The 144179-nt window shown below is 42.9% G+C and overlaps 1 protein-coding gene across 2 annotated transcripts; it reads right to left on the reverse strand.

The window, feature by feature from the left end:
• Positions 1-7277: 7277 nt before the first annotated feature.
• LOC135518967 (anion exchange protein 3-like) lies at positions 7278-108204 on the reverse strand. 2 transcript variants are annotated; one of them, XM_064943953.1, is made up of 23 exons: positions 107973-108204; positions 94977-95170; positions 63419-63593; positions 57067-57320; positions 56116-56315; positions 54116-54300; positions 32150-32295; positions 31070-31250; positions 30560-30695; positions 27517-27691; positions 25658-25766; positions 24764-24948; positions 24285-24504; positions 23450-23668; positions 22937-23085; positions 22227-22421; positions 21807-22010; positions 21488-21577; positions 20666-20832; positions 15936-16189; positions 14880-15049; positions 14127-14300; positions 7278-9924 (listed from the first exon to the last, which is right to left on the reverse strand). In XM_064943953.1, the coding sequence occupies exons 2-23, from the start codon at positions 95028-95030 to the stop codon at positions 9844-9846; spliced, it is 3723 nt and encodes a 1240-aa protein (XP_064800025.1). In that variant the 5' UTR covers positions 95031-95170; positions 107973-108204; the 3' UTR covers positions 7278-9843. The 2 variants fall into 2 exon arrangements, 1 of the variants encoding a protein (XP_064800025.1); XR_010452238.1 differs by lacking the exons at positions 57067-57320; positions 63419-63593; positions 94977-95170; positions 107973-108204 and having other exon boundaries at positions 7278-9546; positions 9788-9924; positions 56116-56311.
• Between the last annotated feature and the right edge of the window lie 35975 nt (positions 108205-144179).

Here is a 144179-nt window from a genome sequence, read left to right on the forward strand (position 1 = left end):
TGAAGTTCAACCTGCTACAGCAGTCTACAGCAGTCTACAGCAGTCTACAGCAGTCTACTGCAGTCTACTGCAGTCTAGAGCAGTCTAGAGCAGTCTAGAGCAGTCCAGAACAGTCTACAGCAGTCTAGAGCAGTCCAGAGCAGTCTACAGCAGTCTACAGCAGTCTAGAGCAGTCTAGAGCAGTCTAGAGCAGTCTACAGCAGTCTACAGCAGTCTCGTCCACTAAATGTTACAGCAAAACATACAGGAAAAATTCCAGTTACTTTTCACAAATTCTGTGGTTTTCCAGAAATCTCGATTGGAGGATTCCCAGATTTCCTGCTCATTTCCTAGTAATTCCAGACATCTTCCAACCAGGATTCCTGGAAGACCGGGGAATTTCGGGAAAGCTAGCTGAATTTGGCAACCCTATTCACCAGTAATGGATATCAGGCTGTTGAAAGTAGGCGTTGAAAGCGGTATGTCTCTGAGCTCTCCTATTTCAAATAGAAGAGCTTTGTGATCCAACGGTCGCTTTCAGTTCTTAAATTACCAAAAAATGATGGAAAACACATTGTAACTGGTGTTGACTGGAAGAGTCATGCGGGACATTGGAATATTTCACGTCCTCTTCCCTCACTCCCAAATGGTCTGTGATTTATTTGAAACATAATTTGTTTGTAGACACAGCAAATAATAGACGAAAAATCACCAACCCGCTGCCTATACTATTCAGTTATAATGAATGGTTATAGTTTTTTCTCTTCTTTTTGAATACATGTAAATAAACACACACACACACACACACACACACATGCACACGCAGACATACAACATGCACTATCATGGGCCCTGAGCTCTCAATGACATCTTCATGGCTGATGAGTGAGGGCAGAGGAAAGGGATAAGTAGAGCCGCATAGGACCATTGTCTTTGGTTTGTTACCTTTTGGCAAAGACATACAACCTTCAGTCATGGGAAAGTCAGATTTGTCCTGTCTCCTGGGAGTTTTCTTTATGTTGAGATAACACATGTTTTTGTGTTGAGATAATATGTGTTTTTTGTGTTGAGATAACACATGTTTTTGTGTTGAGATAATTTGTGTTTTTTGTGTTGAGATAACACATGTATTTGTGTTGAGATAACACATGTTTTCGTGTTGAGATAATTTGTGTTTTTTGTGTTGAGATAACACATGTTTTCGTGTTGAGATAACACATGTTTTTGTGTTGAGATAACACATGTTTTTGTGTTGAGATAACATGTTTTTGTGTTGAGATAACACATGTTTTTGTGTTGAGATAACACATGTTTTTGTGTTGAGATAACACATGTTTTTGTGTTGGATTGTTTTTTTTTTTTTGGGGGGGGCTAATAAACATGGGTAGCCACAATGTTCTGGATCATATTTCTCCGACATCACATGTTTGTTCAGAGCGAAGCTGTAGTGCTAGTCCATTAAATCAACTGTTGACATCGCCTGCAGGGCCCAGGCCAGGAGAGCTACATGATGTGTTAGGACGGTGTATTAACACGATGAACAGCATGACCGGTCACACCCTGACATTTGAGAGATTGGTACACAGTAGAACAGGCTGTTTAGTACATGCTACATTTATTCGTCGCCTTTGTCAGTGAATCCCAGACAAATTCTTTACCCGTTCTCCCTGAACTGTGCACTTTTTCACTACTCAGTCCCCACTAAAAGGAATGGATTGAGTGAGAGAGGTAGAGAAAAATGGAACACTCCTTCAGCTCATAAGTAGTGTTAAAAAACAGTGTGGAACAAGGGACCAACATTACCAGTTGTGTGGGGCATTCACTGAAGGATGACATTTTCCTACAGGTGCACCAGATGTTCTTCTCACTCTGCTCCTCCCCCTGATGTGTCCACATCCCCACTCTGCTCCTCCCCCTGATGTGTCCACATCACCACTCTGCTCCTCCGCCTGATGTTGTCACATCCCCACTCTGCTCCTCCCCCTGATGTGTCCACATCCCCAATCTGCTCCTCCCCCTGATGTGTCCACATCCACACTCTGCTCCTCCCCCTGATGTGTCCACATCCCCACTCTGCTCATCCCCCTGATGTGTCCACATCCCCACTCTACTCCTCCCCCTGATGTGTCCACATCCCCACTCTGCTCCTCCCCCTGATGTGTCCACATCCCCACTCTGCTCCTCCCCCTGATGTGTCCACATCCCCACTCTGCTCCTCCCCCTGATGTGTCCACATCCCCACTCTGCTCCTCCCCCTGACGTGTCCACATCCCCACTCTGCTCCTCCCCCTGATGTGTCCACATCCCCACTCTGCTCCTCCGACTGATGTTGTCACATCACCACTCTGCTCCTCCCCCTGATGTTGTCACATCCCCACTCTGCTCCTCCCCCTGATGTGTCCACATCCCCACTCTTCTCCGCCCCCTGATGTGTCCACATCACCACTCTTCTCCGCCCCCTGATGTGTCCACATCACCACTCTGCTCCTCCCCCTGATGTGTCCACATCCACACTCTGCTCCTCCCCCTGATGTTGTCACATCACCACTCTGTTCCTCCCCCTGATGTGTCCGCATCACCACTCTGCTCCTCCCCCTGATGTGTCCACATCACCACTCTGCTCCTCCCCTGATGTGTCCACATCACCACTCTTGTACACTGCACTACACCAGTACACTACACTGGCTACATGTTGAATGGACTAATAACTATTCCCAGAAATTAGTCTTGAGTCAGACATAAAAACATTGTAACATTTGGGTTATGATCAGTTTACGGCTATTTCCCATATCTTTACTCATTATGATCAGTGTATGGCTACTTCCCATATCTTTACTCATTATGATCAGTTTATGGCTACTTCCCATATCTTTATTCATTATGATCAGTTTACGGCTATTTCCCATATCTTTACTCATTATGATCAGTTTACGGCTACTTCCCATATCTTTACTCATTATGATCAGTGTATGGCTACTTCCCATATCTTTACTCATTATGATCAGTTTATGGCTACTTCCCATATCTTTACTCATTATGATCAGTTTATGGCTACTTCCCATATCTTTACTCATTATGATCAGTGTATGGCTACTTCCCATATCTTTACTCATTATGATCAGTGTATGGCTACTTCCCATATCTTTACTCATTATGATCAGTGTATGGCTACTTCCCATATCTTTACTCATTATGAGCAGTGTATGGCTACTTCCCATATCTTTACTCATTATGAGCAGTGTATGGCTACTTCCCATATCTTTACTCATTATGATCAGTTTACGGCTATTTCCCATATCTTTACTCATTATGATCAGTTTACGGCTACTTCCCATATCTTTACTCATTATGATCAGTGTATGGCTACTTCCCATATCTTTACTCATTATGATCAGTGTATGGCTACTTCCCATATCTTTACTCATTATGATCAGTGTATGGCTACTTCCCATATCTTTACTCATTATGAGCAGTGTATGGCTACTTCCCATATCTTTACTCATTATGATCAGTGTATGGCTACTTCCCATATCTTTACTCATTATGAGCAGTGTATGGCTACTTCCCATATCTTTACTCATTATGATCAGTTTATGGCTACTTCCCATATCTTTACTCATTATGATCAGTGTATGGCTACTTCCCATATCTTTACTCATTATGATCAGTGTATGGCTACTTCCCATATCTTTACTCATTATGATCAGTGTATGGCTACTTCCCATATCTTTACTCATTATGATCAGTTTATGGCTACTTCCCATATCTTTACTCATTATGATCAGTGTATGGCTACTTCCCATATCTTTACTCATTATGATCAGTGTATGGCTACTTCCCATATCTTTACTCATTATGATCAGTGTATGGCTACTTCCCATATCTTGACTCATTATGATCAGTTTATGGCTACTTCCCATATCTTTACTCATTATGAGCAGTGTATGGCTACTTCCCATATCTTGACTCATTATGATCAGTGTATGGCTACTTCCCATATCTTTACTCATTATGATCAGTGTATGGCTACTTCCCATATCTTGACTCATTATGATCAGTTTATGGCTACTTCCCATATCTTTACTCATTATGATCAGTGTATGGCTACTTCCCATATCTTTACTCATTATGATCAGTTTATGGCTACTCATATTAGAAGACAACTGTAGTGGAGCTTTATAGAGTAAACTAGCCAGTAATCGGTCTGTAATATTGCCACACATCGTGTGTCTGCCTGCCTGTTAACAATATGCATAGTTCATAACGTTATTCCCTCGCTTCAGCTATTGCACAGTTTCAGTTACATCAAATTTATTTATAACTAACCCTTCATCATGTGGTTCCATGGGTATTACTCTTTTCTCTGTATATATCAATGATGTTGCTCTTGCTGCGGGCGATTCCCTGATCCACCTCTACGCAGACGACACCATTCTATATACTTCCGGCCCGTCCTTGGACACTGTGCTATCTAACCTCCAAACGAGCTTCAATGCCATACAACACTCCTTCCGTGGCCTCCAACTGCTCTTAAACGCTAGTAAAACCAAATGCGTGCTTTTCAACCGATTGCTGCCTGCACCCGCATGCCCGACGAGCATCACCACCCTGGATGGTCCGACCTTGAATATGTGGACACCTATAAGTACCTAGGTGTCTGGCTAGACTGTAAACTCTCCTTCCAGACTCATATCAAACATCTCCAATCGAAAATCAAATCAAGAGTCGGCTTTCTATTCCGCAACAAAGCCTCCTTCACTCACGCCGCCAAACTTACCCTAGTAAAACTGACTATCCTACCGATCCTCGACTTCGGTGATGTCATCTACAAAATTGCCTCCAACGCTCTACTCAGCAAACTGGATGCAGTTTATCACAGTGCCATCCGTTTTGTCACTAAAGCACCTTAAACCACCCACCACTGCGACTTGTATGCTCTAGTTGGCTGGCCCTCGCTACATATTCGTCGCTAGCAGACCGGGCCCGGCAAGCTAGCAGTTAGCACACCGGGTTAGCAAGCAAGCAGATAGCAGGGGCTCGCAAGTTAGCCTTTGGGGAACGTCGCGATTGGGGAAAGTCTGATTTTGCCTCTTCATGCGGTGACGTCGATAGACCAGTCGTGGAATTAGTAGGGTTCCAAGTAGCACTAAGTAGCTAGCAGGCCTAGCTGGTTAGCATAATGGGCCTTCAGCGGGCGTCGCGCCTGTGTGGCCTGTTGGAGTCCTCGGGCAGATTATGTCGGTATTCGGTCGTAAGGGATCTGCGGGGTTCCATGCCCCGTACCGGCTATAGAAAGGTTCCGGATATTGTAGCCCAGGAGTATACTTCGGTGGTAGCACAGGAGCCCTGGCCGGGCTAGCTTCAAGATAATTGGTGCTTGCTCCGGGATTGCGGTTAGCTAGTTGTGAAGATCCAGATGAAAATGTTCAGTTTGAGGTAGGAATCCGGGGTTAAAAATATCAGGTCCGTTATGCTCTGGTTAGAGTTACGTTGTTCAAACTGATGAGAGCTTTCTGAGCTGAAGGTTAGCTGATGACCGCTGGCAATGGTTTGCTGACTGATAGCTGGTAGTTAGCTGGCTAGCTTCAGTTGAGGGATTCCGGATCCGAAGTAAATATAAATACTTTAGGAAAAAAAGCAGATCCACGCCACATTGGGTGAGGTGGGTTGCAGGAGAGTATTAAGATGATGAGGTTTAGCAAAATATTTTAAAGGATATGCAACGAAAAAGATGTAAAACGATATATACAAGGGACACGACAGGACAAAGACGTCTGACTGCTACGCCATCTTAGATGACCAATGCCCAAACCATGGTGCTAATAGTGTTGTATTATATTGTTATGTACTTAAATGAGTATTGAATAAAGAGTTGATAGATTTATTTGAAACACATAATAAATATTTATTTTCAGACAAAAAAATAATTTGTTTTACAGTAGTTTGAAAACGCCTTTACAATAACAGCAGGCTGAATTGCTATTCAAGTATCCACATAATATAAGTATAATTCGGTATTGCTAATGCTAAAGTAATGAATAATTTACCATAAAATATACTCACATAAAAAAAATCTCAGACCGACAAACCACACTTGGTCATTATAGTCGGGTATCGTTTTCAGAGCAGAAAGAGTTATATCTCTGTTTGTGTGTGGCAATATGTTTATGTTTGTGTCACTATATCTGTGTGTGACATGACTTCAAGCTGATTTTAACACACAAGTATAGCATGTATAAACCATTCAAATTTCTACATGAAACTAAAGTCATTGTCCTGTATTGAGGCATAAATAATACGTCATAAGTGCTTCATTACAAGTGGCCTGCAGGACATCTTTTCAATGCCTAAAGACCCTCGATTAAAGTACAATTCCCCTTTAAATAATCACTGACCTGACGCTTAGAGAATTCTGAAGAGAATAATAACTATTTAAAGGGGAGCTTCACCTTTATAACATCATATTTATTACATGGCGCAAACAAGTTGGGAATGACTCATTAATTCAAATGAATATGCAGTACAAAAAAGGACTGGGGAAATACGAGCTCATTATACAATAGGATGTCGCCACAGGGTTAGCGGTTCTATCATATTCCTTATGACAGTAGATACATAAAGATATACAGGAGTACATTTCTGATTGTCTACTTATTAATAGCCTTCACACGTGTGCATAATGTACAGACAACAAAAACATTCCTTGTCCTGGACATCCAACACAATGAGGGAAAAACAGGCCCGGAGACTTTCAATCAAGCGGGAGGTCTAGGAAATGTCTGTTCGAACATGACAAGGCTTTATTCCTAGATTGTGGGTGGGTGGTCTGGTCTGTGCTAGCATGGAGCTATCAGGTGACAAAACATTGTGGATTCCCAACGTCTAACAGGGCTTTATTCCTTGATTTTGGGTGGGTGGTCTGGTCTGTGCTAGCATGGAGGTATCAGGTGACGAAACATTGTGGATTCCCAACGTCTAACACGTCTAACAAGGCTTTATTCCTAGATTTTGGGTGGGTGGTCTGGTCTGTGCTAGCATGGAGGTATCAGGTGACGAAACATTGTGGTTTCCCAACGTCTAACAAGGCTTTATTCCTAGATTGTGGGTGGGTGGTCTGGTCTGTGCTAGCATGGAGGTATCAGGTGACGAAACATTGTGGTTTCCCAACGTCTAACAAGGCTTTATTCCTAGATTTTGGGTGGGTGGTCTGGTCTGTGCTAGCATGGAGCTATCAGGTGACGAAACATTGTGTATTCCCAACGTCTAACAAGGCTTTATTCCTAGATTTTGGGTGGGTGGTCTGGTCTGTGCTAGCATGGAGGTATCAGGTGACGAAACATTGTGGATTCCCAACGTCTAACAAGGCTTTATTCCTAGATTTTGGGTGGGTGGTCTGGTCTGTGCTAGCATGGAGGTATCAGGTGACGAAACATTGTGGATTCCCAACGTCTAACACGTCTAACAAGGCTTTATTCCTAGATTTTGGGTGGGTGGTCTGGTCTGTGCTAGCATGGAGGTATCAGGTGACGAAACATTGTGGTTTCCCAACGTCTAACAAGGCTTTATTCCTAGATTGTGGGTGGGTGGTCTGGTCTGTGCTAGCATGGAGGTATCAGGTGACGAAACATTGTGGTTTCCCAACGTCTAACAAGGCTTTATTCCTAGATTTTGGGTGGGTGGTCTGGTCTGTGCTAGCATGGAGCTATCAGGTGACGAAACATTGTGTATTCCCAACGTCTAACAAGGCTTTATTCCTAGATTTTGGGTGGGTGGTCTGGTCTGTGCTAGCATGGAGGTATCAGGTGACGAAACATTGTGGATTCCCAACGTCTAACAAGGCTTTATTCCTAGATTTTGGGTGGGTGGTCTGGTCTGTGCTAGCATGGAGGTATCAGGTGATGAAACATTGTGGATTCCCAACGTCTAACATGCCAGGCCTTTTTCCCGGCCCCATAACAATTAGATTTTCTTGTCCCTGTTCCAACACTCAGAGAATACTGACAGAACAACCCTTATTACCCTCTTGACTAATAACCACAATTCCAATTCTTAATTTTTTTCCCCGACGACCGAGGATTTGTTTTTAGTGTCGATCTTTCTTCTGACCCCTGAACGCAATACAATGTCTTATTCCACGTTGGTTCAACGTCAAACAATGTTGTCGCAACCAGTGTGTGCCCATTGGGTAGGCCTATACATTCAATAAGTCTCACATGGTGTGGGGCTAAGTAGGTTGTCCATACACAAAATGCATTCAATAAGTCTCCAATCCTAGCATCTAGCGTTAATACAACCAGAGTCAAAAATGGTTCTGCAACACAGCTCATGAAAACTTACATTTTAAATACACAGACATTCTGTGTGGGGTATAAACTCTGAATCTTGAGGCAAAGAGTCCATTCCAGTGACTTTACATGTTAAACAAATGCTAAGTTGTATAGTATCCCTTCTGAACTAACTGTGTATAACTTGAAAAACATTTCAAAATGTCACGACTGATTTGTGTTCACAACAGGAACAACAAACTATTGGTCAATGATCTATTTGCAGTTCAAGGGTTAGGTTCATATGAAGCTTCAGTACCATTCACATCCAACAGTTGCCCTCAGAACATGGAAGTACACAATGACAGTGGTGCTACACAGTGATTTTGATAACTGTGGCATAATTCCAGTGACTGTGACAAAGGTTTCAAATAAAGTTATTAATTGAACAAACAGACATTTAGAAAGCATCCCATATGTCAATATGGCTTCATAGAATTTTGGCAACTAAAACAAAATTGTAATAAATAGGTAGGATAACATTTCATTCATATGGTCACAAACACTAAATAAACTATTTAAACGTATTCAAGGTCAGCAGATCACAACGTGTTTACATATACATCCACAGTGACCTCATTGGACTGGCATGTAATGCAGAATATACCTCATCAAGAAAAACTGCTCCAACACACACGCAGTCCTCAGTGCATCTTCGTTTCAGAGGAAATGCACTGAGAGGTCTCATCCAATGATTCTTCTCATGTTCTTGGACCAGGGAAGTGGTGTGGCAGTGCAGGTGAATCGCAAAGGTCAAAGATGAACATGTCCTGTGAGTAGCAAACAACTAAAAACAAATAAAAGGGAACGTCATACTGTTTGGTTAGCGACGACATCAAACTGCACTGATAATGCCTACAGTATGAAGAAGAGGGGGAAGGCAGTTACGCTGAGGAGGCAGTGGAGTATTGGCTCCTGGTGAAACCTGTGAGACTGTCGTACAACCAGTGTTCATCCCACCGGTGCCCCAAAAATATGGGACTCCAACACTGGGCGAGGAAACCAACCTACTGGAATCCTTGGGGTTGTCGACATTACACGTACGCCTGGAATCTGTAGTGAGCTTGACCGTTAAAGGAAATGGGGAGGAACCCATGTCCAGAGTTTGTGTAGGGAGGAGGGTTTCTAAATGACTGGTCTGTGTTGACATGGTGCATTGCCCATGTCACACACTTTAGGATTCCTCACCCACACTGTCACAGTAGGGCAGTAGAGTTGATACTGACCTTCTGAGAGAAAACATCTATAGTTGGAGCAGGACACACAGAAACAAATCACAACAGAGGGGTTATTTCTTTACAGCATTTTTAGATCAAAGAGGAGCAGGATTTGAATATATATGTACACACAGTAATATATTCATATAATATATATATATGTATATATAATGTTTCTCTGTTGGACAAATATTCGGGGGGGGAGGGGGTTCAAAAACACAGCTACCCAGACATTATAAGGTTTGCCTTCCAAAGAAGCTTGCTCACAATTGGTTCGTGTTGGAAGACAGAGAGAGCCTATTGGGCCTCCCCGTGTCACGTGTCTACACAAGCATGTGAATCTCGTTATACTCGTCCCGACCATCCTCGTCAAAGTTGGGGGATGACTCGTCTTCCCCGTCGAGCTGTAGAGGGAGAGGGTGAGGGAGAGAGTGAGGCTGAGGGAGGTTGGGATGTCATCAACATCTGAATTAATTAGATTAGTGTCTTGATGCGTTGGGCCAATATAGTGAAACACACCACACACACACACATACACATACACATCACACACACACCATTATCCTCTGTGTTTTGACAAAGTCCATTCTTCCATTCTTAGTTGTTGTCATTTAGATCATGAGGTTTGGAGCCTTGATTTCAAGGACAGAAATATTTTCACTGAAAAAAAAACTGATTATGTTTGAATAGTCAAATGAAATACTACAGTAATATAGTAAGTGTGTAGTGTAGTTGTGTATCTTTCACAAACAAACACAAATTCAATGGAAATACAATGTATCCATTCTACAACTTTTTTTATAGTTGTTTTTTTGTTAAATTAAAGGGGTAGATCTGCTTTAATATTGCAGATAGACTGTAGCTCCCATCAATGGAATTGTCTGCATCACCTCCAATCCACCCATATTTAATTTGCTGTTGCTGTATATATATACACACATTGGGGCAAAAAAGTATTTAGTCAGCCACCAATTGTGCAAGTTCTCCCACTTAAAAAGATGAGAGAGGCCTGTAATTCATCATAGGCACACTTCAACTATGACAGACAAAATGAGAAGAAAAAAATCCAGAAAATCACCATTGTAGGATTTTTAATGAATTTATTTGCAAATTATGGTGGAAAATAAGTATTTGGTCAATAACAAAAGTTTCTCAATACTTTGTTATATACCCTTTGTTGGCAATGACAGAGGTTGACAAGGTTTTCACACACTGTTGCTGGTATTTTGGCCCATTCCTCCATGCAGATCTCCTCTAGAGCAGTGATGTTTTGGGGCTGTTGCTGGGCAACACAGACTTTCAACTCCCTCCAAAGATTTTCTATGGGGTTGAGATCTGGAGACAGGCTAGGCCATTCCAGGACCTTGAAATGCTTCTTACGAAGCCACTCCTTCATTGCTCTGCAGGGTGTTTGGGATCATTGTCATGATGAAAGACCCAGCCACGTTTCATCTTCAATTCCCGTTGCTGATGGAAGGTGGTTTTCACTCAAAATCTCACGATACATGACCCAATTCATTCTTTCCTTTACATGGATCAGTTTTCCTGGTCCCTTTGCAGAAAAACAGCCCCAAAGCATGATGTTTCCACCCCCATGCTTCACAGTATGTATAGTGTTCTTTGGATGCAACACAGCAGTCTTTGTCCTCCAAACACGATGAGTTGAGTTTTTACCAAAAAGTTATATTTTGGTTTAATCTGACCATATGACATTCTCCCAATCTTCTTCTGGATCATCCAAATGCTCTCTAGCAAACTTCAGACGGGCCTGGACAGGTACTGGCATAAGCAGGGGGACACGTCTGGCACTGCAGGATTTGAGTCCCTGGCGGCGTAGTGGGTTACTGATGGTAGGCTTTGTTACTTTGGTCCCAGCTCTCTGCCAGTCATTCACTAGGTCCCCCATGTGGTTCTGGGATTTTTGCTCACCGTTCTTGTGATCATTTTGACCCCACGGGGTGAGATCTTGCGTGGAGCCCCAGATCGAGGGAGATTATCAGTGGTCTTGTATGTCTTCCATTTCCTAATAATTGCTCCCACAGTTGATTTCTTCAAACCAAGCTGCTTACCTATTGCAGTATATTTTACATTAGTTATCTTTTGTTTGTTTTTAGTCCCAGTCTCAACCCCTCCCATCTATCTCTGAAGACCTTCCAGTCCCAGCCTTCAGCTAACCTCAACCCCTCCCATCTATCTATGAAAACCTTCCAGTCCCAGCCTTCAGCTACACTCAACCCCTCCCATCTATCTCTGAAGAACATCCAGTTTTGATTTCAATGTAACAGCGTTCTTCTTTTGTCGAAAGAGAGTCGGACCGAAATGCAGCGTGTAAGTTACTCATGTTTAATAGTGAAACAAACAAAACGAACTATACATGAATAACAAATAAATACAAAACAACAAACGGAACGAGAAACCTATTACAGCCTGACTGGTGAAACTAACACAGAGACAGGAACAATCACCCACGAAATGCAAAGCGAAAACCAGGCTACCTAAATACGGTTCCCAATCAGAGACAACGAGAATCACCTGACTGATTGAGAACCGCCTCAGGCAGCCAAACCTATTAAACACACACACCCCTAATCAGCTACAATCCCAACTACTACAAACCCCAATATGAAACTCCAATACATAATAAACCCATGTCACACCCTGGTCTGACTAACTAATAAACTAAAACACAAAATACTAAGACCAAGGCGTGACATTCAAGCCGCCATAATTTTTCCAATGTGCTGTGAAGTTTCACAAAAGTTCTGAACCTTTAAATTCTCAGTTTCTACAGACTGTAAATAAAAAAATATGTTTTATTATTATATATTATTATATATTATTATTATAACATTAGAATTATTATATATTATTGACTGTTATTGATCAAATCATCCAGCAGCGTTATTTGCAGAGTTAGCTCCAACTAAATGTTGCAATTTTTCTGCCATTCCAGAACCTGCAACCAAAAACAAGCGACATATGGGCAGTACCAAAAACAAGGGATCTAATGATTGTGTCTCTTTGCAGCAATATCTGCAGAGCTGGGATGGTTGTTTCCCCCATATATACTGAACAAAAATATAATGCAACATGTAAAGTGTTGGTCCCATATTTCATGAGCTGAAATAAAAGATCACAGAAAGTTTCCTTTCGCACAAAAAGCTTATTTCTCTCAAATGTGCACAAATTTGTGCTTGTGCTTGTGCAGGGGACAATAAAAGGTCACTCTAAAATGTGCCATTTTAGAGTGGCCACTCCAGTTTTGAGGGAGCGTACAATTGGCATGCTGACTACAGGTATGTCCACCAGAGCAGTTGCCAGAGAATTGAATATTAATTTCTCTACCATAAGCAACCTCCAATGACATTTTAGAGAATTTGGCAGGACGTCCAACCGGCCTCATAACCGCAGACCATGTGTAACTACGCCATCTCAGGACATCTGGCTTCTTCACCTGGGGATCGTCTGAGACCAGCCAGACAGCTGATGAAAATTAGGAATATTTCTGTCTGTAACAAAGACCTTTTGTGGGGAAAAACCCATTCTGATTGGCTGGGCCTGGCTCCCCAGTAGGTGAGTGGGTCGGCCTAAGCCCTCCCAAGCCCACCCATGGCTGTGCCCCTGCCCAATCATGTGAAATGCATAGATCAAGGCCAAATTAATTTATTTCAATTGACTGATTTCCTTATATGAACTGTAACACAGTAAAATCATTGAAATGGTTGCTTACGCTTATATTTTTGTTCATGTATACGACATTCTATTGGTTGCAAGAATTTCTTAATCCGGTGTCGTTTTATGTATCAGTTCATAAACCATGGGTCAGAACCTTTTGATGAGTTGATCATTTGAATTGTATCAGTTCATAAACCATGGGTCAGAACCTTTTGATGAGTTGATCATTATCAGTTCATCAACCATGGGTCAGAACCTTTTGATGAGTTGATCATTTGAATTGTATCGTTTCATAAACCATGGGTCAGAACCTTTTGATGAGTTGATGATTTGAATTGTATCAGTTCATAAACCATGGGTCAGAACCTTTTGATGAGTTGATGATTTGAATTGTATCAGTTCATAAACCATGGGTCAGAACCTTTTGATGAGTTGATGATTTGAATTGTATCAGTTCATAAACCATGGGTCAGAACCTTTTGATGAGTTGATGATTTGAATTGTATCAGTTCGTAAACCATGGGTCAGAACCTTTTGATGAGTTGATGATCTGAATCAGCTGGGTGGTGCTAGGGCAAAAACAAAAATGTGCACCCGTTTGTGTCCCCATGACCAGGATTGAGAACCAGTGTGCTAGAGAACCAGTTTGGATTTAAGTATAGCTTTTGAATGACTGAAGCCTTTATTGAGAGGTCCAATGTTTTAATATCATTTCTGCCCTCCAAATTCATATTCATTATATAAATAGGGCTGTTTAATTTTGTCTGTCTTGCTGTTCCAAATAAAGTGGAATATGTTTTGCTTATCTAATTTAAAAAGCAAGGTGTTAGGTATAGGCAGGGCCATGCTACTACTTCTAACGTGTGACCCAATGTTGCCCAGACCAGATGATTGGGCCAGAATTCCGATAATTCCAGGAATGTCCACCTACCGCCTGGAGCTCACGCTCCTCAAAGACCCGGGAGAGGATGAGTCGGCGGAGCGGCACGGTCATGATGAGGATGAAGGGGAAGGCGAGCGAGACCACGGTGGACTTGACCACCCACAGCAACATGATGCAGGCCAGCTGGATGATGGTGAACATGTTCATACGCCACGTCTTCACCTGCAACATACACACACACACACACACACACACACACACACTCTATTATTATGGGGCTATACATGCTTATGACAAGCCTATCATACCTGCATGCTTTAAGTACAGTGTTATAAATTGTATTGAATTCATACTTTATTGCCAATTAACAGTGTTTGGAAATAATTTACTTAGGGATAATGTTCTGGGCAGGACAATTGACATGCTCGACATACAGACAGATAGATGGCCAAAAAATGGTTGGTACCCTGCATATGGAATTTGTTATATATAATTAGATGGATTGAGCTCCATCTACTGGGTGGATCTCCTCTAGTCATTTACTTACATTGATCAGAAAAGTGACATTATATCAATGCCTTGGGGCAACTTCATCATATTGTTATTGATTTTTATATATATTTTTAAAAAATTATTTCAAATTAAGCCAACACACACAATCTCAATAAAATCACAAACAGACCAGGAATAGAAACCAGACATCTATAACAGAAACGGATCATGATATTCTGGTAGAGGGAACACCTTGGTCACGTACAGTATATGTGGTTAGACTCCATCATATTCTGGTAAAGGGCTCACCTTGGTCACATATATGTGGTCGGGGTGGTGCTTGGCGGGCGTGAACATGAGAGTGATGCGCTCGTAGAGCTGGATGCCGGTGATTGACGTGACGCCCATGTAGAGGAAGATTCCGAACAACACGGCCAGCGGAATGTGACGAAGCACATCTGTCATCACGAGGGACATGCCTAGGGAAAGTCAAAGGTGAAAGGTAAAATGTGTGACATTTAGGTTGCCTAGGGATCTGTAGGGTAGTCAATCTCGGTTAACCCAAGACTAAATGTTAATCTAGAAGTAAATGTTAACCCAGAACAAAATGTTAACCAGAACTAAATGTTAACCAGAACTAAATGTTACCCAGAATGAAATGTTAACCAAAATGAAATGTTAACCATAACTACATGTTAACCATAACTACATGTTAACCATAACTACATGTTAACCATAACTACATGTTAACCATAACTACATGTTAACCATAACTAAATGTTAAGCCACAACTACATGTTAACTCAGAACTAAATATTAAGATAGAACTATAGGTTAAGTGAGGAATAAATGTTAACCCAGAACAAAATGTTCATCCAGAACAAAAAATTGACAAGCTTTGTGTTCAGGTGGAACACCAAACAGGAACGTAAATACAAGGTTGGTTAGTTTTAATCACAGAGGAAGCCTTGTTATACACAGATAACACCTCTACAACCAGAGGAAGCCTCGTTATACACAGATAAATAACACTTCTACAACCAGAGGAGGCCTCGTTATACACAGATAAATAACACCTCTACAACCAGAGGAAGCCTCGTTATACACAGATAAATAACACCTCTACAACCAGACTGAAGTCACTGTCAACTCATTGTCTGTTTATTTTCCAATTTCTTGGTTTGCTTTCCATGTTACTTTCCTGAGTCCCAATGGTAAAGTACACCTCACAAGGTACCATAGTCAAAGACACCTCAGAATGGACCACTATCTACTATGAGGAACACCTTCCTTCACATCACAACAACCACCCCAGGACCTAGATATCCAATCCAACCCTTTCCAGAACAGCAGCATCTTCCTCACCCACGAGCACGGCGACTACAAGGCCCGTCAACCGCTGCTCCTTCACCTCCTGGATCACAGGCTTCTCGCCGGGCGCTGTGGCCTTGCTCATGACAGTAAGGGCGTTGACATGCGTGACAGAGCGCACCGTGGCGGCGGTGAGCCAGGGCAGGCCTAACAAAGGGCACATGGCGCCCAGCGTGACGATGAGCAGCAGGTCCAGGTGGAAGCCAGAGCCCTTGACCAGGCGACGCTCCTTCTTGCTGACGATGAGTCTGGGGTGGGGGGAGAGGGGGGTAAGGAAAGTGTAAGGGAGGTATAAATAAACACACACATGCAGAAACATATTTGTGCAAAATCATACACACACAGATATGCGTGCAAAATCACACACACACAGATATGCGTGCAAAATCACACACACACACATACACACACACACATACACACACATAAACACAGACTACAAGTGCAAAATCACACACACAAACGTGAGCATGTTCACATAGTCAAAAGAAAATGCACAGCACATATCATTTATGTGGTCCAGGACACCACAAGTAGAAAGAAGCCCTATATTCATGTTCTTATTTGTTGGTTATCGTTACACAGAGTATCTGGTTCTGTGCCTGTGATATGAAGATCGTAATTGTGTAACGTCTTTCCTCTTCCCTTTACTACAATCTGATTGGTTAATTCAAGAGATGGATCAGATGCCTGTTGGTTAACACTAGAAGTCAAGGATATGTTTTGTACAATTCTACAAAGTCCTCAATAAAAAAAGTCAGCCTATAGTCTATTTTAGTTTCCGTAACAATAAAACAATAAAAACATTAGAGTGTAATCCATTTGATCAACTTTATTTGTATATTTGATTAGTAATAGAGTTATAGAAATGAATAAAGTCCAGTTACAGATTATTTTGAAAAAGTTGAAAAGAAAAAGATAATAATAACTTAACCAGCCAGTTCACAGGTGACATGATTTGCCGTATTCCTAAACAAAAGCACCAGTGCATGAACAAGTGTAAAGGATGAATTGCATAAATAAATATTCTGAAGCGGTTGCGTGGCAGGGTCTCTCTGAAGCGGTTGCGTGGCATGGTCTCTCTGAAGCGGTTGCGTGGCATGGTCTCTCTGAAGCGGTTGTGTGGCATGGTCTCTCTGAAGCGGTTGTGTGGCATGGTCTCCCTGAAGCGGTTGCGTGGCATGGTCTCCCTGAAGCGGTTGCGTGGCATGGTCTCTCTGAAGCGGTTGCGTGGCATGGTCTCCCTGAAGCGGTTGCGTGGCATGGTCTCCCTGAAGCGGTTGTGTGGCATGGTCTCTCTGAAGCGGTTGTGTGGCATGGTCTCTCTGAAGCGGTTGTGTGGCATGGTCTCCCTGAAGCGGTTGTGTGGCATGGTCTCTCTGAAGCGGTTGTGTGGCATGGTCTCTCTGAAGCGGTTGTGTGGCATGGTCTCTCTGAAGCGGTTGTGTGGCATGGTCTCTCTGAAGCGGTTGCGTGGCAGGGTCTCTCTGAAGCGGTTGCGTGGCATGGTCTCTCTGAAGCGGTTGCGTGGCATGGTCTCTCTGAAGCGGTTGTGTGGCAGGGTCTCTCTGAAGCGGTTGCGTGACATGGTCTCTCTGAAGCGGTTGCGTGACATGGTCTCTCTGAAGCGGTTGCGTGACAGGGTCTCTCTGAAGCGGTTGCATGACTGTCTTGGTATTTTTGGACCATGATAGTTCGTTGGTGATGTAGACACCAAGGAACTTGAAACTATCGACCCACTACAGCCCCAATGTTAATGGGGGCCTTGTCGGCGCACCTTTTCCTGCAGTCCACGATCAGCTCCTTAGTCTTGCTCACATTGAGGGAGAGGTTGTTGTCCTGGCACCAGTTCTCTGACCTCCCAATAGGCAGTCTCATCGTTGTCGGTGACCAGGCCTACCACTGTTGTGTCATTAGCAAACTTAATGATGGTGTTGGAGTCGTATTTGGTTAAGCAGTTGTGGGTGAACAGGGAGTACAGGGGGGGACTAAGTACACACCCCTGAAGGGCCCCAGTCTTAAGGGTCAGCGTGGCAGACATGTTTTTTGCCTACCCTTACCACCTGGGGGCGGTCCTTCACGAATTCCAGGATCCAGTTGCAGAGGAAGGTGTTTAGTCCCAGAATCCTTAGCTTAGTGATGAGCTTTGTGGGTACTACGGTGTTGAACGCTGAGCTGTAGTCAATGAACAGCACTCTCACATAGGTGTTCCTTTTGTCCAGGTGAGAAAGGGCAGTGTGGAGTGCGATTGAGATTGCATCATCTGTGGATCTGTTGTGGCGGTATGCAAATTGGAGTGGGTCTAGGGTGTCCGGGAGGATGCTGTTGATGTAAGCCATGACCATCCTTTTAAAGCACTTCATGGCGTGAGTGCAACAGGCAAAAATAATTTAGGCAGGTGACCTTCGCTTCCTTGGGCACAGGGTGGTCTGCTTGAAACATGTAGGTATTACAGACTCGGTCAGGAAGAGGTTGAAAATGTCAGTGAAGACACTTGACAGTTGGTCCGCGCATGCTTTGAGAACACGTCCCGGTAATCTGTCTGGCCCTGCTGCTTTGTGAATCTTGACCTGTTTAAAGGTTTTGTTCACATTGGCTACCAAGAGTGTTATCACACAGTCATCTAGAACAGCTGGTGCTCTTGTGCATGCTTCAGTGTTGCTTGCCTCAAAGCGAGCATAAAAGGCATTTACCTCGTCTGGTAGGCTCGCGTTACTGGGCAGCTCGCGTCTGGTTTTCCCTTTGTAGTCCGTAATAGTTTTCAAGCCCTGCCACATCCAACAATCGTCAGAGCCGGTGTAGTAGGATTCAATCTTAATCCTGTCTTGACGATTTACTTGTTCAATGGTTTGCCTGAGGACATAGTGGGATTTCTTATAAGCGTCCGGATTAGTTTCCCGCTCCTTGAAAGCAGCAGCTCTAGCCTTTAGCACAACACCAACGTCCTACAGCACATTGTCTTGGAGCCTGGCGGAGTGCAGCTGAAGTCAGACATTTAGTTTAGGTTGGAGTCGTGAAAGCTAATTTTTCAACCACTCCACAAACTTCTTGTTAACAAACTATAGTTTTGGCAAGTTGGTTAGGACATCTACTTTGTGCATGACACAATTCATTTTTCCAACAATTGTTTACAGACAGATTATTTCACTTATAATTCACTGTATTACAATTCCAGTTGGTCAGAAGTTTACATACACTAAGTTGACTGTGCCTTTAAACAGCTTGGAAATGTCCAGAAAATGATGTCATGGCTTTAGAAGCTTCTGATAGTCTAATTGACATCATTTGAGTCAATTGGAGGTGTACCTGTGGATGCATTTCAAGACCTACCTTCAAACGCAGTGCCTCTTTGCTTGACATCATGTGAAAATCAAAAGAAAATCAGCCAAGACCTCAGAAGTCTGGTTCATCATTGGGAGCAATTTCCAAACACCTGAAGGTACCACGTTCATCTGTACAAACAATAGTACGGAAGTATAAACACCATGGGACCACGCAGCCGTCATACTGCTCATTAAGGAGATGCGTTCTGTCTCCTAGAGATGAATGTACTTTGGTGCGAAAAGTGCAAATCAATCCCAGTACACCAGCAAAGGACCTTGTGAAGTTGCTGGAGGAAACAGGTACAAAAGTATCTATATCCACAGTAAAACGAGACCTATATCGACATAACCTGAATGGCCGCTCAGCAAGGAAGAAGACATTGCTCTAAAACCGCCATATAAAAGCCAGACTTTGGTTTGCAACTGCACATGGGGACAAAGATAGTACTTTTTGGAGAAATGTCCTATGGTCTGATGAAACAAAAATTAAACTGTTTGGCCATAATGACCATCGTTATGTTTGGAGGAAAAAGGGGGATGCTTGCAAGCCGAAGAACACCATCCACCCGTGAAGCACAGGGGTGGCAGCAGCTTTGCTGCAGGAGGGACTGGCGCACTTCACAACATCGATGGCAACATGAGGTAGGAGAATTATGTGGATATATTGAAGCGACATCTCAAGACATCAGTCAGGAAATTAAAGCTTGGTCGCAAATGGGTCTTCCAAATGGACAATGACCCCAAGCATACTTCCAAAGTTGTGGCAAAATGGCTAAAGGACAACAAAGTCAAGGTATTGGAGTGGCCATCACAAAGCCCTGACCTCAATGCCATAGAACATTTGTGTGCAGAACTGAAAAAGTGTGTGCAAGCAGGGAGTTCTTACAATCCTGACTCAGTTACACCAGCTCTGTCAGGAGGAATGGGCCAAAATTCACCCAACTTCTTGTGAGAAGCTTGTGGAAGGCTACCCGGAACATTTGACCCAAGTTAAACAATTTAAAGGCAATGCTACCAAACACTAATTGAATGTATGTAAACGTCTGACCCACTGGCATGAAATGGGACGGGATGAAAGAAATAAAAGCTGAAATAAATCAATCATTCTCTTTACTACTATTCTGACTTTTCACATTCTTAAAATAAAGTGGTGATCCTAACTGACCTAAAACAGGGAATTATTACTGGGATTAAATGTCAGGAATTGTGAAAAACTGAGTTTAAATGTATTTGGCTAAGGTGCATGTAAACTTCCGACTTCAAGTGTATGCATGAGCCAACCTGTATCCTGATCACAAGCTGATCTAGTCTAACACATCTGACAAGCACCACTATACGGATTGAAACTCTCTTCACTGAACAAAAGTGAACTGTGTTACCATAGCAACCTGCAACACTTACGAGGTGATCTGTGTCTCCATGAAGATGAGGATGAAGACGAGGAGGGCGGGCACCACCGATGCCCCCATCATCCACGCGGGGAAGGGCTTGAGGTCGCCGAACGGACTGATGAACCAGCCGCGCTTGTCAGGAGACGTGACCGAGAAACCAGACGGTACATTCAGCTTCTGTAAAACCCCAAGCAACAGAAACAGGACCAGTTGTTATGACGAGAAACCAGACGGTACATTCAGCTTCTGTAAAACCCCAAGCGACAGAAACAGGACCAGTTGTTATGACGAGAAACCAGACGGTACATTCAGCTTCTGTAAAACCCCAAGCGACAGAAACAGGACCAGTTGTTATGACGAGAAACCAGACGGTGACCCCAAGAGAAACAGGACCAGTTGTTATGACGAGAAACCAGACGGTACATTCAGCTTCTGTAAAACCCCAAGCGACAGAAACAGGACCAGTTGTTATGACGAGAAACCAGACGGTACATTCAGCTTCTGTAAAACCCCAAGCGACAGAAACAGGACCAGTTGTTATGACGAGAAACCAGACGGTACATTCAGCTTCTGTAAAACCCCAAGCGACAGAAACAGGACCAGTTGTTATGACGAGAAACCAGACGGTACATTCAGCTTCTGTAAAACCCCAAGCGACAGAAACAGGAACAGTTGTTATGACGAGGAAGTACAGGAGAGTTGGTTGTGAGAGACGTTATTTAAATATTCAATGTGTTAGTGGTGTGTGAGTTAGGGCGTGTAGTTATCAGGGATGGAGTGTCGCCTTTAGATATCTGTACGGATAGATGTAGGAGTTAGTTGTCATGGTTACCTGGGTATATGTGTCAGGGACGGAGTAACTCAACAGTACAGAGAACAGGATGGAGATGGGGATGCCAAAGTCTCCGATGATTCTTCTGGCCTTGGGGGGGGGATCACATGATAAAATTGAATTCTTCAGATCATAGGGTCAATTGCAGAGATCGTATAGGCCTAAAATAGGAAATTCTTACTGCATCCATGACACTTCAAGTTTTTTGTGATCAAATTGTTATTGTAATTTGTAAGACAGATACACATAGACAAAAACTTGACATGAGCCCATGGACAACACATGAGGGGTTTCTGAGAAAATGGCTGCGATAGGTTACCTTCCCGCCCAGGAATCGACTGTTGCGCAATTTCCTAAGGAAGTAGGCCACAAAGAAGGTACCAAGCATGAGGATGAAAGACATCAGGGCCGTGTTGGGTTGGTTTAGGATGGGGCCATGGGGGTCTGTGGGGTTGGTGAACTCCATGCCGGGAAGGCCAAAGGCAGGCGGGTAGCTTCTCATCAGAGGATGCTCCTGGAATACCTGGAAAAAGGACAAAATATCCATTTCACAGTCAAATGGACAGATCCCAAGCTACCAGCTGGGACTTACCAGAAAATGGTTTATTTTCATTTCTGTGATTATTATATGCCAAATACCACATCTGGTCAATTTGATCTATTCTATTCTTTTCCAAAGAACAACAAAGTTACAGGCCTTTAGACTGTGGTCATGTCAAACATTGTCTACTGGTTGTACCTTGATGAGCTTGGAGAAGGTCTCGTAGATGAAGATGAGTGAGATGAGGAAGGCAAATATCTCCTGGGTGAAGGGTGAGATGTATTTAACCAAGAAGCTTCCCTCTGCCGCCACTATCAACAGCACTATGAAGACGAGCCAGAAGCCAACCCACACCCGGCCCGTCAGGTACTCAAAGCCCTGGGCCTGGCAGAACTGAGGGTGGAAAAGGGAGGGGTTAAATAGATGTTTAACCTTTTACTGCAGTGCTTAATCAGGGTCACACAGAGTGTTTGTTGGTAGTCTTAAACAAATCTACTTTGAAACAAAAGCATACACCTCACACACATGGTTTTTGCCTTAGAATAAAGAAGACACATGTACCACGTCAGATACAGGGTTGAAATGTAGTACATTTTAAATTTGCATCCCAAAATTACACTTTACATACATCACAGAAGACTGAAATATAACAAAACCGTTTGACATAGAAACACTTTTCAGCGGGTTTAAAAAAAAAAAGTATAACATTCCACCTATGAGGCCACTAGGTCATTTGACTGCAGAGGAGAGGCTATTAGGCTCAGAATAGGAGAAAATAGGCTTTCAAATGAAACATGAACTTTCCTAACGTTGTCATGACAATTTTTTTAATGCATAAAATGACTGTAATTTTTGGATGAATTATAATCTACCATCGTCATGCTGTAAATATGTTTTTGTTCAGGCACCTTGTAGAAGGCCTCCTCAAACACCAGCAGGGGTCCTGAGAAGCCGATGATGAGGAGGGGCTGTCCGGCCATCAGAGAGAAAAGTACCCCCAGGGTCGCTGTGGAGATGATGAGCTCCGACACTCCCATCATGCCCTCTGTTTTCTCTCCTGTTTAAATGGAAAGGCAGAAGGATATTGACTGACAATTTTAAACTTCCTCTCATTCAGTAACAGCTACTGTCTAGTTAATGAGAACACTATAGTATCAATGAACGAATCAGTGTCTAAAACCTACAGTGACATGTACAATAGAGATACAAGGAAATGGAGATGCCCGGTCACAACATTTTTTTTCCAATTTGAGGATCTATCAAGCTAGCTGGTTATTTAGCTAGCTAGCTCTTTATGGAGTACACATTCTCTTAGGACATATAGCAAACATGTCATTGTTTGCTCTGACAAGTCAGTCAATCACATTCTTGAGGTAGAAGAAAAACAATTATTGTGGGCATGAGCCCCCATGCTCTCTTACCCAGCAGCCCTCCAAAGGTGATTGTGGGTGAGAGGGCGGCGAAGTAGATGAAAATGACAGCAGCGATGCACTGTGAGTCCAAGGCGTCCTTTAAGTCGCTGGCGTAGCGCGGGTAGCGCCGCCTGATGTCATGGATGAGGCCTCCGAAGGGGATGCCCGACCTCTTCATGGGGTCCACCTCCTGGTCCTCCTCCTCTTCCTGCTCATCCTGGCTCACCTCTAGTTTGGACAGACAGACAGACAGACAGACAGAGACACACAGAGACACACAGAGACACACAGAGACACACAGAGACACACAGAGACACACAGACACACAGACAGACTTGCACATTCATTCAATCTACGTGCACATTCATCTTCTGCACATCTATTTAATTGCTAAATTGTAATTATTTCACCACTATGGCCTTTATTGCCTTACCTCCCTAATCTTACTACATTTGCACACACTGTATATAGATTTTTCTATTGTGTTATTGACTGTACATTTGTTTATCCAATGTAGAACACTGTTGTTTGTGTTGCGCTGCTTTGCTTTATCTTGGCCAGGTCGCAGTTGTAAATGAGAACTTGTTCTCAACTGGCCTACCTGGTTAAATTAAATAAAGGTGAAATAAAAAAAGACAGACAGAAACTTACATATTCAGTATGCTTGGGATTCTCACTCTAGTCCTGGGACCCTAAACGGGTATATATGTGCTTCACACATCAGCTGAATAAACTAATGGTCTTAGAACATATACCCTTATTGTTATATAAGGACTGTATGAATACAAAAAAATACAACAACAAAAAAGTAATTAAATCAATCAATCAAAGACATTATAATCACCTTTGGTCTCCTGGTCTGTCCAGGGGGTGGTGTGGGTCTTGATGTTCTCTCTCTCCTTCCTCTTGCGCAGCATCTGTTTCTGGAAGGAGGCCACTGTCTTCAGCAGGTCCTTTCCCTCCACGTCCGACGGGGGGATAACGATGCTGCAGTCCAAGAACTCATTAATGCCGTTCAGCAGGTCCTGCCGGTCGTCCGCAAAGTAGGCCACCTCGTGGAAGTTCTGGGGAGGTTTATAAAGAGATGGGCAATGGTCTGTAAGATCTTGAAGAGCTGATTCCCTGACCCAGATTTAGCCGAGATCTTGACTTAGAAGCACTTTCAATGGAGGTTGATTACTGATGATTTTTCTGTCCAGGACTAGTTTTAATCTGACTCTGGGAAACCAGCCCTGAATGGAAGTACTATTGGTACCATTTACAGCTCAGAGGAATTAGGGAAAAAGTTGTGTGACATTTTTTGTTGTTGTTCAGGTTGGCTACCTTGTCAGACATTAGGGTGGAGAAGGAGCGTCCAATCTCATGGTAGTCCATGTTGGACTGAGCGGGTCCAAGCAGTGCAAAGAGGAAACGAACCGGCACCGGCACCTCCAGGACCGACTCCAGCAGGACCGCCTCACTCAGCCTGATGAAGGCCATGGCTGGCTGCTCCAGGAACTCCACGCAACCTGAGGAATGACACACAGTGGAGGATCTCTGGGACCAATGCTTGTGCTGATGGGTGATGACTAACCAAGCATGGACTGAATATATACAACGGGTGATTCCAGGGCAGCTATTTTGTTTGAGAAATCACATTTGTTATCACTGTCAGGGGATAGGCGAGTTGTGCCAGCTAGAAATTATATCAATTGGTATACAGGGTTCACCCCAGGATTTTTGAACAAGGTGGTACTGCTGAGTACGGCGGGGGGCGGAGCATGGGTTGGGGGCGGGGACTAGAGCGATTCAGATAATTATTGATTTTTTAACACCTGTAACTGCCATTTCCTGCAACCGAGAGCAAAACATTTTGTTACTATATTAAGGTATGGTGCACGGCCTTAAATGACAACAAATAAAGTAAAAAATATATTAAAAAATTAAAAATAAATAATATATATATATATTTGACATAGTGGCACAGGCAGTCCACAAGGTGACGCAGCACCACGCTTGCATTCTTTGGGGAGAACCCTGGTACACAACGTCTTAGGCCTATGTCGTGAACGTAAAAAGTCAATATTTACAAATGTAGCCTGGAAATACATGTACATCCAAAACGCACGCACACGAAACATACATTCATACAAACACACACACACACACACACACACTCCTGCACAGATGCTTGCACATAGGCATCCGCACCATCACCCACACAATCCTTAAGCTTACCCACTAAGACCACAGTTGCTTCTGCGTCCTTGGGAATCTTTGCTAGGAGTTTTGTGTGTTTGGTAACCTGTTGTTGGAGAGCCATCGGCAGGGGGGGATGGAGTGATTTCTGATGTGATAAACCAGACAAACGTTAACAGGTGGGTGAAAGATAAACATTAACATGACATGTTAAGCCTGTGTGCTAACACAAGCTGTTACCAGACATTCACAGCACATGCACAGGCTCTTTCCTCAGTCGGTCCAAAGCTCACAAGTCTACATTTGTCAATTTTACAGACTGTTATGAACCTCGAACAGTCGAACTGTAAAACAGTCAAACGGTGATTATCAGTGTTTAATGAGCATACACCAGGGGTCAGCTAGATGCCAGTGAGGGATTTTTTGGGGTCCCCACAAAGTTTTTGTCATAAACAAGACTGTAAAATCACCAAGAATTCAGCAAAAAATATATTTCGGAAATGTTATCCCAACTATTCCCACAATAAACAAAGAAACATACATGATCATGTCTCAATGTAATCAAGTTATGAATTTATTGTTAATTTCAAATACAAATCTCTTTTTGAGCTTAGTTGTGATCAATTTGCAGAGTACTAAATATTATAATTATGTTTCGGCCCCCTGACCATCCACTCCGACAAAGATCGACCCGCGTCTGAATCTGGTTGTCTACCCCTGACATACAGAAATCGACAAAGTGATAAATGTACGAAATGTTCAAATCCCTGTTAAACGTTCTTAATACGACAGGAGTTATTGATTTTTAAAGTGTAAAGTGGCTGTTCCACTGGATGTCAGAAGGTGAATTCACCAATTTGTAAGTCGCTCTGGATAAGAGCGTCTGCTAAATGACTTAAATGTAAATGTATGTTTTTATGAGTTGGTTGAAATTTTCCAATGTTTCAAGCCACGGGGAACATTACAGTTTCACAGTCAAGACGTTTTAACAAAGAGCACCTCTGTAAGCTGACTAAGAACCTAATTCGCCACATGAGGAGTGGCTAATGGGAGCTTTCTTTCTGTTTCCAATTCCAAGAACTATCTGTGTTTCTCCGTTTCCCACCATGGCTGCATTACTGTCCTAGCCGCATATATCTGATGTTTTGGTACACTCGATAATGCTCTCAAACTCAACTCTGGCCCTCAAAGCCAGTTCCACTGCTTTTTAAAATTGTTTCCCTCTAATCAGGGACATATTTAGACTTGGGACACCATGTGGGTGTACTTAATGTTCAGGTAGAAGATATAACCAGCAGGCTGCGGACCTCGTAGGGCCAGGGTTGACCTAACCCCTGACCTAATGTATGTTATAGACAGGTGTGTATAATGGGGTCAAAATAGAATTTATTTTACTAGGCAAGTCAGTTAACTGCCTTGTTCAGGGGCAGAATGACAGATTTTGTATCTTGTCAGCTCAGGGATTTGATCTTGCAACCTTGGTTGCTAGTCCACCACTCTTACCACTAGGCTACACTGCCGCCCAACATACTGCATGGTCGGAACTAGAAGCACAAGCATTTTGCTACACTCGCATTAACATCTGCTCACTATGTGTAAGTGACCTGTCTAACCACTAGGCTGCCTGCTGTCTAACCACTAGGCTGCCTGCTGTCTAACCACTAGGCTGCCTGCTGGACAAAAACAAACAAAGAGCAACATTCTTCCTAAGCAGCACCAAGCAGCCTCCAAGCAGCAGCCAAGCAGCACCCAAGAAGCCTCCAAGCAGCCCCCAAGCAGCTTCAAGAAGCCTCCAAGCAGCCCCCAAGCAGCTTCAAGCAGCCCCCAAGCAGCACCCAAGCAGAATCCATCTCCACTCCAGCCTATAGATGTGCACTAAACTAAACAGACAAGCTCACAAACACATCTCTGCTCTGCTGCTTCTTTTCATGGTGGAGGGCCTCTGTAGGATCTTCAGATACTAGGGGCATCGTTGTGTCGGGAACGTGGTTGTGGTTGCGTTGGAAGCTGCCGTGAAGGCTTTTAGTAGAGTGGTTGCGGTGGAAAAGGCCCTCCTTTTCGTCGTTGGGGTGGCTGGAAGCAGGAGATACAGGAGGCTGTATTACATTAACAGCGTGGGGCTGGGAGAGGGACACAATGCAATCGGATTGGAACTTCATGAAGGTTGTTATACTATATAATGTGTTCCTTCAATAAGTTGGTGAGTGGCTGATAGTTTATGCAGACAGAACAGAAAGGAAACAGAAAGGGAACAATCCTCCATACATACTGTCCAACAGCTCTTTCAGCATATGGGCTCCACTGGGTTGTAATGGGTGTGTCCCTGTTAACAAAGACACTGCAGTGTGTGTGTGTGTGTGTGTGTGTGTGAGAGAGAGAGAGAGAGAGAGAGAGAGAGAGAGAGAGCAGGCCCCTCAAAACACACAGACAGTTTGATCACACTCCCGCTCCAACCCAAAGGTGACATCACCACCATCATTAGGTCCGTGTGCTCTCGTTACCCGCCTCCCGAGTTGGACACAAAAGCGCAACAAAACAAAGGAACAAGGTGTGACACCACACCGGATTGTACTCAGGCAGCGCCCAGACTGAGTAAGCCATGAGCTAAATTCTACAGCCACCTTTGATGTCTTTCTTTCCACATCATCAATTCCTATGTTGAACTGGCTCAGCCAATGAGACAGCTTTTTCCCATGGAAAGCAGCTGGTGACATGGTGGGAAACGTTGCCGAAAGGTTTCAACTGATGGGGTGTGTGTGACGAGGCCTGGTGGCGTGGGGGTTGATCGCTGTCTGTTATGTGTGTGTGTGTGTGTGTGTGTGTGTGTGTGTGTGTGTGTGTGTGTGTGTGTGTGTGTGTGTGTGTGACGAGGCCTGGTGGCGTGGGGGTTGATCGCCGTCTGTTATGTGTGTGTGTGTGTGTGTGTGTGTGTGTGTGTGTGTGTGTGTGTGTGTGTGTGTGTGTGTGTGTGTGTGTGTGTGTGTGTGTGTGTGTGTGTGTGTGTGTGTGTGTGTGTGTGTGTGTATATGCTGCACATACAGTGAATCTCTCTGAACGGTTGACAGAGGTGACACCTGGCCCAGTTTGCTCTATGGTTGGTGACAGACTGTCAGGTGACTTGTCACGGACCCTTGGTGGGACATGGCGTACAGGGAGGTTGACATCATAAGATAGGGACTAGGCAGGTGCTACTTCTGGGATGAAGCCAGAATACCTTGACAATGTATGGGACTTAATACAACTGAAACCATATTTGTCCTCAAGCTTTACTATCACAACTAGAAAAATGACTGATTTTCATAAGAGACACTATGGACGCTATTTCCCTATTGTCCCTTCTGACAGACTCTGAAATTAGGTGATTGTAACCTATTCCAATCCAAATGCTCTGTAGCAATAGGTCCAAAAGAACACACTAATACAACACAACGATCGATCTCAGACACTGACCACAAAAGGCCTAGAGTTATCCATCCAATCATCCAAAAGGCATACCATTAAAAGAAAAATGGATGATTGCTTGAAGCAAACCCCAGGAACACACCACAACAGTAGTCAGAAAACCATGACTGTTGAGTCTCCGTAAAACATGATCCACCACAGAGGAACTGGAGACACCATGTTAAATGAATACTGTTGATGGACAAACATGGTACCATTCAGTCCTCTTCTTCACTGGAGGGCTTGGGGACAGAGCTGGGACCAAGCTGGTCCTAGTGACCAAGATGGGCCTATGGACCTAGTTGGGCCAAGTGACCAAGCTGGGCCTATGGACCTAGCTGGGCCTAGGGACCTAGCTGGGCCTAGGGACCTAGCTGGGCCTAGGGACCAAGCTGGGCCTAGGGACCAAGCTGGTCTTAGCAAAAACTGAATCTGAGGTCAGGAGACCAATAGAAGGGAGGGTTCACACATATTGAAAAGGTGTGTGTGCATGTGTATAGTTTGAGATGCATTGATGCCCCATAGGCCTGTGCACAAACGTAAGGCAACTTTTGGGGTTGTACCGAACTGTGGAAAACCACCACATGGAAGACAACAAAATACACATAGAGAAAGTCTTCCTTTATCCTTCATGCATGTGTTCATCCTGCTCTGCCCTCAGCCTAATTACATTTGACTGCTGATATTCATTAAGCCTTTTTTCTCCATGATACTGTATAATTCCGGTTGAAATCTATCATGTTCTGCCAACGCAGCAGCTCTGTTAGGGCAAGTGGTAATGAACTCGAGATCAATAGACAGATAAACCAATGGAGGCTGGGACGTGAGGGTTGGCACCGGGGTGATACTCCTTTGTATTTTCATGTAGGACAGAAATGACTTATATTTGAATGACTTAAAACTCTGCAGTAGCTTATTTCACTGGGGAAGTCACATTGAGATTGACACCTCTTTGTCAAGTGAGATTTTTTTTTTTACAAATGTTTTATCTGTCAACAATCTCTGCTATCTACTGTTGATCTCCCACTTGTAATCCTGGTTTGAGGTCCAACATCACTTACTACAACCCCTGTAGATGTGGCCTCTCAATGGCACTCTATTCCCTAAAATGTCCACTACTGTTGACCAGATCCACAGATCCTATGGGCTTTGGTAAACAGTAGGGCAGTAAAAAACTTTTTTTCCTTTAGTTTATTTAGTAAATATTTTCTTAACTCAATTTCTTCAACTGTATTGTGGGTTAAGGGCTTGTTAGTAAACATTTCACGGTAAGGTCTACTACACCTGTTGTATTCGGCGCATGTGACAAATAAAGTTTGATTTGAGTTGAAAAGTAAGACACTACATAGGGAACAGGGTGCCGTTTGGAAAACAGCCCTGGACTTCCCTCTCTCTGATTGACATCTGATTAAGATGATACACGTTCTTGACAGCATGTATATTAACGGGTGTGGAATCTTAACGTCCTCTGAGCTAAAGCCTGGGTAGATGACCACTCACTGGTGTTTGAGCAGCAGGGCACGGAGCACGTTGGCCCGGTCCTCCGCTCTGATCTGGTCTGAGATGATCATGGTCTCCACCACCAGGTTGGCAATGCCAGGCAGAGTGGTCTGCTCCAGGTCCAACAGGACCACACCTTAGGGTAGCATAGAGGGGGAGACAAGGTTTTATGACTGGGTGTGTATTTGTGTGTGTGTGTGTGTGTGTATCTCTGTGTGTGTGTGTATTTGTGTTAGTGTGTTGTGTATGTGTGTGTTGTGTATGTGTGTGTATATATGTGTGTGTGTGTGTGTGTGTGTGTGTATGTGTGTGTGTGTATACATCTGTGTGTGTGTGTGTGTGTGTGTGTGTGTGTGTGTGTGTGTGTGTGTGTATACATCTGTGTGTGTGTGTGTGTGTGTATACATCTGTGTGTGTGTGTGTGTGTGTGTGTGTGTACATCTGTGTGTGTGTGTGTGTGTGTGTGTGTGTGTGTGTGTGTGTGTGTGTGTGTGTGTGTGTGTGCGCTACCATGTGTGATGGTCCTGCGAAGCTCCAGCAGGCTGCGGAAGGAGAGTGAAGCCACATGGGGTTTTCCCCAGCGGTCTGTCTCCTCCTCCACGTCCTCTTCAAACTTGATCCAACGAGCCGTCTCCTTCCAGCGCATCTTCTGGTTCTTATCCACTATCAGCTCGTTGAGCTCCACAAACACCTACAGGTACCACACAGACAACTAGTTATCCATAACTTCACCTACAGGTACCACACAGACAACTAGTTATCCATAACTTCACCTACAGGTACCACACAGACAACTAGTTATCCATAACTTCACCTACAGGTACCACACAGACAACTAGTTATCCATAACTTCACCTATAGGTAACAAACAGACAACTAGTTATCCATAACTTCACCTACAGGTACCACACAGACAACTAGTTATCCATAACTTCACCTATAGGTAACAAACAGACAACTAGTTATCCATAACTTCACCTACAGGTACCACACAGACAACTAGTTATCCATAACTTCACCTATAGGTACCAAACAGACAACTAGTTATCCATAACTTCTCCTACAGGTACCACACATACAACTAGTTATCCATAACTTCACCTATAGGTACCAAACAGACAACTAGTTATCCATAAATTCACCTACATTTACCTACTTCTCATACAGTCTAAAAATATTTCCTAAGCTCATGACTGAGGGCTTAGACCTATGTCATGACTGAGGGCTTAGACCTATGTCATGACTGAGGGCTTAGACCTATGTCATGACTGAGGGCTTAGACCTATGTCATGACTGAGGGCTTAGACCTATGTCATGACTGAGGGCTTAGACCTATGTCATGACTGAGGGCTTAGACCTATGTCATGACTGAGGGCTTAGACCTATGTCATGACTGAGGGCTTAGACCTATGCCATGACTCCAACAGGAGATTCTGGCAACACGCGTCCTTACTGTAAAGTCCCCTGGCTTTAGAGCTGCTTCATCTTTAGTTCAAAAAATACTAGGAATATCGTGTGTTATTAATTATCTTATACATCCAATCAATCAATTTATCAATTAACCAATCAACAACTAGTCTGATGTCTCACCTCATGGGTCTTCTTGTCAGCCACCCTCTTCTTCCTCTTCAGGCTGGACTGGGGCGGAGAGCTTTTGCTGTTCTGAGTGAGCTGGGATCGAGACGACTTCTTCACCAGATGACGCCTCATCCCAGGGTTGTCCTCGAATCGGTGACCTTAAAGCACCACAACAGAAGCTATTGTTAATGACACAGAGGTCAGCTGCAGAAAAGGTCAACTGTGTTCACTCAAAGGCCTATGATAGTACACACTCAGGTTGTCCAACTGATGTATAATAAACGGCTCTCTATCCACCGGATGTGAACCAAACTCACTAAAAGTGGCAGTAATAAAGCCTCTCTTGAAAAAGCCAAACCTTGAACCAGAAAATATAAAAAACTAAATCGGACTATATCGAATCTTCCATTCCTCTCAACATTTTTAGAAAAGCTTTTGCGCAGCAACTCACTGCCTTCCTGAAGACAAACAATGTATACGAAATGCTTCAGTCTGGTTTTGGAAAAATTAATCCATGCTTTTGTCACTTCTAGGTTAGATCATAGCACTGAGACGGCACTTGTGAAGGTGGTAAATGACGTTTTAATGGCATCGGACCGAGGCTCTGCATCTGTCCTCGTGCTCCTAGACCTTAGTGCTGCTTTTAATACCATCGATCACCACATTCTTTTGGAGAGATTGGAAGCCCAAATTGGTCTACACGGACAAGTTCTGGCCTGGTTTAGATCTTATCTGTCGAAAAGATATCAGTTTGTCTCTGTGAATGGTTTGTCCTCTGACAAATCAACTGTAAATTTCGGTGTTCCTCAAGGTTCCGTTTTACGACCACTATTGTTTTCACTATATATTTTACCTCTTGGGGATGTTATTCGAAAAAATAATGTTAACTTTCACTGCTATGCGGATGACACACAGCTGTACATTTCAATGAAATGGTGAAGCCCCAAAATTGCACTTGCTCGAAGCATGTGTTTCAGACATAAGGAAGTGGATGGCTGCAAAATGTCTACTTTTAAACTCGGACAAAACAGAGATGCTTGTTCTAGGTCCCAAGAAACAAAGAGATCTTCTGTTGAATCTGACAATTAATCTTAATGGTTGTACAGTCGTCTCAAATAAAACTGAAGGACCTCGGCGTTACTCTAGTCCCTAATCTCTCTTTTGAAGAACATATCAAGACCATTTTAAGGACAGCTTTTTTCCATCTACGTAACATTGCAAAAATCAGAAACTTTCTGTCCAAAAATTATGCAGAAAAATTAACCCATGCTTTTGTCACTTCTAGGTTAGACTACTGTAATGCTCTACTTTCCGGCTACCCGGATAAAGCACTAGATAAACTTCAGTTGCTAAATACGGCTGCTAGAATCCTGACTAGAACCAACAATTTTGATCATATTACTCCAGTTCTAGCCTCCCTACTACACTGGCTTCCTGTCAAAGCAAGGGCTGATTTCAAGGTTTTACTGCTAACCTACAAAGCATTACATGGGCTTGCTCCTACCTATCTCTCTGATTTGGTCCTGCCGTACATACCTACACGTACGCTACGGTCACAAGACGCAGGCCGCCTAATTGTCCCTAGAATTTCTAAGCAAACAGCTGGAGGCAGGGCTTTCTCCTATAGAGCTCCATTTTTATGGAACGGTCTGCCTACCCATGTCAGAGACGCAAACTCGGTCTCAACCTTTAAGTCTTTACTGACGACTCATCTCTTCAGTGGGTCATATGATTGAGTGTAGTCTGACCCAGGAGTGGGAAGGTGAACGGAAAGGCTCTGGAGCAACGGACCGCCCTTGCTGTCTCTGCCTGCCAGGTTCCCCTCTTTCCACTGGGATTCTCTGCCTCTAACCCTATTACAGGGGCTGAGTCACTGGCTTACTGGGGCTCTCTCATGCCGTCCCTGGAAGGGGTGTGTCACCTGAGTGGGTTGATTCACTGATGTGGTCATCCTGTCTGGGTTGGCGCCCCCCCTTGGGTTGTGCCATGGCGGAGAACTTTGTGATAAGTTGGTGGTTGAAGCTATCCCTCTAGTGGTGTGGGGGCTGTGCTTTGGCAAAGTGGGTGGGGTTATATCCTTCCTGTTTGTCCGGGGGTGTCCTCGGATGGTGCCACAGTGTCTCCTGACCCCTCCTGTCTCAGCCTCCAGTATTTATGCTGCAGTAGTTTGTGTTGTGGGGCTAGGGTCAGTTTGTTATATCTGGAGTACTTCTCCTGTCCAATTCGGTGTCCTGTGTGAATTTAAGTGTGCGTTCTCTAATTCTCTCCTTCTCTCTCTCTTTTTCTCTCTCAGAGGACCTGAGCCCTAGGACCATGCCCCAGGACTACCTGACATGATGACTCCTTGCTGTCCCCAGTCCACCTTGCCGTGCTGCCGCTCCAGTTTCAATTGTTATGCCTTATTATTATTCAACCATGCTGGTCATTTATGAACATTTGAACATCTTGGCCATGTTCTGTTATAATCTCCACCCGGCACAGCCAGAAGAGGACTGGCCACCCCACATAGCCTGGTTCTGTAACGGTTTTCATGCGGTGATGGAGAGTCGGACCAAAATGCAGCGTGTAGATTGCGATCCATGTTTAATGAACAAACGCAAACACGAATCAATACAAATACTACAAAACAAAGAACGTAACGAAAACCAAAACAGCCTATACTAGTGTAAACTAACACAGATACAGGAACAAGGACACTAAGGACAATCACCCACGAAACACACAAAGAATATGGCTGCCTAAATATGGTTCCCAATCAGAGACAACGATAATCACCTGACTCTGATTGAGAACCGCCTCAGCCATAGACTAACGCTAGACATCCCACAAAACCCCAAGACAAAAACACACCACAATAACCCATGTCACACCCTGGCCTGACCGAATAAATGAAGAATAAACATAATATATTTCCACCAGGGCGTGACAGGTTCCTCTCTAGGTTTCTTCCTAGGTTTTTGCCTTTCTAGGGAGTTTTTCCTAGCCACCGTGCTTCTACACCTGCATTGCTTGCTGTTTGGGGTTTTAGGCTGGGTTTCTGTACAGCACTTTGAGATATCAGCTGATGTACGAAGGGCTATATAAATAAATTTGATTTGAAATTTGATTTGATGTATGACACATTTTACATTTGTTTTAATTTGTCTGCACAACAGAACAGTCTCCATCTTCTTCTTTTTAGCACAATCATTGTGCCAAATGCGTTATACAACCTGTGTGCAGTAGGGCCAAAGACTGGCTGAGCACTTTATCTATGGCGGTGCTATGTCTTGTGACAATAAGAAAAATCTGATTTTAGAGGGCCTGGTGAGGCTATAGAGGGATGAACAAGGAAGAGGGCCTGGTGAGGCTATAGGGGGAGGAACGAGGAAGAGGGCCTGGTGAGGTTATAGGGGGAGGAACAAGGAAGAGGGCCTGGTGAGGCTATTAGGGGGAGGAACAAGGAAGAGGGCCTGGTGAGGCTATAGGGGGTGGAACGAGGGAGAGGGCCTGGTGAGGCTATAGGGGGTGGAACGAGGGAGAGGGCCTGGTGAGGCTATAGGGGGTGGAACGAGGAAGAGGGCCTGGTGAGGCTATAGGTGGTGGAACGAGGAAGAGGGCCTGGTGAGGCTATAGGCGGTGGAACGAGGGAGAGGGCCTGGTGAGGCTATAGGGCGTGGAACAAGGAAGAGGGCCTGGTGAGGTTATAGGGGGTGGAACAAGGAAGAGGGCCTGGTGAGGCTATAGGGGGTGGAACAAGGAAGAGGGCCTGGAGAGGCTATAGGGGGTGGAACAAGGAAGAGGGCCTGGTGAGGCTATAGGGGGTGGAACGAGGGAGAGGGCCTGGTGAGGCTATAGGGGGTGGAACGAGGGAGAGGGCCTGGTGAGGCTATAGGGGGAGGAATGAGGGAGAGGGCCTGGTGAGGCTATAGGCGGTTGAACAAGGAAGAGGGCCTGGTGAGGCTATAGGGGGTGGAACAAGGAAGAGGGCCTGGTGAGGCTATAGGGGGTGGAACAAGGAAGATGGCCTGGTGAGGCTATAGGGGGTGGAACAAGGAAGAGGGCCTGGTGAGGCTGTAGGGGGTGGAACGAGGGAGAGGGCCTGGTGAGGCTATAGGGGGTGGAACAAGGAAGAGGGCCTGGTGAGGCTGTAGGGGGTGGAACGAGGGAGAGGGCCTGGTGAGGCAATAGGGGGAGGAACGAGGGAGAGGGCGTGGTGAGGCTGTAGGGGGTGGAACGAGGGAGAGGGCCTGGTGAGGCTGTAGGGGGTGGCACGAGGGAGAGGGCCTGGTGAGGCTGTGGGGGTGGAACGAGGGAGAGGGCCTGGTGAGGCTATAGGGGGAGGAACAAGGAAGAGCTATTTTCCCCGTTTGGGGAGAAAAGGCTAGCCAGGTGTGTGTGTATTAATCCCCGTGTGTATTCAGATGCTCGACCGTGGGCTGTGTCATCTCCCTGGGGAATGGGGGTGGGAGCTCACTCACAGCTTTGTGTAGATGCTAGGTGCACTGCCAATCAGAGGGCTGGTTTTGCAGACAATCTGGGGAGAAGACCAGAACACCTCTCGGCCTCAGCTGCTTTGTGTTGTGTTCTAGACACACCCACCACAGAGAGGGCCAGAAACAATGTTCCCTTTCTCATCCTCCATCCCTCTGATCCAAAGATCATCCCTCCATCCTTCCATTCTTCTTTGTGTGGTTCTGTTCAGACAGTATATTCATAATAAAAAAGGTTCTATGCTGACAGGTCTGGGAGTGCTCCCAGGGAGAAGTCGGTGTTGACCTGGAAGAGACGCCCTTTGGCTGGACTCGCCCTGAGCTTTGCTAGCTAAGTACAAGTTCTTCTGCTGCTCGTAAAATGCATTCGCTTGAAAACAACACAACACACAGATGCCATTTCACAGTACATTTGTCTCACCAGTTAATCATAATAAGAAGCCATTGTTTTGTCTTCATAATGGGATAATATAATGTAGCTAATTCAGGGTGTCACCCCAAATGGGACTTGTACCCAGGGCCTGCGACTGTCAACCTAATACCTTATCCAAACCTCTCGACAAGGACACTATGTGTTGGGTTAAGGTCGCTACACTACCCACTTCCTTCAGGGGAGCTCCGTATAGCTTTTCAATCCAACAATTTAGCGGCGAACGCCAAGAAATCCTTGACGAGGCCTATAGCTGGTGGGATAATGTCGCTACAATATGCATGTCAATGTAAATTCAAGTCATCATCATAACTTCTCAATGTATCGCCCGTGTCCTTCAGTAGTCCCTATTGTCCTGTCTGTAGGCTCAATCTGGTCTCTGTGTCCTTCAGGAGTTTCTATTGTCCTGTCTGTAGGCTCAATCTGGTCTCTTCAGGAGTGTCCTGTCAGTCTGGTCTGTGTCCTTCAGTAGTCCCTCCTGTCTGTAGGCTCAATCTGGTCTCTGTGTCCTTCAGGAGTCCCTATTGTCCTGTCTGTAGGCTCAATCTGGTCTCTGTGTCCTTCAGTAGTCCCTATTGTCCTGTCTGTAGGCTCAATCTGGTCTCTGTGTCCTTCAGTAGTCCCTATTGTCCTGTCTGTAGGCTCCATCTGGTCTCTGTGTCCTTCAGGAGTTTCTATTGTCCTGTCTGTAGGCTCAATCTGGTCTCTGTGTCCTTCAGTAGTCCCTATTGTCCTGTCTGTAGGCTCAATCTGGTCTCTGTGTCCTTCAGGGTCCCTATTGTCCTGTCTAGGCTCAATCTGGTCTCTGTGTCCTGTAGTCCCTATTGTCCTGTCTGTAGGCTCAATCAATCTGGTCTCTGTGTCCTTCAGTAGTCCCTATTGTCCTGTCTGTAGGCTCAATCTGGTCTCTGTGTCCTTCAGTAGTCCCTATTGTCCTGTCTGTAGGCTCAATCTGGTCTCTGTGTCCTTCAGTAGTCCCTATTGTCCTGTCTGTAGGCTCAATCTGGTCTCTGTGTCCTTCAGTAGTCCCTATTGTCCTGTCTGTAGGCTCAATCTGGTCTCTGTGTCCTTCAGTAGTCCCTATTGTCCTGTCTGTAGGCTCAATCTCTGGTCTCTGTGTCCTTCAGTAGTCCCTATTGTCCTGTCTGTAGGCTCAATCTGGTCTCTGTGTCCTTCAGTAGTCCCTATTGTCCTGTCTGTAGGCTCAATCTGGTCTCTGTGTCCTTCAGTAGTCCCTATTGTCCTGTCTGTAGGCTCAATCTGGTCTCTGTGTCCTTCAGTAGTCCCTATTGTCCTGTCTGTAGGCTCAATCTGGTCTCTGTGTCCTGTAGTCCCTGTTGTCCTGTCTGTAGGCTCAATCTGGTCTCTGTGTCCTTCAGTAGTCCCTATTGTCCTGTCTGTAGGCTCAATCTGGTCTCTGTGTCCTTCAGTAGTCCCTATTGTCCTGTCTGTAGGCTCAATCTGGTCTCTGTGTCCTTCAGTAGTCCCTATTGTCCTGTCTGTAGGCTCAATCTGGTCTCTGTGTCCTTCAGTAGTCCCTATTGTCCTGTCTGTAGGCTCAATCTGGTCTCTGTGTCCTTCAGTAGTCCCTATTGTCCTGTCTGTAGGCTCAATCTGGTCTCTGTGTCCTTCAGTAGTCCCTATTGTCCTGTCTGTAGGCTCAATCTGGTCTCTGTGTCCTTCAGTAGTCCCTATTGTCCTGTCTGTAGGCTCAATCTGGTCTCTGTGTCCTTCAGTAGTCCCTATTGTCCTGTCTGTCTCAATCTGGTCTCTGTGTCCTTCAGTAGTCCCTATTGTCCTGTCTGCTCAATCTGGTCTCTGTGTCCTTCAGTAGTCCCTATTGTCCTGTCTGTAGGCTCAATCTGGTCTCTGTGTCCTTCAGTAGTCCCTATTGTCCTGTCTGTAGGCTCAATCTGGTCTCTGTGTCCTTCAGTAGTCCCTATTGTCCTGTCTGTAGGCTCAATCTGGTCTCTGTGTCCTTCAGTAGTCCCTATTGTCCTGTCTGTAGGCTCAATCTGGTCTCTGTGTCCTTCAGTAGTCCCTATTGTCCTGTCTGTAGGCTCAATCTGGTCTCTGTGTCCTTCAGTAGTCCCTATTGTCCTGTCTGTAGGCTCAATCTGGTCTCTGTGTCCTTCAGTAGTAGTCCTGGTCTCTGTGTCCTTCAGTCCTGTCCTGTCTGTAGGCTCAATCTGGTCTCTGTGTCCTTCAGTAGTCCCTATTGTCCTGTCTGTAGGCTCAATCTGGTCTCTGTGTCCTTCAGTAGTCCCTATTGTCCTGTCTGTAGGCTCAATCTGGTCTCTGTGTCCTTCAGTAGTCCCTATTGTCCTGTCTGTAGGCTCAATCTGGTCTCTGTGTCCTTCAGTAGTCCCTATTGTCCTGTCTGTAGGCTCAATCTGGTCTCTGTGTCCTTCAGTAGTCCCTATTGTCCTGTCTGTAGGCTCAATCTGGTCTCTGTGTCCTTCAGTAGTCCCTATTGTCCTGTCTGTAGGCTCAATCTGGTCTCTGTGTCCTTCAGTAGTCCCTATTGTCCTGTCTGTAGGCTCAATCTGGTCTCTGTGTCCTTCAGTAGTCCCTATTGTCCTGTCTGTAGGCTCAATCTGGTCTCTGTGTCCTTCAGTAGTCCCTATTGTCCTGTCTGTAGGCTCAATCTGGTCTCTGTGTCCTTCAGTAGTCCCTATTGTCCTGTCTGTAGGCTCAATCTGGTCTCTGTGTCCTTCAGTAGTCCCTATTGTCCTGTCTGTAGGCTCAATCTGGTCTCTGTGTCCTTCAGTAGTCCCTATTGTCCTGTCTGTAGGCTCAATCTGGTCTCTGTGTCCTTCAGTAGTCCCTATTGTCCTGTCTGTGTCAATCTGGTCTCTGTGTCCTTCAGTAGTCCCTATTGTCCTGTCTGTAGGCTCAATCTGGTCTCTGTGTCCTTCAGTCTCTGTGTCCTTCAGTAGTCCCTATCCTGTCTGTAGGCTCAATCTGGTCTCTGTCCTTCAGTAGTCCCTGTCCTGTCTGGCTCAATCTGGTCTCTGTGTCCTTCAGTAGTCCCTATTGTCCTGTCTGTAGGCTCAATCTGGTCTCTGTGTCCTTCAGTAGTCCCTATTGTCCTGTCTGTAGGCTCAATCTGGTCTCTGTGTCCTTCAGTAGTCCCTATTGTCCTGTCTGTAGGCTCAATCTGGTCTCTGTGTCCTTCAGTAGTCCCTATTGTCCTGTCTGTAGGCTCAATCTGGTCTCTGTGTCCTTCAGTAGTCCCTATTGTCCTGTCTGTAGGCTCAATCTGGTCTCTGTGTCCTTCAGTAGTCCCTATTGTCCTGTCTGTAGGCTCAATCTGGTCTCTGTGTCCTTCAGTAGTCCCTATTGTCCTGTCTGTAGGCTCAATCTGGTCTCTGTGTCCTTCAGTAGTCCCTATTGTCCTGTCTGTAGGCTCAATCTGGTCTCTGTGTCCTTCAGTAGTCCCTATTGTCCTGTCTGTAGGCTCAATCTGGTCTCTGTGTCCTTCAGTAGTCCCTATTGTCCTGTCTGTAGGCTCAATCTGGTCTCTGTGTCCTTCAGTAGTCCCTATTGTCCTGTCTGTAGGCTCAATCTGGTCTCTCTGTGTCCTCTGTGTCCTATCCTGTCTGTAGGCTCAATCTGGTCTCTGTGTCCTTCAGTAGTCCCTATTGTCCTGTCTGTAGGCTCAATCTGGTCTCTGTGTCCTTCAGTAGTCCCTATTGTCCTGTCTGTAGGCTCAATCTGGTCTCTGTGTCCTTCAGTAGTCCCTATTGTCCTGTCTGTAGGCTCAATCTGGTCTCTGTGTCCTTCAGTAGTCCCTATTGTCCTGTCTGTAGGCTCAATCTGGTCTCTGTGTCCTTCAGTAGTCCCTATTGTCCTGTCTGTAGGCTCAATCTGGTCTCTGTGTCCTTCAGTAGTCCCTATTGTCCTGTCTGTAGGCTCAATCTGGTCTCTGTGTCCTTCAGTAGTCCCTATTGTCCTGTCTGTAGGCTCAATCTGGTCTCTGTGTCCTTCAGTAGTCCCTATTGTCCTGTCTGTAGGCTCAATCTGGTCTCTGTGTCCTTCAGTAGTCCCTATTGTCCTGTCTGTAGGCTCAATCTGGTCTCTGTGTCCTTCAGTAGTCCCTATTGTCCTGTCTGTAGGCTCAATCTGGTCTCTGTGTCCTTCAGTAGTCCCTATTGTCCTGTCTGTAGGCTCAATCTGTCCTGTCTGTAGGCCTCAATCTGGTCTCTGTGTCCTTCAGTAGTCCCTATTGTCCTGTCTGTCTCCTTCAGTAGTCCCTACCGCTCTGTAATCTGGTCTCTGTGTCCTTCAGTAGTCCCTATTGTCCTGTCTGTAGGCTCAATCTGGTCTCTGTGTAGTCCCTACCGTCCTGTCTGTAGGCTCAATCTGGTCTCTGTCTCCTTCAGTAGTCCCTATTGTCCTGTCTGTAGGCTCAATCTGGTCTCTGTGTCCTTCAGTAGTCCCTATTGTCCTGTCTGTAGGCTCAATCTGGTCTCTGTGTCCTTCAGTAGTCCCTACCGTCCTGTCTGTAGGCTCAATCTGGTCTCTGTCTCCTTCAGTAGTCCCTATTGTCCTGTCTGTAGGCTCAATCTGGTCTCTGTGTCCTTCAGTAGTCCCTATTGTCCTGTCTGTAGGCTCAATCTGGTCTCTGTGTCCTTCAGTAGTCCCTATTGTCCTGTCTGTAGGCTCAATCTGGTCTCTGTGTCCTTCAGTAGTCCCTATTGTCCTGTCTGTAGGCTCAATCTGGTCTCTGTGTCCTTCAGTAGTCCCTATTGTCCTGTCTGTAGGCTCAATCTGGTCTCTGTGTCCTTCAGTAGTCCCTATTGTCCTGTCTGTAGGCTCAATCTGGTCTCTGTGTCCTTCAGTAGTCCCTATTGTCCTGTCTGTAGGCTCAATCTGGTCTCTGTGTCCTTCTAGTGTCCTGTCTGTAGGCTAATCTGGTCTCTGTGTCCTTCAGTATTGTCCTGTCTGTAGGCTCAATCTGGTCTCTGTGTCCTTCAGTAGTCCCTATTGTCCTGTCTGTAGGCTCAATCTGGTCTCTGTGTCCTTCAGTAGTCCCTATTGTCCTGTCTGTAGGCTCAATCTGGTCTCTGTGTCCTTCAGTAGTCCCTATTGTCCTGTCTGTATCAATCTGGTCTCTGTCCTTCAGTCTGTCCTGTCTGTAGGCTCAATCTGGTCTCTGTGTCCTTCAGTAGTCCCTATTGTCCTGTCTGTAGGCTCAATCTGGTCTCTGTCCCTATTGTCCTCCTTCATTGTAATCTGGTCTCTGTCTCCTTGTCCTGTCTGTCTGTAGGCTCAATCTGGTCTCTGTGTCCTTCAGTAGTCCCTATTGTCCTGTCTGTAGGCTCAATCTGGAAATTGGGAGAAAAAATAAAAAGAAACGTAGCTCAGTTTCCACCTCATTTTGTGGCAGTGGGCACATAGCCTGTCCTCTCTAGACCCAGGCATGCCTATAGCAGCCTTTCTCAATAGCAATACTATTCTGACCGAGTCTGTACATAGTCAAGGATTTAATTGGGGTGTTGAGTTTTATGTTCATTTTGATGGTATAGAAGGCCCATCTTGCTTTGTTTCTTAGATCGATCACGACCTTGAGAAAGTTACGTGTGGTTTCAATGTTTAGGCTGATGTAGGTGTAATTATTTGTGTGCTGTAGGGCAACGGTGTCCAGGTAGAATATGTTTTTGTTGTCTTGGCTACTGGAAATTTTTTGGAACAGCATTATTTTTGTGTTACTGAGATTCACTGTCATGGCTCAAGTCTGTGCAGAATATATGCAAAAGATCTAGATGCTGCTGTAGGCCCTCTTGTTTTGGAACAGTAGCAAGAGATAATCTGCAAACACTAGACACCCGGCCTTTCCAGTAGGGTGAGGCTGAGGGCTGCAGACTGTTCTAGTTAATTAGCCCTTGCCAATTCATTGATATACATGTTGAGGAGGGTGGGGCTCAAGCTGCATCCCTGTTTCATCTCATGGCCCTGAGGAAAGACATCTGTGTGTTTATTGCCAACTTTAACTGCACACTTGTTTTTTGAGTACATTGATTTTATAATGTCATATGCTCCCCCCCCCAACAACGCTTTCATGAATTTGTATAGCAGACCCTCAAGCTAAATTGTCCTGCCCCCCCCCCCTCTCTGTCCTGCGCCCCCCCCCCCTCTCTCTCTCTCTCTCAACCTTTCCTGTCCCCCTCCTCTCTCTGTCCTGTTTCCCCGCTCTCTCTCTCTCTCTCTCTCTCTCTCTCTCTCTCTCTCTCTCATTCTCGCTCTCTCTCTCTACCTTTCCTGTCCCCCTCTCTCTCTCTTTCTGTCTCTGTCTCTCTCGCTGAGGAGATCTTAAGGAGCTTGTCCTTCATGTCCATTCTATCCATCGTTGTACAGCAGCGCTACATCAGAGGAGTCTGGTGGGAGGAGCTATAGGAGGAAGGGCTCATTGTAATGCATGGATTGGAATTATTGGAACGGAGTCAAACATGTGGTTTCCATATGTTTGATGTGTTTGATACCTTTACATGAATTACATTCCAGCCATTACAATGAGCCGATCCTCGTATAGCTCCTACCAACAGCCTCCTCTTTGCTACAATGCCATCGTGACCAGCACCTAGCTATCCCTCACAGCACTACTGCAGAATACCAGTGTCCCAATCCAATGGTAGTCAGAAAAAGAGCCGTACAGGTTGTCAATGGGATATCTTTCCAGTCCGGTAAGTGGAGAGGCCCCCCAGGGCCAAACGATCAATAGGTTAGCAGGGAACGGCGAGAGGTAGAGAGGGTGCCAATTCACCCATGACCCAGGACTTGAGAGAGCTTTGATTTCCACACCACCATTGCCAGGCCAACCAAGCATTGGCATTAATTAGCTTGTGTTTGTTTCTACATACAAATCAATGAAAACAACTCTGAATTCTCCCCAATCAATTGCCAATGTCAGGGCTTTCCACCAAAAGGGCAGAGTGCTATTCCATCACGTCAGACTCACACTCGTTAGTACGGAAACAGCTTTGTAATATTACTGGAATGTTGGAATTGCTCTGAAGTCCATTAGTGAATGGGAATGATGACGCACGTCTGTAAACAGAGATACAGTGTTTATAGCCAAGGGAAACAATTAAGTGTACCAATAATACAGGGTTTCCCCAACGTGGTTCTTGGGATCCCAAGGGCTGCACATTTTGGCCGAGCACTACACAGTTGATTAAAAATAATCAACTAATCATCAAGCTTTGATCATTTTGAATCAGATGTGTAACCCTTGGTGTACAGAGGACAACTAAACGTGTAACCCTTGGTGTACAGAGGACAACTAAACGTGTAACCCTTGGTGGACAGAGGACAACTAAACGTGTAACCCTTGGTGGACAGAGGACAACTAAACGTGTAACCCTTGGTGGACAGAGGACAACTAAACGTGTAACCCTTGGTGGACAGAGGACAACTAAACGTGTAACCCTTGGTGGACAGAGGACAACTAAACGTGTAACCCTTGGTGGACAGAGGACAACTAAACGTGTAACCCTTGGTGGACAGAGGACAACTAAACGTGTAACCCTTGGTGTACAGAGGACAACTAAACGTGTAACCCTGGTACTTACTGATGGGTCCCAAGGGTTCTGGGTTCTCAGGGGATCCCAGCTGGTCATGGTCGGGCTCCAGGGGGACTGCGTCCTCAGGGGACCCCAGATGGTCATGGATGGATTCAAGCAGGTCATAATCGTCAAAATTCAACACAAACTCCTCAAAGTCCTCCAAGCCCTCCATGTTGAACTGAGAGGCGCGGTGCACAACCTCTGCTCCCTCGTTGTGCCGGTGGTTCATAGAGGGGCGCTGGTGTGGGGTGCCCAAGGTCCCTGGTGTGTGAATGTTGGTGGTCGTCTTGGTTTTTGGGTGTTTTTCCCCCACCACCACCACTTCTGGACGGGGGGCTGGTGGTCCCTGGTTCTCCTGCCCCATGGGGTCTGTCATCTCCTGGGTCTGTGACGGTGTCTGTGCTGCCTCTTCCCCACCCCACTCCGGGTGGGCGCCCTGCTCATCCAGGGTTCTGGCGCTCTCTCACCTGCAGCTCCTCACCGTTTGTTGGTGTTAGCTGCTAGCCAAGCCTGAGCCTCACGGAACCAGAGAGCGGTTCTGTGTTTTGATGGGGTTGATATTTGTCAGGAACAGAAGCTCTAGCACGAGCCAAGCTGAAGTAGTGGCTGCTGGTTACCAAAAGGCTATGTCCACTCTGCAGACTACTATAAATAGGTCCTATTATAAAGTATCTGCTGTCACTGGAAGTCCACTCTAGATAACGGTTTGGGATAAAAAAAAAAGCTGACAAAAAAAAGACTACTAAAAGCAGATATTTATCTTCTTAGCGTCCCAATCAAACTCAAAAGTGGAAGAGAAATGTCACACTGCTGCTGTCCTCTCAGTGGCGTAGACAGAGGTAGTAGTGGTTTCTCTAGTAGGTTTCGGCTGGGCACGATTCAGCAGCAGACTGGCTCAAGCTGCCATTCCAAAAATAAGTATTGATACAAACTGTAGCACTTGTTTTCAGACCTTCCTCTAATCTATTGGGCTAATTCACCAGTTTCCGTGGTGCCGGCAATCCATTGATCCTGGGATAGATGCTGGGATGAGGCGGGGCATGTGGGTGGGGTGACGCACCCCCGTTTTGGTTTCCATGGCACCCTGTCACAGCCAGGGCAGGCAGCAGGAGCACAGTCAAGGCTAAATCAGAGGCTCAAGAAAAAACATGGAAATGAAAGCTCTCTTCTTCTCTCAGAAAACATCCAAACAACTGAAAAATGCATTATACCCTACACAGACACAGAGACAGAAAAACAGTAGTCATACTGCCTCTGTACAGAATGGAACTCTGGTTAGGAGCAAGAGCCTGTCTCCAGCACTGTCTCCATGGAAACGCTGATTACTTCTAATGTCCTGTCATCCTTCGCCCACAATGGGTACCTGAGTTGAACACTGACCTTTCCTCAAACCTGTGTTTACAGTGTGTGTGTGTGTGTGTGTGTGTGTGTGTGTGTGTGTGTGTGTGTGTGTGTGTGTGTGCGTATGTGTATGTGTGTTTCACTTGCTTAGAGGCATTCTGAACATAAGCACAAGTTGGTTATGCTTCAAAGCAAGCCTGCTCCACAGCATTGTGTCAAGCATGGTCGCTGGTAGCCAACATCAGCCATTGGTAGCCCACATCAGCCATGTTACTCACAGTGAATGAACAAGTACACTCTCAGTGGGGCAATGGAACTCACAGTGCCTCGGGCAAGACAGGGCAAACCTCTGTCAACATTTGAAACGGTTGTCATGACTGCTGCAGTTCTAGATTATACTGGACGTTTTACTCTGACAAGACTCTGCTGAACAAGTCAAACAAGTCAATGGTCACGCGGAGAAGTTTAATTTGTTTGGAATAGTAATTAAGGAAAGTTATGTCCTGTTAAAAAAAAATCTATTCTATGGCTTACATAATGTCAGTTAACCATCACGAAACATCAAACCATCAAACAGTACCACATTAAACTAGCATCCTGCATGATAAATACACTTGTGTGTGCTGTGACTCAATTACAATATGTACTCATCGAAGTGGAAGAGGTGGAAAATAAATGAGCTAATGGATATATGCGGTATGGCCTGAAATCTTTCTGTCCGTCCCCTACATCTGATAGCTTGTCTGTTTCTGGTTCTATTTTAATCTAGTCTGAGCGGCCGGTCAATGATTCCCATGCTGGGTGGATAAAAGCAGGAAGAGCCTGGGGCAGGGTCGCTGTCAAGGAGAATCGACCACTGATCTCGTGTTAATTATTGCCGCAGGATCATGGGATAGACCAGAGAGTGCTGCCCATCTATTTGCCAAAATAGTCCATCCTCTCTCCCTCTCTTTCTCCCAATTAAATTACATTCAAAAGGTGTTGATGGCCTGGAGAATGCAATCAAATATATTCTCCCTCTTTCTCTTTCTTTCTCCCTTTCTCTCTCTCAATTCAATTTCAATTCAAAGGGCTTTACTGGCATGGGAACATTTACATTATCAGAGCAAGTGAAATAGATAATAAATAAAAGTGAAATAAACAATAAAAAATGTACAATAAACATGATACTGATTCAAGTATTTTCTCTCTCAGCTCTGCATCCCTCTCTCTCTCCCTCTCTGGTCTGTTTCTCTCTCTCACTCTGAACTGTATGTTTCTCTCTCTGATCTGTATGTTTCTCTCTCTCTCTCTTGTCTGTTTCTCTCTCTCTCTCTTGTCTGTCTCCATCTCCCTCTCTGGTCTGTTTCTCTCTGCGTCTCTCTCTCTCTCCCTCTCTGGTCTGTTTCTCGCTCTCTCTCTCTGCTCTGCATCACTCTCTCTCCCTCCCTCTCTGGTCTGTTTCTCTCTCTCTGATCTGTATGTCTCCCTCTCTGGTCTGTTTCTCTCTCTCTCTGCATCTCTCTCTCCCTCTCTGGTCTGTTTCTCTCTCTCTCTCTCTCTGATCTGCATCCCTCTCTCTCCAGCTCTGGTCTGTTTCTCTCTCTCTGATCTGTATGTCTCCCTCTCTTGTCTGTTTCTCTCTCTCTCTCTGCTCTGCATCCCTCTCTCTCTCTCCCTCTCTGGTCTGTTTCTCTCTCCCTCTGCTCTGCATCCCTCTCTTTCTCCCTCTCTGGTCTGTTCCTCTCTCTGATCTGTATGTCTCCCTCTCTCCCTCTCTGGTCTGTTTCTCTCTCTCTCTGGTCTGTTTCTCTCTCTCTCCTTCTCTCTGGTCTGTTTCTCTCTCTCTCTCTCTCTCTCTCTGGTCTGTTTCTCTCTCTCTGGTCTGTCTCTCTCTCTCTCTCTCTCTCTCTCTCTCTCTCTCTCTGGTCTGTTTCTCTCTCTCTCTCTGGTCTGTTTCTCTCTCTCTCTCTCTCTCTGGTCTGTTTCTCTCTCTCCCTCCCTCTCTGGTCTGTTTCTCTCTCTCCCTCCCTCTCTGGTCTGTTTCTCTCTCTCTCCTGTCTATCTATATTAAATTCAAATGTCTTTTTGGCATGGAAACGTACTGTATGTTTACATTGCCAAAGCAAGTGGAATAGACAAACAAAATGGAATTAAACAATCAGAAATTGAGCGTGTACATTACACTTACAAAATGTGTAAAATAGACATTTTTTACTAGGCAAGTCAGTTAAGAACAAATTCTTACTTTCAATGACGGCCAAGGAACAGCGGGTTAACTGCCTGTTCAGGGGCAGTACGACAGATTTTGTACCTTGTCAGCTCGGGGATTTGAACTTGCAACCTTTCGGTTACTAGTCCAATGCTCTTACCACTAGGCTACACTGCCGCCCCATAATTTCAAATGTTATATTATTGGATATGTACAGTGTTGTAACAATGCGCAAATAGTTGAAGTATGAAAGTGAAGATAAATAAACAGATAAATATTAAGTTGTATTTAAAAAATGGTGTTTGTGCTCCACTGGCAGCCTTTTCCTTTTGGCAACAGGTCACAAATATTTTTGCTATTGTGGCACACTTTAGTATTTCACCTAATATATATGGGAGCTTATCAAGAATGGATTTGTTTTCCAATTCTTTGTGTCTCTGTGTAATCTGAGGGAAATGTGTGTCTCTAATGTGGTCATACATTTGGCAGGTTAGAAAGTGCAGCTCGTTTTCCACCTCATTTTGTGGGCAGTGAGCACATAGGCTGTCTTCTCTTTGGGAGCCAGGTCTAACTATTGCAGCCTCTCGAATAGCAAGGCTATGCTCACTGAGTCTGTACATAGTTAAAGCTTTCCTTCATTTTGGGTCAGTCAAAGTGGTCAGGTATTCTGCCACTGGGTACTCTCTGTTAAGGGTCAAATATTCTAGTTTGAAAATGTTTTTGTTAATTCTTTCCAATGTGTCAAGTAATTATCTTTTTGTTTTCTCATGATTTGGTTGGGGCTAATTGTGGAATTCTGCATGCAGAGTCTCAATTTGGTGTTTGTCCCATTTTGTGAATTCTTGGTTGGTCAGCGGAATCCAGACCTCCCAACCATCAAGGGCAATGGGTTATATAACTGATTCAAGTATTTTTAGCCAAATCCTAATTGGTATGTTGAATTCTATGTTCCTTTTGATGGCGTAGAGAGCCCTTCTTTCCTTGTCTTTCAGATCATTCACAGCTTTGTGGAAGTTACCTGTGGCGCTGATGTTTAGGCCGAGGTATGTATAGTTTTTTGTGTGCTCTTCGACAATGGTGTCTAGATGGAATTTGTATTTGTGGTCCTGGCAACTGGATATTTTTTGGAACACCATTATTTTTGACTTACTGAGATTTAGTGTCAGGGCCCAGGTCACTCCACAGCCCTGTTTTAACTGCACACTTCTTGAGTCAAAAGCATTTTTTAAATCAACAAAGTATGAGAAGACTTTGCCTTTGTATTGGCTTGCTTGTTTGTCACTTCGGGTGTGCAGGGGGAATACGTGGTCTGTCGTACGGTAATTTGGTAAAAAGCCAATTTCACATTTGCTCAGTATATTGTTTTCACTGAGGAAATGTATGAGTCTGTTGTTAATGACAATGCAGAGGATTTTCCCAAGGTTTCTGTTGACGCATATCCCCCGGTAGTTATTAGAGTAACATTGGGGTGATCTGTCCTTGGTTCCAAATATTGGGGAAGATGCCAGAGCTGAGGATGATGTTACAGAGTTTAAGTATAGCCAATTGGAATTTGTAGTCTGTATATTTTATCATTTTATTGAGGATATCCAAACCTTTTTTTTTGGTTTGGAGGGTTGGTATTTTGTCATGTAGTTTATTCAATGTAGTTGGAGAATCCAGAGGGTTTTGGTAGTCTTTAATAGTTGATTCTAGATTTGTATTTGATCATGTATATGTTTTGGGGGTTTGTTCTTTGTTATAGGGACAAAAATATTGGAGAAGTGGTTTAATCTCCATTTTGGATAGAGAACTCTGTGTTGTTGTTAAGTTTGTTCAAATTTTCCCAGAAGTGGTTAGATTGTATAGAATCTTCAATTACTTTGAGATGATTTATTACGTTGTCTAAAAGGGATTGAATTTGTTGTTGCCTAATTGGCTTTTACACTATTTTCCATCCATCTACATTATGCAGTTCCTTTGGCTTTGATGCCTCATGATTGAGTATTGCTCTATTCAAGTAGACTGTGATTTTGCTGTGATCTAATAAGGGTGTCAGTGGGCTGACCATGAACAGTCTGAGAGACTCTGGGTTGAGGTCAGTGATAAAGTAGTATACAGTACTACTGCCAAGAGATGAGCTATACGTGTACCAACCGTAGGAGTCCCCTCGAAGCCTGCATTGACTATGTACATAGCCAGCGTGTGACAGTGCTGCAGGAGTTGTGAGCCGTTTGTGTCTAGGGGGGTGGGGGGGCATATGGGGGAGAGAATGCTGTCACCTCGAGGCAGGTGTTTGTCACCCTGTGTGTTCAGGGTGTCAGCTTCTTGTCCATTTCTGGTATTTAGGTCGCTGCAGACTAGTACATGTCCCTGGTCCTGGAAATTATTGATTTCCCCCTCCAGGATGGAGAAACTGTCTTCATTCAAATATGGGGATTCTAGTGGGGGGATGTAGGTAGTACACATGAGAACATTTCTCTGTTGAGATAATTTCCTTTTGAATTTCTAGCCAAAATGTAAAATGTTCCTGTTTTGATTAATTTAATAGAGTAGATAGAGTGTATAGGTCTGCTCTATATCAAATTAGCATACCCCCTGAGTCTCTTTCCTGTTTCACAGCTGGTAATTTGGTGGATGGGACTACCAGCTCTCTGTAACCTAGAGGGCAACCAGTGGGTCCATCTCCTCTATACCATGTTTCTTGTAGGATGACAAAGTCCAGGTTCCTGCCTCTCTCTTTCTCTCTCTGGTCTGTATCTCTTGCTCTATTTGTCTCTCTCTTTGGAAATTTCTCTCTCGATTGCTCTCGTGACAGGCCAGTTTCCTGCCGTGTGTTCCCCAGACCTACACAAACAGGTCCTAAACAAAACTCACCCCCAAACAATGACACTTGCACAGTCCGGCAAACAAGCACAAGCCCCCTGACATTCATCTGTGTAAAAACAACAAGCGTATCAGCTTCCTGATTTCCACACTCATATACTGTAGCATTCCCTTCCCAAGGGCCTAATATCATACATACCACCACTCCTACAGGCCAGTAGACAAGCATCCCACCTAAGGTCAGGGCATGACAGTACTCTATAGGGGAGTACTCTATAGGGGAGGGTCCGGGTGGACATCTAGCCTCAGTGGCTGCTCCGGTGCGGGACGTAGACTCCGCTCCGCTCGCGGATCCGCCGGCTTCGGAGGCTCCGGACCGTGGACCGTGGATCGTCGTCGAGGACTCCGGACCGTGGATCGTCGTCGAGGACTCCGGACCGTGTATTGTCGCCGGAGACACCGGACTGGGAACGGCTCCGGAGTGGGAAGGCTCCGGACTGGGAACCGTCACTGGAGGCTCCAGACCCTGGATCGTCTCTGGAGGCTCCGGGCCATGGATCATCACTGGAGGCTCCAGGTCATGGATCATCACTGGAGGTGCCGGACCTTGGATCGTCTCTGGAGGCGCCGGGCCATGGATCATCACTCGAGGCTTCGGGCCATGGATCATCACTGGAGGCTTCGGGCCATGGATCATTACTGGAGTTTCCAGACTGCAAAACGTTGCTGGAGGTTCCGGAATGTGAACCATCGCTGGAGGTTCCGGGCTGGGAACAGTCACTGGAGACCTGGTGCGTGGAGCTGGCACAGGACGTACTGGGCCGTGGAGGCGCATTGGAGGTCTGGAGCGTAGAGCTGGCACAACGCGTCCTGGACAATTGACCACCTTCGCACGGCAAGTTCCCCCCCAAAACATTTTTTGAGGCTGCCTCTCGTGCTTCCTTCGTGGCCGCGAACCCAGTGTGGTTGTTGTTGCTTCTTCGCTGCCTCCGCCTGCTTCCATGGCAGGCTTCTTTCTCCTGCCATAATCTCGTCCCACATCCAGGATGTCCTCCACTCCTGGCTTTCCTCCCAGGCCCAGGATCCCTGCTCCTACTGGGCACGCTGCTTGGTCCATGGGTGGTGGGATCTTCTGTCACGATCGTTGGAATAAATGGACCAAGGCGCAGCGTGTGTAGAGTTCCACATGTTTTAATAAATGAAACTCACCAAAAACAAACAGAACAAACGAAACGTGAAGTAAATGCAGTGTTCACACACACGACACAAGAACAAGATCCCACAACAAACAGGTGGGAAAAGGCTGCCTAAATATTATCCCCAATCAGAGACAACGATAGACAGCTGCCTCTGATTGGGAACCATACCAGGCCAACATAGAAATAACAAAACTAGAATGCCCACCCTAGTCACACCCCGACCTAACCCAAAATAGAGAATAAAGGATCTCTAAGGTCAGAGCGTGACACACACATTCTTGAAAAAAAATGTACCCCCCTTTTCTGCCCAATTTTGTGATATCCAAATACGATCTTGTCTCATCTCTGCAACTCCCCAAAGGGCTCGGGAAAGGTGAAGGTCGGTCATGCGTCCCCCGAAACTTGACCCGCCATAACCACGCTTTTTAAACACTCGCCCGCTTAACCCAGAAGTCAGCCGCACCAATGTGTCGGAGGAAAAACCGTTCGACTGACGACCGCAGTCAGCCAACCCGCCACAAGGAGTCGCCAGAGCGCTACAAGACGACACTGGGCCAATTGTGTGCTGCCCTGTGGGACTCCCGGTCACGGCCAGTTGCGGCACAGCCTGGGATCGAACCCAGGTCTGTAGTGAGGCCTCTGTCTTAGACCGCTGCGTCACTCGGGAGGCCACATGCACCCGCAATGTCATTCACACATAGCAAATGTTCTCAACATTCACACATTCCTTTCGCTGTCTTATTTCTGTCCCTTTTGATTCACATATCCACCCTATCAAATCCCAGTATGCACATATCCACCCAATCAAATCACCGTATTCACATATCCACCCTATCAAATCCCAGTATACACATATCCACCCTATCAAATCCCAGTATTCACATATCCACCCTATCAAATCCCAGTTTTCACATATCCACCCTATCAAATTCCAGTATACACATATCCACCCAATCAAATCCCAGTATTCACATATCCACCCAATCAAATCCCAGTGTTCACATATCCACCCTATCAAATCCCAGTATACACATATCCACCCTATCAAATCCCTGTATACACATATCCACCCTATCAAATCACAGTATTCACATATCCACCCTATCAAATCACAGTATCACATATCCACCCTATCAAATCCCAGTATACACATATCCACCCTATCAAATCACAGTATCCAACCTATCAAATCCCAGTATATCCTAGTACTAAAACATAGCAACAGCATGTATTACACTCTCACATAAGGACATGTACATAGGACAGATGTCCTATATTGTTACGTCAATAGAGGGTGCCCTAAACTAGCAGATTTTCCCTCCACTTGCTACGTTCAGGAATATGAACTATGGTAATACAGTAGAGTATCATTCAACATATTGCCACACGGGCATTATTGCAGTACATCAATCCTGGGGTGTAAGTGATTTATATTTGATATTTTATCCCAGTACTCACACCTGCTTCAAACTGTCACCCTCAAACTGTCCAACAGCAGAACAGCTGGCAAGGCAACTGGAGCATTGCATCCAATTGGAGCAACCTGACTTTGACTGGGTCTGTCCATCAAGAGGCACCAAATGAGGAACCCGAGAGTTTGGTTAAAATATATTTACTACGTTACTAAGTCTCAAGGTATGCATTTATTTAAACCTGCACCCAATGTCACTTAGTATTAAATTACACTACCTTTACCCTCTACTTTAATTAGAAATGGTATGCCCTTGTTCAGGAAAAAGGGGTACACCAGTCAGGGGTGGTCAACCCTCCTCCAGCAGCTGGGTATGCAGGCTTTTGCTCCAGCCCTACATAAACACACCCGATTCAACTAAAGTCCCGATAAGCAGCTGATTAGTAGAATCAGGTGTGGTACATTAGGGCCGCAGGAGGGTTGCTCAACAGCAGGAGGGTGGGCTAGAGGGGTTGATTTGGGAAAGGTCCGTTCTCTCTGGTGTGTATGTGTGTGTCTTACTCTTCATGTCGTCCAGGTCGGCGCTAGCCAACATCTGAGCCTCAGCCTCGTCGGTGGGCACCTTCCGGTACACGGCTGTTTCCACGGCCGTCATGCTGCCGATACAGACGCGCTCCCGCATGTCGTAACTGGTCCACGGTGCAGGGTGGAGAGGATTCCTCCTGAACCAGCCACGGGTGTTCATGCTAGGGGGGTCCGCAGAGGTGAGGCACCAGGGGAGGGGAACACAGGGGAGAATCACGGAGAATGCAGAGGGAATACTTGAGTACGTGTGAAAACCCATCATAGAGGTCATATTGTATTTGATTCTTTAAAATGTTTGCTTTTGAAGTATGTCAGGTAACTAACTATCTGTTATCTATTGTGTCAACTATCAACTACCAGTTTCATCTCAATCTCTTCATTCAAAGACTCAATCATGGACACGCTTACTGACAGTTGTGGCTGCTTTGTGTGATGTATTGTTGTCTCTACCTTCTTGCTCTTTTTGCTGTTGTCTGTGCCCAATAATGTTTGTACCCTGTTTTGTGCTGATACCATGTTGTGTTGCTACCATGCTGTGTTGTCATGTTGTGTGGCTGCCATGCTATGTAGTTGTCTTAGGTCTCTCTTTATGTAGTGTTGAGGTGTCTCTCTTGTCATGATGTGTGTTTTGTCCTATATTTATATTTCATTTATTTTTCTTTTTAATCCCAGCCTCCATCCCCACAGGAGGCCTTTTGCCAGGCATTCATTATAAATAAGAATTTGTTCTTTACTGACTTGCCTATTTTAATAAAGGTTAAATAAAATAAATAAATACAAATCATGAAGGACCATCAACCATAAACCAGTTCAGAATTAGATTTTTTTTTCTCCCAAAGTGTTAGAACTCCAGAATCGACTAAATCCTTCTTCAAAATTAACATGGTATCAAACGTCAACCCAGTCTATACGAACAAACATCTTGACTGGCACACACAAACACAGTATGAATAATCTTGGAGGGGTCAGATTGTTGGGTGTAGTGTGGTCCATCATGCAACAGAGGGCACCAGAACACAGCACAGCACTGCAACACTGGCTTCCTTACTCGGTGAATCGTTGGCTGCTTTAACTCAGGCAACAATAATTACATGACATTGTGACTACGTTCCTTTTTTGCTGCTGCAATAATAATAAATCAGTGGGATTAACCGCACTGCAGAGAGGGAAACAAGTACCTGGGTTGTATTCATTAGGCTACAAGCAGAAGAAAACAGAATGAAACAGGGAGGGACTACCTGGAGTTGTCCAATAAGAAATGTCCAATTTCTGTTTCCGTTGCAAGGTATTTTTCTATGTTGAGCCCTAATGAATATGACCCTCGACTCCACACAGTCTCTGACGTACCAGGATGAATGCATATATTATTCAATCCATTACCAAATAATTCATATTCTCATAGCTCTGTGTTGATGAGTCAGATAGGTTTGCTCATAAAGATCCTATCTAGGACACGAGAAATGATGGTGACAGGCACAAAGTTTCCTTTTCAGCCATATAAATGTATTGATTGTTTTTAGATGTTCACTTAAAAACAGATAAATCTACCAGAAGAATCGGGAGAAATGAGCACTGAATTTTTGAAGTTTTTTTAATGAAGAGCATTGTAGAAAGAGCTGGGCTTGTTTGATGAGCCCTTTAAATATCTTCAAATATTGAGAACCGACCACTGACATACAAAATAAATATTGTAGCACGGTACTATTTTTAGTGCACTCTAGTTCTGTGGTTTCGTAGTTCACAATTCATGAAGCATATCATCCTTCTAGTTACATCCCAGTATCACCTTGTGTCTTACGGCAAGCTTTGCTAATAAAATAAGTGACGGTTGCTGGTTGCTGCATATTGAAGTGATCCATACAAATGGCTGATTTGAAAAAACATTGTTTCACCACACAGCCAAGTTCCTGTGCCTAATCTCCTGCTAGCTACCGTGACATTGCTTTATGCATCCAAACATCTGATTCTGGGCACACCTGTTGGTGGGCTCTTCATCACCCTCCTCATCCTCTGGTTGCTCCCGAATGTCCTGTTGCGCCTCTTCCAACTCCCCCTCCACCACCTCTGCCGTGGCCAGTGTGTCCTTCTCCGGCGCCGGATGTTGTTGTTCGCTCTCCATGTGGAAGGAAGTTAGTGGGACAGGCGGCGCAAAATTCTCCTCACTCCCCCGGCTAAACTAAGAGGAGAGGGAGTTGGTTACATTGGTCTTAGCATCTCTCCCATAGAGTGGCGCACAATTGGCCCAGCGTTGTCCGGGATAGGGTTTGGCGGGCTAGCCGTCATTGTACTTGCTCTTAACTGACTTGCCTACTTAAATGAAGGTTAAATAAAAAAATAGATGTACAGTGTTTTCAACAATGTGCAAATAGTTGTTGTACGAATAGTATGGGAAGATAAGCAAACTCTCTCTGTCTCCATAGCACCTGTTAGTACAAATCTAACAGATCTTCATCTTTCTTTTTTTTACATTTATTTAACTAGGCAAGTCAGTTAAGAACAAATTCTAATTTTCAATGACTGCCTAGGAACACTGGGTTAACTGCCTGTTCAGGGGCAGAACGACAGATCTGTACCTTGTCAGCTCGGGGGTTTTGAACTTGTAACCTTCTGGTTACTAGTCCAACGCTCTAACCACTAGGCTACGCTGCCCGATCAGCTACTGCCTGCTCTTTGTCAAAGGTCTCAAATTACACAGGAGACCAGAATTCTCTGCCTCCTTCACACAAAACATGTCATGTGTGACAGACATTTCTCTCTGGAGTGTCTTTGAAATGAATACACTGAATGAATATATAACAAATGAATAAACTAAACTTCTACTTGCAACATTCCAAACATTGGATTCTATAAACAATAAATGATCAATAACAAAAAGAGGTATTCTGATAAGCTGTCAGACATGATCACACATTTCTCTGTTATGTTACCTGCTGTTGGTCGTCGGGCTGCTCGATGGGCGTGGCTGCCAGGTCCCTCCCCTCTGTCTCAGACTCCGCATCCTCGTCTACCTCATGGATGGTGGGTGTGACCTCCGAGGGCGCCATGGAGGTCTTTTTGTTCTTGCGTTTCTTCTTGCGCCGGCGTTTGCGGTCCATGCTGAGCACACGCTTGCGTAGGCGCTGGGGTGGGGGTAGATGGGTGGACAGCGGGTGGTGGGTGTGGTGAAAGGTGTGCCGGTGATCTGTGAAAGGAATGGTAGGCGTTTAAGTGAAAATACCGTCCTCGCCTGCCGGCATAATGAATGCAAGACTTGTCATAAGCAGTTTACAACCCTTCTATAACGTTTTTGAACTATCTGACAGTAAAAGAAAACTCCTACAGATCCTGACAAAATACTAGACATTTTAAAGCAATTGAATTGTTGATGAACAGACAGAAATGCCCCTGATATTACAAAGGCTCATATGCTTATAACAAGTTATGAATAATTATACTGGCAGGCTTAAATTAAAGGCCCAGTGTCAGTCAAAAACGTGATTTCCCTGTATTTTATAAACAATAAACAAAAATATCAATGCAACATGTAAAGTGTAGGTTTTATGAGCTGAAATAAAAGATCCCAAGATTTTACATACTCACAAAGAGTTTCTCTAACATTTTGAGCACAAATTTGTTGACATCCCTGTTAGTGAGCATTTCTCCTTTGCCAAGATAATCCATCCACCTGACAGGTGTGTCAAAAACGCCTCCAACGTCATGTTAACCTCTAGCATTCGGAAATTTGGATGAAAAGCATGCCCAAATTAAAAGGCCTACTACTCGGGCCCAGAAGATATGATATGCATATAACTGGTAGATTTGGATAGGAAACACCCTAAAGTTTCCAAACCTGTTAAAATCGTGTCTGTGAGTATAACAGAACTGATTTGGCATCGAAAACCTGAGAAAAATCCATTCAGGAAGTATTTTTTTGTTTGATGTTTTCTATTCAATGCCATTACAGTATCCATTGACTTAGGACTCAATTGGCAGTTCCTATGCCTTCCACTAGATGTCAACAGTCTTTAGAAATTGTTTCAGGCTTGTATTCTTATAAATGAGAGAGTAAGACCAGTCTGCATGAGTAGACCCTGCCGTGTCGCAGAGCTTTTTAATGCGCAATCCCGAGAGAGTGCCTTTCTGGTTTACCTTTTATATTGACCATGTTATTGTCCGGTTGAAATATTATCTATCATTTAGGCTAAAAACAACCTGAAGATTGAATATAACTTGTTATGGCTGCAATCCCAATACCGGGATCGATATGACAACTACCAGTGAAAATAGAGGGCGCCAAATTCAAAATACAGAAATCTCATAATTCCATTCAAACACATTAAAACATACATGTGTCTTATATCATTTCAAAGCTATTCTCGTTAATCCCACCAAAGTGTTGGATTTCAAATAGGCTTTTCAGCGAAAGCACTACAAACGATTATGTTAGGTCTCCACCAAACCACAATAAGCACAGCCATTTTCCAGCAAAATATAGCATTCACAAAAAGCATAAAGACAAAATTAATCACTAACCTTGAATTATCTTCATCAGATGACACTCATAGGACTTCATGTTACACAACACATGCATGTTTTGTTTGATAAAGTTCATATTTACATTTAAAAAAAATCGGAGTTTACATTGGCGCGTTAGATTCACTAGTTCCAAAAACATCCAGTGATTTTGCATAGCCACATCGTTTCAACAGAAATACTCATCATAAATGTAGATAATAATACAAGTTATACACATAGAATTATAGATATACCTCTCCTTAATGCAACCGCTGTGTCAGATTTCAAAAAAGGTTTACGAAAAAAGCAACCCATGCAATAATCTGAGACGGCGCTCAGAACAGTAGCAAAATTAGCCTCCATGTTGGATACATGATAAATGTTTCCTTACCTTTGATGAACTTCATCAAAATGCAGTCCTAGAAATCCCAGGTCCACAATAAATGCTTGATTTGTTCGAAAATGTCCGTTATTTATGTCCAATTAGCTACTTTGGTTAGCGCGTTTGGTAAACATTTCCAAAGTCACAAAGCGCGTGACAAAATGTCCGAACGTCCGTACCAGTCAGTAGAAACATGTCAAACAATGTACTGAATCAATCTTTAGAATGTTGTTTACATATATCTTGAATAACGTTCCAACCGGAGAATTAGAATGACTTCAGATGAGGGGTGGAACGCAAGTCCTTCCCCTGTGAATGCGCCTGGTGAAAGCATGGTCCACTCATGGCTGTGGTGACTATTTCCTGTGTCAATCGACCCCCCTTCACATTATAGTCATCAGACAAAGTTCTATTGACATCTAATGGAAGGCGTAGGAAGTGAAAACTCATCCATATCTCGCTGTAATTTCAATGAAACCTTGGTTGAAAATCTGCCACCTCCAGAAAAAAACAGGAACTGGAATTTCTCGGGTTTTTGCAGGCTATATGAGTTCTGTTATACTCACAGACATAATTCAAACAGTTTTAGAAACTTCAGAATGTTTTCTATCCAATACTAATAATAATATGCAAATATTAGCAACTATGACTGAGGAGCAGGCCATTTGATATGGGCACCTGTCATCCAAGCTACTCAATACTGCCCCTGCAGCCATAAGAAGATAAACATCGTTTGACATGTTTCTATGAACTTTACAGATACCATTTGGATTTTTTTGTCTGCTGGTTTTGACTGCGTTTGAGCCTGTGGATTACTGAAGAAAACGCGCAAACAAAATGGAGGTTTTTGGATATAAAGAGAACAAAAGTAACATTTATTGAGTAAATGAATGTCTTCTGATTGCCACCATATGAAGATCAAAGGTAAGGGATTAATTCTATCTCTATTTCTAAGTTTTGTAACGCTTCTGCTTGGCTGGTTACTGTTTGTAATAGGCTAGGTATGTTTTCGCCGAAAATAATTTTATAAATATGACACTGTGGTTGGATTAACAAGAAGTTAATCTTTAAACCTATGTAAAATATGTTTTGTTTTCTGAATTTTTATAATGAGCATTTCTGTATTTGAATTTGGAGCTCTGCAATCTCACTGGATGTTGGCCAGATGGGACGCTAGCGTCCCATATACCCTAGAGAGAATTTAGCAGTACATCCAACCGGCCTCAGAACCGCAGATCATGTGTATGGCATCGTGTTGGCGAGCGGTTTGCTGATGTCAACGATGTGAACAGAGTGCCCCATGGTGGAGGTCGAGTTATGTTATAGGCAGGCATAAGCTACGGACAATGAACACAATTGTATTGTATCAAAGGCAATTTGAATGCACATAGATACCATGACGAGATCCTGAGGCCCGTTGTCATGACATTCATCTGCCACCATCACCTCATGTTTCAGCATGATAACTCACGGCCCCATGTCGCAACAGCCTGATCAACTCTATGCAAAGGAGATGTGTCACACCAGGTACTGACTGGTCTTCTTATCCACACCCCTGTAACGTGTAAGCTGGGAGTCAGGAAGCAAGTACAGGGAGTGTATTTAAGAAATAAATGAACATAGGCCAAAACATGAAACATGAGTAGCATACAGACATGGAACACAAAACAGAGTCAATAAGGTCAAAGGGAAAGAGCCAAGGGGAGGGACAGTTATAGGGAAGGAATCAGGAATGTACAGGTGAGTCTGATGAGGAGTGGTGCGCGTAACGATGGTGACAGGTGCGCGTAACGATGGTGACAGGTGTGCGTTAAAGTAAGCAGACTGGCGACCTCGAGAGCCCAGAAAGGGATTATGTGACAGCCCCTACCTTTTTTAAGGGTTCTATGACCAACAGATGCATATCTGTATTCCCAGTCATGTGAAATCCGTAGATTAGGGCTGTTGGATTCCAGTTTGAAATATACAAATTCATGTTACCATACTAGAACTTATTGATTACTTTACATGTCCAAGGAATGTATGTGTTGGAGTCAGTGGAGTGTGGATAATAACTAGGTCTATGGAAAGTTACTGAGTGAGAAAGGGGGAGGTAGAAAGTTTACATTCTGTTAAAAAATGTTACCGATAAATCTCATGGATCCTATGGAGGTCTGGTTTCAGTCACTGATAAGGTAGGACAGTCGTGGGTTAGGGAGGAGCAAGGAATTCGGCCGGGGTCAGGTCAGATGAAGTGAGAAGGAACAGTCCTATCCCACACACATATATTTCCACTCCCATGAAGGTTCTAGCAGGAGGCAGTGCCATGACTACACCAGTGAGACGAACCAATTAAGTTACTGACTTAGCAACAGAGACGTATTGGGTGTCTAGAGTTGACTCCACCTAGTAGGAGGGTATAAATACATGTGATTGTTTAAACAAATCTTTGTCTTTGCAGCTGATATTCCAGCTGTGGTGGAATAAACTTGGTTTGAGCTTTTCCTCTGTTTGTTTAGAACTTAACAGGACCTAGTTAATTTATTTAAATTGACTGATTTCCTTATATGAACTGTAACTCAGTAAAATCTTTGAAATTGTTGCATGTTGTGTTTATAATTTTTGCTCAGTGTATATTTCCACACTATGAGGTTGGATTAATATTATGAAATTGTGAAAATTATGATAATGCCCTTTTAGTGTAACAGCTGTTTGAAAAGACCGCCTGAAATTTCAGCCTGTTTTGGTGGGATGGAGTTTTGTCCTCAGTAGGCAGTACATTAGTTAATAAACCAATAAGAAAGAGAATTCCAAACCTCTCTGCCGATAACAGTTAGTTTCCTGTTTCCCCATTCCCACTCAGAACACTACCAGACAGTCCTAGTAAAATTCTTGCTTGAGAAATTGCTCTTTGTTAAGAAGCTGTCTTTCTTTTTGACCATTTTAATTGAAAACAATCAAAGTAAGGTACCTAAATGCTACCCAGAAATGGTGTGATATGGAAATAAAAACTTCCTTTAAGTGACACCAAAATATAATTTTTAAGCCAAAACACATTCCTGTTGGCAAAAATTGATATTCCAAAAACTATGGAGAACACCCCCAAAAAACTGGGTAAGCACAGGTGTTGCACGAAACTTTGGTACTTTGTCGATTAAAAAAAAAAATCATACAACTGTACTAGAATTTTTGTTATGTTCAAATGCTGTCTCACGTGATCAAGAGGATTAAGTCTGTCTCAGAGCGCAATCCATTTAACTCGTGAAGTGCAAAGAGCTCCACTACCTCATTCATCGCTAGAGCAGTCTGGGCTGCATTAGCTCTCCGGGCTGCATTAGCTCTCCACTCATTCTGCACAGAAGTTAGAACACTTAAATAATGCAACACAGCATATGGAACCTGTTAATTGCTGTTCTCAAAACAATGTTCCTACAGGCTAGAACACTTTAAAATGCAAGAAGATACCGGTAGCTTCTAGCTTTATAGGCAAACTTTCCTAGCTAGCTAACAGCTGAATTTCCTACAGCTGAATTCACTTTTTCATCTCCCTTGCCTATCATCTGGTTTCCACTAGATCCCATAGTCACAAAGTCAGATTCCACAGCCACTTTCTGCCTAGAAAATGAAGTCATTACTTTCTTAAAGAGACAGCGCACACATTTATAAAAGAAGCGATTGCTTCTTCTATGCAAATGTTGTTTATCACTTCAATAAAATAATATGTTCTAATAGCAGTTGGCGATAAAATAAGTCCTACATTAAAGGGAACATTTGTCATCTATAGCCCCATGCTATCAGCTAAAACATGCTGAATAACTCAATGCATACACACTCATACTGAATAATATGCATGCACAAACTCCTATTGAATAATATCCATGCACAAACTCCTATTGAATGAGATGCATGCACACACTCCAATATTGAATAATATGCATTAACCTGTATTGTGAATAGACCTAGTCTACATCTTGATTTACTCAGTTTATCAATAGAGATTTACCATTCAAATAAACGATTACCATTATGTTATGTAGTTAGATGGGTGAAAACCAAGTCAAATTGATTGGATGATTGTACAGTTGATCACATTAATGCATACATGGCTGTCTCAACTACAAACAAGTACATAAAATGTTCAGATTAAATTATATTGAACTCACAAGATGCCCGACAACTGAACAGAGTAGGAGCCGAGGTTATCTGTCTGGAGCAAGTGGCATTATTTCACTAATTAGGCTTTTTTTTGTGGTATCGTTTCGGTATGGAGTATCGTAATGGTCTCGAGTATTGTGATTGTATACCTGGTATCGGTACTGAAGTAAAAATTCTAGTATCTTGACAACACTAGTAAGCAGACATTCATGGAATGTTTACTTTGTGTTCTACAAAAGCAGAGAAGATAAAGAAGACTAAAGACTTACACTCAAAATCCTTCTCGTTGTAGTTGCGGCCCATTTTTTCTCCGCCGCTGATCGCGGAGTCAGTGATGATGTTCCCGAACCTCTCCACTGATAATGCATTCTCCCAGTCCTCGTCCTCCTCCTGCTCCTCTGTGGAAAAGTCCTCATCCTCCTCCTCCTCTTCTTTCACATTAATCTGTACAGAGAGCGAGAGAGAGAGTTCTTTCCACAGGGCAGGAGGTGAGACAGGGATGCAGCTTAAGCACCACCCTCTTCAACATATATATCAATGAATTGGCGAATGCACTAGAACTGTCTGCAGCACCCGGCCTCACACTACTATAATCTGAAGTAAAATGTCTACTGATGATCTGGTGCTTCTGTCCCCAACCAAGGAGGGCCTACAGCAGCACCTAGATCTTCTGCACAGATTCAGTCAGACCTGGGCCCTGACAATAAATATCAGTAAATAATGGTGTTCAAAAAAAGGTCCAGTTGCCAGGACCACAAAAACAAATTCCATCTTGACGCCGTTGCCCTAGAGCACACAAACTATACATACCTCAGCCTAAACATCAGCACTACAGGTAAATTCCACAAAGCTGTGGAAGTTATGACATCAAAAGGAAAATAGATTTTGACATAACAATTAGGATCTGGCTAAAAATACTTGAATCAGTTATAGAACCCATTGCACTTTATGGTTGTGAGGTCTGGGGTCCAGTCACCAACCAAGAGTTCACAAAATGGGACAAACACCAAATTGAGACTCTGCATGTAGAATTCGGCAAAAAATATCCTCTGTGTGGAATGTAAAACACCAAATAATTAATGCAGAGCAGAATTAGGCCGATACCTGCTATTTATCAAAATCCAGAAAAGAGCCATTAACTTCTACAACCTCCTAAAAGTAAACGATTCCCAAACCTTCCATAACAAAGCCATCACCTACAGATATACTAACCTGAAGAAGAGTCCCCTAAGCAACCTGGTCCTGGGGCTCTGCTCACAAACACAAACAGACCCCACAGAGCCCCAGGACAGAAACACAATTAGCCCCAACCAAATCATGAGAAAACAAAAAGATAATTACTTGACACATAGGAAAGAATTAACAAAAAAAACTGAGCAAACTAGAATGCTATTTGGCCCTAAACAGAGAGTACACAGTGACATAATACTTGACCACGGTGACTGACTCAAACTTAAGGAAAGCTTTGACTATGTACAGACTCAGTGAGCATAGCCTTGCTATTGAGAAAGGCCACCTTGGCAATGTAAATATATGTTTCCCATGCCAATAAAGCCCCTTATATTGAAATTGAGAGAAAGAGAGCGAGAGAGAGAGGGAGTCAGAGAGAGAGAGAGAGAGATATGTACAATTACCAAGCCCTGCAATGCCAAGAGCTGAGCAAAGAAAAGAAAGAGAAAAAAAAGAGTTCACAAACCTGTTCTACTAACACACTGAAGCCTCAGGACCAGGACATCCAATCAATCAGGATAAACCAAATTACAACACAGTCAGAACTATATTGCTTATTGTGAAAAACAAGCACAAACACAAAGCAAAAATGCAGTTCTATCTGGCCCTAAATCGACAGTACACTGTGGCTAAATATTTGACAATAGTTACTGATCAAAACCTTGACAAAGTACAGGCTCAGTGAGCACATGCCATTGAGAAGGGTAGACACAGGAAAACCTGGCTCCCTGTAGAGGAAAGGCTGTGCAACAACTGCGCAACAGCAGAACCTGAGACGGAGCTGCATTTCCTGACAAAATGTCAAAAATATAAAACAAATTTGAAACCCTTATTCAAGGTTTCAAAGACCTCTCTGATGAGAGTAGGCTACCAGTCTTGTTGGGGGAGGACGCAGAGAGCTGTGGGTTGGCAGCGCACTACATTGCTGCCTGCCATAAGTTGAGGGACAGTGTCTGACAGAACAATCAACCTGCACATGTACTCTACTGTATGCTTATTGTTATTGTTGAAAATACGGTTATTTTATAACTTGGTTATTATTGTTACTGTTGTACCGTTGACAATTTTGATTATCATTTTTATATTGTAAATATCCAAAATAAGCTTTGGCAATATGTACATTGTTACATCATACCAATAAAGCAAATTGAATTGAAGTTAATTGAATTGAGAGAGCGCGCAAGAAAGAGAGACAGAGAGAGAGAGAGAGAGAGCGCAAGACAGAGACAGAGAGAGAGCAAGACAGAGCGAGCGAGACAGAGCGAGCGAGACAGAGAGAGCACGAGAGAGAGAGAAAGCAAGACACAGAGAGAGAGAGAGAGAGAGAGAGAGAGAGAGAGAGAGAGAGAGAGAGAGCAAGAGAGAGAGAGAGAGAGAGAGAGAAAAAGAGCAAGACAGAGCGAGACAGAGAGAGAGAGAGAGAGAGAGAGAGCACGCAAGACAGAAAGTGGGAACTGTGTAATTACATGTTGTCAATGTCACAGATTCAGCTCTTACAAGCTCTTCATAATCAAGCTACTTACATCAAGTTGCTAGGTATCTAATTATTCCAATGTATTACAATATTTACCAAAATAAACCAACTTTCAGCGTGTCAGCAAGTTGTCACAGTGCAGACCATTCACCGGGGTTCGAAACGGGAAGGGTCAGTTACAGTTACAATTTTATTATATTTTTATTTCACCTTTATTTAACCAGGTAGGCCAGTTGAGAACAAGTTCTCATTTACAACTGCGACCTGTCCAAGATAAAGCAAAGCAGTGCGACAAAAACAACACTGAGTTACACATGGGATAAACAAACGCACCGTCGATAATACAAGTTGCATCAGGGAAACCTTGTACTAGTTAGTACTATGTATACAAGGGGACCTATCACTACGGCAACCAACTCAGGGTCGATGTAGCAAAGTGCTGAGAGAGGAAGTGAGGCTAACGCACTGCTGGGCCCTCTACTAACACACTTCTGTCCTTCCATCTGAGAGACAGTCCTAATGCCGGGCTGCGTATACACAGGCAGCACAATTCTGATATTTTGCCCAATTATCGGCAAACGAGCTGATCTGATTGTTCGAAAGACCAATTAGTGGAAAACAATAGCAGAATTGGGCAGCCTGTCTAAACACAGCTGTAGTTATACAACAAATTTCAAGGCTCCCGAGTGGCGCAGCGTTCTAAGGCACTGCATCTCAGTGCTAGAGGAGACACTACAGACCCTGGTTTGATTCCAGGCTGTATCACAACTGGACGAAATTGGGAGTTCCGTAGGGCTGTGCTCACAGACGCCATAATGAGACAAATACAAATCTACCAAAGTACATAATCACAGTGGGTTTCTAGAGCTGAGGCGGCCTAACCCTTTAGCTCTCATTGGCCTCCAGAGGCTTTGATCTGGGCTTTGAAGTCAAGAAGGGGTCTGTTGTGAGGATCACAGACTCGAAGTAGGTGATGTTTGCTAAGGTGATGAAGGACCAACCAACAGGGGCCTGTTCATTTTACTAATTTAGCAGATGCTCTTATGCAGAGTGACTTACAGTATAGAGTAGGGATGCAGAATATAAATCGGTGAACATATCGGGAATCGGCCGATATTAGCTAAAAATGCCAACATCCTTATCAGCCCGATGTCTAGTTTAGCTGACGTCTATACATATATAATTTGTGGATCGAGCAGTCAACAAGTCGAGCAGTCATTTGAAAGATTAAGAACCTTTCAGAGAGACAACTCAAAGGTGAAATCCATTAACGGCAAGATAATGGATTTCATTGCCCTTGACAATCAACCGTTCTCTGTCGTGGGTGATGTTGGCTTTCGTGACTGGTCGAGCACCGGTACACACTAACGTTACCAAGTGCGCTATTGTTCAGATGTTGCCCTACGAGAGTTACACAGGAATAGCGTCACTGCTATAAGCTTCACGACATACTATGGTACGCCGTTTGGGTCTTTGCATGTAATTTGACGCGTTACAAAAATACATGTCAAATAACACACAGTTCTATTATAGTATGTTGGGTGTTCTGAATTTGCACGCGCAAGCCAAGCGCCACCACTACCATCAGTAGCACTCTCAACGCTGTACAAAACAGTCTGCAAACAAGCAGACACCGGCCACAAACAATGTGTTTATAATACCCTGTTGGTAATAAAGCATTATTTGTTCGACTGCAACTTCTGGTGTAGTTAGTTAGCTAGCTCAATACAACCAGCCAGAAAACAATTACCAGTAGAAACTGCAGTCATTTTCACAATTCTTAGAAATGATTTAGGAATCCTTGTAAGTATTAGCTAGGTAGCTACTTGTTGTTCGCCTATTGAAATTGAACTTCAGTACAAGAAAATAAATAGCTAGCCAGCTACTTAACCCTGTTGTCCAAAGCTTATGTTATAAGCAGCCAGCTAGCTTCTTCTGGCTTGATAGACCGGTCCGGTCGAGCCTATGTGTTAAGCTAGCCACAATAAGGATTAGAAACAATAGTGGAAATGGCGGTTTGCCTTCAAAATAAAAGTATCTCTTTGAAAGTGATGCAGAAGGTTACAATTGGTGGAATCATGCCATATTTAGACTAGACCATGTTAAACAAGGTTGGAATGTGAAGCAATGACTGTGAAGAGTTTACGCAAATATTCACATTGTAGCACTTATCGCAGGACTGTGACTGTGTGAAATCACCTTCCCAGTCAGCCTATTGTGTGTATTGACATTCATATTGCACTGTACAGCTTTACCGAAGGATTGGGGATCAATGAAATGTGTTATCAGTCTACTCAATACCCAAGATATTTTTCCCAACATCCTCCTCAGAGTTATCAGACTACAAAACATCCACGCAGTATTGTTTTACCTCGGGAATAGTGTTCAATTCACATAGGTTGACAATAAATGTGGCTCAATTCACAGTTGTTTCAGAGTCCTGCAAAAAGAGCTACGATGTTAATGTTGTCTGTGTGTCACTGGGTAGACTGATACCCCATGTCGTTGATTCACAATCCATAGGTAAGGCTGTACAGTGAAATAAGGATGCCCCCAATGCAATTCTAAAGTATAATACATCCAGTATGGTTTCAACAGATATTTGTCAAATTAACAAAATTCCAACCTCGTTTAGCATGATGTATTCAGCTAAGGCATAATTCTACTATTTGTATTCATTTGCATCACTGTCAATGACATACTTTTATTTTGAAGGCAAACGGCAAAGTCCACTACTGTGGCTAATCTTTATTAAATAAGCTTTTCATTTGACATGTCAAATAACAAACAGTTATATTAAATCAAATTGTATTGGTCATAATAATAATAATAATATATCCCATTTAGCAGACGCTTTTGTCCAAAGCGACTTACAAGTCGGCTGGGGCCACTACTTTTACATATGGGTGGCCCCAGCGGGAATCGAACCCACGACGCTTGGCGTTGCAAGCGCCATGCTCTACCGACTGAGCCACACAGGACTCACATACACATGGTAAGCAGATGTTAATGCGAGTGTAGCGAAATGCTGGTGCTTCCAGTTCCAACAATGCAGTAATATCTAACAAGTAATCCAACAATTCCCCAACAACTACCTAATACACACACATCTAAAGGGGTGAATGAGAATATGTACATGTAAGTATATGGATGAGCGATGGTCGAGCAGCATAGACAAGATGCAATAGATGGTATAAAATACAGTATATACATATGATATGAGTAATGTAAGATATGTAAACATTATTAAAGTGGCACTATTTAAAGTGGCATTGTTTAAAGTGACTAGTGATCCATTTATTAAAGTATCCAGTGATTGGGTCTCAATACAGTATATACAGTGGCTTGCGAAATGATTCATGCCCTTGGCATTTTTCCTATTTTGTTGCCTTACAACCTGGAATTAAAATTGATTTTTGGGGGGTTTGTGTCATTTGATTTACACAACATGCTGAGAGGAATTACGATATGGGGAACAGAACTCCTCGCAATCAGGTTGGCCCTCGAGGAGTGGTGCCACTGGTTGGAGGGCGCACAACATCCCTTTCTCATCCTAACAGATCATCTTAATCTGGAATATAGAGGTGACAAGAGGTTAAACCTCAGACAAGCCCGCTGGGCTCTCTTCTTCACACGCTTCCATTTTCATGTTACTTACATCCCCGGAAAGAAAAACGTAAAAGCTGATGCTCTCTCGTGCCAGTTTGACCTTCCTACCATTAACTCAGACCCTACACCCATTCTTCCTTCCTCTTGTATTATGGGACCGGCACAGTGGGAGATTCACTCTGCCATAGAAGAAGCCCTAACCTCAGAACTGGCTCCTCCTGAGACACCAGCTAGTAAGAGCTTATGTATTTATTTTCTTAGTCAACATTGTGTTCTGTTTCTTTATGTTCTTCAATGTAGCCCTGTCTTTCATTTTTGTTCATTGATTTCACCTGTGTTAGTTACTCACCTGGTCTCATCAGCTCCTTATTTAGTTCAGTTCATTCTGTTTCGCCTTTGTGAGGTATTGTTCATTTTGACTCTACTAAGCCTTTTTCTAGCTCGTTTGTGAGAACCAATTATAGCCTTCAGTCCTAGTTTTGATTCACTTGCCTGTTTGCCTACCTGTGAATGCCTGACGGTGACCACGATTCCTGCATTCTGCGAAGGCAAAATAAAACACCTGCCTTGCTCTGCATGTGAATCTACACCTTTTTCGCCCTGAGTATTCATTAGTCAGGGAGTAAGGATACGCAATGGCGTATCCTAAGCAACCACTGAGGGAAGGCCAGTAGCGCAGTTTCATGCCAAGACATGTGAGGTGAACAATAAAATTTGCGACCACTCACTGAAGAATGGCACCGAAGGAGATGAATCAGAAGGGAAGGATTTACTTCAGACGCCCGACAAGGCCCTCATCCCCGTCATTCGCAGAAAGAAGAGACGGAGGTATCAAGAACAATGTTCTGGGTGCCTTGTAAGTAGGGTTGCAAAGTGTAATTCTCCGGAAATGTTCCAATGGAAGTTAAGCCCTGGAATTTTGTGAATTTTGCTTGAATTCATCAACAAAATGTTTGCTTATAACAGTGAACCTTTGTTGTGGGATACACATGAGGCAATTCTAGGTCTTGTGGCATATTTTGGTTAAACTACCCCCAATTCAATGGAATTGCAACCCTCTGCATGCACGGTACATTCTAACATCACATGTTCAGTGCACTCTTCTAGCACATGTACAGCTGATTCTCAAGATCTTGCACACTAATGAGATATTACTGAGCCCACACTACTACACTGTCTAAGCCAAGGACTACATGCTTTCTGGTACGTCTTGATTACAATACTGGGTGGGGTGAATATATTTTATATGACATAAAATTATGTATGTTAACTAGTAAATAGTAGCCTACAGCAAACTGTGTTTAAATAATTTCTAACTTGTTAACCTCTCTCGGGTAGGGGGCAGCATTCGGAATTTTGGATGAAAAGCCCAAATTAAACGGTCTCCTACTCGGCCCCAGAAGATATGATATGATATGCATATAACTGGTAGATTTGGATAGAGAACACTAAGTTTCCAAAACTGTTAAAATAGTGTCTGAGTATAACAGAACTGATTTAGCAGGCGAAAACCTGAGAAAAATCCATTCAGGAAGTAATTTTTTGGGGGGGGTTGTAGTTTTCTATTCAATGCCATTACAGTATCCATTGACTTAGGACTCCATTTGCAGTTCCTATGCCTTCCACTAGATGTCAACAGTCTTTAGAAATCGTTTCAGGCTTTTCTTCTTATAAATGAGGGAGTAAGACCAGTCTGAACGAGTGGACCCTAACGTGACGCAGAGTTTTTTCAGGCGCATGTGCATTACTCGTTTACCTTTTATATTGACGACGTTATTGTCTGGTTGAAATATTATAGATAATTTAGGCTAAAACAAAACACCTGAGGATTGAATATAAACATCGTTTGACATGTTTCTATGAACTTGACGGATACAATTTAGATTTTTTTATCTGATTGTTTTGACTGAGTTTGAGCCTGTGGATTACTGAAGAAAACATGCAAACAAAACTGAGGTTTTTGGATATAAAGAGACTTCATCAAACAAAAGGAACATTTATTGAGTAAATGAGTGTCTTCTGATTGCCACCATATGAAGATCATCATAGGTAAGGGATTCATTTTTTCTCTATTTCTGAGATTTGTAACACTTCTGCTTGGCTGAGTACCGTTTGTAATAATTTGTGGACTGTACTATATCCTGGGCTAGGTATGTTCTGGGCTAGGTATGCTTTCGCCGAAAAGCATTTTATAAATATGACACTGGTTGGTTTAACAAGAAGTTAATCTTTAAAACCTATGTAAAATATGTTTTGTTTTCTGATTTTTTTTTATAATGAGCATTTCTGTAATTGAAACTAAGCTAATTAAACTTGTGTTATTGACCAAATACTTATTTTCTCCCATAATTTGCAAATAAATTCATAAAAAATCCTACAATGTGATTTTCTGGATTTTTTTCTAGTTGCCTGTGTCTGCACTGTTTATATATAGCGTCACGTTTTGTAAGTTTGTTTTAGTGTTCTTTCTTCATTAAATATAGAACACGTATTCATATCACGCTGTGCCTTGGTCTCCTCCATTCGACGAATGTGACAATTAGAGTGGCCACCCTTGGCATTTTTCCTATTTTGTTGCCTTACAACCTGGAATTAAAATAGATTTTTTGGGGGAGGGGTTGTGTCATTTGATTTACACAATGCCTACCTTTTTGAAGATGCAAAATATTTTTTCTTGTGAAACAAACAAGAAATAAAGACAAAAAAACAGAACTTGAGCGTGCATAAACTAATCACCTTTTGCCCATTCTTCAAGGCAAAACTGCTCCTGCTCCTTCATGTTGAATGGGTTCCGCTGGTGTACAGTAATCTTGAAGTCATACCACAGATTCTCAATTGGATTGAGGTCTGGGCTTTGACTAGGCCATTCCAAGACATTTAAAATGTTGTTTTCCCTTAAACGACTCGAGTGTTGCTTTATCAGTATGCTTAGGGTCATTGTCCTGCTGGAAGGTGAACCTCCGTCCCGGTCTCAAATCTCTGGAAGACAAACAGGTTTCCCTCAAGAATTTCCCTGTATTTAAAGCAACCCATCATTCCTTCAATTTTTATCAGTTTCCCCACAGCATGATGCTGCTGCTGATGTTCTCGGGGTGATGAGGTGTTGGGTTGCGCCAGACATAGCATTTTCCTTGATGGCAAAAATATCAAATTTAGTCTCATCTAACCAGAGTACCTTCTTCCATATGTTGGGGAGTCTCCCACATGCCTTTTGGTGAACACCACGTGTTTGCTTATTTCTTTCTTTAACCTGTTAAATCTATGGTGGCGCTATTTCATTTTTGGATAAAAAGACGTGCCCGTTTTAAGCGCAATATTTTGTCACAAAAAGATGCTCGACTATGCATATAATTGATAGCTTTGGAAAGAAAACACTCTGACGTTTCCTGAACTGCAAAGATATTATCTGTGAGTGCCCCAGAACAGAAGCTACAGGCGAAACCAAGATGAAACTGCAACCAGGAAATGAGCAGGATTTTTGAGGCTCTGTTTTTCCTTGTCTCCTTATATGGCTGTGAATGCGACAGGAATGAGCCTGCCCTATCTATCGTTTCCCCAAGGTGTCTGCAGCATTGTGACGTATTTGTAGGCATATCATTGGAAGATTGACCATAAGAGACTACATTTGCCAGGTGTCCACCCGGTGTCCTCTGTCGAAATTGGTGCGTCATCTTCAACTGCACGTCTTTTCCAAGCGACTCACCGGAGAAAGAAGACTACCACGAACGATATATATCAATGAAGAGATATGTGAAAAACACATTGAGGATTGATTCTAAACAGCGTTTGCCGTGTTTCAGTCAATATTATGGAGTTAATTTGGAAAACAGTTTGCCGTTTTGATGACTGAATTTGTTTTTGGTACCCAAACGTGATGTACAAAACGGAGCGATTTCTCCTACACAAAGAATCTTTCAGGAAAAACTGAACATTTGCTATGTAACTGAGAGTCTCCTCATTGAAAACATCCGAAGTTCTTCAAAGGTAAATGATTTTATTTGAATCCTTTTCTGGTTTTTGTGCAAATGTTGCCCGCTAAATGCTACGCTAAATGCTATGCTAGCTATCACAAATGCTTGTTTTGCTATGGTTCTAAAGCATATTTTGAAAATCTGAGATGACAGTGTTGTTAAGAAAATGCTAAGCTTGAGAGCTAGCACTTTCATTTCATTTGCGATTTTCATAAATAGTTAACGTTACGTTATGCTAATGAGCTTGACTATAACTGGATACAGGTTTTTTTCATAGCCAAACGTGAACAAAACGGAGCGATTTGTCCTACACAAATAATATTTTTTTGAAAAACTGAACATTTGCTATCTGAGAGTCTCCTCATTGAAAACATCTGAAGTTCTTCAAAGGTAAAGGTGATTTTATTTGAATGATTTTCTTGCTTTTGTGAAAATGTTGCTGGCTGAATTCTAGTTTTATAGCTATGCTAGCTATCAACACTCTTACACAAATGCTTATTTAGCTATGGTTGAAAATAATATTTTGAAAATCTGAGATGACAGTGTTGTTAACAAAAGTCTAAGCTTGAGAGCAAATATATTTATTTCATTTCATTTGCGATTTTCATGAATAGTTAATGTTGCGTTATGCTAATGAGCTTGAGGCTATAAATAGAATCCCGGATCCGGGATTGCTCGACGCAAGAAGTTAAGCAATGGCTTTTTTTCTGGCCACTCTTCCGTAAAGCCCAGCTCTGTGAATCGTACGGCTTAAAAGTGGTCCAATGGACAGATACTCCAATCTCCGCTGTGGAGCTTTGCAGCTCCTTCAGGGTTATCTTTGGGCCCTGTTGCCTTTCTGATTAATGCCCTTCTTGCCTGGTCTGTGAGTTTTGGTGGGCGGCCTTCTTGGCAGGTTTGTGCTGCCATATTCTTCCCAATTTTTTAAATAATGGATTTATTGGTGCTCTGTGGGATGTTCAAAGTTTCAGATTTTTTTTTATAACCCAACCCTGATCTGTACTTCTCCACAACTTTGTCCCTGACCTGTTTGGAGAGCTCCTTGGTCTTCATGGTGTCACTTGCTTGGGGCCTCCTGGGCCTTTCAGAGCAGGTGAGTGTGTATACATATACTGAGATCATGTGACACAGATTGCACACAGGTGGACTTTATTTAACTAATTATGTGTGATTTCTGAAGATAATTGGTTGCACCAGATCTTATTTAGGGGCTTCATAGCAAAGGGGGTAAATACATATGTACATTTCCGGTTCCGGGTTGGAGCGAGCGGTCGCATCTACACTTCGGTACGCAGGTAGTATAACCTTTCATTACATTTTCATTACATTTCATTATAGTACAACGGTTTGATTTGTCTAATCTTAGCAAGTTCTTCTTAGCTAGCTACATAGCCGTCTTTGTATCAAAGATAATTGCGTAATTATCGTATTTCGTCGTCCTAACGTAGTCTACACTGCTATCTGCCCAGCAGCTAGCTAAGCAACTAGCTAACGTCTAAGACAATTGTGTAGTCCAGCAGCTAGCTAAGCAACTCAGCTAACGTCTAAGACAATTGTGTATTTGTCTAGAGCGATTTTGTGTAGTCTAGGTTAGCTAGCCAGCTATTGTCGTTCTTTTAACGTAACGTAACGCAATCAACACTGCTAGCTAGCCAGCTAGCCCCCGACTAGCAGCACTGTAGAAACTATTACAGTACAACGGTTTGATTTGTTTGATCGTAGCTAGCTAGCTACATAGCCGTCTTTGTATCTAAGACAATTGTGTAGTCTAGAGCGATTTTCTAGGTTAGCTAGCCAGCTATTGTCGTTAGCTAGCTAGCTAGCCCCAAATAGCAGCACTGTAGAAACTATTACACTCGACGGAACGACTTGATTAGTGTAGTGTCAACATCGCAGCCACTGCCAGCTAGCCTACTCCAGCAGTACTGTATCATTTCAATCATTTTAGTCAATAAGATTCTTGCTACGTAAGCTTAACTTTCTGAACATTCGAGACGTGTAGTCCACTTGTCATTCCAATCTCCTTTGCATTAGCGTAGCCTCTTCTGTAGCCTGTCAACTATGTGTCTATCTATCCCTGTTCTCTCCTCTCTGCACAGACCATACAAACGCTCCACACCGCGTGGCCGCGGCCACCCTAATCTGGTGGTCCCAGCGCGCACGACCCACGTGGAGTTCCAGGTCTCCGGTAGCCTCTGGAACTGCCGATCTGCGGCCAACAAGGCAGAGTTCATCTCAGCCTATGCCTCCCTCCAGTCCCTCGACTTCTTGGCACTGACGGAAACATGGATCACCACAGATAACACTGCTACTCCTACTGCTCTCTCTTCGTCCGCCCACGTGTTCTCGCACACCCCGAGAGCTTCTGGTCAGCGGGGTGGTGGCACCGGGATCCTCATCTCTCCCAAGTGGTCATTCTCTTTTCTCCCCTTACCCATCTGTCTATCGCCTCCTTTGAATTCCATGCTGTCACAGTTACCAACCCTTTCAAGCTTAACATCCTTATCATTTATCGCCCTCCAGGTTCCTCGGAGAGTTCATCAATGAGCTTGATGCCTTGATAAGCTCCTTTCCTGAGGACGGCTCACCTCTCACAGTCCTGGGCGACTTTAACCTCCCCACGTCTACCTTTGACTCATTCCTCTCTGCCTCCTTCTTTCCACTCCTCTCCTCTTTGACCTCACCCTCTCACCTTCCCCCCTACTCACAAGGCAGGCAATACGCTCGACCTCATCTTTACTAGATGCTGTTCTTCCACTAACCTCATTGCAACTCCCCTCCAAGTCTCCGACCACTACCTTGTATTCTTTTCCCTCTCACTCTCATCCAACACTTCCCATACTGCCCCTACTCGGATGGTATCGCGCCGTCCCAACCTTCGCTCTCTCTCCCCCGCTACTCTCTCCTCTTCCATCCTATCATCTCTTCCCTCTGCTCATACCTTCTCCAACCTATCTCCTGATTCTGCCTCCTCAACCCTCCTCTCTTCCCTTTCTGCATCCTTTGACTCTCTATGTCCCCTATCCTCCAGGCCGGCTCGGTCCTCCCCTCCCGCTCCGTGGCTCGACGACTCATTGCGAGCTCACAGAACAGAGCTCCGGGCAGCCGAGCGGAAATGGAGGAAAACTCGCCTCCCTGCGGACCTGGCATCCTTTCACTCCCTCTCTACATTTTCCTCCTCTGTCTCTGCTGCTAAAGCCACTTTCTACCACTCTAAATTCCAAGCATCTGCCTCTAACCCTAGGAAGCTCTTTGCCACCTTCTCCTCCCTCCTGAATTCTCCTCCCTCCTGAATCCTCCTCCCCCCCCCTCCTCCCTCTCTGCAGATGACTTCGTCAACCATTTTGAAAAGAAGGTCGACGACATCCGATCCTCGTTTGCTAAGTCAAACGACACCGCTGGTTCTGCTCACACTGCCCTACCCTGTGCTCTGACCTCTTTCTCCCCTCTCTCTCCAGATGAAATCTCGCTTCTTGTGACGGCCGGCCGCCCAACAACCTGCCCGCTTGACCCTATCCCCTCCTCTCTTCTCCAGACCATTTCCGGAGACCTTCTCCCTTACCTCACCTCGCTCATCAACTCATCCCTGACCGCTGGCTACGTCCCTTCCGTCTTCAAGAGAGCGAGAGTTGCACCCCTTCTGAAAAAACCTACACTCGATCCCTCCGATGTCAACAACTACAGACCAGTATCCCTTCCCTCTTTTCTCTCCAAAACTCTTGAACGTGCCGTCCTTGGCCAGCTCTCCCGCTCAGAATGACCTTCTTGATCCAAATCAGTCAGGTTTCAAGACTAGTCATTCAACCGAGACTGCTCTTCTCTGTATCACCGAGGCGCTCCGCACTGCTAAAGCTAACTCTCTCTCCTCTGCTCTCATCCTTCTAGACCTATCGGCTGCCTTCGATACTGTGAACCATCAGATCCTCCTCTCCACCCTCTCCGAGTTGGGCATCTCCGGCACGGCCCACGCTTGGATTGCGTCCTACCTGACAGGTCGCTCCTACAAGGTGGCGTGGCGAGAATCTGTCTCCTCACCACGCGCTCTCACCACTGGTGTCCCCCAGGGCTCTGTTCTAGGCCCTCTCCTATTCTCGCTATACACCAAGTCACTTGGCTCTGTCATAACCTCACATGGTCTCTCCTATCATTGCTATGCAGACGACACACAATTAATCTTCTCCTTTCCCCCTTCTGATGACCAGGTGGCGAATCGCATCTCTGCATGTCTGGCAGACATATCAGTGTGGATGACGGATCACCACCTCAAGCTGAACCTCGGCAAGACGGAGCTGCTCTTCCTCCCGGGGAAGGACTGCCTGTTCCATGATCTCGCCATCACGGTTGACAACTCCATTGTGTCCTCCTCCCAGAGCGCTAAGAACCTTGGCGTGATCCTGGACAACACCCTGTCGTTCTCAACCAACATCATGGGGGTGGCCCGTTCCTGTAGGTTCATGCTCTACAACATCCGCAGAGTACGACCCTGCCTCACACAGGAAGCGGCGCAGGTCCTAATCCAGGCACTTGTAATCCAGACGGGAGATGACTGCAACTCGCTGTTGGCTGGGCTCCCTGCCTGTGCCATTAAACCCCTACAACTCATCCAGAACGCCGCAGCCCGTCTGGTGTTCAACCTTCCCAAGTTCTCTCACGTCACCCCGCTCCTCCGCTCTCTCCACTGGCTTCCAGTTGAAGCTCGCATCCGCTACAAGACCATGGTGCTTGCCTACGGAGCTGTGAGGGGAACGGCACCGCAGTACCTCCAGGCTCTGATCAGGCCCTACACCCAAACAAGGGCACTGCGTTCATCCACCTCTGGCCTGCTCGCCTCCCTACCACTGAGGAAGTACAGTTCTCGCTCAGCCCAGTCAAAACTGTTCGCTGCTCTGGCCCCCAATGGTGGAACAAACTCCCTCACGACGCCAGGACAGCAGAGTCAATCACCACCTTCCGGAGACACCTGAAACCCCACCTCTTCAAGGAATACCTAGGATAGGATAAGTAATCCTTCTCCCCCCTTAAATGATTTAGATGCACTATTGTAAGTGGCTGTTCCACTGGATGTCAGAAGGTGAATTCACCAATTTGTAAGTCGCTCTGGATAAGAGCGTCTGCTAAATGACTTAAATGTAAATGACTTAAATGTACGCACCACTTGTCCATTTTAAAATGTTTTTCTTTAACTTCACCAATTTGGACTATTTTGTGTATGTGCAAATAAAAATCCATTTAAATTACAGGTTTTAATGCAACAAAATATGAAAAATGCCAATGTTATTTTCATCTCAATTATGAATTTTAGATGTGTGTTTCTGATTTGTGAAATCTGTCTACCGTGGTGTTGTGTATTTTCGTGGTTATTTTAGATGTTTTGTTAATTTTTGCAAGGCACTGTACCTAAATTACCTCGACTAACTGGTGCCCTCACACATTGACTCTGTACCGGTACCCCCTGTATATAGCCTCGCTATTGTTATTCTACTGCTGCTATTTAACTATTTGTTACTTTTATTTTCAGTTTTTTACTTAACCAATAATGCTTTAAGAAGTTAAGAAAAATGTGTTAAGGGCTTGTAAGCAAGCATTTCACCTGTTGTATTTGGAGCATGTGACAAAAACAATTGATTTGAAGTGTGTGTGTCTGTGTCAGTCAGGGTTTGTTGGTTATTTTTAATCATGACAGTGACACTCTGGATGTGGTCTTTCTTCTTTGAGTTATCCTGACACATAGAACATGACTGGATGCCATCCCTCAAATCTGTACTGATGTCTTTACGCTACAGGCTAATGTCCAAAAAACTACTGGAGATGCTTCACTCTACAAGGTCTGAGTAGAATCTCCTGGGGTCCAGGAATTTTTTGAAACAATTTTTTCACTTGACCAATTTGGGCAATTTTGTGTAAGTTTAATACATGAAATCCAAATAAAAATTCATTTAAAATGTTGTAATGCAACAAAATGAAAAAAAAAAAACAGCAAGAGGGGTGAATACTTTTGCAAGGCACTGTATCAATACATACACACAACATATTCCGGGCCTTCCTTTCACACCGATGCATTTCCTAATGAAGCCGGTGATGGAGGTGGTTAGCTCATCGACGATATTGAAGTGTGCCATTGATGCTATCGTCAAGGTAGTATGTTGATATGAGTAGAATACTGTACTGTCAAGCTCACTAACACAGATGATCTCCCTGTAAAATTAAAATAATTCAAATCAAATCGTATTGGTCACATACACATGGTTAGCAGATGTTATTTTGAGTGTTGCGAAATGCTTATGCTTCTAGATCCGACAGCGCAGCAGTATCTAACAGGTAATATCTAACAATGCCACATCAACCTAATACACACATTCTAGTAAAGGAATTGGATGAGATTTTCTAAGTATAAAATATATGGATGAGCAGTGACAGAGCAATTCCCTGTTCTCCTGGGTGTCCACAACTGTAACTACACATATCCTACTTGCTCTGTTTTGGACTCAAGGTGCTGGCACACCGCCATACAAACGGCACAAAAAAGTCAGATTGGTGTGATTTCACTTTTCTGTTTGATTAATGTTTTGTCCAGTTTGACATGTTCAAACTGCATTCATCGGTTTGAGACAATGTGCAAGTGTCTTTACTGTACAGGCACACAAGCATGTGTTCGAAATCTCTGCTTCAACTGAGAAAATGACACCTGTAAACAAGCAAAAGTACAACTTTGAAGTATATTGCTTTTGACAACTATCTATACTCAACACAAACATGTGGGCCTGGACAATGTTTGTCTCTTTCGCAACGCACATTTTATCTGTCCATTGTATGAATGGTAATTGAGCGCAGTAAAAAGGTTATGGATTGTATTTACATTTGTTAAACAAGCAAGACAAATAAGAATGGATGGCGCTGGGAATTCAGGAGAGGCCCACAGATGTGTTTGTACTCTCTTCAATAGGGCTCTGAGTAAACTGCAGACAGAAGGCTGCAGGCTGTGCCAGATAAGAGGTGAGAGTACACATACAGCGAGCAGACTTCTCCATTCTCACAGCTGGTCTTCTGGAACCTATATAACATGTTCTTCCATCCAGCATCACCAGTTAACAATGATCCATCTTGGGCACACATTTACCTAATCCAAGTATGTGGTCACAATGTGCCCTCTCCCCCCGCACATGCTAGCGTGGGTGAACCTGCGTTTGTTTACACGGCCGTAATGTCTGTGTTTGATGTTGCCTTGTGTATGTGTGTCAGCCTGCCAAGTACATCACCATTGCAAACCCAGTCGCAGCTGGTCCCTGGGGATAGGGCATGTGGTTCATTTAACCCCCCTCTTGCTATCCCTCACCCATCTGCAAGTTCTGCAGGCTCTAGTTTTGTCTAATCTTATTGTCCAATTGTGTGGTCCAGTGCTGCAAGGAAAGACCTAGTTAAGCTGCAGCTGGCCCAGAACAGAGTGGCACATTTTGCTCTTAATTGTAGTTCCAGTAATTGAAGTTCCAGTAGTTAGCTACATGGTAAAACAGTAGTGTGTAGTTCCAGTAGTTAGCTACACGGTAAAATTGAAATTAACGACTGAAAATATTACCACGTTTGACTATAATTTAACTACCACTAAGCTACACCATTGCACGCTAAAGTGGAGCCTATGTCTCTTTTGGTTAAGCTTGACTGTTCTTTCAACCGTCACCTCAGCTAGGGTGAGGTGGGCTACACTGTAAAAAATGACCCACGGGCTTATTAAATATTGCAAAAGAAAGTAATAGATTTTTACTTAAAATAATACGTTTTTGGTTTTACTTACATTTTTGAATACATTTTTGAATATATATGTGTTGAAAGACTGGCATTTGCAAATAAAAATCCAAGGTAATGTGCTGCTAACTTAAAAATATGATATTCAAATTATTATTATGTTGGACTGACATGCTAGATCTAGTTATGAACTTCAATTGTGCTTGGAACATTACAACGGACATCGTCTTGATCATTCTCGTCTGGAATGACTGTGGCAGGTAAGGACCAAATTATCACTTGGAATGTAGTTTCGATCGCTCTCCACATATTTTAGAAGAAATGTCAAATATTGGAAATATTGGTGGAAAACGTTGAATAATATTCGAAAAGCCTTTAGCTAGCTATATTGCCAGAGTACGTTTATATATTTTCACGTTGATAAGCTAGCTAGTTAACGGCCATGATGTCTGTATAGTTAGCTAGTGGTGGGCATGCTACTAGCTAGTTAACATCCAAATGGATTGAACAAGAATTTGCTCTTAAAACCTGTTGCGACTCTAGGGGCAGTATTTTCATTTTTGGAAAAAAAAGACACCATGATCCGAGAGGACCTCGTTCAGCATGTGATGAAGGTGTTCACTGTGAAGTATCTGCACAAGAATATAGAGCATGGGATCTGCATCAAAAGAGCAGAGGTCCTGGCTGGTATTCGCAGTATTGCACAGTCATGTACCTTGCTTTTGGGCCTCATCTATGGCTTAAATCTAAGGTACCCCAAAGAACTGAAAGATGCCATTGAGGTGTTCCAAAAACTATTCTTGGAACTTGATGATCTCAGGACCTCCCCACGCGTCAAAGCTCTAAAGATGAAGTTACTTGTTTTCAGAGATATCTAAAGATATCTATGAGAACTGTCAAAGGGCCACTCACAAACTGTAGTCTAAACCCTACTTAGAAAGCTGAAAAGCTAGTTGCTAGGTGGTATAGAGCTACAGTTTACATGATGCTCTTTTTCAGGTGAAGTTATACGAGACATTGTCAATTCCTGTTTTAAAAAACAGCTTCGTTTTAAAACTTACTTCATATGCACTAGTGGATTTTTGAGATGATTTGTAGTCAGGTGCAAGCTATCTGGATGTAACTTTACCAAAGGAGGCATGGTGAAGGAATACCCAGAATGTCAAAATAATATGTCCATATGGGCTTCACTTGTGGAGTCAGGTTTAAGGGACAATTTGGCATATATTTTGTAACAAAATGTCATTTGCAAAATCTAAAAACAGTTTGAATGAGGTTGTATTTGAAGAAATGAAAACCTTTTATTCAAAATTTAAAAAAGGTGTTGAAGTTGAAAACCAATTCTTTTTGCATATTCCCTTGTATAGAAATAATATTTTTTTTGTAAATTATCCCAAGTATATTGAGGTAACTATTTGTTTTTTAAGTATAGTTGTGAGTATATTTCATTAGTAGGAAACCAACTTAAATACATTTTACTAACCTGAGTACCATAAAAAACTGAATATCAATTACGATACTGAATAAATTCAGCAAATTAAACTTACAATATGAGTTCTGTAACTGATTACATTAAGTATATCAAACTTATAACATTAGCCCTGGGACTTGAAGGACTTCAGCAGGTCAAAAACTGTTCTGAACCTGATAAAATTAAGTTGAATGAAAGCAATTTGAGATCCTGTTAGTTGTATGCACTTAATATGTTTGAGTTTGAAATGCACTAAAAGCAAAGTATATTATACTTAAAATATCCGTGTTGGATTTACTTAAAAGGTTGATGCAAATAGTTACTTAGATTTTTTTAAGTAAAAGGGGCACAATATTTTTTACAGTGAGGTGGGATAGTTTGGGGTGGATGAGGGGGGGGTTGGTATTTTATTAGGATGCCCATTAGCTGCTTCAAAAGCAGCAGCTACTCTTCCTGGGGTCCACACAAAACATGAGTGGTGTAGCTAACTACTGGAACTACACACTACTGTTTTACCATGTAGCAGTGTAGCCAACTACTGGACCGACAAACTACTTTTTTAGCTAAAATAAAATATGGGTGAAGGAGCGGCAGGTAGCCTAGTTGTTAGAGCGTTAGGCTAGTAACCGAAAGGTTGCGAGATCGAATCCCTGAGCTGACAAGGTAAAACATCTGTCGTTCTGCTGTTATTGTAAATATGAATTTGTTCTTTAACGGACTTGCCTAGTAAAATAAAAGGTTAAAAATAAAATATTATTTTATTAACGAAATGTGTTTATTTGTTCATGAGGATACTGTGCAGTCTACAATACATACTGTAGTAAACATGGGAACGTGCCTAATTCCTTACATAAGCAGGAGCAGGCCACGTCTGTACTACAGAATGTGGGGCATGCGGGAGACCGGTGTTATTTCATAGTTGTGATGTCTTAACTATTATTCTACAGTGTAGAAAATAGTAAAAATAAAGACAAATCCTGAAATGAATAATGAAAAGCACCCGAATGTCTCATTCAGAACACACAACGACTGTACCATTTAACTAAGCTAAGAATGACGGGAATAATCAATTCAATAAACGTTGGGGAGTTAGCCTAAAGTTAATATACTGGCAAGTTTGATGCATAACTACTAACATTAGGTAGCTAGCTAACAAACCAGTACATACTGCTGCAATGATATGCTATGTGGTTCGTAAGGATAGCATAGCTAACAAATTGTCAGCTAACATAATGTGTCAGGTAACTTATTTGAAAAACATTACTTTGTTACATTGAGTAGCTAACTACCCCTTGGTCGTTAGGGCAAATCTGGTCAGTGATAGTTTTTTTTCACACCTAGCTCGGCTATTAGACTATTCTTTAGTAAAGGTTGAATAGTCGATTGTTCGGCTATTAGCCCCCCCTCCCTAACTTGCAACACTTTGTTCCGATCTCATTCCTTTCTCTCTTCCACGTGTCATCATTCTGCGCCTGAATGGTTCGCATGTGGTTATGCTGGCAGGATATGGTAGCATTTCAGTTGTGCATCAAGAAATCTGCATACAGTAGAAGGTTTGTGAGAAGGTGTGGTTATTCACAGGCAAATTGTTATGCTATAGAGGTACATGTGTCTTTTTGTCGAGAGCAAAACTTGTTTATTTTCAACCAAAAATTGGGACACAAATGCATAATAAGTGCTCTAACTCCCCTTGTGGTGGTCTGGAGCAATGAAGCTGTGACGCTGGGTACCTCCGCGGTGTACGCTCACAGGTTTTAAAGGAGAAAGCACTATCTTCTTCTAGTGTGAAGTAAATGGAAATGGTAGCTTGGTAAACTATCTGTTCAGAGTAGCTTCCCCAACACTGTTTTTGGATCAACTACTTACTTTTAGATTACTTTCCCCTTACGATGCATAGACAAAAAAATATCGCCAATTGAATGACATTAATTACAGATAATAATACAACAAGGCTTTATCTTTACATTAAAAAACAAAGTAAGATTGCCAGTAATTACAATTAATTACATTCCCTTGATCTTAAAAAATATGACTTGGAAATATGGAAAACTAGATAACTAAAAAAGTTGACTTCTTAGCCTACTGTGTTGTTGATGGTTTTGTTGTCATGGGCCCATTGCTTCCAACAAAAATTAAGTTCCTATTTTCCCCGTCTCAGGCTGTTGGCAGTAATTCCACCCAATTCAGCTGCCCTGTGTGCCGGGTAGGCAAATTGTTGCCATTCTGAACCATTTCATGTGTCTGAAGGTACAAACCAGCCCAGAGAGCAAATCAAGTGCACTATAGGCCTACCACTGGCCAATCGAATGGCTGAGATGACCCTGTCTGCAGTAACATAGCAGGCATAAAAGAAAATTTACAGCAAAGTTGATACTGTGAAATTTCAAAATGTTTGAAACCATGACTAGTGAGACTGTCAACGAATACAGCAAAGATGGCTCGGTATCGTCTGTCATGTAGCGAGCATAGAATGTGTTAAGTTTGTCTGGGAGGGAGGCTTTGGTGGACACCGAACAGCTGGATTTGCATTTGTAGTCTGTGATATTCTGTAGACTTTGTAACACGAGTCGCAAGTCTGAGTTGTGGAACATCAATTCAAGTTTGAGTCTGTTTTGTCTTTTCGTAACCCTAATGGATTTGCAGAGCTTGTACTTGCTTGCCGAGTCATCAGGGTTCGTTCTGCTGGCATTGAATGCTGCAGTACGGGCTCTCAGAATTGTACAGATACCCCAACCAAAAACCATGGATAAATGGAGATAAGTCCGGATTATTATTGCTAGCTAGCGGTGTCGCCTCCCGCCTGCTGTGTACCAGAATCCTCCTAGCTAGCTAGCTACCGGTGTCGCCACCCGCCAGCTGTGTACCAGAATCCTCCGAGCTAGCTAGCTACCGATGTCGCCTCCCGCCTGCTGTGTACCAGAATCCTGCTAGCTACCGGTGTCGCCTCCCGCCTGCTGTGTACCAGAATCCTCCTAGCTAGCTAGCTACCGGTGTCGCCTCCCGCCTGCTGTGTACCAGAATCCTCCTAGCTAGCTAGCTACCGGTGTCGCGTCCTGCCTGCTGTGTACCAGATTCCTGCTAGCTACCGGTGTCACCTCCCGCCTGCTGTACAGATACCAACCAAAACCATGGATAAATGGAGATACGTCCGGATTATTATTGCTAGCTAGCGGTGTCGCCTCCCGCCTGCTGTGTACGAGAATCATCCTAGCTAGCTAGCTAGCTACCGTGTCGCCTCCGCCTGCTGTGTACCAGAATCCTCCTAGCTAGCTAGCTACCGGTGTCGCCTCCCGCCTGCTGTGTACCAGAATCCTCCTAGCTAGCTAGCTACCGGTGTCGCGTCCTGCCTGCTGTGTACCAGAATCCTCCTAGCTAGCTAGCACAGAGTGTCCACTGCTACTGCCTGCCGAAAACCTGCCCTTGCCGTCATTAACAAAACTTCGAAAAGCAGTGCCGCCGCCTCTTCTTCTGTGGGGTTCATCGGGTTCCACATTATGGTGCTTTACCGCCACCTAATGTAGTGTAGTGCTCCCGCCTGTGTCCCAGCTTAAAAATTGACAAATAGAAGTATAAAGAGGGGTTCCAGCAGATGCAGGAACGTCCCGAATTGCCGGTCGCAATTGCACCCTTCTGTCGAAAAATAAATGCTGCTCTCATGGAATGAAATGCCTTGAGCACGACAGAAAAGTTATATTTGCATATGAAAAATTCCTACCGTGTTTTTTTAAAGTAATCCTAGAAGTAATCATCTAGTGTTTTAAAAGTGTCTGTAATCTGACTACAATATTTTACTTGTAACATTGCTAACTGATTACAACTAAATTGATTAAATTGTTTGTTTTCCAGCATCAATCTAAACACAATACCCCATAATAAACCCTAATGACAAATGTTTGCAAATGTATATAAAAAAATAAATCACATTCACCTTGCCCTCCAGCCGGCAAATCAAATGCTGTGATGTTTATTGTTAACGACCTATTGGATGGAAACCTAGCTGAGTGGTGGGCACAAATTAAACTGCAGCGCTTGCCAGTGTGACTTTGAGCGAGCACAACTGCATTTCCGCACACAGTAAATTAATTTGAGAGCAGACATTTTTGTTAGCCTGACTCAGAAATTACTGCACTCTCACAAATACGCCGCATCGCCACATGGATGTTTTCTCTCCCTCTCACTCCAATTTTCAAAAATCCATTTTCGTCTCACAAATGCTTACTATAATTTCATGATAGGAGGAAATTCTAGCCAATGAACATAGCCTGTTGCAGACCAACTGAAATGCAATTGGTCAGGTTTTGGACCGTTTGGTTAGCTAGTTTCTCTACTGAAAAACTAGTCAACTAGCAAGCTAATCAACAATGATTTCAATATTGAAATTCAAGTAAGTAGTTATTTGGTATTCTGTTATTAAAGAAGGCTATTGATGAGGTAAGCTAAGTTAACATCAACTATCTAGGAAGCTAACTAGCTAATGTTTGATAACTTTTACTTAGTTTTTGTTTAGTTACAATAAATAAGAATGACTTCAAACCATTTCTCTCTCTCCGGCCCTCTTTCCATGCAGGTCCACTGGCACTAATATGTGGTAGTGAAGTTGTTTTCTCCTCATCTGACAGACAGGAGATACATTCCAAGTAGGTTACCGTGGCTCTTCTCTATGCACAGCACTCTGGGGACTTCCTGCAGGTAACCATGACATCCACCAATCATCCCCCTAAATGAATCATTAGTGGTACCGAGAGTTCCTCTAATTTCTTGGACGCTGTATGAAGACATTGTGCCATAGGACATTTGTCACGTAGAGAAGATGATGACCAGCTGCTGTCTATTGGTTAGAAAATATGATTCTATTCAGAGGACGGTTCTATACTGAATGTATGTGATAGTCATTGCTAAACAATATGAGTAGTGTAGATAAGGGATGAAGTGAACCTATAGGAGGATAGCTCTTCACAAGGTGGGTTGGATATGAAATGACAGCAGGCTGTTCAATACTGAGCCGTGCTGACTGACAAGTTGTGTGGATTGGTACAGGGCAATTCCACAATAACAGAGTGAGTTGTCTTGAGACTGTATGTATGTCAAACAAACCAATGATTGCAAATTATTTAAAGTAGTGCTTGTGCATAGAGTTGTATGGTTTTTCCACTTGGAAATCATTGTTTTTTGTTTGACATACAGTACATTTTAAAGTGAAAAATCTGAGCATCAGCGTCATTCTGCACCATTGAATTGCACTACAGCTGGGCTCAGTCCAGTTCCATATTGAATGTTATCGCTTATTTGGCAAAATTATTATCCATAGGTTCCTCTTTAGATACAGCCTTACAATTAAAATCCAGTTGTGCTCAGAAGACAGATCAGTGTGTGTAGAGAACATGTTTTACCAGGTGGAGTCAGGCTTCTACTTCATCGCCCTGGACCACGACACCAACGCGGCAGAGGACAGAAGGTTTAGTGAGTCCACAATCTTATGCCTAACGCCAGCTATACCCAAACAGGGGTATGCACAATGCCGTCAGGGTACACCAACTAACATTTTGATTCATATTTTCAAACAGTCCATTTTGATTTCCCAACAGGGCAATGCATTTGGAGGAAGAATTTTTCGACTGAGTAGCCTGGTTTCACTGCCAAAAATAAAATTAAACCATCTAGTATTCAGCGAAATAACAAGCAAAAGTCATGACAGGGAGACAGTGGAGTGGTAACGCGAGTGCAAGCAGTTGCTCCCGACGCCAATCGTGCACCCTGCAGCGTCTACCGAGAGGCTCTCGTGCACCCTGCAGCGTCTACCGAGAGGCTCTCGTGCACCCTGCAGCGTCTACCGAGAGGCTCTCGTGCACCCTGCAGCGTCTACCGAGAGGCTCTCGTGCACCCTGCAGCGTCTACCGAGAGGCTCTCGTGCACCCTGCAGCGTCTACCGAGAGACTGTTGGGTACCCTGCAGCATCCACCGAGAGGCTCTTGGGTACCCTGCAGCATCTACCGAGAGACTGTTGGGTACCCTGCAGCATCCACCGAGAGGCGCTTGCCAAGGGAAGAGTGGCAGCTTGAAAGACGTTTTGGACACTAAAGTGAAAATGGTTAACTTTAATGAAGCAAAAAGGCCTTGAACTCGTGTATTTTCTGCATTATGCAATGATATGGGCAGCAACCATGTAAAGCTTTTAGAATATACAGAAGTGTGCTGGTTATCAAGGGGAAAAGTGTTGACAATTAAAAAAAATATTGAGACAAGCTTTCTTTACTGACCATAATTTTCACTTGTCGAACTGCTTGCATGACGACTAGTTTCTCACATGACTGGCCTATCTGGTATTTTTTCCTCACCTGAATGATCTGAATCTAGGATTACAGGGACTCTCCAACTATATCCAATGTGCGGGACAAAATGAGGCTATGACTAAGAAGTTGGAGTCCTTCTCTGTCTGCATTAACAAGGACAACACACAGGTCTTTCCATCATTGTATGATTGTTTGTGTGCAAATGAACTCTATGGACAATGTCAAATGTGATACGTGAGCTGGGTGCACAATTATGCAGGTTTTCCCGAAATGGAAAACACAAACAACTGGATTCGTTATCCCCTTCATGCCCTGCCTCCAGTCCACTTACCGATATCTGAACAAGAGAGCCTCATTGAAATTGCAACAAGAGGTTCTGTGAAAATGTAATTTAATCAGAAGCCACTGACAGATTTCTGGATAGGGCTACGCTCAGAGTATCCAATCTTGGCATTTCACGCTGTTAAGACACTGATGCCCTATGCAACCACGCACCTATATGAGAGTGGATTCTCTGCCCTCGCGAGCATGAAAACTAAATACAGGCGAAGACTGTGTGCGGAAAATGATTTAAAGACTGAGACTCTCTCCAATACAATCCAACATTGCAGAGTTATGTGCATCCTTTCAAGCACACCCTTCTCATTAACCTGTGGTGAATTATTCACCATTTCTGATGAACAAATAAGGTTTCATATGTAAGATGGTTAAATAAAGAGCAAAATTATTGATTATTATATTATTATTTGTGCCCTGGTCCTATAAGAGCTCTTTGTCAATTCCCACGAGCCGGGTTGTGACAAAAACTCACTCATTCTTATGTTTAATAAATGTATTGTGTAGTGTGTCAACAATGTTGGGAAAAAACATTTGAAAGTGCGCTGACCCTGGTGCTAGAGGGGGTACACAGCTGACCCTGGTGCTAGAGGGGGTACGCGGTGCTAGAGGTGAAATGTTTGAAGGGGTATGGGACTATAAAAAGTTTGGGAAACACTGCCTTACACAACTCAGCACATACAGTGGGGAGAACAAGTATTTGATAACCTGCAAAATCGGTGTTTCCTACTTACAAAGCATGTAGAGGTCTGTCATTTTTATCATAGGTACACTTCAACTGTGAGAGACGGAATCAAAAAAAAATAATCCAGAAAATCCTAGTGGCCAGAACATAAATCAGTTTGACCTAGTTTCTATCAGCATGTTAAATGTGCAACCAGAGGAAAAAAAAACTTCTAGACCACATATATCTCCAAACACAGAGACATGTACAAAGCTCTCCCTCCAGTTGAAAAATCTGACCATAATTCTATCCTCCTGATTCCTGCTTACATGCAAAAATGTAACCAGGAAGCACCAGTCTATAAAAAAAGTGATCAGATGAAGCAGATGCTAAACTACAGGACTGTTTTGCTAGCCCAGACTGGAATATGTTCTGGGTTTCTCCCAATGGTATTGAGAAGTACACCACGTCAGTCACGGGCTTTATTAATAAGTGCATCGATGATGTCGTCCCCACAGTGACTGTACGTACATACCTCAACCAGAATCCATGGATTACAGGCAACATTCACACTGAGCTAAAGGGTAGAGCTGCCACTTTCAAGGGGCGGGACACTAACCTGGAAGCTTACACGAAATCCTGCTATGCTCTCCGACGAACCATCAAACAGGCGAAGCGTCAATACAGAACTAAGACCGAATTGTACTACACCGGCTCCGGTGCCAGTTGGATGTAGCAGGGTCTGCAAACTATTACAGACTACAAAGGGAAGCACAGCCGAGAACTGCCTAATTACACGAGCCTACCTGATGAGCTAAATAACTTCAATGCTCGCATCAAGGCAAATAACACTGAAGCATGAATGAGAGCATCAGCTGTTCCAGACGACTGTGTGATCACGCGCTCCATAGCCAATATGGGAAAGACCTTTAAACAGGTCAACATTGACAAGGCAGGAGGGCCAGATGGATTACCAGGATGTGTATGCTGAGCATGCGCTGACCAACTGACAAGTGTCTTCACTCTCATTTTCAACCTCTCCCAGCCTGAGTCTGTAATACCTACATGTTTCAAGCAGACCACCATATTCCCTGTGCCCAAGAACACTAAGGTAACCTGCCTAAATGACTATTGACCCATAGCACTCACATACGTGGCCATAAAAAAACCTTTGAAAGGCTGGTCATGGCTCTAATCAACATCATTATCCCAGAAACCCTAGACCCACTCCAATTTGCATACTTCACCAACAGATCCACAGATGATGCAATCTCTATTGCACTCCAGACTGCCCTTTCACACCTGGACAAAAGGAACACCTATGTGAGAATGCTGTTCATTGACTACAGCTCAGCGTTCAACACCATAGTTCCCTTAAAGCTCCTCACGAAGCTAAGGATCCTGGACTTCCTGACAGGTCGCCCCCAGGTGGTAAGCCAAGGTAACAACACATCCGCCACGCTGATTCACAACACAGGGGCCCCTCAGGGGTGCGTGCTCAGTCCCCTCCTGTACCCACTGTTCACTCATGACTGCCCAGCCAGGCACGACTCCAACACCATCATTACGTTTGCTGATGACAACAGAGGTAGGCCAAATCACCGACAATGATGAGACAGCCGATAGGGAGTAGATCAGAGACCTGACGGTGTGGTGCAAGGACAACAACCTCTCCCTCAACGTGATCAAGACAAAGGAGATTATTGTGGACAACAGGAATAGGAGGACCGAGCACACCCCCATTGTCAACGACAGGGCTGTAGTGGAGCAGGTTGAGAGCTTCAAGTTCCTTGGCGTCCACATCACCAACAAACTATCATGGTCCAAGCACACCAAGACAGTCATGAAGAGGGCATGACAAAACCTATTCCCCCTCAGGTGACTGAAAAGACTTGTCATGGGTCCTCAGATCCTCAGAAGGTTTTACAGCTGCACCATCAAGAGCATCCTGACCGGTTGCATCACTGCCTGGTATGCCAACTGCTCGGCCTACGACCGCAAGGCACTACAGAGGGTAGTGTGTACGGCCCAGTACATCACTAGGCCAAGCTTCCTGCTATTCAGGATCTCTATACCAGGTGGTGTCAGAGGAAGGCCCCCTTGTCATAGACTGTTCTCTCTGCTACCGCATGGAAAGCGGTACCGGAGTGCCAAGTCTAGGTCCAGGAGGCTCGTAAATAGCTTCTACCCCCAAGACTTCTAAATAGCTTCTATGCCCAAGACTTCTAAATAGCTTCTATGCCCCATAAGAATTCTAAATAGCTTCTACCTCCCATAAGACTTCTGAACAGCTAATCAAAGGTCTACCCAGACTATTTGCATTGCCCCCGCCCCCCCCTCTGGAACACTGCTGCTACTGTTATTTTCTATGCATAGTCACTTTAATAACTCTACCTACATGTACATATTACCTCAATTACCTAGACACCGGTACCCCCTGTATATAGCCTCGCTATTGTTATTTATTGCTGCGCTTGAATGATTTGTTATTCTTATCCCTTACATTACCCTTACCAAAAAAATGTTAGGTATTTTCTTAACACTGCATTGTTGGTTAAGGGCTTGTAGGTAAGCATTTCACTGTAAGGTCTACACACCTGTTGTATTCGGCACATGTGACAAATTAAAATTTTATTTGACTTACCGCTAGCAGCATTTTAGCCAAATGATATAAGGAATTGGCAACTCGTTCTCATTCTGAGTAATAAGGTTGGCCACTTGATTTCAACATCTGAACAAAGTGGACAGGTTAACTTCTTGAAACTCCCCATCCCGGATCCGGGTTTGTGACTAAAGCCTCAGGCTCATTAGCATAACGCAACGTTAACGATTTCTGAAAATCGCAAATAAAATGAAAATAATGCGTCTGCTCTCAAGCTTAGCCTTTTCTTAACAACACTGTCATCTCATATTTTCAAAATATGCTTTTGAACCATAGAAATTGACTAATTTGTGTAAGAGTATGCAAAGCTAGCATAGCATTTTGAGTAGCATGTAGCACGCAACATTTTCACAAAAACCAGATAACCAAATAAATAAAATCATTTACCTTTGAAGAGCTTCTGATGTTTTCAATGAGGAGACTCTCAGTTACATACCAAATGCGCAGTGTTTCCTGAAAGCGTCTGTGTGTAGGAGAAATCGTTCCGTTTTCTACATTGCGTCTGGCTACCGAAACGAACCGAAAATTCAGTCACCTACAACGTAAAACTTTTTCCGGATTAACTACATAATATCGACCGAAACATGGCAAACGTTGTTTGGAATCAGTCCTCAAGGTGTTTTTTCACATATCTCTTCATTGACATGCAGTTCGTGGAAGCTTGCTTTCCTCTGTATCGCATGGAAAAATACTGGCAGGTGACTTTTGCGCACCAATTTCGGCGCAGGACACCGGGCGGACACGTGGTAAATGTGGTCTCTTATGGTCAATCTTCCAATGATCTGCCCACAAATACGTCACAATGCTGCAGACACCTTGGGGAAACGACAGAAAGGGTTGACTCACTCCTCTTGCATTCACAGCCATATAAGGAGACCATGGAAAACAGAGCCTCAAAAATCCTTGTCATTTCCTGGATGCCATCTCATCTTGGTTTTGCCTGAAGCTCACGTTCTAGGGGACGCACAGAGAATATCTTTGTATTTCTGGACACGTCAGAGTGTTTTCTTTCGAACGGTAGCAATTATATGCATAGTCGAGCATCTTTTTGTGACAAAATATCTTGTTTAAAACGGGAATGTTTTTCATCCAAAAATGAAATAGCGCCCCCATAGATGTAAGAGGTGAACATGCTTTTCAAACAGTTGGAGACGGACAGAAAGCTGTGTTCATAACAATTAAACTGTTCAACCTTGTTAGCTAGCGAATAGAGCAAAGTTGGCTAAACATGAAATATAAAGATGAATTGGCTAAAATCACGTGGGCTTGTGATTTTTGGATGAGACCTGTGTTCATTTTCTATAGCCTGCTACAAGAAGTTAGTCATTATTGAATGACTAATGAATGTGTAACTGAAAGACAGATCAGTAAATATTGCAAAAAACTCTGGTTAAACTATTTTGATAAAATAATTACATGACCTTTAAATTGTACAACAATGTTAGAGAGAACATTTAAAAATTATATATATACACACACACACACACACACACACACAAAAGTTTCATTTAGAAATAGCTTGGGAGCAACTACAGTTGACTGACTAGCCTATATTCTACTGAACGTTCCTCCTGCTCAGAGCCAGAATACAGCCTTCATTATCTTGTTTACATTCCATTCAAAGGAAATGGAGACATCAGGTCAATCATTGACAGGTCATTTTGTTCTGCTTTCCTTTCATGTAGAAATGTCACAAACAGTTGGGAGATGAAAGAACTTGCAAGCTAAAGGAAATCCTTGATACAGTAGCTCACTGTATGCATGGCATTGATGTCTATTTACCACTGACCTTACAGGACAAAATCCCATAGAGACATTCAGCAGTGCCAGCATACCTACAGTATGTCTATCCGTACACACACACACACACTTTCTCCTCAGTGAGTAGTCGCAAATGTCATAGTGCATCTCACATGGCTTGGCATGAAACTGCGCTACTGGTGGTTGCTTAGGAGACGCCGTAGCAACCCAGTCTAAGAGATATTTAAGTCATTCTACTTCACAACCTGAATTCTGTTGCCTTTTTCCAAATGTATTTTCAAATTTCTGCTCTGGGTATGACTTTATGGTAAGCTGGACTTCAGACAAAAAAGGCAACAATTGAAATCGTGACTGATGAGTAAGAACTTGTTCAGTACACAAACTAGTGCTGTGTTTAGAGGGACATGTCGTGTTGCCAAAAAGGCAACTGGTTTGCATCCCTGCTGGGTGTCTGTGCAGTTGGGTAGCTGACCTGTGAGCTCATCTGCCTATTTCGCTGTTGAGTTCCCAGTTGACTCGTATCTATGTTGTTTCAGGTATTAGGGACTCCTTCTATTGAGAGCTGCAGAAGAAATTTCCTCTTGAAGGAAAATCAACATAATCAATAAATCAATCTTACCTGATGCAGGTTGATCAACACATCCTTGGTAGCGCCGTGGCCTCCTGCAGCCATGGGGCCGGGGTCTGGGAGTGTGTGTGTGTGTGGGGGGGGGGGGGCAGGACTTGGGAGGAGAGTAGCTAGAGCTTGAGGACTGGGGATCAGCCCTTCTCTTTCACAGTAGGGGTTCCAGGAAGCCTGTGGGGTGGCATAACCTGCGAAGGCAAGAGAGAGAAGTGAGAGGTAGGTGGTGAGGGAACCTTGTTTAGCTTGGGAATAGGTCAACTGACACACACACACAGACAACCCAACCATAACTCCAGCTGCAACCCTAACCATAACTCTTGATTTGCCTATATTAGCACTTTTAATAAATTACAATATTGATTTAGTATATATTTATTTAAGGGTATACATATTTAGAGGTTTGATCCTGTGGTGGTCTCTTCTCCCAACAACAAGGCCTTATAGCCAAAGCTCCTGAACATTTGGACCCACCTGTGACCCTTTACAAACGCTACTGAGAACTTTGTTGATTCTGGTAGTTTGGACTTTGCTGTGGGACCCCCCACATACGGTCTTAACAGCCTGTAGACGTGTTATTGTTTTAACTAGAAGTTTATCAAACCTATGGGTCCGTGCACCCTGTCCCACTTGTGGGTAAGATACCTCAGTTCCCTTAACTAACCCTAACTCCAGTTGAAACGCCAACTCCAGTTGAAACGCCAACTCCAGTTGAAACGCCAACTCCAGTTGAAACCAACTGTAAAGGAGTTGGCACATAATTTGATTTCAGTTAGAGCAACATTGACAGAATGAACAGAGTAGACAACTTAAAAATTGATGAACTGTATAACAGTTAGAGGACTTGAAAGAGACTTTACATCAAAAAAAGAGAATGGGAGAGGGAAGTGTGATAGAATTGAGTGAGGGCATATATGAGGAAATTGAGAGGTGGTACTGACTGGGTTATTATAACACAGTATAACCATGTTGATCTCAGTTAGTGCACCACATTCAAATAGCATACACTTCATACAACACTTCATACAACAACAAGGCAGGCAACAGCGTGGAATTCAATGACTAAGTGCAATAAATATGAAATAAATAAATAATAATAAATATGAAATTACATGAGATGTGAAACCATGACAGACAAGGACAGGTTCTCTGTCCCAGTGAGGTCATTGACCCACATGTCACCCTGGTGCCCTGACCCTTCATACAGTAGGCTACATGGGTAATGTTTACTAGGCCATAACATGGAGGAAAAAAATATTTCACAACACAATCATTCTTATTGAACATGTTCTGATTGTACCTCTTCCGTTGCACTCAGCTTTAAAACATTTCTTCAATTTTTGTCACTACTGACCATGACCCAGGAACTGACCAGCGGATCAGGGAACCCCTGCCAAATGTCAACCTAAACTGCTCGGGGCTAGCCAAGGGAAACATTTCCTCAGCTAGGGGAAAATGACAGGGAGAGTATGATATTGCATGTGACTGCTGCCTGGCAAAAAAAAAAAAAAAAAAAAAAACACACTGAAGGAATAGGTCTTTTCAGGATAGTGGCCAGAACAAACATCTGCTCCTGATCATCATCGAGTCCCCCTCCACTCCACCACTCCTGGTTATCCCACTCCAGCCCCCCTCCACAACTCCTGATCATTTCCCGTGGCATCCTGCCATCTGTCATTACGTTGCCTTGATGGGGGAGGTTTATGGGGGAGGACAAAGACCACTTACAGAATTAAGACAACCTTAGAGAACTAACGAAATTAGCATCGAATTTCAATGTGAAGGTGACGGCCTACATGCCAGAAGGATGAATTTCAACTATACCAGCCAGAATATAGCATGAGCATATAGCATAGCAACTTGGTATGAACTTTGAACACTTATTCACTAAAGTAGTGATAACTCCTAGCCGTCACGTTAGCGCAGCAACTTTAGACGTGGGCTACGAGAGGACGGGCAGAGTATGTGTTCTACCACAAGACGACAGTACTACCAAGTGTCCATTCTACCATCAGACATTCTTCAAAGGACAACTCGGCCTCCCATCTACGACCAACCGATCGAAGCGCAGCTCAGAGTAAATATTTATTTCATTTTTCAAATGGGCGGTAATTTAGAATGCATAAGATACTGTACTTATGAGAGCTGCCTACACCCCACTGGGGTGGCAGCGTGGCCTAGTGGTTAGAGCGTTGGACTAGCAACCAGAAGGTTGCAAGTTCAAATCCCAGCCAACAGATTTGACAAGGTACAAATCTGTCACCCCTGAACAGGCAGTTAACACACTGTTCCTAGGCCATCATTGAAAATAAGAATTTGTTCTTAAATGACTTGCCTAGTTAAATAAAATTACAAATAGCATCACCCTTTGTTCCTCAGTCTTCCCGCTCTTTCAATGAAAACCCCACCCTCTTTCTTTGTGTAACCAGCTATCATATCTGTTCCGTCCACTGAGGACGTTTTCCTTTATGACATAATTTGTAATCAATGTATGATACATTCTGTGTATATGTAATTCTGTGTGATTATTTAGGTATATAGTAAATAAATAATTAAATTAAATGTATTGCTGATTCAACTTGTTAGCCAGGGTTCGTGAAGATAACCAAGAATTTACATCTTTCAGATGAGACTAAATAAGGTGACGATATATTGACTGCTATTGATGTACTAGATCTTAAGAGTTTAAGAGAACAGCTCTATAAACATTATTTCGTGGTGCCCCGACTTTCTAGTTAACTATTTACCTGATTAGCTTAAATCAGGTAAAATTAATTACAGAGAAATTATTTTATAGAATAGCATGTCATATCACTTAATCCGGCATAGCCAAAGACATGACACATCCCTAGAGGCATCCCAACACCCACTCTTTCTCTCTCTCGCTTGCTCTCCTCTGAGCCCAACGGAAAAAACAATCTGTCAGTGATACATCGGTGCAACTTTAGGTAAGGCCATTGGCCTTGTGAATGTTGTACCCTTCTCAACCTTGAAGGCGGGCATGATGCTTATACACTTAGCATTTTTCTTTCTATGTAGAACCTAAAAGGGTTCTTTGGCTGACCCCATAGGATAACCCTTTGAAGAACCCGTTTTGGTTCCAGGTAGAACCCTTTCCCCAGAGGGTTCTACATGGAACCAAAAAGGTTACTACTATGGGAACCCTTTTGGAAACCCTTTTCCTGAGAGTGTACAGCATTGTCCCCTTTAGGGCTGTGCTTCATGACACTCCTCTCTGACCACAGGGCTCAGTAATCTCTCCTGTCCTATTTACACTCCATACAGATGACTGTAGGAGCACCTGCCCTGAGATAACATATATCAAATTTGTACTGTTATTCTTGACACATCCAATTCTTATGACATGATTCAACAAGTTTGACCTATGGTGAAAGGATAACATCCTGGATCTGAATGTCACCAAGACCAAAGACCTTATCACAGACTATAGGAAGCAATCATCAGCTCCGAAAGAAATCCCCATCGGTGACCAGAGCATAGAACAGGTGGAGGAGTGTAAGTGCCTCGGTACAGTAGTTGACAATAAGCTGATGGTCTGGGGTGGTGTGTCACAGCATCATCAGACTGAACTTGTCATTGCAGGCTCATCCTGACATGACCCTCCAGCATGACAATGCCACCAGCCATACTGTTCAGTCAGTGCGTGATTTCCTGCAAGACAGGAATGTCAGTGTTCTGCCATGGCCAGCGAAGAGCCCGGATCTCAAACCCATTGAGCATGTCTGGGACCTGTTGGATTGGAGGGTGAGGGCTGGCACCATTCCCCCCAGAAATGTCCAGGAACTTGCAGGTGCCTTGGTGGAAGAGTGGGGTAACATATCACATCAAGAACTGGCAAATCTGGTGCAGTCCATGGGGAGGAGAAGCACTGTAGTACTTAACGCAGCTGGTGGCCCCACAGATACTGACTGTTACTTTTGATTTTGACCCTCCCCCCTTTGTTCAGGGACATATTATTCCATTTCTGTTAGTCACATGTCTGTGGAACTTGTTCAGTATATGTCTCAGTTGTTGAATCTTATGTTCATACAAATATTTACACATGTTAAGTTTTCTGAAAATAAACGCAGTTGACAGTGAGAGGACGTTTATTTTTTGTTTAGTTTATATGCAAAAACATATGGGGGATTGGAAGTGATGCAGACAGTTACATTGATGGAAGCTACAATCTACCTGCAATATTAAAGCTGATCCACCCCCCTAAAAAAATTTCAATCTATCAATCCAGAGCTACAAATCACTGTTGAAACAATACAATTATCACAGCCAGATGTAAACAAACAACCATTGGGGAATATGTTACTTTGATTTCAACACTGTTATTGGCGGCAGACTAGCTAATAGGCTTGCAAAACAAATTATTAATTCCAATGTTTTCCAGATCTTTACATTCAGATCTCCTGAATTTACTTGATTCGCTATATCAAACTCTCTCTCTGCCCCTATTACTAGGGCTCTATAAAATCTGTGTTGTGGACAGAATCACAGAATCTGGGGCGACAGGGTAGCCTAGTGGTTAGAGCGTTGGATTAGTAACCGAAAGGTTGCAAGTTCAAACCCCCGAGCTGACAAGTTACAGATCTGTCGTTCTGCCCCTGAACAGGCAGTTAACCCACTGTTCCCAGGCTGTCATTGAAAATAAGAATTTGTTTTTAACTGACTTGCCTGGTTAAAGAAAGGTAAAATTAAAAATCCAGGCGGAATTCAACAATATTCAAAAATGTATTAAATTTACTAGAAAATGCATGAACTTGCACAAGATTCTCAAAAGACATTAACAAAACGCATCAGTGAATCGTATTTCCCTTAAACATTCGGAAGAGACACTCAATGACCCAAAAATTGTAAGGATGTTTGTTGGTGGTCTGGAGGTGTGCTGTGTTCTCTGTCCAGAAGTCTGCGAATTTAGAATTTTTCAAACACCTGAAAAGGCTTTTTCCTGCCATCCTGCTATAATCATTATGAGTAAACTAAATATGCTTCTCTGCTAATCTGGGTATGCAACTGAAAGGAATGGGAGTCTTCTTCAGTATATTTAGTAAATGCCTACTGGCTAGGTTAGTAGACTTTAGAAAAGCAAGCATGCCAGCTAAAATGGTTAGATGAGCTAACTACGCTAACTTGATTAATAGCCTGAAATGGCTTCTTGGTAGCTAGTTATGAGGATGGGAGATTGACGACATATCTAAAGTCTACTTCATAAAATTACTATGTGTCTAGTATTATAGAGAAACAAAAAAATATGACAGGACAAATCTGAGGGGGCAAATGGCCCTGTGCCCCCTATGGGCATGATGCTTCTGGGGGCAACAACACAAGAATGCCCCTGTATTTATGTGCGTGTTTGTCTACCACTTTAAGTAGCTGTTAGCAATAATGCTAATGTTGGTTCCAAAAACCCTTCTCAATTAAATGTTAACTACAAATTAGCCTGTGCCTACCTGGCAGAATCATACTGTTTCATGATGATTTCCATCCAGTGGCCATTTGTTTTGCAAACGTCACTAACCAGTCTCTGGCTGGTTCCCAGTTGAATTAAAGGGTAACTATACCCCCCCAAAATTGTCATTTCTTAGATTTTTCCCAGACCTCAAAAGTGGTCTCCTGATGTGGTTGTTGTGGACATTTTGTGCACCAGAGAGAGGCAGAAAGACAGAGGTACATCACAATAAGTCAAATAAAATGGAGCTAGCTAACGAGCAGATTGACATCAATGATCAGCTGATAGCGCATCCTCTTATCCCAAATGTTTTACATTTTGAACACCTGCCCCCCTGAAAGGTCTGTGCACGGACTTGCTTAGTACATTGCCAAGGAACTGTCTCATGCTAACCCAAAAGCAGCAACGCTATCGAGCTAGAATATTAATAGGCATTTATTTAAATGTTTCTTTATGTTCTACAATCAACCCAAGTGCAGGTGGAAATCTGCTATCAATGTAACTACCTTGCTCAGTTACATGGCTGCCCATCCACATCGCTCTGACCAACGGATGTTTCTTCTCAACCCTGAGTCTGGATTTGGCTCCCTCCCCAAAGATTTCTAGAATGCGAACACATTCTGACCATTCTGATTGGTCCCAAGAAACCAATGGGTTGGGCCAGAGCCTGTGATGACATTATCAACTTTGATACTCTGATCGGTTAGATTTGTTAAAGACGATCCAATCACTGATTCATTTGTTTTGTACAATGTCCCTCATTTCGAATTCACACAAACAACTTATAGGATGGCAATTTCAGACTGAATGTACATAGCTATCGATAGAGCAGAGAATCCAATTCAGGGTGAGTCATCAGGCAACTTGCTTAGGGCACCTTGGATAACTTAATAATCATGACGTTGCTAAAATAGCTGCAGTGGATTTATTTCTGCTTGGGAAGAAGCAACAGGTGTCTCACATCCATGTAAACATGCCATGGATAATAGATCTGTAATTACCCAGACCAGGGCAATGGGAGAGAGGTCATGGGGGCCCAACAACAATCTTTCCCCCTCACGAAAGATCTGCCTGTCTGGATGACATCCAGGATCCAGACACCTTCTTGTGTATTGTTATGCACAGTGCCTCAGAGCTGGCTCGGACTGATCGCTCAAAGAACAATATTGCTAGTGAACAGTATGATACTTTCAGTGGGGCATGGGAACCAAAGCTCCCCATTGGTCAGAACAAAGGGCACATATACAGCATGTGCTTCATAACATTCATAAACAATACTATGCTGAACATTCCACAACAGGCAATCAGAGGGCAAAGTGGGCCATTACCATTATTCTTTACATCAGACCTGCCCAACCCTGTTCCTGGAGAGCTACCCTCCTGAAGGTTTTCGCTCCATCTCCAGTAGTAACTAACCTGACTCTAATTAACCTGACATCTAATTATTAGAATCAGGTGCGCTAGATTAGAGCTGGTGCGAAAACCTTCAGGATGTTAGCTCTCCATGAGCAGGGTTGACCAGGCCTGCTTTACATCATATGTATCCAATCCATTCAGATCTACATGAGTAACTAGGGGGTAGGGGTTAATGGTCAATTTGGGACTGGCTTTTAGCCATCATCCCGTTATTGAGCAGCTGTGATTGATTTACAGACCCCTGTCAAGTGACAAAGTGACAGTCAGAAAACATCTTCAACTTTTGCTACTCAGACAGTATAACAACAGTCCTGTTCAGAAACAACAACTACCCCCTAGTGTAGGTCTGAAAGAATTGGACTGGTTTAAACAGTTAATTCAACATGACCACAATACCAACAAGCCTATCAAAAGGGCACGCTAGCTATCAAAACGGTGTAGCTAGCTACTAGTTCCAGCCTCCACTACTAGATGCCCTTGAGATTCCCCAGTGCCTGTGGACCCCGTGCTGCGAGCCAGACTGACTGAAAAGCATGCACAATCTGCGTGTTACACTTAACAGTTCAAACATCCAACCATGATGAATAGCCTAACCTTGGATGTTAGCCTGCATGGAGAATCCCCCGTTACGCTGTAGTGCTGAAGCTATCTGAATGTGACAAGTCTCTAAGAACACTAGTCTTGAGCATGCCTTGTTTTACTGCCTCCTTGTGCCCTTAAAACACGTCTTGAGGTCTACACTATAAACACTAAAAGGTCCTACCTTCCCTTCTCTCTGGTATGCCAGGGTGTCTTGTTAGCCGGTGAAGTGTGTTGCCACCCTGGACACAGCTAACCTTGTATTGTATTATTGACTATTTAAAAAAAACTCCACATAGGCAGGAGCCTCTCCAGTCAACCACCTTAACCTCTGGACAGAACTGTACCAAATGTCAAGCCCGTCACTCTACAGTATCTAGCTGGCTAACAGCTGGTCATAGACTCTAGGGGTTGGGTTTATGACTGAGTATTTGAGGGGGGCAGTATTATGTGAGAGGGATGAACAAAGTATGTGTGCGTGTGTGTGTGTGTGTGTGCACATGCATATGAGGAATGCCTTCATCCAAGGAGAAAGCAAAGTGCTCTTTGTCAAGCATAATGAGAGACAGGCATGTAAATACAAAATGTCCACAATGCCAACAAGGAGCAGAACTCTGGAAACAGTTTCACTTGTCCAACAGTAATAACACATGCAAATGTGCCATTTGAATCCAGAATAGATACCTGGATCCCTTCTATTTTGTGCTACCATTATAGGTCTATACTGCATGACACCAACATGAAGGGAATTGACAGTTGGAGCCATTCCCATTTCAGCATGTTAGAACAGGCCCCCCTCCTCAGCAAGTCCAACCAAAAGAGTGTGCTTGCATAGGGCTGTTTGTCCATTTTGAGACAAGAAAACTCAAGAAATGCTTTAAATTTGGATTTTTATCCTAGATTAATTTGGACTATTTTGAGTAAGGTTATGACCTTACTCAAAATAGTCAAAATTAATCTAGGATAAAAATCCAAATTTAAAGCATTTCTTGAGTTTTACCATGGAGATCTTGGTAGTATAATTTTACATTAAGAATAAGACTTTGTTGAAGAATTCTTACTGTTGAGCAATCGACGAAGAGGGGGAGTAAGTCTTTAGCTACAGACTTCGGATTGCCTTGAGAGACAAAAAGTTGTGCGCCTGAACAGCATAAAAAACCCTTGTCGAAGTCCAAAACAGACAAAAACGTCACATTATCATTATATACGCACAAACTGTTCCGAACTGTTTCGTCTGGGAAACATGCAGACACCTTTAACCCTTGGACAATCAATACATCTAAAGACATGGTTTAATAGGCACACATTGATTCCATGTTAGACTTAGATTGATTATTTGGCAAATTACTATGATTAATTGGGCTAGGGTGTTAGGTAGTGTGGATGTGGAGTACGCTAGCAAGTGTGTCAGACAATTGGTAAGCATGAAACATACATTAAGCTGCACCTCTTTTGCCTGGGGTTTCCATAGGAAGGATCTAGTACGGCTTCATACCAGTCTGGAGTATCAAGAGAGTCTCGGGTGGGAATACTGATTTAGGATCAGTTGTGTCTTTTATATCATAATGTATAAGATTGTATAGACACAGGGGACATTCACTCGTGTTCATATAGCGTCTCAAAATTAGAGTGCTGATCCAGGATCACTTGAGCCTTTGATGTCTCTGCCTTGCCGGTTCCCCTCTTTCCACTGGGGTTTTCTTCCTCAAACCCTATTACGGTTTAGTCACTGGTTTACTCCCTAGGAGAGGTGTGTCACTTGAGTAGGATGAATCACTGATGTGATCTTCCTGTCTGGGTTGGCGCCCCCCTCGGGTTCGTGCCGTGGGGAAGATCTTTGTGGGCTATACTCGGCCTTGTCTCAGGATAGTAAGTTGGTGGTTGAAGATATCCCTCTAGTGGTGTGGGGGCTGTGCCTTGGCAAAGTGGGTGGGGTTATATCCTGCCTGTTTGGCCCTGTCCGGGGGTATCGTTGGACGGTGCCACAGTGTCTCCTGACCCCTCCCGTCTCAGCCTCCAGTATTTATGCTGCAGTAGTTTATGTGTCGGGGGGCTAGGGTCAGTTTGTTATATCTGGAGTATTTCTCCTGTCTTATCCAGTGTCCTATGTGAATTTAAGTATGATCTCTCTAATTCTCTAGTAGGACTTGAGCCCTAGGACTATGCCTCACGACTACCTGGCCTGATGACTCCTTGCTGTCCCCAGTCCACCTGGTCGTGTTGCTGCTCCAGTTTCAACTGTTCTGCCTGAGGCTATGGAACACTGACCTGTTCACCGGACGTGCTACCTTGTCCCAGACCTGCTGTTTTCAACTCTCTAGAGAGAGCAGGTCCGGTAGAGATACTCTGAATGATCGGCTATGAAAAGCCAACTGACATTTACTCCTGAGGGGCTGACCTGTTGCACCCTCGACAACCACTGTGATTGTTATTATCCGACCCTGTTGGTAATCTATGAACATTTGAACATTTTGGCCATGTTCTGTTATAATCTCCACCGCGTACAGCCAGAAGAGGACTGGCCACCCCTCATATCCTGGTTCCTCTCTAGGTTTCTTCCTAGGTTCTGGCCTTTCTAGGGAGTTTTTCCTAGCCACCATGCTTCTACACCTGCATTGCTTGCTGTTTGGGGTTTTAGGCTGGGTTTCTGTACAGCACTTTGAGACATCAGCTGAGGTAAGAAGGGCTTTATAAATACATTTGATTGATTGATATAATGAATACGTTTCAAGTTTATACATTTATATGTTCTTCACGTACACAGGTGTAAAACAGTATAGTGAAATTCTTACCTGGAGAGCTCTTTCCCAACAATGCAATGGTAAGAATGATAATACTATACAATGAGTATACAAAAACAATCTATGGACAGCAGTGTAATGGAGTAATGTATCTAATCAATAATCACTTCAGCAGCAGTGTAAGTTGTGTCTGAGTGGGTAGAGACCTGTGGATGGGAATAGAGTAAGTGTGGATAGGCTGTGGGAGAGGGAGAGCATAGATGTTAGCCATTTAACAGTCTTATGACCAGGGGATAAGAGTCTTTGTCTGAGCCTTGATATTGTTGCACTGGTACCGCCTACCGGACAGGAGCAGGGAGAACAGTCCATGTCTCGGCTGGCTGGAGTCTTTGGACATTTTTCGGGCCTTTCTCAGACCGCCTGGCATGAACGTCCTGGATGGCTCAATAAGATAATATGGACACTTGAAAAATACTGCACTCACACTCTGAGATGCTTTAGGAATACGAGCCAAGGTCCCCCACGTCTATGAAATCTTATACAATATGATCTAAAATACAAAACTGATCCTAGATAAGTTTTCCCACTCTGAAATGCAGGTCCCGGTTAAAAAGTCTAAAAGTTGTCATTACATTGTGATAATGGCCACTGTAAGTAAGTATCCAGGCTAACACAAAGTAAGCCTGACAAAAACGGTGCCAGACGTTCAGCTGAGAATGCTGATCTGTCATTCAATGGGCACTTCAATGGTAGGCAAGCCGATAACACAGCTCACTTGAGGCGATATCGCCCCACTCTAGGCAAACTATTAGCCATCCTATCTGCTGATGTATGTGTCTATGTTTAGAGACTAGTGGGCTGCTGCAGAGACACTAGGATGGTTCACATTATAGAAAAACGGCCTCAAACAGACAGTGTTATGGTGCAGAAGACCTGGATCCGTTCAATTAGGTAGAACGTTCCAAAAAAAGCATTTTGGTTCAACTACCTGAGCAGTCTCACCGCCATTTGAAATCATTGACTCTGTTACAGACATGATGCATGTGATCTAGGCTGGGCAAAAGGCCAGCAGGCCAGGAATTAAAATAGCTACAAAATGCTGCTTTCCTCAATATATAGGCTTAGCTGGTTGAAGCTAAAGACTCTGACACAGACAAATATGCGAGCTTATTGTTGCTTATTCAGAATTCAATACACACTTAACCAGCATGGCTACCACAGCATTCTGCAGCGATACGCCATACCAATTAGTTTGCGCATATTGGGACTAGTTTGTTTTTCAACAGGACAATGACCCAAATCACACCTCCAGGCTGTGTAAGGGCTATTTGACCAAGAAGGAGTGTGATGGAGTGCTGCATCAGATGATCTGGCCTCCACAATCACCCGACCTCAACCCAATTGAGATGATTTGGGATGAGTTGGACCGCAGAGTGAAGGAAAAGTAACCAACAAGTGCTCTGCATATGTGGGAACTCCTTCAAGACTGTTGGAAAAGCATTCCTCATGAAGCTGGTTGAGAGAATGCCAAGAGTGTGCAAAGTCATCAAGGCAAAGGGTGGTTACTTTGAAGAATCTCAAATATATTTTGATTTGTTTAACACTTTGGTTTACTACATGATTACATGTGTTATTTCATCGTTTTGATGTCTTCAGTATTATTCTACAATGTAGAAAATAGTAAAAATAAAGAAAACCCTTTGAATGAGTAGGTGTCCAAACTTAGGCTACTGTACAGTAGATATCCTTATTGCCTAAAAACAGTATCATTGTATTTATTTATTTGACCTTTCTTTAACGAGGCAAGTCAGTTAAGAACTAAATCTTATTTACAATGACATGCTACCCCGGGCAAACCCTAACGACTCTGGGCCAATTGTGCACCACCCTATGGGTATAATTGTGATGCTGTTCAACTGCATGCATGTTAATTGATAAACATACTATATTGACATTGAAAACTCATAATAACAAGACCATGTGGTTTTCAACTAAATTCACTGCCCACCTCCCATTCTGCAGAACCAATAGGCTTGTGGAATGAAGTCATCACCTGATGTCAATTTATCCTCTGCTATCCTACCATCAATTTCATGGCATGGCATGAACAGATGGAAATTGGGTGAATAATTCAAGCGTTTTGTATTGACTGAAATATTACTAAGAATATTAGTAATAAGATTAAACTATTTTTGGTTAAACTTTTCATATAAATCCGAATTTGCCCAATAATAACGTGATGGGATGTGCTTTCATTCAACAAATCACAGTCCTTTGTTCTATGCAAATTAGCATTCTTATCTGCACGTTGATTTAGTGGCCGAAGTAATTGTCATAACGGTTTACCTTGTAAGGTGGCAGAAAAGCACAATTAAACTAATGACACAAATATAAAACCGTCAAATGCAGCGCCAAGCCGCCTCCGCAGCAACCCATGATTCACCTGCATCGACACAGTGAATATCTTGCGATACACAGCGCTATCACCCGTCTGTAGTCTATGGATAACCTGCGTGGACCCTTAGATGATCATTTACAAGGTTGCATTTGAATGTTGCATGTCATCATCAAATCATTTATTTCAGGTTAATATTAAACGTAAATAGGCTACTTTGATGACTGGATAAACGTAGTTCTGGGTGCTTGGGAGAAGCGGCGACTCCTCCTACCAATTTCCTTGAGTCAAGACGATGGCAAGTGGTCTTTATTGTTCTTTCCGAATAGCATAGCAACATTGTATGTATTTTTTATATGGTCTTGGTCTGAACGTTTTGTCAATCGGATTTGAACGCTTACCTGTGAATTTGGAGAGCTGTCCAGTTGGAAACGGGAGGAAAGGCTTGCAGTCAAATTGCGCAGCAATCGCGATGATGCTTCATATTGAAAACACGCTGCTGGTATGCAGCCAGCTGCTTAATAGAATGATGCTTTAACCACGTGACCAATGAAGCAACCTTCCCCAAGCATCTGGGCCAAAACAGAATAGTCCACTTCTAGTAATAGTAGTAAAATCATTATTTTGTGAATATCGCTAGCTGCAAAAGAATACCATTGTGGATACCATTTTTATGGTTCTGTGTCCAGTATGAAATAAGTTAGAAGTAGTTTCACAAGCCAATGCCAACAAGCTCAATGACCGGACGTTTACAGGAACAGATAGCAGGTTAGCTGTTCCTGTTTATCCGCCTCTGGGGGAGTAGATAAAGGGCTTCATTGCAAAGTCTCGGACTATCTCTTTAATATGGAGCAGAAACAGTCATTGGAGCTAATTACAGGGGGTTTTATGTATAGGAAAATTCTTAGCTGGGCCTTCTAAGTGGCAATTTTTGGGATGAAAAAAACTGTTTGTCAACTTAAAAAGCACGCAGAAAAGATGTTGAACGAAACATATTTTAAATAATACGATATTTGACAACTAATAGTCAAATTAAAGCTAGACAGTCAGGGAATCGAAAATCCATAACATGCATTTAATTACTTCATAACTGCAAAATTGTCTCTCAGCTCCATGCCAAACTGTGTAGAATTGCTGGAAATGTATGCTACCAAGATAGCTTTCAAGCTAATAGACGATGTTAGAGTTAACACTTTGTCTTCCAATACAAACACATTGCGTGGCCGGTTTGCCTGGGTGGAGGTCCCTGGGCAGAGCTGCTCATTTCCAGAGACTAACAGCACATGCCTTCAGCTCTTTTTTTCCTTCTGCTTTTCACACATTTTAAAAAGCTAATAGATGAGACATAATCATATTAATTAATTATCTTAATTATATTAAATATAAGTAATTATATTAATTGGTATAAGGTCTGGTAAGGACTGTTATGTAGCATGTTTGAATCTATAAGATATTGATTTCTACTTTATAATAGCTGCCTGTAATTAGCATGTAAGACTACAGTGTAAAATAGAAAATGCATATTTTTTACACAGAGGTCTGTGTAAAAGTGCATAGGGTTTACGGTTTAGAGGTCGACTTGGATTTGGGTCAGAATGTAGAGTAGAGAGGCAGGGCAGGCTGTTTCAGCGTTAGCAATACACACTTTGCTCACTAGGTGGAATACTGATACCAGATATAAAAAGTAGTTCAGTTATTTCACAATTCTGAGGCAAATGCCAAACATTCTATAACATGTTTAACTAGTCACATAAAATAAAAACTTCAAGAACTTTCTTTCAATACTGAAATATTGTGAAATGAACAACAACCAAACCAGGCAAAAACAAACAGGATAGGGTTCTTTGAGGAGTGTTAAGCCAAAAGATGAAGAGACTACATCTCCCTCTTTATCAATGAACTATCGATTTCATTTATTTTCATGTTCTTCCATTTGCAGACAGCAAGTTGTGACCCAGGATCCTGGAATGTCAACGCCTAGATGGAGGCCATGGTGTCGGCCTAATTATAAACAGGGGGAGGAGGGGGACTCCATCACTGTGACGGGTGGAAATCTGGAAGACAGATTGTCTGAAGTTGCTGAAGTGTGTCACTGCTACAAACAGAGCCAAGATGGAGGAGCAGGCTTGGAGAAAAGGCTCTACCAGGGTCGTGTTCAATAGGGCACACCATAGAACACACCGTTGCGAAACGTTTTGGGAACAGAAAACTAAAATGTGTGTTTCTTATTGGAAGAGTTCAGGAGCTTTCACTTCAACCCATTTTCTTCCTACTGGACAACACCCATGGCAAGACTGCGTAAAAACAAAGATAGAGTCCACTTTTTTCATCAGTTAATTAAAGGTTAATAAAAGCTCATGTTGAATTTTATTCTTGTTCCCTTGTGGAAAATAAAATTGCAGAGAGGTGGAATCCAGTTCCAGACCGGCCCCTAGAATGTGGTTTTAAACACAAATCCACAAGACTTCTGGATAAATGTTGACACTCCATCCCCCTGTCTTGCGACGCCAGCTAAGTGAAGCTATGACGAGAGCCGTTTTCAAACAAAAAGTTCCTAGCAGTGTCAAACGACGCAGGGGTGGGGGTTGGGGAATAGTTGTGGAAGAATCCTATTGGTATTCATCAAGTGTCTTACATGGGAGATATAAGATACAATATCAAGTTTGGAGGAGCCGTTATAGTACAAACATTAAACATACTGTATTGTAGATATATACTGTAGATTACGTATACATTTTTAATTAATGCCTTGGCTTTTAATTTTACAATGCTCCTCAGCTTTGATAGCCTTAATGCAAACCTTAACCAATGCTAAAGATACACAAAATTAAGGTTGATTATCATTTCATAGGAAAGTGTAAAAACAAAGTGTAAACACACTCCAGTCCACAGACAGTCCCACCCCCCTCCCCCTACATAGTCATTCAGATGGTCTCCCTCAGTAGTCCTGTGGGCTATAAGTATCCGTTGTCTCCCATCTCCTAGATAGTGGCCTAGGCACTGTGGTTGTGCCCGAGGGGCTAGGCTGTTTCTTCAGTGATTAGAGACCTAGCTCCCATAGGAGAGCACTGCTTAAAGACCACTGGGAAGACTAGTGTAGAGAACTGTTAAGAGGAGAGCACTGCTTGAAGACTTAGTTCTTCCCGGCATATTGTTAAATCGAGCAGGATATGTAAACAAGGGATATTTCACACCGGTTTGCACCAAAGAAGACACATTTCACGTTTTTAATGTGACTGATAAAGAATCTGAATCTGACTAGTGACTATATGAATCAAGCCCACAGAAAGTGAAGAGATGACCCTGCAGAGTCTCAGACATTATCCCAGAGTGCCTTTGTGCCCTCATGAAATGCATCTATTGTGCAATGAGTACTGCCTCGAACAATTAGCTGAAGCAGTATCTCCAAATACTGAATACTGTGGCTTCAGTGTAAAGAATCTCTGCTGCTTCCTGAGAGAATTGTGAAAGAACAACGTACAGTATGTGCCCGTTTTTGTATGTCTGTTATGCATGGATCTGCAGCTTTTCTCATTTTAAAATGTACATACATATTTGTTTTAAAATATAATACTGCAAAAATTCAATGAAAGAAATTGTCGATTTCAAACTAGCGGGCAAACTCAGATATGTTCAAAATAAAACACTTTCTCAAAACGTGTAAATTCTTTTGAAAAATAGAATCGTATTAAACATGCTGTCTTTTAATGCAAAGATTGTTGCTTTTTTTAGTGTTTTTCTTCAGAGTATAACGCAGCACATGTGCTGGAACAGAACATACAGCGAGGCCAAGGCAGACATTTTGAAAGAAAGTTGGCAGGAGAAAGGCTGCAAATGTGCAGATGATGAAAAACATGGCCCTTGAGATCCCAGTTCACGGGAACTAAATATTTAAAAGAACAGTTCTGGGGCAGAAGATGAATGCATTGTTGAAGCAGTTGAATCGTACATGTACGTATGTTAGGAGATGGAACAATGATCATTTTCCTATGTATGGTAAGTTACTGAATTTATCACAATATATTAATAGATTGACTTCGTGGAATCAAAAGTTTAAATCCGAATGTGTAAACTTGAAGCCAATCCAAACGTACAAGTACACAAGAGCACACACACAAATGCAGTAGGTGGAGTCCGATTTTAGTTTTGTTTTAGAGAAGGATAGCCATGTGAGGAGAGAGGAACAACCAAGGTTTCCTTCCAAAAAACCCTGTCTGAAAATTGCACAATTATATCATATTTCCAACAGTGCCTTGCACATTTAAGTATAGTGAGACCTTGTTGACTAGAGAAGCCCAAACAAATACTTAAGAAGCTCCTTAACAATAGGGACAGACTTAAACAGACAGAGAAGACGGTTCAACCAGCCGCACAAAGCAGGGAGCTGAACAGTAGAGGAACCGCAAACAAGACATCCGACTTTACAAACAACATCTGCACAGCCTCCACACCCACAAAGACCCCAAGGAGTAGATACATTTCAGGAGTCCTAGTTACACTCAGGAACAGAATGTACTCTGTTCTTTTCTGGCCTGAGCTTCCTACAAGAGAGAAGATTGAAGACTGGTTCTGGTCATTGAATCCTGACAGCCATGATAGCAAACTACAGAAATTGAGCCTGGAACATAGCCAACCTTATGGAAACTGAAAGCAACTTATTTTCACTTTTTATGTGGATCTGTTTTTGATCAAATTGGAACCCACTGGGCACTGACGTCAGTTCAATGTCTAGTTTTGATTTAAAATTGGTTGCTTTGTCAACCAACACCAATTCAACGTGAAATCAACAAAAACATTTCCGTCATTGGATTTAGGTCAAAGTTGTGTGAAAACAAGATGTTACGTTGATGACTTTTTCAATTCCAATCAGTTTTGGTTTAAATAACATGTTGATTCAAACTGTTTTTGTCCAGTGGGAAATTGTCTAAAAGAAGACACAGGAAATAACAAATGATTCACATTGGCTGCAAATACCAAAAGGTACTACATAATACCAAAACAGAGAGTCAGTTGTTAAAAAAAGCAACAATGGTTTAAAATTTCATGAATATGAACCCCAGCATGACTTTTGATCCACATGGGGGGAGGGGGGGGGGCATGTGAGCCATGTATCAAGGTGTCAGTCTTATTGTGGCCTGACATATCCCTAGTTCTCTTTAACGAGATGGCAGTATAAGGCCCTGACTACTGGGTAAACAGATTCCCAGACATGTCTACACAGAGGAAAACTGGGGCATGGAGCAAGAAGGACCTGGATAAACACTGGCAAACTGCACTAATTCTAACAGGTATTCATTCTGGCACGTATTCAGTTGGCACCATTAGAAAATAAATAAGGGGAGGAACTACCTCAAGTTTCAAGTTTTTATTAGTCTGTGTGTATAAGACCATCTCAATAATATATCATGAGGAAATTCTAAATTGATTCTAAATTATTTTCTCACAGTCGCTACTGGCTTTCTGTGTCTTTAAACTACATGGTACTACTAAATTCTTTATGTTTTGATTGGATTCTGACAATTATGCTTTTGGTTGAACAGGTCCTTAGAGGCCGTGGTTTATGAAGGGGAAAAAAACTGCAAAGTTGCGCAAGACTTGTAAGGAGAACGGAGCAATAACTCCTCTCATTCTCTCTCTCTCTCTCCTCTCTCTTCTTAACAATCCCTCAATTATATGAGCTAACTTGTATCAACTAAAGAAGTACAGTCACATTTAACATGGTAAATTCATGAGCACATATAATGTTGCCCCATGATAAAGGGGGCCATGACAGAAAAAGTTTTGGAAGCACTAATCTCAAGAAAAGTACATTTTAATGGCGTCACCATTAATTTATGTTAATTCGGAGTGGAGTAGAAATGTCACCAGAGCTGCACTCCAAAAAAATGCAATGCAACATTCAATTAAATGGAACAGGGCTGTTCGGAATCAACAGTTAATTCTTAGGACTAGGCCCCTTTTTTCTCAATTCCCGCCTGAATGACGTGCCCAAAGTAAACTGCCTGTAGCTCAGGCCCTGAAGCCAGGATATGCATATAATTGGTACCATTGGAAAGAAAACTTTTTAAGTTTGTAGAATTTTTAAAATAACGTAGGAGAATCTAACACAATAGATATGGTAGGAGAAAATCCAAAGAAAAACCAACCAGATTTCTTTGAGAGAGAGACCATCCTTTTAGAAAGGCAAGTAAAAGGTCATATTGAAAATTAGCTCCCTGGATGCAATTCCTATAGCTTCCACAGGGTGTCAGCAGTCTATGTTCAAGGTTTCAGGCATGTAACTTCAAAGACAAATAAGAAATATCAGTTTTAGTACAGGGACACCATCTTGAAAATTCATGTTTGCACGCACCATGAAGACAGTACACACCTGCTACAATCGGTTTCCTATTGAACATACTTCTTTCTGTAAGAAATATTATAGTTTGATTATATTTTAGGGTATATTTTAGGGTATATGAGGAGTAAATGGAAACGTATTTTGACTTGTTGAAACAAAGTTTAGGGGGTAAATTTTTGGATTCCTTTCTCTGCATGTTGAACGAGTGGATTACTCAAATCGATGACGCCAACTAAACAGATTTTTGGGATTTAAAGAAGAATTGTATCTAACAAAATGACACTACATGTTATAGCTGCTACCCTTTGGATGACAAATCAGAGGAAGATTTTCAAAAAGTAAGTGAATATTTAATCATTATTTGTGAATGTATGAAACTTGTGTGGGGCGCCATCCTCAAACAATCACATGGCATGCTTTCACTGTAATAGCTACTATAAATTTGACAGTTAGATTAACAAGAATTGAAGCTTTCATATAAGACACTTATATGTACCTAAATGTTTTAGTATCCATAATATTTATTATTATTTATTTGAATTGTGCGCACTCCAGCTTCACCCGAAGTTGTCCTGCTAGCGGGACGCCTAGCCCTAAACATAATGCAACATTAATTTAAACGGAACAGGGATGTTCAGAACGACCAGTTAAAAAACATAATGCAACGTTCAATTAAATGGAACAGGGCTGTTCAGAACGACCAGTTAAAAAACATGATGCAACGTTCAATTAAATGGAACAGGGCTGTTCAGAACGACCAGTTAAAAAACATGATGCAACGTTCAATTAAATGGAACAGGGCTGTTCAGAACGACCAGTTAAAAAACATGATGCAACATTCAATTAAATGGAACAGGGCTGTTCAGAACGACCAGTTAAAAAACATGATGCAACGTTCAATTAAATGGAAACTGTTCCGAACGACCTGTTGAACAACGTGGAGAGGTTGTGTTGTGGGTTCAAAATGCACCGCTGCCCTTCAAAATACGTCCCTCATAGCTTCAAGCCCAGCCTAGTCTCTCTACTTTTAATTGTCAAGGGCAATGCCTTTCTTGCTTGCTCCTTCCCAACAACGTAGTGATCAATATCAGTAGTGATCAATATCAGTAGTAATCAATAGCAGCAGTAATTAATATCAGCAGTTATCAATATCAGCAGTAATCAATATCAGCAGTAATTATTATCAGCAGTAATCAATATCAGCAGTAATTAATATCAGCAGTAATCAATATCAGCAGTAATTAATATCTGCAGAAATCAATATCAGCAGTAATCAATATCAGCAGTAATCAATATCAGCAGTAATTATTATCAGCAGTAATCAATATCAGCAGTAATTCATATCAGCAGTAATCAATATCAGCAGTAATTAATATCTGCAGAAATCAATATCAGCTGTAATCAATATCAGCAGTAATCAATATCAGCAGTAATCAATAGCAGTAGTAATCAATAGCAGTGGTAATCAATAGCAGTAGTACTATAAAAAAATATATAAGTTAAGGAGAACAAAAATACACAAGAAATAGAGAATAGGAGATAGTAAGTAAGCTGTATACAGGGACAGTTCCAGGGTCAGTAGCTATATACAGGGACAGTTCCAGGGTGAGTAGCTATATACAGGGTCAGTAGCTGTATACAGGGACAGTTCCAGGATCAGTAGCTATATACAGGGACAGTTCCAGGGTCAGTAGCTATATACAGGGACAGTTCCAGGGTCAGTAGCTGTATACAGGGACAGTTCCAGGGTCAGTAGCTATATACAGGGACAGTTCCAGGGTCAGTAGCTATATACAGGGACAGTTCCAGGGTCAGTAGCTATATACAGGGACAGTTCCAGGGTCAGTAGCTATATACAGGGACAGTTCCAGAGTCAGTAGCTATATACAGGGACAGTTCCAGGGTGAGTAGCTATATACAGGGACAGTTCCAGGGTCAGTAGCTATATACAGGGACAGTTCCAGGGTCAGTAGCTATATACAGGGACAGTTCCAGGGTCAGTAGCTGTATACAGGGACAGTTCCAGGGTCAGTAGCTATATACAGGGACAGTTCCAGGGTCAGTAGCTATATACAGGGACAGTTCCAGGGTCAGTAGCTGTATACATTGACAGTTCCAGGGTCAGTAGCTATATACAGGGACAGTTCCAGGGTCAGTAGCTATATACAGGGACAGTTCCAGGGTCAGTAGCTATATACAGGGACAGTTCCAGGGTCAGTAGCTATATACAGGGACAGTTCCAGGGTCAGTAGCTATATACAGGGACAGTTCCAGGGTGAGTAGCTATATACAGGGACAGTTCCAGGATCAGTGCCAATATCCTTATTACAATGCGCATGGATACTGAAGTGGTAGTGTTAGATATGTATGGGGGTGAGGTGACAATGCATCAGTATATACCATAAGTATTCAAAACATTAAGAACACCTGCTCTTTCGATGACACAGTCTGACCAGCTGAATCGAAGTGAAAGTTATGAACCCTTATTGATTTCACTTGTTAAATCTGCTTCAATTAGTGTGAAGCACTCCGCCAAAATGACAACTCAGTGCACTCACTCAGTGCACTCACTCACACTGACACAATTCATTTGCTCACACACACATAGCGCATATGCACATAACACAATATCATTAGGAAGGTGTTCCTAATGCTTGGTGTAATCAGAGTATATAAACAGGATAGCAGCAGCGTATTTGATGATTGTATGTGCGTGCTGTGTGTGTTTGTGCAAATGATCTGAGTGAGTGAGTGAGTCAAATAAAATAAAATCAAATCAAATCAAATTTTATTTGTCACATACACATGGTTAGCAGATGTTAATGCGAGTGTAGCGAAATGCTTGTGCTTTTAGTTCCGACAATGCAGTAATAACCAACAAGTAATCTAACTAACAATTCCTAAACTACTGTCTTATACACAGTGTAAGGGGATAAAGAATATGTACATAAGGATATATGAATGAGTGATGGTACAGAGCAGCATAGGCAAGATGCAGTAGATGGTATCGAGTACAGTATATACATATGAGATGAGTATGTAAACAAAGTGGCATAGTTAAAGTGGCTAGTGATACATGTATTACATAAGGATGCAGTCGATGATATAGAGTACAGTATATGCGTATGCATATGAGATGAATAATGTAGGGTAAGTAACATTATATAAGGTAGCATTGTTTAAAGTGGCTAGTGATATATTTACATAATTTCCCATCAATTCCCATTATTAAAGTGGCTGGAGTTGAGTCAGTGTCAGTGTGTTGGTAGCAGCCACTCAATATTAGTGGTGGCTGTTTAACAGTCTGATGGCCTTGAGATAGAAGCTGTTTTTCAGTCTCTCGGTCCCAGCTTTGATGCACCTGTACTGACCTCGCCTTCTGGATGATAGCGGGGTGAACAGGCAGTGGCTCGGGTGGTTGATGTCCTTGATGATCTTTATGGCCTTCCAGTAACATCTGGTGGTGTAGGTGTCCTGGAGGGCAGGTAGTTTGCCCCCGGTGATGCGTTGTTCAGACCTCACTACCCTCTGGAGAGCCTTACGGTTGAGGGCGGAGCAGTTGCCGTAGCAGGCGGTGATACAGCCCGCCAGGATGCTCTCGATTGTGCATCTGTAGAAGTTTGTGAGTGCTTTTGGTGACAATCCGAATTTCTTCAGCCTCCTGAGGTTGAAGAGGCGCTGCTGCGCCTTCTTCACGATGCTGTCTGTGTGAGTGGACCAATTCAGTTTGTCTGTGATGTGTATGCCGAGGAACTTAAAACTTGCTACTCTCTCCACTACTGTTCCATCGATGTGGATAGGGGGGTGTTCCCTCTGCTGTTTCCTGAAGTCCACAATCATCTCCTTAGTTTTGTTGACGTTGAGTGTGAGGTTATTTTCCTGACACCACACTCCGAGGGCCCTCACCTCCTCCCAGTAGGCCGTCTCGTCGTTGTTGGTAATCAAGCCTACCACTGTTGTGTCGTCCGCAAACTTGATGATTGAGTTGGAGGCGTGCTTGGCCACGCAGTCGTGGGTGAACTGGGAGTACAGGAGAGGGCTCAGAACGCACCCTTGTGGGGCCCCAGTGTTGAGGATCAGCGGGGAGGAGATGTTGTTACCAACCCTCACCACCTGGGGGCGGCCCGTCAGGAAGTCCAGTACCCAGTTGCACAGGGCGGGGTCGAGACCCAGGGTCTCGAGCTTGATGACGAGCATGGAGGGTACTATGGTGTTGAATGCCGAGCTGTAGTCGATGAACAGCATTCTCACATAGGTATTCCTCTTGTCCAGATGGGTAAGGGCAGTGTGCAGTGTGGTTGAGATTGCATCGTCTGTGGACCTATTTGGGCAGGAAGCAAATTGGAGTGGGTCTAGGGTGTCAGGTAGGGTAGAGGTGATATGGTCCTTGACTAGTCTCTCAAAGCACTTCATGATGACGGAAGTGAGTGCTACAGTAGTCGTTTAGCTCAGTTACCTTAGCTTTCTTGGGAACAGGAACAATGGTGGCCCTCTTGAAGCATGTGGGAACAGCAGACTGGTATAGGGATTGATTGAATATGTCCGTAAACACACCAGCCAGCTGGTCTGCGCATGCTCTGAGGGCGCGGCTGGGGATGCCGTCTGGGCCTGCAGCCTTGCGAGGGTTAACACGTTTAAATGTTTTACTCACCTCGGCTGCTGTGAAGGAGAGACCGCATGTTTCCGTTGCAGGCCGTGTCAGTGGCACTGTATTGTCCTCAAAGCGGGCAAAAAAGTTATTTAGTCTGCCTGGGAGCAAGACATCCTGGTCCGTGACTGGGCTGGTTTTCTGAGTGAGTGAGTGAGTGAGTGAGTGAGTGAGTGAGTGAGTGAGTGAGTGAGTGAATGTGAAGTGTCAGTGTGTGAGTGTGTGAGTGAATGAGTGAGTGAGTGAAGTGAGTGAGTGAGTGAAGTGAGTGAGTGAAGTGAGTGGTGGTGGTGGTGGTGGTGGTGGTGGTGAGTGAGTGAAGTGGTGGTGGTGGTGGTGGTGGTGAGTGGTGGTGGTGGTGGTGAGTGGTGAAGTGAGTGGTGAGTGGTGGTGGTGGTGGTGAGTGGTGAGTGAGTGGTGGTGGTGGTGGTGGTGGTGAGTGGTGGTGAGTGAGTGAGTGAATGTAAAGTGTCAGTGTGTGAGTGAGTGAGTGAGTGAGTGAGTGAATGAGTGAGTGAAGTGAGTGAGTGAAGTGAGTGAGTGAGTGAGTGAGTGAGTGAGTGAGTGAGTGAAGTGAGTGAGTGAGTGAGTGAGTGAGTGAGTGAGTGAAGTGAGTGAGTGAGTGAGTGAAGTGAGTGAGTGAGTGAGTGAGTGAGTGAGTGAGTGAGTGAGTGAGTGAGTGAGTGTGAAGTGTCAGTGTGTGAGTGTGTGTGCATAGTGACGGTGCAAAAAACTCAAGCAATAGAAGGGTCAATGCAGATAGTCAGTGTAGCCATTTATTTTATTTTTTTGCTATTTAGCAGTCTTATGGCTTGGGGTTAGAAGCTGTTCATGAACCTGTTGGTGTCAGACTATGGCTTGGGTGACTGGAGTCTTGAACAATTTTCTGGGACCTTCCTTTCACACCGCCTGATGTAGTGGTCTTAGATGGATTGAGTTGGGCCCCAATGATGTACTGGGTGTGTGACTTGACCTGTACATTATGAAATGCTCATTTTCTGTTGAAAAACGTTTTGCCACAGTGTGCCATAATGAACACGGCCCTGGTGTGTGGAGTGGCAAAAATACAGTATATTATCTCTGCCGTCCCTCTCTATTGGTGTTAAATTCCTACTCAAGACACATTGGCAAAAATCACATGTTCAATGTGAGAATAACCTTTCGAATAAATAATGTATGATTTTCCCATTATTGAACAGTCAATTTTATGCCAACCTGTATCGTGCATAGACCAGACAATCTCAAACTTCACTATGACTTTTAACCCTCTGGTCCCTTTTCCAGCATGTCACACATCTGGAGGATGTTCAGTTATTAACACGTCTTCAGACTGGACAGAAGATATGATAAAATCCACTCCCAGCTTTTGTCAGGTAAAGATGAGTTTCAGCTATTGCTTATACCAACATCCACATTTGAGGGAAAATATCAACGTAAACACTATGAGGGAATTGTTTGAAGTTGGTCCATTGTACTGCATTTACAGTATACCGTTTAGCTAAGCATCTATAATGCAATTGGTGGTATTAATAAGTTACTGTCAAGGTTAAGGCCACATCAGTACCTCTACAAAGAAAATGTCAGTACTACCAAGTTGGGTAGACCTTCACTACATTCTAACCCAGTCAGGGGCCAGACCAGGCCAGACCAAGGCCTCTGGTCAATCTGTGGCTCCAACTAACTACTAGGTCATTAGACCAGCCTCTCATTCCCAGCCTGATGTGGTGAACAGATATTCAGAGCTGAGGTCATCGTCCCTTCTGTCCTCCACTCATCATGGCTCCAGCATTTTCTGACTTCGAGGGGGTTTTGATAGTCGCAATCAATGAGATATCATATTAACCTGGTATATATCATGACAAATGGGTATAATTGCAGGAAATGTTACGTAAAACTGCACAAAACAAGTTCTGTAAAGCAAATATAAACGTTTACCTTTTGATAATAAAATACATTTTCTGCTAACAGATCCCTCAGTATGTATTAAAGTATACTTTTTAATCCCAGTGCTGAGTTAATGTGTAGCAGCTCATTTTATAGCTAATATTGTTAGGAAGGGCCCGTAAGTATGCATTTCACTGTTAGTCTACACCTGTTGTTTTTTACGAAGCATGTGACGAATAGAATTTTGATTTGATTTTGATTTAATATTGTATTTGTAGATCGACTGAGGTGAATGAAGCTGCAGCAACCAATGTGATAATGGCTGGGGTCATTTTGGCTTGGAATAGCGGAAACACGGTCACAACACGTCTGTAGTTTGACAAAACTACAAGTTGGTTAGAAGTACTGATTACTGATGCAAAGCAGCATTTTCAGAAGAAACATAAAACAAACGGGAAGACAAAAAATAGCAGGTGGTGCCAAGCACAGCTCGTTTAGAAGGGGAACAAGAAACACGCGGACCTGCTCGATCGCAAATGATTATTGCTGGCTATAGGCCTTTGGATTAGATAACACTATTTGTTAGAGGTAGACGGTCTGCCTAAGAAGAGAATGTATGACTGTTTTACAACTCTATAAAGGGCTTTGAGTCTAATCAATGGCGCACACACTTTGAATACTTTGAATGAGTCCAACTGCACAGGTATGGGGGGGGGGGATGCAGACTCAAGGGGAAGGGATTGATGGAGCTAAATAAAAGCAAACATCAATTGGATGTCTCTAGGTACAGTATGTGAGCGCTGTGATTTTTATGAATCTGATTTGGATTCCGTGAACAACACCTCAGACCAATGACAAGACACTCACACAGACCTCTGCAGGCTGGCAGTCAGTAACACAGCAAACACATTCCCTGTAGCAACCACAGCCCCGGCAGTGTTATATAAATCACGTTGTGCTGAGTTGTCATTGCTCACCTATCAGCTCTTTGTAATGTAACCTTCCCTGAGGCTCTGCCTTCCTTCTCCATCCATCCATTCATTCATTCATCCGTCAATCAGCTCCACTGCAGCGGCAATCATGCTCAGTTTTAGGACTGGTTTACATACATTGTCTTTGTAGAGGCATGCAGCAGCAGGCCTGTCTTGAGGGAGGATACTCTGAAGAAAGAGAGATTTAGTGTTGACTTGGGAGTCAAGGGACGTCAAGGTGATTTTATTGAAACCTTTATTTTATTTATTTAACCTTTATTTAACTAGGCAAGTCATTTAAGAACATATTTTTTATTTACAATGATGACCTACCCCGGCGAAACACTAACCCGGACGACACTGAGCCAATTTAGCCTCGCCCTATGGACTCCCAATCACTGCCGGTTGTGATACAGCCTGGAATCGAACCGGGGTCTGTCGTGACGCTTCTAGCACTGAGATGCAGTGATGACCCAAGGAAATCTGGCGGTTCCAACTACCTCCCTAAAAAACATAATTATTTTATTGAAAAAGTACACAGGAGTCGAGCTCAGAATTATATTTTCACTGTTATTTATTTGATACTCTATTTGCTGCTTAAAATTCACAAAATGTAAGTTAGCCTGTGTTACCAGTAACTTTCCCATGTTCATTACTTTTTCAAAAGGAAAAAATAGAAATTGGTTCCTCCTGACTCACAGACCTCATCATGATAAACCTCACTGGAACATTCCATTATGGATAGTAGAATAGGATACCCCACCCCCCCATTCCCCTCACTCACTGGACACATGGGGGTGACTAAAGCATCTGTGGAAGCATCTGGATTAAACTTACTGGAGCGGCATGTTTTTTTTTCTTTCTCTACTGTGGAAAAAAGGAGCTCACTCACAGGGCCCTTCTATAAAAGTATGACCTCAGCTGCATGCACATTTGTTTTATACCTAGTGATTATTGTGGTGTTGTAGAAGAGTGTAAGCCTTCTCCCCAGGAAATGTGGCTTGTCTTTCATTGTATTTAGGCCAACAACCTTTTTATTTATCAGCATTAAAATTAACCAAAATGTAGTTTTATACTTCGTTTCAGAAATGTAGAGTAAAAGTGTGTAAACACATCCTAAATATGTGTTTGAGGCTATACAGTGATTTTTTTATTTTACTCGGCAAGTCAGTTAAGAACAATTTCTTTTTTCAATGATGGCCTAGGAACAGTGGGTTAACTGCCTGTTCAGGGGCAGAACGACAGATTTGTACCTTGTCAGCTCGGGGATTTGAACTTGCAACCTTTCGGTTACTAGTCCAACGCTCTAACCACTAGGCTACCCTGCCACCCCTTCAGAGGCTATACAATTAGATTGAGCCCAAGGTGTTTAGTGAGTAGAGATCCCTCTCCTAGTGAAAGTTCACAGGAACCGGAAGGAGAGATGGCTTTATTACCCCAGTTCCGTAAAGCCTTGAGATTTTCCATCCGTTTGCAGAATGCTTCCCCAACTTGTGATCACTAGGGTTTGGAGGAACATGATGTTTGTCACTATGTCAAAAGAGTCCAATTGCTCCAATTTCGACAGAATGAAAGAGCAGTGGTCTGTGTACGGGTTTCAATTGAAGCAAACCCCTCTAACTTCTACCATTATTGAGGCAATAGGAATTGTATTTTTTTGTGTATGTTATTCAGTTAGGTAGTTAAGGATATAAGCAAGTATATGCCGTACTCAATAATTTTTTAGAGGGCATTGCGTATATCCACTTGTTAATCCCCACGGTGCGTATCAAAGTAGTGTTGTAAAGGTATACACCGCATCATTTAATACGGCTGTTTGAACATGTCAGAATGTTTCGCTTAAAATGCTGATCAACTATTAGTCCTTCAAATTCTACATGCAGTAATGTGCACATGGCAGTAGGCCTACATACAAATGTTCCAAAATGCAATTTGCGGGAGAATGCGGTTCTAAAATGCGCACTGAGCGGTTTCATGGACAGAGATGGAAATATCTTTGAAAATGTTTTGAAGAGGGGAGATCTAAAGATGCAACAACTATCATGTGTTCCTATTCTGACGAGGATAATGCCTTTTGCTGTTAGACTATGAAGAAAGTTCAAAGAAAACCAAAGTCTTTAAAAAATAATTGCCTCAATGTTTCTACGATGGGATTTTGGCTATAGTCTACTTTGTAGCAAGGTAAGACACACCTCATAATATCAGTGGTGGAAAAAGTACCCAACTGCCATACTTTAGTAAAAGTTTAGATACCTTATTAGAAAATGACTCAAGTAAATGTAAAAGTCACACAGTAATGTTCTACTTGAGTAAAAGTCTAAAAGTATTTGGTTTAAAATATACTTAAGTATAAGTATATTAAGTATCTAAAGTAAAAGTATAATGCTTTCTGCTTATATCAGATATGTCTATGTCCTAGGAAATGTTCTTGTTTGTTAAGGGTGTGTACTGGCGGCAAAGTCAGGTGCAGGAGAGCAGAGTGTAGTGAACAGGAGCACGTCTTTATACTGGTCCATGAAAGCACAAAAGTACACAAACGTGCCCAAACACAGAACATAGACAAACAGTATGGCGTTTAACAATACCTACATAACATAAATACAATTTCACACAAAGACATGGAGGGGAACAGAGGACTAAATACATGCAGTGTGATTAGGGAATGAAACCCAGGTGTGTATGGAAACAAGACAAAACAAATGGAAATATGAAAAATGGAGCGGCGATGGCTAGAAGGCCGGTGACGTCGATCGCCGAACGCCGCCCGAACAAGGAGAGGAGCCAACTTCGGAGGATGTCATGACATTGTTACTTACAACTTCATGCTAATCACATTAGCCTACGTTAGCTCAACCGTCCCTACGACAGGACACCGATCCTGAAGAAGTAAAGGAATGTAGTTAAGTAAAATTAGTTCAAAATAACAATAGTAAAGTAAAGTACAGATACCCCAAAACACAACTTAAGTAGTACTTTAAAGGATTTTTACTTAAGTACTTTACACCACTGCATAATATGAAGTAGAACGTTCAAGTTTCAAACAATTAAGAAACAATACAAATATAGCCATGCTAATGACAGGCCTAGCCGTCTTCTGGTAGATGGAAAGGCTTTCCCAAAAACCTTCGAAATAAAATGTTAACTGGCGACAAAGTAGCCTGTGCTTACCTGGCAGAATGATATCATGATAATTTGCGTAAATCCAGTGGCCATGTGCTACAGAAACACTGCTAAACAAACAACAGTGCTAGGTGCCTGTGTACTTGAATTAAAGGGTAGCTACACTCAAAAATCTAAATTAAATAATATTTGTCATTAGACATTTCACAAAATAATAAATGGTTCTTATCCATTTAAAAGTAATCAAATGTATTACAGTTAAGCAACAAGAATAGAATTAACAGATGGTACATACCAGAAATATTAACGATAAAACAAATACAAAATCTCCTAAGTCTTAGCAGCATAGAAAATTCCCCACTATGATATACAAATGTACATCAGGAGATCGGTTTCCCAATGACTCCATGATCTATGTTTAAGTCCAGCTTTTATTCTTTCAAAGAGCACCAACTCCCAGTATCTCCTATCGTCTATTTCTTCCACTAACGTTCAGTGATGTATGCTACTTCTCAACCGAACCAGGTGCATTCTTTGTTCAGTTGTAACACAAAATAAGAACATTTTCTTCACTTTTCTAAATACTTAAAGATCAAGCAATTGAGAAAGTAAATAATAATAATAATAAGTCAATAAACAATGAATGAATAAATCTGAGAGCAGGTAGATTGGTATGATATGTAGGCTTACCATATGAACACCATATAAAAGAGTATCTCTTGTTAGTGCTCTAAGCAGGAGACTGCTACTTTCGCCAAAATAACTTGTTAAACGCTATTCACGTAAGCAGGACTACACATGTGTGTTTGTGTGTGCAAAGGACAGATTGCTGCGGGGACTTGCTTCTATTCAGCGACATGAGCATTAGTGAGGTCAGGCACTGATGTTGGGTGATGATGCCTGGCTCGCAGTCGACGTTCTAATTGAAGTCAGGGCTCTGTGCAGCCACATCCATCTCGAAAACCATTTCTGTTCCCACAAATTTAGAAGCACGGAATCGTCCAGTTGGCACTATACACTTGGGCAGGTAGCGTTTTCATGGCAACCGCCAAACCCCGATACGTCTGTCGGACTGCCAGATGGTGAAGCGTGATTCATTGCTCCAGAGAACACGTTTCCACTGCTCCAGAGTCCAATGGCAGCGAGCTTTACACCACTCCAGTCGATGCTTGGCATTGCGCATGGTGATCTTAGGCTTGTGTGCAGCTAGTAGGCCATGGAAACCCATTTCATGAAGCTCCCGAAGAACAGTTCTTGTGCTGATGTTGCTTCCAGAGGCAGTTTGGAACTCGATAGTGAGTGATGCAACTGAGGACAGACTATTTTTTGGCGCTTCAGCACTCGGCAATCCCGTTCTGTTAGCTTGTGTGGCTTAGAAACCATGGCTTGTGCCATGACTCATGGGGGAGGGAAAAAGAAAGAAAAAGACTGAATGAAAGAAAGAAAGAAAGAAAAAAAGAAAGCCAGAAAGAAAGAAAGAAAGAAAGAAAGAAAGAAAGCAAGAAAGACTGAAAGAGACTGAAAGAAAAAAGAAAGAAAGAAAGAAAGAAAGAGTGAAAGAAAATAAGAAAAAGAAGAAAGAAAGAGAATCTCACCACAGCAGTTCAGGAACAAGTAAAATAAAGAACAATTAATCTAAGAACCTTTTATAAGCATCTGAGCTGTTTGGATTCAATAGTATTACTGTAAAGGTAACCTCCAATCAGATTTCAGACCTGCATGATGTAACCATTGCCTCTCAGAGTGACAATGGGGGTTGGCAAGACCCACACAGAGAAGGCTGATTTCCAAAGACAACACAGAGGAAATTTGTGAGTACAGTTCATGTAATCAGAAAATATAATCTAAAATAGAAATTGAGCAACCTATTAACAATAACCTATGTATACGTCTGGAGAATACGTCTAAGGATAAGCACACAACATGTGGTGAATATAGATGCTTCGGAGGCTGAGAAACATTTGTTGGCGTGTGGAACGAGTCTGACCTGAAATGGCAGTTGAAGACAGATACACAGAATTTAGACGACCAAACAACAAACACCAAACACCTAATTAGACCCAATCACCATCTCTTCAAAGTAAGTTAGCACATATAGTCCAGTTTGTATCATTCTCTATGAAATGGGCTTTTAAATCATGTGTAATTCAAAGTATTGCGCTTTGAAATTATGGATGAATATTTATTTAAAAGTGGTTAAAATTCATGACATTTGGATGTAATTTTAGCCTGTGGTTTCTGGCCTAAAGATTAGTAATACCCCTATGTCCCTTGTGGTGAACCTGCCAGACATCTCAGGAAATACTTGGTTGAGTTCCTGAGCCTGGAGCTGTAGTCATCATTTTCCAGTGTGTTGCTCTGTCCTGTCTCGTCTGTCTCACAAAACATGAGGATACTCCACCAGTCTTACTTTTACCCAGAGAGGTATACCAGATGCAAATAGCAAGGAAAATACAACTGTGTTCCTCAATAAAATGTTGGCTGGAGGGACAAAGTGCAACTATCATAATTCTGTCAAACATAAAAGACTATACATAGTTTTTTACAACTACAATCCCTTGATTGTAGTTGTAAAAAACTATGCAATCCATCTAGTATTTTTTTCTCTAAAAGGTACAGAAATGTCCAGTATCTCTTTTTTTGAATGTAATGCTCTTTGATTTACGCAACTGCGTGATGAGGCCAGAATAGCACAAGACTGGGCTAGAGCTTGAGCTGGAAGGTAATTACGACTATTTTCATGCTTACAATACACCCCACATATTCCAGCATACGGACACCCCTACAGTATGTACATACTGTACCTAGCTTTAGCTATAGCTTAGCGCTGACCCTGGTCTCTGAGGCAATGAACCCTGAAGAGTCATGTTCTTCTGCCCTGCATTATGGGTTACCCTCCTGGAGCCTCCCAGGCTACACTGCCTGGAAAGTAAACACAAGTCTGAGTCCAGAATTCAAAGACAGGGAGGTCCCACCATCCCCCCCTCTTAGACGTCCCTCTACCCCCCCCCCCTCTAGTCAGACATCCTTCTAACCCCCTTTAAGATAGCTGGGCAGTGAGTCATACTCTGTGGTCCCAACGCTCTTCAGATTTTCCACTAGGTGCAAATCATTTCCCTACCACCATGTAAAACCAATTATACATGTGGTTCTCACTCAAAAAGCATCGAAAACTATGTTTTTTTCTGCTTTTTTTTGTCAGATTCAGACATTTTGTGTTGCTCTCAATTACAGCCTTGAATTAGTAGTTTTGATTTGCTTTCTCTAAAAGCTTGAGAATCATGATCAGATAAAAGGGATTTTTTTTAAGTTGCACTTTTATAGTGATTTTGGGGAACAATGCCTACTCTTACACGTGTCAATTTAGGAAGAACAAACAATATACAAGAAATATGCATCTACAGTGCCTTCAGAAAGTATTCAAACCCCTTGATTTTTTCCACATTTTGTTCTGTTACAGCCTTAGATTTAGATATTTGTTTTCCTACACACAAAATTCAAAATGTTGACAAATTAATAAAAAATGAAAAGTCTTGAGTCAGTAAGTATTCAACCCCTTTGCTATGGCCTTTTAGGCAGAGTTGCAAAGAAAAAGCCATATCTCAGACTGGCCAATAACAAAAAAAGGATTAAGATGGGCAAAAGAACACAGACACCGGACAGAGGAACTCTGCCTAGAAGGCCAGCATCCCGGAGTCGCCTCTTCACTGTTGTCGTTGAGATTTGGGTTTTGTGGGTACTATGAAGCTGTCAGTTGAGGACTTGTGAGGCGTCTGTTTCTCAAACTAGACACTCTAATGTACTCGTCCTCTTGCTCAGTTGTGCACTGGGGCATCCCACTCCTCCTATTCTGTTTAGAACCAGTTTGCGCTGTTCTGTGACAGGAGTAATACACAGCGTTGTACGAGATCTTCAGTTTCATGGCAATTTATCGCATGGAATAGCCTTTATTTCTCAGAACAAGAATAGACTGACGAGATTCAGAAGAAAGTTCTTTGTTTCTGGCTATTTTGAGCCTGTTATCGAACTCACAAATGCTGATGCTCCAGATACTCAACTACTCAAAAGAAGGCCAGTTTATTGCTTCTTTAATCAGAAGAACAGTTTTAATCTGTGCTAACATAATTGCAAAAGGGTTTTCTAATGATCAATTGGCCTTTTAACATGATGAAGTTGGATAACACAACGTGCCATTGGAACACAGGAGTGATGGTTGCTGATAATGGGCCTCTGTACGCCTATGTAGATTTTCCATATAAAAAAATCAGCCGTTTCCAGCTACAATAGTTATTTACAACATTAACTATGTCTACACTGTATTTCTGATCAATTTGATGTTATTTTAATGGACAAAAAATGTGCTTTTCTTTAAGGTGACCTCAAACTTTTGAACTGTAGTGTATGTAAATTAGATATAATTTAAGTTTTTATACATTTGCTAACATTTCTAAAAACATGTTTTCACTTTGACAGTATGGGGAATTTTGTGTATTTCACACATGTTGAATTCAGGCTGTAACACAACACAACGTTGAATAAGTCAAGGGGTGTGAATACTTTCTGAATGCAAAGTATGTGTGTGTAACTGTCTTGAGTGTAGAGTTCAACATATTTTACTGTACACAGCTAAGACATGCACTGACCGATGAACATGGGATGCAATTAACTATGATGTAGCCATTGCTTTCCATGACCCCACAGGTAAGGAAATCCCTAGCCTAGGTTCCCTTTCTCTCCCTGTATGAGCTTGTCTGAGAAAGGGACAGATGACGGTTGTGTTTTCACTTTATTTCCTCATCTGTCACTGCATGCAGCCTTAGTGGCCAGTCAGTTTTGAGAAGTCCTGTTGGAACGTGCTCCAAGGGCTCCAACAGTACCTTGAAAATCTGTTCAGGGTTGTTACTCACCGTTAAGGAGGAGTTATTGAGTAGGAGGAAAGAAGGAGAAACAGACCTCAGGTCAAAGAAAACTCACCTCGGCTACCTACGTACTATACAGAAAGTCCATGAACTTAATTGCAATTTAAAGATGCACTATGCAGAAATCGCTCCGCCTGTTCCTGGTTACTAAAATTCAAATAGTTTGCCTAATTTCAGTTTATGTGACACAACAACCAAGTGTAGTGTAGAATATCATTGTACAATCTAAACCGCTGTGGAATATATTTTCCATAACCAGAAATATTGTATTGTTAGCTGTTTGAAGCTGATGTACAACACCGAAAGTAAAAGATGCAAAAACAAAACTTAAACACGGTAAGCATAGAAATAGCACACATAGAACAGATAGGTTACGCTTCTTAGACTTGCTTTCAGTGAGATTGACAGATCTATAACTCACATTTCTATGTTAGTTTTGTTGGATCCCCAAAACGTTATATATTGTAGCTTTCAGATATACTTCCAAGGGAAACTCTTTAAGGGGCTGAGAAAAACACGGACCGCTAACCTACTCATTGTAAAAAAAGAAAATCAACTAAATGTAATTTAAGGAAAGATAATATCGACAATTAGCAAATTAATATATTTTTTGGTCCACAAACAAGTGGCAAGTAAAGACCAGTTTCATGACTCATGAATTGCTGAAAATTCCTTGATTCACTCAGGATGTTGCGCCTCTTGTCAAAAGTTCAACAGGAAAGCTCCGCAGGAAGTAATTCATTTCTCATAGGGGGATTGGAAGTCAATGCTGGGTTCACTGCAGCAGGAGGTGTTCATACTGTATGTTGGCACTGAAGGGCCCTGTATACGTTGGGGGCTTCCTTAACACATGCCTGACAGTAACATGCCTACCAGGGGCTAAAAACAACATAACCCTCTTGAGTCTTGATGGGTTTCAAATCACATGATCAAAGCATGGTAATGCCATGGTAATTCATCTTCATCAATTACCATGGAAAGCGCAGGTCATGGTTTCACGTTTCCAGTAATGTTGGTTGATTATGGTGCATAGACGGACTTACTTTCATTTTTTGAAAATGTAGTGTGAAACATGACATGAACTAGGATTTGCCACTGTTATGTACTTTCACTATGTACTTTATGTACCCTTAGGGCCCCCATAGTTATGAGGATGTTAGAAAAAAGTAAGACCATACAGGTACAACAAATGTATGGGAGACATAAAAAAATGGTGTGATGTATGTTTACTTACATTAGATACAAACCACTCCTTGAACGTGCATTGCTCTCCTCCTATAAAATGACACTGCCATGTTCAAAGTACTGTATCTACTGTAGCATGAGGGAGGTTTCCTCCGTAGGAAGTCTGCTCACAGCTTACATTACCATGGAGAATTACCAGGGAGAGTTACCAGGGAGAATTACCAGGGAGAATTACCAGGGAGAATTACCAGGGAGAATTACCAAGGAGAATTACCAAGGAGAATTACCATGGAGAATTACCAGGGAGAATTACCAGGGAGAGGCTTCTGCCAATAATACAATCCTTGCTGCAAAGATATTTAGTTTTCCCTGACACAGAAAGAGAACTGCTCTAATCCAAACAATAATGTGACGCCATGACACATTTTTAGAAAGGATAAGGTGCGTATTCTGCAAAGACCATTTGACAATACTGCAGTAAAAACCTTGGTTATGGGTACATATTTCCTCCATCCGCTTTGTATACAAAGGAGCAAACAGGAGTCAAAAGAACATTTCTGGAAAAGTGTTTTAAAAAATCATATGTGGAAACAAATGCTGTTTTTTGTTTCAGAAGTGGTGGAGTAATTCACTTCATGATGGTGTGTGAGCTCTGGCTGGATAAATTGTTTGTAGCAATATTTGGCAGGCGTTCCCTTGGAGACGTTGCTAATTATTTCCATCCTCCATTTGAGTCCACTAGCTGAGTCTGAGGTTGTTTAGCCTCTATCAAAGAAGCCCACTTTACAATTCCCTTACATTTGATCTACGATTCAACCGTTTCTTAGAAGGAAGTGGGGAATGTATGTTCCTAGGATTGAAGAAAAGCTCAAGGGGTTTTGTGTCTCTTTAAATGTAATTTGCTACAGTAAGGAAACACAGTCTGAAGCCTAACATTTTAGGACATCTTTCTAGAATAAGAAGAACACTTTTGGAAGGAATCGTCTTTCTCCCAGAAATGTTTAGGATGGTTCACAGATGTAGCCACAGAGGATAAAGGTGGTGAATATTCCTCCATCTTGGAACTTACTTACAATAAGGGGAGGTGCTAGATTATAGAACAACCAATTAAATTAAATGGGGTTTCTCCCGCTATTGCCATTAGTATTCCACTTTTAGTGGCGGCTGTCATAGGAGGAGTCAGAACAAGGATGGATGCAAGTTGAGCTCTGTCAGAGTTCTAAAATGCTTCCTTATTCTACTAATCTGTAAAGACTAGATGGGTGAAGCTAGCATGGCAAAGCTTTTCATTACACACCACATTGTTTGGACCAACAGACCCCTTAGTATAATTAGTACACCACAGGAGGCCGGTGGCTCTTCAATTGGAGAGGATGGGCTCATGGTAATGGCTGGAGCGGAATTAGTGGAATGCTATCAAATACATGAAACACATGGATGCCATGTGTTTGATGCCATTCCATTTGCTCTGTTCCAGCCAATATGAGCCATCCTCCCCTCAGCACCCTCCACTGTACATCTATTGTTTCAGCGTAGAGCATTATTTTAACATAAGTTCTTTCAAAATCAATGGTGGAAAGTGAATTTGGGTAAGTAACGTTATACTCTTGTAAGGAAAGGACATAATGTAGGCATTTTTTAATAAAAATATTAAAGGAGAAAGCAAAGGAGCATTGTAATTATTTCTTAAGACCGCTATCTGGGTTTAAATAACTCTAGATGCTTCCGCTCTTTCTTATATTACTGTAAGTGATGACAGCATAATGATGGTACTCAGCAGTCACTCTCCTTATGAAATTCAAACCATGGGTTGTAGATTGATCTACTGTTTATCAACCCAGGTAGTGAATTATCTATATGCATCAGAACCAGATGTATTATAGTAGCTCGATGTGGATATACTAGATCAGGGTTGATAGCTAGATGTGCAAATACTAGATCAGGGTTGATAGCTAGATGTGCATATACTAGATCAGGGTTGATAGCTAATACACTGTAGATCAAGAGAGTTAGAGTTCAAAATTACTACTCTCACAAACCCAGGACATAAGCATACTCTTCTACATAACACATTTTGCCTCTCCTTTGTAGCGTACCACATTTAGCCTCTCCTTCCCTTCCTTGCTGTCCAATCAACACCTCTTCTAGAACACCTTGAGGGAAATCTAAAGACCCATCTTCCCAATGTCATGGTCTTTGTTTATATGACTGCCTTGCTAACGATAGAAAAGTCAGTGAGCTAGTCAGTACTTGATCGTAACTGGCTACAGTCCAGGCGAGACATTCCTTGGGATAAATCATTCATTGTATTTCAGAGGAAGGTGCAATTCAAAGTTCAACATTTGTCACCATCCCCAACTACTGGTTGGTATTTACCCATAATATGATCTCTTTCACAACTCCTTTCATCACATGTATAGTCCAGTTAGTGCTTTGCACAAGCTGTCAGGCTCCATGGAAATACTAGGCCATGCAGTATTGCTGGACATTGTTTCAACAGGTTTTCTTTCTATATTGACATACAGGTTTTGCTCGTGTTGGACAACTTTAGGGGCTATTTACATACAGCTTCCAAATAGCTGTACAATGAATGATCAAGACATTCAGCAGAGATGTTCAGACAGACAGACAGACAGACAGACAGGCAGACAGACAGACAGACAGACAGACAGACAGACAGACAGACAGACAGACAGACAGACAGACAGACAGACAGACAGACAGACAGACAGACAGACAGAAATATAATTAATTACTTTCAGCAATCCATTGCCAGATAGTCAGGCAATACTTAAACAAGAAGAGGAGACAGGCCATGATTCATCCTAATGTATGCTCCCTGTGCAGCTATACCCTCCCTCTGGCTACCTTCTCTGATGATCCCATACTTGGCAGGCATGCTAACCAGCATCACAAAGGCTTGCCATTTCCCCTTTCTCAAGTGAAAAGAAAACTGATGCAATTTGCAGAGGGGGGTTGAATTGGCTGAGGGTCCCTCCATGTACGGGCAGGGCTACAGCTGGAACAGCTGCCTTTCTCCTCCATCTCCACCACAGTCCCAATGGCTCCCAAAACATCCAGTCCTGATGGCAAGTAAATCACCTGATGGTTTCTGCACCTTGAGAACACAGTCCACAGCTGTTTCCTCTCATTAACTAGCCAAGACTTACAACAGGGTCCAAAGACTGAACTGTGACTGTGGCAGAGGAACTGTTACACATATGTGTCCAGTTCCAAGTGCTAAGCTGATATACCTCGACATCCTGGCCCTGTTCAGTTGGGCACAATGTAGGAAAAACAATTGCAACAGAAAATGAAAATGTTTGTACTTATAGGATGGGTTCAGGTACTACAGTACCTCCCCATTTCATTGCCTTTCAAAACGTTTTCTACCTACTGAACACGACCCATGCCTCGTCATGTGCTGAAGGATGACTCCACACTCTATGATCGGTTATGTGTATTGAGATTATTATTATTTTGGTAACTTTCAAGAAATATATAGATTTTATCAGATGACATCTAGTGGCCTTTTTGGGTACTTCAGATTATCAGAGGTGTGTAATTATCTATGGCCCTCTGTGTGGCCATAACAGGTAACATATAAAACAATCAAATAAGATTCCTAAAAAAAGTTGTAAAACATTATCTTAAATATAAACCTTCAACTTAGTGAATACCATTGGTGTTTAATATAATGGTTTAAACATGAAATATCCCTTAATATCTTTTTACGCTTTTTTTTATTTCACTATTTCAATATGTCTTTGTTGTCAATGTTTTGGGGCCAAAATGGTGGCAGTTGTGAAAAAAAACAATAGTTGGAAGAGTTGCCAAGTTAGTTGAAAATAATGCACATTTTGATAAGATGTTTTCTTATTAATTAGGCTATTTTATCTTGAACCATATGGTCTATCTACTAGAAACTCATGGACAATACGGACCCAGAAAAATACATTTATTTTATAGTTATTCAAGTATAAATGACCAAAGTTAACATAGATTACAGAATAATTACCAAAATTACTGAATATTCCGGTAACTTTGGTAAATAACCAGTAGAATTGCAACCCTAATTGAGATACATACAACACAGGTAATGGACATAACCATTGAACTTCAGAACAAAGTATGTCTGACTGACAGCATATTCCACAACCTCACTCCTTTCTCAACTAAAAACATTTAATCAGTACCTAGTGTTAGAAAGCTCATTCACATGACAAATAAAATAAATTACAATGTTATTTGTCACTTGCTTTGTAAACAACAGGTGTAGCAGGTGTAGCAGTGAAATGCTTACTTACGGGCCCTTTCCCAACAATGCAGAGTTAAAGATAAAGATAAAAAATGAGGAATAGATACACAGTGAATAACGAATAACAAGTAAAACAATGACATGGTTACCTATATACAGGGAGTGCCTGTTCCGCTCCTTAAAGTCACAGTAGACATTTTACAGTAAATGTAATTTGCCAGCGTGAATCAACACAAATCTTTCCATTTGCAAATTTAAATGAACAATCTCCATGGGGCCAACATTTTCCCCTAAATTGATGGGTCCCATGAAAAGTTCCTCTGAGTTTGAAAATGAATACGTTTAGGGAAAACCTGTCTAGGAATCAGCATAACTCGTCTCAACGTTCATTTCTGGTTAAGGTTATCTTCGTATTGTCTTCTCGAACAGAAGAGGGTCTAGCAAATAGAGGTGTTACTGTGCTCCTACAAAGTGAATTTGGAAAGTGTTCAGACCCTTTGACCTTTTCCACATGTTGTTACTTTGGAAAGTGTTCAGACCCTTTGACCTTTTCCACATGTTGTTACTTTGGAAAGTGTTCAGACCCTTTGACCTTTTCCACATGTTGTTACTTTGGAAAGTGTTCAGACCCTTTGACCTTTTCCACATGTTGTTACTTTGGAAAGTGTTCAGACCCTTTGACCTTTTCCACATGTTGTTACTTTGGAAAGTGTTCAGACCCTTTGACCTTTTCCACATGTTGTTACTTTGGAAAGTGTTCAGACCCTTTGACCTTTTCCACATGTTGTTACTTTGGAAAGTGTTCAGACCCTTTGACCTTTTCCACATGTTGTTACTTTGGAAAGTGTTCAGACCCTTTGACCTTTTCCACATGTTGTTACTTTGGAAAGTGTTCAGACCCTTTGACCTTTTCCACATGTTGTTACTTTGGAAAGTGTTCAGACCCTTTGACCTTTTCCACATGTTGTTACTTTACAGCCTTATTTTAAGATGGATTGAATTAGTTTGTCATCAATCTAAACACAGTAACCCATAACAAAAAGTGAAAATAGTTTTTTTTAAACATTTTTGCAAACGTATTAAAAATAAAGAACATGAATACTTTATTTACATAAGTATTCAAATCCTTTGCAATGAGACTCGATATATAGCTCCGGTGCATCCTGTTTCCATTGATGATGTTTTTTCAACTTGATGGGAGTCCACCTGTGGTAAATTCAATTGATTGGACATGATTTGGAAAGGCACACACCTGTCGATATAAGGTCCCATAGTAAATAGTGCATGTCCGTGCAAAAACCAAGCAACGAGGTTAAAGGAATTGTCTGTCGAGCACCGAGACAGGATTGTATCGAGGCACAGATCTGGGGAAGGGTACCAACACATTTCTGCAGCATTGAAGGTCACCAAGAACACAGTGGCCTCCATCATTCTTAAATGGAAGATGTTTGGAACCACCAAGACAATTCCTAGACCTGGCCGCCAAGGCCAAACTGAGCAATGGAGGGAGAAGAGACTTGGTCAAGGAGGTGACCAAGAACCCAGTAATCACTCTGACTGAGCTCCAGAGTCCTCCGTGAAGATGGGAAAACCTTCCAGAGGACAACTATCTCTGCAACCCTCCACCAATCAGGCCTTTGTGGTAGAGTGGCCAGACAGAAGACACTCCTCAGTAAAAGGCACTTGACAGCCCGCTTGGAGTTTGCCAAAAGGCACCTCAAGACTCTCAGACCATAAGAAGCCATGAATGCCAAGCATCACGTTTGGAGGAAACCTGGCACCATTCCTACGATGAAGCATGGTGGTGGCAGCTTCATGCTGTGAGGATATTTTTCAGGGGCAGGGCCTGGGAGACTAGTCAAGATCGATGGAAAGATGAAAGGAGCAAAGTACAGACAGATCCTTGATGAAAACCTGCTCCAGAGTGTCTTCGGGACAAGTCTCTGAATGTCCTTGAGTGGCCCAGCCAGAGCCCGGACTTGAACCCGATGGAACATCTCTGGAGAGACATGAAAATAGCTGTCCAACAACGCTCCCATCCAACCTGACAGAGCTTGAGAATGGGAGACACTCCCCAAATACAGGTGTGCCAAGCTTGTAGCATTATACCCAAGAAGAATCAAGGCTGCAATTGCTGCCAAAGGTACTTTAACAAAGTACGAAGTAAATGGTCTGAATACTTATGTAAATGTGATATTTAAGTTTTTATATTTAATACATTTGCAAAAGTGTCTAAAAGACAGGTTTTGCTTTGTCATTACGGGGTGTTGTGTGTAGATTGATGAGGGGGAAAATACTATTTAATCAGTTTTGGAATAAGGCTGGAACATAACAAAATATGAAAAAAGTTAAGGGGTTTGAATGCACCGTGCATATAGATATTTTAAACTTTATTTAACTAGGCAAGTCAGCTAAGAACAAATTCTTATTTACAATGACGGTCTACCCCAGCCAAACCCGGACGACGCTGGGCCAATTGTGCGCCGCCCTATAGGACTCCTAATCACATCCGGATGTGATGCAGCCTGGATTTGTACCAAGGACTGCAGTTAAGCCTCTTGTACTGAGATGCAGTGCATTAAACTGCTATAACATGTAGAGTATTGAGCTGTGTTCGACTGCAAATACTGAAATAGTGTATACTATTTACTTAATGAGTATATACAACACACTATATACAGTTTAATTTGGAAGTTTACATACACCTTAGCCAAATACATTTAAACTCAGTTTTTCACGATTCCTGCCATTTTATCCTAGTAAAAAATCTCTGTCCTAGGTCAGTTAGGATCACCACTTTATTTTGAGAATATGAAATGTCAGAATAATGGTAGAGACAATAAATAATTTCAGCTTTTATTTCTTTCCTCACATTCCCAGTGGGTCAGAAGTTTACATACACTCAATTTGTATTTGGTAGCATTGCCTTTAAATTGTTTAACTTGGGTCAAATGTTTCAGGTAGCCTTCCACAAGCTTCCCACAATAAGTTGGGTGAATTTTGGCCCATTCCTCCAGACAGAGCTGGTGTAACTGAATCAGGTTTGTAGGCCTCCTTGCTCGCACATGGTTTTTGAGTTCTGCCCACAAATGTTCTATAGGATTGAGGTCAGGGCGTTGTGATGGCCACTCCAACACCTTGACTTTGTTGTCATTAAGCTATTTTGCAACAACTTTGGAAGAATGCTTTGGGTCATTGTCCATTTGGAAGACCAATTTGTATCTTCCTGACTGATATCTTGAGATGTTGCTTCAATATATCTACATCATTTTCCTACCTCATGTTGCCATCTATTTTGTGAAGTGCACCAATCCCTACTGCAGCAAAGCTCCCCCACAACATGATTCTGCCACCCCCAAGCTTCAGGTTTGGGATGGTGTTCTGCGGCTTGCAAGCCTCCACCTTTTTCCTCCAAACATAAGTGGTCAGTATGGCCAAACAGTTCTAATTTTTTTAATTTTTAATTTTATATTATCATTATTTATATTTTAACCAGGCAAGTCAGTTAAGAACAAATTCTTATTTTCAATGACGGCCTGGGAACAGTGGGTTAACTGCCTGTTCAAGGGCAGAACGACAGATTTCTACCTTGTCAGCTTGGGGGGGTTTGAACTCACAACCTTTTGTAAGAGGCACTTAAACTTTCGGTTACTAGTCCAACGCTCTAACCACTAGGCTACCCTGCCACCCCGTTTCATCAGACCAGAGGACATTTCTCCAAAAAGTACAATCTTTGTCCCCATGTGCAGTTGCAAACTGTAGTCTGGCTTTTATATGGCGGTTTTGGAGCAGTAGCTTCTTCCTTGCTAAGCGGCCTTTCATGTTATGTCGATATAGGTCTCGTTTTACTGTGGAAATAGATACTTTTGTACCAGTTTCCTCCAGCATCTTCACAGGGTCCTTTGCTGTTGTTCTGGGATTGATTTGCACTTTTTGCACCAAAGTACACTCATCTCTAGGAGACAGAACGCATCTCCTTCCTGAGCGGTATGACGGCTGCGTGGTTCCATGGTGTTTGTGTACTATTGTTTGTACAGATGAACGTTGTACATTCAGGCATTTGGAAATTGCTCCCAAAGATGAACCAGTCTTGTGGAGGTCTACAAGGTCTTGGCTGATTTATTTAGATTTTCCCATGATGTCAAGCAAAGAGGCACTGAGTTTGAAGGTAGGCCTTGAAATACATCCACAGGTACACCTCCAATTGACTCAAATGATGTCAATTAGCCTATCAGAAGCTTCTAAAGCCATGACATAATTTTCTGGAATGTTCCAAGCTGTTTAAAGTTAGTCAACTTGTATGTAAACTTCTGACCCACTGATACAGTGAATTAGAAGTGAAAAATCTGTCTGTAAACAGTTTTTGGAAAAATGAATTTTCATGCACAAAGAAAGATGTCCTAACCAACACATTTGTGGAGTTGTTGAAAAACGACTTTTAATGACTTCTGACTTCAACTGTACTATTAGTTAATTTTAGTATACTGTAAACGAATGGGATCCTTTCAGTTGAGCATACTAGATATTCGCCAGTCTACTGGAAGTTGATGCTGTTGCTATGCAACCTCTTGCTTGCTAACAATTTACTAGTTAGACATTTTACAACTTCGGGTGTGTTGTTAAATTCAATCTGGAGTGCCAGAGTGTGTTCCTAAATTCAGAGCATTTTCAGATTGTCCATTTGTTTCGCTCTCAGAGCGCACACTGGACGCTCGGGCTGAGGAGTGGGGTTGATTTGAGCGTTCTGAACTTACAACCGCAGTCAAACACCCAAGCGAACATCGGCTATCTACTTCCCGACACAAATGAGACCACTCTGACCGTTTACTCGCCCTAGCAGAGCTGGTTAGTCTATTTTCATGTTATCCAGTACATTGCTGATTGTAACTGTGCTGCTGGTAACAATTTAAGTACTTTTTGCAAACGTTTATTGACACTGGCCATATTCAACGGGTGTTGAGAGCTTGTAAATTCATTATGCTGCGCTCTGGTACACTCAGTCGAGAGTGCTCTGAAATCGGAGGAGAGAGCGAATTTAAGAGCGCACCCGAATGTCCATTGGGAGCGTCCAACAACTATACCATTTCACTAAGCTAAGAATGACGGGAATAACCAAGTCAATAAACGTTGGGTAGTAAGTTAGACAGCCTATACTTAATAGACTGGAAAATGTGATGTATAAGTAGCCAACTAATGTTAGGTAGTTAGCTAACATACTGGTACATACTGTTGTAATGATATTCTATGTAGTTCGTAAAAACAGAGTAGCTAACAAATTGTCAGCCAACATAACGTGTAAGGTAATTTATTTGAAAAGTAACTACATTGATCAACATTTTCTTAACATTTGTCAGACCAATTTTTTATTTAACCAGGCAAGTCAGTTAAGAACAAATTCTTATTTTCAATGATGGCCTAGGAATGGTGGGTTAACTGCCTTGTTCTGGGGCAGAACAACAGATTTTTTCCTTGTCAGCTCAGGAATTTGATCTTGCATCCTTTCAGTTACTAGTCCAACGCTCTAACCACTAGGCTACTTGCCGCCCCAATGAATTTGTATCCGCTCTCGTTGTACTTCGGTTGCATATTTTTTGCCATGTTCTTCAAATCTGAAAAAGATGTGAAGACACGCCCATTTCCTGAATATTTGCATAGTAGGCCCTAAAGTACGGAAATTTCCTCTGTGTGTATACTTCATATTTTGGCGAATTTCGTACGACGTCCGTGAATCTTTGGCATGCTAACTATATCCATAGTATGACCAATAAGCATACTATATACTCAATTCACATCACAAATAGTATGGTTAGTGCGGTTAGTATGAGTATTCGAACACAGCTTTGGTCCTATGTTTCAGGAGCTGTAACAGAAGATCCCAGAAATGTTCCATCTGCACAAAAAGCTTATTTATCACAAATTGTGTGCACAAATTTGGTTACATCCCTGTTAGTGAGTATTTATCCTTCACCAAGATAATCCATCCAATTGACAAGTGTAACATATCAAGAAGCTGATTAAACAGCATGATCATTAAAAGGTCCACCTTGATCACGTTCTGGTTAGCCTCATAGAATAATATTGAGGTATACGCTGATTCGGTGAGTGAGTTCATAAGGAAGTGTATTGGAGATGTTGTACCTACTGAGACTATTAAAACGTTCCCTAATCAGAAACCGTGGATAGATGACGGCATTCGCGTAAAACTGAAAGCACAAACCACCGCATTTAACCATGGAAAAGTGACTGGGAAAATGGCTGAATAGAAACAGTGTAGTTATTCCCTCCGCAAGGCAATCAAACAAAACGTCAGTATAGAGACAAAGTGGAGTCGCAATTCAACGGCTCAGACTTCGAGACGTATGTGGCAGGGACTACAGACAATCATGGACTACAAAAGGAAAACCAGCCATGACACGGACACCAACGTCTTGCTTCCAGACAAACTAAATAATTTATTTGCCCGCTTTGAGGATAATACAGCCCACTACCAAAGACTATGGGCTCTCCTCCGTGGCAAAAGTGAGTAAGACATTTAAACGTGTTAACCCTCAAGGCTGCCGGCCCAGACGACATCCCTAGCAGCATCCTCAGAGCATGTGCAGACCAGCTGGATGGTGTGTTTACAGGACATATTCAATCACTCCCTACCCCAGTCTGCTGTCCCCACATGCTTCAAGATTTCCACCATTGTTCCTGTACCCAAGAAGGCAAAGTAACTGAAATAAATGACTATCGCCCCGTAGCACTCACTTCTGTCATCATGAAGTGCTTTGAGAGACTAATCAAGGATCATATCACCTCCACCTTAACTGACACCCTAGACCCACTTCAATTTGCTTACCGCCCCAATAGGTCCACAGACGATGAAATCGCCATTACACTGCACATTGCCCTATCCCATCTGGACAAGAGGAATACCTATGTAAGAATGCTGTACATTGACTATAGCTCAGCATTTAACACCATAGTACCCTCCAAGCTCAACATTAAGCTTGAGGCCCTTGGTCTCTGCCCCTCCCTGTGCAATTGGGCCCTGTACCTCCTGACGGGCCACCTCCAGGGGCTGAAGTTAGGAAACAACACCTCCACTTCGCTGATGCTCATCACTGGTACCCCTCAAGGGTGCATGCTCAGCACCTTCCTGTACTCCTTGTTCATCCATGACTGTGTGGCCACGCACGCCTCCAACTCAATCATCAAGTTTGCAGACGACACAGCAGTAGTGGGCTTGCCAACAATGACGAGACAGCCTATAGGGAGGAGGTGAGGGCACTAGGAGTGTGGTGTCAGGAAACAATCTCTCACTCAGCATCAACAAAACAAAAGAGATGATTGTGGACTTCAGGAAACAGCAGAGGGAGCAACCCCCTATCCACATTGACAGGACAGTAGTGGAGAAGGTGGAAAGTTTTAAGTTCCTTGGCACACACATCATGGAGAAACTGAAATGGTCCACCCACACAGACAGTGAGGTGAAGAAGGCTCAAATGCACCTCTTCAACCTCAGGAGGCTGAATAAATTTGGCTTGTCACCTAAAACCCACAAACTTTTACAGATGCACAATTGAGAGTATCCTGTCGGGCAGTATCACCACCTGGTACGGCAACTGCACCACCCACAACCGCAAGGCTCTCCAGAGGGTAGTGCGGTCTGCACAACCCATCCCCAGGGGCAAAGTATCTGCCGTCCAGGACACCTACACCATTCGATGTCACAGGAAGGCCAGAAAAATCATGAAGGACAACACCCCGCTATCATCCAAAAGGCGAATTCAGTACAGCTGCATCAATGCTGGGACTGAGAGACATAAGCTGTTTTTCAATCTCAAGGCCATCAGACTGTTAAACAGCCATCACTAACACAGAGTGGCTGCTGCCTACATACAGACTTGAAATCATTGGCTACTTTAATAAATGGATCACTAGTGTCACAGTTGATGAAAGGAGTTAGTGTACATTCTTTATTTTAATCAAAATGACGCCAAACACTACAAAAACAAACCATGAAGCTCAAAAGCACATTTCTCTAAACAGAGTCAACCTCCCACAAACACAGGTGGGAAAAAATGGCACCTAAGTATGGTTCCCAATCAGAGACAGCGATAGACAGCTGTCTCTGATTGAGAACCATACCCGGCCAAACACAAAGAAATAGAAAACATAGAACACAAAACATAAAATGCCCACCCAAACTCACGCCCTGACCAATCCAAAATAGAGACATAAAAAGGATCTCTGAGGTCAGTGTGACAACTAGTCACTTTAATAATGCCACTTTAATAATGTTTACATATCTTGCATTACTCATCTCATATGTTTATATTGTATTTTATACCATCTATTGCATCTTGTCTATGCCGCTCTGTCATTGCTCCTCCATATATTTATGTATATATTCTTAATCCATTCCTTTACTTAGATGTGTGTGTATTAGGTGGTTGTTGTGGAATTGTCAGATTACATGTTAGATATTGCTGCAATGTCGGATATAGAAGCACAAGCATTTCGCTACACTCACAATAACATCTGCTAACCATGTGCATGTGACCAATAACATTTGATTTGATTTGTGCTTAGGACAATAAAAGGCCACTCTAAAATGTGCAGTTTTGACACACAGCACAATGCCACAGATGTCTCAAGTTTTGAGGGAGCGTGCAATTGGGATGCTGACTGCACAAATGTCCACCAGAGCTGTTGCCATAGAAGATAATGTTAATTTCGAAACAGCCTCACAACCGCAGACCACATGTAACCACGCAAGCCCAAGACCACCACATCTGGCTTCTTCACCTGCGGGATTGTCTAAGACCAGCCACCTGAACAGATAATGAATCTGTCGGTTTGCACAACCAAAGAATTTCTGCACAAACTGTCAGAAACCGTCTCAGGGAAGCTCATCTGCGTGCTCATCGCCCTCACCAGAGTATTGAACTGACTGCAGTTTGGAGTCCTATCTGACTTCAGTGGGCACTTTTGCTGACCACTGGCCTGCTGGAGAAGTGGTCAATCACCACCTTCCGGAGACACCTGAAACCCCACCTCTTCAAGGAATACCTAGGATAGGATAAGTAATCCTTCTCACCACCCCCCCCCCCCCCTTAATGATTTAGATGCACTATTGTAAAGTGGCTGTTCCACTGGATGTCAGAAGGTGAATTCACCAATTTGTAAGTCGCTCTGGATAAGAGCGTCTGCTAAATGACTTAAATGTAAATGTAAGTGTGCTCTTTACGGAGGATTACCGGTTTCAACTGTACCGGGCAGTATGGTGTTTTTTGGG

This window comes from Oncorhynchus masou, chromosome 29 (assembly GCF_036934945.1).
Source record: "Oncorhynchus masou masou isolate Uvic2021 chromosome 29, UVic_Omas_1.1, whole genome shotgun sequence".
Lineage (NCBI taxonomy): Eukaryota > Metazoa > Chordata > Actinopteri > Salmoniformes > Salmonidae > Oncorhynchus > Oncorhynchus masou.

Coding starts and splice junctions, on each gene's coding strand:
- LOC135518967 (XM_064943953.1), bottom strand. CDS start 95,030: ATGGCTGCAGGAGGCCACGGCGCTACCAAGGATGTGTTGATCAACCTG. Junction 63,594..94,976: donor TGTTGATCAACCTGCATCAG/GTAAGATTGATT, acceptor CTCTCTGTACAG/ATTAATGTGAAAGAAGAGGA. Junction 57,321..63,418: donor CAACGAGAAGGATTTTGAGT/GTAAGTCTTTAG, acceptor TTCCTTTCACAG/ATCACCGGCACACCTTTCAC.